Below are 144,179 nucleotides of genomic sequence, written 5' to 3' on the forward strand. Positions count from 1 at the left end.
ACCAGGCTGGCCCCGAATTTTTTTAATTTTAACTTTTGACTTGGCAATACATGCACGTGTAAATTCAAAAGGTGTATAGTGAAAAATAAGCAAGTAAATCTTTCTTCTCTCCCTCCACAGAGGAACTTGCTACTGCTAGTTTCTTTTGGATTCATCCAAAGAAATTCCATGCATTAACAAACACGTGTGCACATGTTCTTCCCCTCACAAGTGGTAGCAGAGTAAACACCCTGCTCTATAGCTTGTTTTTCCCCCTCAATCCTTAATGTTTTTAGAGAACTTTTTGGGTCAGTTTATGTAATGCTAAGCCTTGAACCAGGCTACCCAGCACCCAAATCTGTGCTGATGACCATCTTGCCACATGGCCTCTGGGCACCAGTGAGGAGGTAAGCAGAAGGCATGGGTGCCAGCCTCAGAGTCTGGGATTGTATGGGGAGATGCTCACTGAGCATTTGCTGTTTCTAGGGCATGGTGGTCCATCCAAAGAAGAGCAAAACCTAGTCTTCCCTCCATTCATTTGAAGTCAAGACGCATATACCTACTATCAATCACACAGGCAGGGAGTTACCCAGCACAGACAGAATATGTCAGTGGGGTTCAGGGGGCTGAATCTTGCAAGGTGAGAACCATTCAAATAGAAAAGGGGAGAAGCCCAGGCAGGAAAGGGAGTGGCATGAAGAAAGGGGAGACCAATGACTGGGAAGGGGGTTGGGAACACCCTGGGGGAAGGTAGAGCCAGGTCAAGTGGAACCAGCTTTTCAGCTGTGGTATGACCACACACTATTGGTTGTGGGATGTATTGCAAGTACTTTGCTATTAATAGTGGAAAGATTCTCAGCTTGTGTCCACTTTGAAAATACCAAGGTGGCTCCCCACTACAGTGATTTTCAGAGGGTTTATGCCCAATCCGCATCCCCAGGACAGGTGGGGAGGGTGGAAATCATTTGAGAAGCTTTTTGACTACTCTTCTCAGGGCTGAGAACCCCCACCTTGCCCCAGATATTCTGAAGGTACGCTGGGGGGAAGTGGCATACTTCAAAAATAATTCCACATCTAACTCTGAGAAGCCCATCCCAGCGTCACCCTGCTTCACCAGCAGAGTGTCGTGCTTCCTAGAGCGCAAGTAAGAAACCACATCATCTGGGTTCTGTGGGTGGTTTAGAGAGATCGTAGACTCTGAAATCATTTGAAAATGATGAAGGGCAGAACTGCAGCGTCCATCAGATTTTTGACAGAGATGCTGGACCTGCCTAGATTTTGCACTTAAAGACTATCTTTTTGATAAAAGAGAATGGAAAGTATCACAAGGCAAAGATATGATAGAAATATTTGTTCACTGTGCATATTTATATGTGTGTGTGTTTGCATGGACCCTGAGTCTCAGCATAAAGTGGGTTTCTTACACTGAGTCATAGTCCAAAATGTTTGAACTCTAGAATCTGCTCTAGAATATGCTACTTCCCAGAACACAGAAAACTATTCCTGAGAAATCCAAGCCACTGGACCACGCCCAGGTGTGCAGATCTCATATCCAAAGGAAGCTCAACCTCATTAGGGAAGCCACACATTATGAAGGCTGAGAACAAAAGGGAAAGACACCATTAGTGACTAAGACTCCGGAGGGAGCGCATGGGAACACCATGCTTCAGGACTGGGGGACAGGGAGTTGGCATCTAATAAGTCAGCACTGGTAATTCAGGCCATCCAACAAGCCAGAACGGAGTGGCATCTGCTGCCCCTTTCAGTGAAGCTGTGGTTCTGAACCAACAGTGAGTGGAACCTCGTCTGGGCCACGTGCAGCTGTAGTTGATTTGAATTTGCCGCAGGTGGGCCAGCCTCTATGGGCCTTCAACTGTAGTGTGCAGAGGAATCACCTGGATGCTTGTCAAACATCCAGATTTCTGAGCCCTCTCTCCGGAAATGCTGACTCAGATGGGGAAGGGAGAGGGGGAGATGGTAGAGTTCACAGCCCACTCACACCTGGAAACCACTGGAAAAGCAAAACATTCCATTTCCATGATGGCGGCTAGGGCAATTTCCATCATCAGCAAGCATGTATTAAGCAAGTATAAGGACTGAGAGGGTGCTAGGCGCCAATAGTTTTTAAAAAATATATCTTAGAGCCTTGTGTTAAGGAGCATATAAATGAACTGTGTGTATGTGTGTGTGTACGTGCATGTGTGTAATTTAATTAAGGAAGGAATAGGAAAATAGGGAGATGACAAACGGATAAAGGCATGCACATCTCTTCCTCTCCTACAACATTTGAGGAGCGAGATCAAATCTCCTCTGAAACAAAAAAGGGTAGAGATTTGAATGAGGTCAGGGAGTTCCTCAGAGGCTCTTTCTGAAATAGTAGCAGGTGGAGTATCTGACAGTCACAGAACAAGCTAATGGAGTGTCAGATCAGGACACGGAGATCACATATCCAGGTCCAACGTGAACAAGAGCGGAGAGAGAGCCAATACCTGCTTAATATGCAACTTAAACCATAGTGGGTTCTTTTGGCAGATCATAAACTAGAGAAACAGACTCTAGAGCTCATTTTACAGTAGAGGAACTACAGGTCCAATATGGTAAATTATTTGCTCAAGGCCATATGGATGGAGCCAAGACTTGAACTCAAAGCCTCTATGACGAATATATTTGACCTATACTGTTTATTCCGGATGTGAATGGCTGACTGGCCACATATATAAAAGTATACAAAGCTAAGATCGGCACCTACAGTACAGTATGTACCTGGAACATGGTAAGCAGTCATTAAATATTTGCCAAATGAATTAATGTCTTGTTTAAAAGATACGCAGTGTCGAGGCAGATGGCTGTGAAAGACCCAGGTCTGCCTGATGGCTTCTCTATGAAACATGCCCAATGATCAAACAAGCTGTATTGATCCCTTAATGTGCCCGGAACAATCATAACAGCTAACATTTATCAAACACGTTCTAGGGGCTAGGCACTTGCTTTACATATGTTAACTTACTTCATCTTTACAACCATCTTATGAAGCAGGAACTGTCATTATCACCATTGTACAGAAGAGGAAACTGAGGCACAGAGAGGTGAATTAACACAGGCCCTTACTTCACAGAACTTATAAGAAAAATCTGAGAACAAGTAAATTCTAACTAATGGTTGCTGGATGGCATTTACTAGCACAATAAGAATTTAGAATTGTTAGGGCAATAGGAATTAGCCCTATAGAAAAAATTGTTATAGACTGTAGAACGGGAGAAAAGCTCGGGATGGAGGTGGAATTTGAGCTGCATCTTAAAATACAGGCAAGACTGGGAGTGGGAGAGAGAGGCATAAGGGATAAGGGAAACAGCATAAATGAAGGCACAGGGGCCAGAATAAAGAGCTTATGCTCAGGGGGCCTTCCTGCCTGGAACGGAGACTGTGCTTCGGGGATTAGTAAGGAGGAAGTTTGGATAATAGCAGACAGACTCAGGTTAGAAAGGATTTATACGCAGGTGAGGGATTTTGGCTGACTATTTAAGAAGCTGTTTCTTGACTAGGAAATAGCCCCACAAAAACTACACATAAAGAACATTAGCTTAGCAACAGCCTGTAAGAAGAAGGGGAGAGGGCGGCAGCTTGGAGACCCAGAGACCAACGTGACAGTGGCTACATTAATCCAGGCCTGGAGGCAGTGGAAATGCAGGAAAGAAGATACACCTGTGAGACTGTATTATAAAAGAGTAAGTAAGCATGCTGAGTCCTCCTGTAGGCCGGGCCCTGTGCTAAGAGTCCACGGGCTCATCTTGTTGCTTCGTCACAGCAACCCTGGGCGGAGGTGACGTTGGCCCCATTCTAAAGAAGAGAAAACCAAGGCCCTGACTCCAGAGCCTGTGTTTGTAGTGATATGAACAGGCTCTGGCAACAAATAGGATGCCTCAACTTCTTATCAAGAATAGCTCCTCTGAATGGCTTCAAAGCCATTTGAGGCAGGGAGGCAGTTGGAGGTGGCGAGTTCTGTTTGGGGTTAGTAGAGTCTGAGCCAACAGTGCATTTGTGCAGGGAGTTGAAAATGCTGGATGAAGAACAGAGCTCATCTCTAAGCTTGGAGGCTCCTGCCCAGCTTAAAGATGGTGACTGTGGCTTGGAGGGCCCTGGGGGGCCTTTCTCAACCAGGCCTGACATTTGCATCCAAAAATCTTATTTAATGCATATAACAGTCCTAGAAATGGGCATTGCTTAGTCCCTGTGAAAGATAACACACTGAGAGCTAAGAAGCTAGTCAGTAGAGAAGGTGGGTTAGACCCCAGGCAAATACTTCTTATTCCAGAGGCTGCACTTACCAGCATGTCTCCTGGCTGGACTAGAAATGAGCAACCCCTTCTCATCGAACTGCTCCCTTCGGAGCTGTTCACTGCAGGCTTTGGATTAAAAGGAGTCAGAAAACAGAGCAGACAACAAATTTGCCTTTTCTGAAAGAATGCTGACTTTCCCATCCAGGTGGAATCAAGAGAAAATCTTACCAAAAGCAACGTAGCTCAGTAAACTGTATGTGTGTGCTTTCTTTCCTTTTACTGCAAATTCTTACTCCGTGATTACACAACAGCTCTCTAAAAAAGGAGACAGCATAAACTGTGACAGATTTGTCCCTGTCTTGCAAAGATTACCCCTTCAAAAGCCTTTGGAGCATCTGGAAAAGTCAGTCTGCCAATCGGCCAGCAGATGTCTCTGTTTTTCCTAAGTGAATGGCGCTCCCTCTATTCTCAGCCGCTACATTTCAGATCCAATTAAAGAGACCCTTTCTCAACTTATCCCCGGAGATTCCAACATACTTTTGTCTAAAAGCAAAGAATTTCCTTCCACAATTTTTAAATGGAGAAATATAATGAGATAGTTTCTATACCTCCTTAAAAACCAGCATTCAAGACTCACACACCCAATTCCAGTGAATCTCATAAAAGCAAGCTTATAATAAAGAATACACTGTTCTCAACTTTAGTGCTTACCATAAACCCTACGCTTTGGCAAATTTTGCTACAATTGGCAGAAGTAGCTTAAGGAAAATAGATTCACCCCAAGGATAAAAATTTAAATTCTGGGTGCTCAAAGTTTTGAAATGGACCACCTTTTGTTAATAATTAAATAAGCCCATCCTGATTATAGACGGAACACCCTCTTTTGGAAATCGCTGTGATAGAAGAGATGCTGAAAAAGAATTTCACCTTATGATGGAAGTAATTTTTCATTTAAAATATTCCCAAAGTGTGATCCAGAGGGTCTATTAGTTCCTTTCTGCTATACCTTTTTCCTTTGAGAAAAGTGAATTTAAAAATTAAATTAAAAATAATTAATATTTGCTGAGTTTTTTCTCCCTCAACAAATTGGGGTCCCAGTTTCAATACATCCATGTGGGCCTTGAGAAATGGCTTACCCGGTGTCAAAGCAGGCCAGTGCTGCTGGAACTCTTCAGGAAGCATGACCCTCATGAGACCAGGAAACCTTCTCATCCAGAACCTCTGAAGGTCAAGTGCCAGAAACTCAAAACCTGCCCCAGGCAAACTGTTCGTGTTAAGATTCAGGTTTCTATGGTGACACTGTTTTACATCCTGACCACTAAGCCAAACTCATCAATTCCTATTTCATCATTTCAAAACACACATACACATTAAAAGGAGTACTTTAGGAATCAACTGACCCTAATGGAAATAATGCCTCAAGAACTTCCACTAATTATTCAGAAGATCTCAAAATTCCACTTAAAATTCTAATTTGGTTCAATGAGTCAACTTATGTTGAAAAACGCATTTTAAAATGAAAAGCACACCAGGAGTCTCAGCCCAAACATAGCTCTGTCTTTTTCCAGCAGAATCTTGGCCGGAGCCTCTCATTACTCACCTCTCCTGTGAGTGGAAGAGTCCTCCTTGGCTGCAGCATCGATCCAAGTTTCCTATGCTAAGCATGTCTTGATTTCACTTTTTCGCTGTGTATCATTTTCCTTTGTATTCAAGGGAGACACTGCGTACCCTCTGTTCTGGCTCAAACTGTACTAATGAATGACCGGAATTTACTGCCATTTTGGGTGATGGGGCCAGCTGGTATTTCCCTCCACTGGAAATAGCAATGAGAAGGGGTCAATCAGTTGGTATTATGCCACCAATGGCATCTCACTATCACCTCCCCTTTTTTATTTTTAGCTGTTAAGTGACAGGTGAATATCATCCATCTATTTCGAATGCTGCTCCCCTTATTGAAGCTTTTACGGGAATTTAGAGCTGTCAAAAGGTGCTGGCGATAGAGAGGGCTGCAGCCCACATGGTACAGCTGGTCGCAACACTAGGATGGGCCTAGGAGACTTGGCACTGCCGATCCTCCTATACTCTTGGGGGGAGTGGGGTGAGAGGGCTTCTAGCTCTGTAGCTGTTGTATGAAAAGAACAAGTTTCTCCATAGAAAACTCCTCTTGTGGCCAAAGGGAGAAGGGATTAGAGACCCGGCAGGGAGGAGCCCAGGGGAAGAAATATGAAGTCATGGTCCTGGTGGCCAGGCAGGCCTTCAGAAGGCCTGGCTCTGTCACCTGTAGCAGTTTGGCCGTCAACAAGTCACTTGAATGCTTAGACCTCGGTTTCTTCACTTGTAAAATGGAAATCACAAAACCCGTCTTGCAGGTAGATGGATATATGGGGGTACTTCTCTTCAAGAGTAAACAGATCCTTTTTAGTAAACTTTAGTAAACTTTAGTAAAATGAAGTATAACATGTTTATAGAAAACTTTAACAAATTAGAAACACGGTGAGTTTTCACAAGGCAAACACACCCAAATCAAGAAACAACACGGCCAGCACCTCCCTCCCTCCCAACAACAGCCACTATTTTGACATCTACCACCATCGATTAGCTTTGCCTGATTTTGAACTTTACATAAATGGAATCATACAGGAGGTACTCCTTGTGTCTGGCTTTGTTCACTCGGTGCCATATTTCTCTGAGAAATATCTGTGTTGTTGTGACAAGCAGTAGATCGTTCCTCCTCACTGTTGTATAATACTCCATTGCGTGAGTAGAGCATGGGTTTTTAAATCCATTTAAATCACATTCTCTTGCGGTCTGCTTCCTCCAAGGCCAAGCCATGCGGCTTCTTTTTCTTTAAATAACAGCTTTATGAAGATATAATTTACGTATCATACAATTCATCCATTTAAAGTGTACAGTTCAATGGCTTTGAGTACATTTACAGAGTTCTGCCACAATTACCATGATTTTAGAACATTTTCATCAGCTCATAAAGAAAGCCATACCCTTCAGCAGTCTCTGCTCTGCCTCCAGCCACCCACCCCCAGCCCTCAGCAACCACCAGTCTACCTTCCATCTCTATAGATTTGCCTTTTCTGGACATTTCATCATGGATTTATACTGCGGAAAACATGGCAGGAACTACCTAGAACACACAGACCAGTAAGCAACTTTGAATTTAAAATCTGTATTATTTTTATGTTTGTGAAATAAGACAATGTTCATCAAAACCGGATATGGTTGAGAGACAAAAATTTCTAAACTCTTTTAGCTCACATTTCATATAGCAAGGATTAGAGGGAGCAAAATGTGACAGAGGAGGAAGACAGGCAGTCAGTTCTGTGTACCAACCGCCCCCATCTCTGGGCTCAAGTTCCAAAGGGGAGAGGGGACTTTGTGAAAGGGACATTGAAGGGCAAGCAAGGGTAACTTGGTAGCCTCCTGTCTCCGTTAATGGAAGCTCCCCTCAGACTGCCCTCCCAATGCATGTGTGCGCATATCACCACAAACTCACGGTGCAGCAGGGCGAGCCTCACGCTTGCTTCCCCAACTGCCCTGTTAACCTGTAGCATAGACGGTATCCAGAAGCTCTCAAATATCCCCAAGGGGAGGATGCAAGTTGGAACTGAGAGTTTGGCTAAGGAGCTTGGCTTATGTGGTCACCACGACAGAGTAAGGAGCTCTGCAGCTGAGGGTCAGAGGACAGACTCGAGAGTTGTCCCAAACAGAAGTCAGAGCCAAACAGTAGGGAGATCCATATTGCTCTCAAAAAGAGGCAAAGTCTGCCCAGCAGAGAGCAACCAGGCCCCAGATGAGGTGAGATTTAAGCAGTGGGTACCAGCAGAACGGGGAATGGGACTGATCAACCCAACCTCACTGGACACCAATCAGTGCACACCCAAGGGTCAACACCAGGGCAGGGCCCTTCTCCCCCTCCCATGGCATAAGGTTTCATAAGCCAGATATCGCCCCTGGAGACAGCATTTTGGAGAGTTGTTGGTGTGAAGTGGAACTCAGCAAGTCTGATCATTTTATCCAACAGATATTGAGATTTATCAAAAAAAAGATGGCTTCACTTACTGAATTGGACTGAGGACAGACTTAATATGGACGTTTTTGTATACTTGGTGGCATGGGGATAAGGAAGATCAGATTGGTTATAAAGAAGTAAAGATACTACATTTTCTTGCTTATATGAGTATATTCACGTGAATGGTTTTGCAACCTTGATATAAAAGATGTTTTAGGAATTAAAGTGTAGAAAACACCTGACACCTAGGTACTCCATCAAAAGTAGATATTACTATTAATATTATTATTTCGCCATCCTCATCATTGTTACCACTACAGCAACTCAACCCAAAACAATTCTGTTCTCTAGGGCATGTTAGACAAGCACCTCCCAACATATTTTTTGAGGGTCTGTGCTTGCTCCCCTTCAAGGTGCAATTGATGACAGCAGTGCTAACGCTACAGTCTCCCCCAGGCCCCCCTTCACCCATCGCCCCTTCTTCCTCCACCTCCTTCACCCCTTCATCTAACTCCTCAGCCCAAAGTATCCTGGCTACTTCCTTCTGGGAAATGTGGTCATCTACAGCTAGACCACTTCACTCAGATAAAGAAAGAAACCAGAGGGTCTCCGAGAAGGGGGAGCTAGGTGGACACATTCTTTTCAAAAGAGTGTGTGTATGTGTGTGTGTGTGTGTGTGTGTGTGTGTGTGTGTGTGTGATTACCAAGGCTTCCCAAACATCAGCAAATGAAGAAAAAGTTATGGATAAGTTATTTTGAGCATTTATGATAGTTGAAACCCAGAAAATCTTTAATCATCCGCAGCTAAATTGAGCTTAATATGCATATTTGCTTAAATAAATCATTGCATACATAACCTGGATTATCACAACCTCCTTCCCACTTCTGTCATTATGTATCATGAATTTATGATCAAATTCCTTCTCTTTTGCCTGAACTCTGAAGGCCACCACATTTCTATTCCCCACCCCACCTCACAACTAACTTGTTCTGGGATGCAATATTATCCACCTTGGCAAACTCAAAATCTTATCTACTGCTTATAACCCTCTTCAAGACACTTACACCTTCTGTGCTTAGGGTTGCCATATGCTCAGGATTTCTGGTACAACTCCACTGTTGAATGTCTCTCTCATGGTTCCTGTAAATTCACTCATATTTTTCACACTATTAACCCCAATTTCTAGTTCTGACAATATGGTCCATATTTCTTTCTGTTCCCATTCCAAAAGAGGCCAGAGCAATTTTCCCATATCTTGCATACAGAGAAGAGGAATGTACAGGGATGGATTTCCAGAACCTCGTCACTGTCCCCTGCTATTCCCTAGGGTGGATGTTAAAAAGCCCACTTGGCAAATCCAGCTGGTCAGAAAATCAAACCAAGAAACCAGAGTGTTTAATTACTGAGCTGTCACACTGGAGCAGAAGGAGTTACTCGGTGCTTTTCAGTGACCCACAGACAGAGCCAGACTCAGCAGGCGAGGGATCATCCTCATGGTGGCTCCTCTGTAAGCAATGGAATCTTGCTCCACCTCACTTTTCTTCTCCATCAAATGGGGCTAACAAGGGTGTTATGAGACATAATTGCTGTTTATAGAGAACCTCAGCATCTTAGATGAAAGGTGTCAGAGCTGGTAAAGCTTGCCCAAGACGAGCTAACACTTTGATTAGTGGATCCCAAGGAAGAAAAATACACCCCATGTCATCTGAGAATTATCCCGCCTGCCAGGAGAGGAATGGTTTCACTTTACCGAGAACTCGTGGGGATTTTTGCTCTCACCTGAATAGTGTTTACAATCCTTGAATTTTACTCCAGGTCTAAAGTTAGAGGAAGTCGTCAAACACAAAGGGAAATCCAGCTCATGAGAACCATAGGGCACTCAAATCATTCTTCTACATAGCCACGCACGGATTAAGTGCTCAGTAAACACTTACTCCCTGGCCCAATCAAGTACTTCATTTGCTCAAATCTGTCCTCATATCCATGAAACAGGTCCCAAGAACTAGGTTGGCATAACAATTTCAAATCACAGAAAGGAAGAATCCCATGAAATTGCATGACATGATCATTTTGAGTCATAGAAAGCGCTTGTGCTCCCTTAAGAACAATTTAGAGAGCCACACACAGATTCCCTCAGGCTGAAGGGTGAGCATGCAAGCAACAGCAAATGACACATGGTTCAAATTAATTGTATCATTTGAGTCTAGAGAGAGAGAGAGGGATCTAAAGTAATGGGAGGGATTTTTAAACAAATGCATCAAAACTTACACATCCTAGTGAGTGCAGACCTGAGGAGGCCACTCTCTTATTCCAACAATGATTCCATTGCTCAAAGCATTTCAAAATCCCTCTTAGGAAACTTTACACAGAGCCCGAGGCCTATTCTTTTCACTATCAGTTACAGGGACAAATCTTCATATTTGAGAGTAAATTTGATTCTTTTAGACAGTTGAAAGGCATAGGGACAGATGGGTGATTGGATATTCCAGGATATAAACCAACAGGGAAATGTGATTATGACATGATAAGAATTGACTTTCTGGGGGCTGGCCTGGTGGTGCAGTGAGGGGTTAAGTGCACACATTCCGCTTCAGTGACCTAGGGTTCGCCGGTTCGGATCCTGGGTGCAGACATGGCATCGCTTGGCAAGCCATGCTGTGGTAGGTGTCCCACATATAAGGTAGAGGAAGATGGGCACGGATGTTAGCTCAGGGCCAGTCTTCCTCAGCAAAAAGAGGACGATTGGCAGCAGATGTTAGCTCAGGGCTAATCTTCCTCAAAAAAAAAGAATTAATTTTCTCACGTGGCTGATAAACTGGCCCTAAAAGCAAATCCAAAGAAGCAGTTCCAGAAATGGTTTCTGAGGGTTGATTTGGTAAATCTACTCACTCCCAGAGAGGGGACAAAACCAGCAGGAAGAACACATCTTGAGCGCCATTATACTGAACACCTGTGTGTTAGGATTTACCATTTACAATGTGCTTCAGCATTATAGACCCCCCTTTGCCCTTCACAACAGCCCCTGCCCCAGGTCTGATTATAGACCCATGATGTGTATAGCCTTGAAAAGCATCTACAAAATGTAGTCTTGAGACCGTTTTTTTGTAGTGTTCTACAATTAATAAAATATATTTTTAAATACTCAATAATGAAAATATATCAATAGTCCTCAATTTTGGTAAGTCTCTCTAGCACTTAAGAGAGTCTCCCCAAATCCACAAGGGCCTCAAGGTAGAAGATGCGATTTAGAGGTACAGGTGCCAACTCAGGCCCAGGAACAGGGAAGCGATTTTTCAGTTAGGTGGACCTCCTCATCCCGTACAAAGGCTTAATCAACAGAACAAAGGGGGAAAACAGGAAGTTAAAAGACCACGAGAAATGTAAAGTCCTAATTCCAAATTAAGTATCTTTGTTATTATCCTTAGAGTCATCATTTCTTAACATTTCTTATCTCCAATCCTTTTCACCCAGACATCATCATTGCATCAGAATATCTACAACCTATAAGACATCTATAAGCAAGCAGAAGACCTTCTAGGCCACCAGTTCTCCTCTAGGCCCACTCTGGAAAATGTCAGAGGTGAGGATTTAAGTAGTGTTTTCTGGTAGCACAAGGTGGAGGGGTGCACCTGGGAAAGTCTGTGTCGTTGGGTTAGTATTGTCTTGCAGAGTCAAGTAGTTGTCACAACACATAACAAAGATCAAATAGTAGCTCTTTTTGTGCCTATAGCTATTTGTACATGGAGTTTAGATGGCACCCATCTGTTTTCTGTGAGTGGTAAGATATAAACATCTCCTGGGATGACTGTCCCAGTTTGCCTGGAACTGTCCTGGTTTCAGCACTGGAAGTCCTACATCCTCAGAACCCCTCAGTTCCAGACAAACTAGAACAAATCATTGAGCACAGGGAAAAGGTGCCCATCTGAGGCCATAAGATCCATTACAGCTGCCCACAGGGAATGGAAGTCAGCTCTCCAGACACTGTCCATTAGGTCATCTTGTCTATTTGGCTGGTGCTCACCTCCAAGAACTATTTCCTAAGCTCGTGACCTAGCAGGTTAGGACAAGAAAATGAAGGTGAGCTCGGGGCCCCAACTTCAGTGTGATGCCTGGGCCATGCCACATCACCTCCCTGGGCCTCAGAGCCACCGTGTGTAAGTGAGGGGCTTACACATCAGTGTTTTCAAACTGCAGACAATAGTTTGATTTTCATGGGCCAAAAAATAAATTTATTGAATTATGAACAGCATTTGTGATTAATGAGATAAAAAGACAAAAAATGTAGAAAATATTAGAGGACATTGCACACGGTAAGGAAGTATCGTTCATAAAGCATGTTCAATTACATATATACGTCCGTGTGTGCTGGCTCTCAGTGTCAAATTTATTGCTTAGTGTGGGTTGCAGTCAAACATTTAAAGTCGACAGATAACCTCCAAGTTTCCTGCTGGCTCTAGAATTTTGCAGTCCTACAGAAGTCATTTTTTGTAAATGGTTTTTCTTTTTTATTATTGTAAAAGATTCTAGAATAAAAGTTATTTTTGCCCTATTTACAGCACCTGGCACAGGGCCTTACAAACAGTACATTCTCAATAAATGTTTCTTATATTCCAAAGCACCACATGAACACACTTCAACGTGATCATGGGTGCCACCTTTCGGCTCCAGCAAAAGCATAAGTCTCAGGGCTGGGTGGCTGTCCCAGCCAGCGTAAAAACAGCCTCTTGAATATTGCTGCCTTTCAGCTTGAGAGAATAGAGAGCCCAGTAAATACCACAACCACACAGGCAGCAGCCTCTGCAGACACAAACTTTGATACTGAGGTGAGATGCTGGTTTCAGGAACAATCTGCTTCCATCACTGGAGAGATGAGTACTCTAGCAAAGGAAAAGCAGAGGAGAGGAAAAGGGAACAGATACATCCTAGAATTAGAAACAGATACACACTAAGTACTTGTCGGCAATGACTTCTAGGAGCATGAAACGTGATGGGTACTGCCTGCAAACTGCTGAGGAAAAGAATAAGAAGTATATAATTTTATGGATTGTCCCTTTACAATAGACGAATATAGAAAGCATGAAGGTCAGCACTTTTTCCATCAGGAATCACAATTAGGGAACACTTTTGTTTTCTACCTACCCTCCCCCCCAAATATAATCAGGTCTTCAAGTGAAAATTTCAGCATCCTGAAAGAAAAATGTCATTTCCTTCTAAATCACATTTCTTTCATCAGGTAATTCTGATGTTAGTTAAAAAGATGGAAATGGAGAAGGCCCAGTCTTTAAAGAATTTGTTGTTGTTAGTACCATCCAATCAATTCCAACTCCTAGTGACCCTGTGCACAACAGAGTGGAACCCTGCTCCGTGCTTTTGCGCCGTCCTCTCACCTTCTGGCACTATATCACTATATCACTATATCACTATATCAGACAACACTCTGCTACTATTCATAGGATTTTCATGCCCAATTTATTCGGAAGTGAGTGGCCAGTTCCTTCTTCCCAGTCTGTCTTAGTCTAGAAGCTCCACTGAAACCTGTCCACCATGGGTGACCCTCTAGTATTTGAAATCCTGGTGGTATAGCTTCCAGCATCACAGCAACACAAAGCCACCACAGTATGACAACTGACAGGTGGGTAGTGTGGTTCCCTAACCAGGAAATGAACCTGGACCTTGGTAGTGAGAGCACCAAATCTTAACCACTAGACCATCAGGACTGGTTCTTTAAAAAATTAGGAAGTGGGGCCAGCCCAGTGGCATAGTGGTTGAGTTCGTGCTCTGCTTCAGTGGCCCTGGGTTCACAGGTTCGGATCCCAGGCACAGCCCTAGCACCGCTCATCAACCATGCTGTGGTGGCATCCTACATAAAATAGAGGCGGATTGGCACAGATGTTAGCTCAGCAACAATCTTCCTCACATAAAAAAAAAAAATTAGGAAGTGATATTTCTCTTCCAAAATGTAAGAACAGATCAGAAATAAAAACTTAACATTTTACACTGAAGCCTAAACATTAGGCTACGTGAGGAGCAAGGCTGGTCATGGGACAGGCTCATCCCCAAATGAGGGTGCCTGAGACCATGGGGCCACATCCCACACAGGTGAGGGAAGTCCATCCGAGTAAAAGAAATAATGTAATAGAGAGTATGCTGACAGGGGTTAGGGGTTGTCCAGGCCAGTGGGGAGGGACGTGGAGTGTAGACACAGTGAGATGCACAGGTTCAGGACGGCTGGCAGCTGGGCTGCTGTAGGCAGGACTTGTTGCCCTGGCAAAACAAGGTTTACGGAAACCACACACATGCTCAGAATCCGGGACAAGCTGGGCAGCCAGGTCTCAGGAAGGGTGGAGCCGCTGGGCTGAGAAGTGGCCATTCTCTTTTCTGCTGTCTGGTCTTTTTATCATGTGTCTCAAGTCTAGGTATAAATTAAACAACTTCAAATTTAATCCAACTAATCTACAAAACTAGCGCCTAAGTTCTTCGTGGTCTTTCAGCACTCATTACCAGACTCCAAACTCCCGGTTCCCAAAAAAAGAAGCAACTCAACTCTTCCAGCAACACACGCCTCCAGCCCGATCAGGATGGTCATCTTTAGGTCCCTTATCCAGCAGCTGTGGCTGGGGAGGGGAACGGAGCCCCAGGGGACTGGCAAGTCTCCTTAGACAGTGGGGCTCAGGGCAGGCAGGTTCCCCAAACCCAGGGGACCCCTGCAGCTTCAGGAAGTCCCAGCCCGGAGGAACAAAGAGACAAATACCAGCAGGGATGCTGGCACAGGGGAACCACACAGGTCCCAGGGAGTAAAACTGGGGCACCAGCGGGAGGCTTACTTACAGGAAAAGGAGAGCAGTCACTGACTGTGGGGCGCCCAGTGAGGGGACGACTGGAGACACGTTGAACCATTACCTCTCTAGCAGAGACCCAGCCATAGAGGCCTGCATGTGGTAGCAAATCAATAAAGAATATCTGGCTGTTTAATAAAGTAACTCAACCCCTTAGTTAGCTAAACCAGGTCTGCTTGCCTTCAAGGAAAACTTGGATCCATGTGTAAGTCAGGGCAGAAGCCCTCTGGCGTCAGAATCACGCGGGGAGCTTGTTTAAAATGCAGATACCAGGCTCCAAAAGAACCAAAAGGAATGCTGAGCGCCCCGGGGTTGGGCTCCAGAATCTATACAGCACTGTGGGCTACACCCTGCAAATGCGAGCCGTCTTGTTCCACTCAGGGAACTGTTGCCTACTAGATTATTCATCCTGAACTTCAGGTTAAAATGAATTTTCCTCCAGTTGAACAAAATGGAGGCAATGGGAGAGGTATTGGTGTAAATATACCTGGTGTGATTTGTCGCACTGTTCAGTGAGCTGTGGTCCATGGGTGGAGGTTATCTTGCTCCCGGGCTGCACCCTGGACCGGTTTTCCCAGACTCTGTTTTGCACACGGGCCCAGCTGCAGGGCCCGGCAGTCCCAGTTTCTGCTGCAATCCGACGGCAGGCTCGCAGCCCCACCCTCTGCCCACTGTGGCTGATAAGTAGGTCATTCTTTCCAGACCTGACATCTTGGACCCAACCAGCCCAGCTCCTAATTGCTTCTTGAAAGTGCCAGAGCCAGAGTGCCAGAGGTGAGCTCTGTGGGTCTGCAAATCTCTGTGTCCCAGCATCTCACCTGCCCTCACTACCTCCCCACCGCAGACCACAGGAATGGCTATTGCTGCATTTCCCTTACTAGTTTCTTTTCCTCATTCAGACACAAATATTTATTGAGCACCAACTGTATACCTGGCACTGAGAAACCGAAGTGAGAGAGTCCAGGGGTCTTCAGTTCTCCAAGAGTATGGGTGGTGGTGGTTGTTTTCAATTTTCTGTTTTCATTTCGATGATAATCATTTTTAAAAAAATTTATATTCTGCCATATAACTTAGAGTTTATATTTATATTGGTAAATATATTCTCACCAAGTGAAGGCCAAATGATACCACGTTATGATGAACAATGAAGGGTCCAAAATAATTTGAATAATCTAAGTCGTTAGAATGCCAAATGTTTTGGTATCCAAACTCAAAGAAACTTTGTAGTAATCAGAACCCCATTCTCATTCTGTTCATAGACCCTATTTTGTACCTGCCAACTTGTAAAACCTCATTTAGCGTGAATGTAGCAGTAAATGAACAGTGAGGCACTTTTCTTTCTCCTTCTAGCAATAATGCAATTAGACACTCACTTAATGCAGATTTCCAGGATGTGGCGATGCTCACCTTACTTTTGAATAAATAAGACAGTTCCACAGAGTTATCAAGTGGCGTTTCATTAAAATCGGCATTTCAGGAATGCTCAAGGGCAGAGTTTTAATTAACTATGAGGTCTGATTAGTCTGAACTAGCAAATAAGGCCAGGCTAACAGGCATTCTCGGCGTTAGCATTGAACCCAAAGGCCAAAGTAAATATAGAACCGAACCTGAGACCACATCTTCCTACCGTCAGACCCAACGTGACCAATCAGTTTCAGAACAACAGCATCATCTGTCATATTAAATGATGTGGCTTACTTGAACAATATTGGTTTTGCTGATGTGTTTGTGCTTCATTCATCCATTGGCCTTGTTTCTATGATAATAGCTAGTGCTTATTGAAAGCTGACTAGATGCCAGCTCTTTACATGGATTAGCTCATTTAATCCTCACAACAGCCCTGCAAGATAGGTACTGTTACCTGCATTTTACCAGTAAGTAAACTGAGGCACAGAGGTTAGCTCGCCTGAGGTTACACACCAGCTAAGTGGTGGCTCTAGGATTTGAACCCAAGTAGATGTGGCTCCAGAATCTGTGTTCTTCACCACAACACTGTACCACTTTATAATTATATCATTATAGATATATAACAGGACTGGCATAGCATGGAATATATATATTCCATACATGTAAGTGGAAATATGGAATTATGTAAATACTATGTGTAAAAGTTTACAGAGCTTTGTATTGTTACATACTTAAGTAGCGACAATAAAAACCATTAATCCAATATTCAGCTTGTGAGAATTTTATTTTTTTATTATTGAGGTATAATTGACATGTAACATTATATTGGTTTCAGGTATACAACATAATGATTCAATATTTGTATACATTGCGAAATGATCACCGCAAAAAGTCTAGTTAACATAGAATTTCCTTCTGATTAAACAAACGAAAAAGGCCTGGAGTCTATTCCAGTGAAAGAAATGCTGGTTTAGTGGTTTCTGCTCAGGGTAACTGGTATCCAGCCTCAATCCCAGTGGTGACTTACAGGAAGAAGGGGCTCTGAGACCCAGCTTAGCTCTGCAAGTCCTCCTGCTCCTCACATGTCCCTCTCCTCACACTCTAGCACCCCCTCCTCACTAGGGAGGTCCTGCTGTGTGCGGACCCCTGAACTCTCTGCTCACTGAGCTCCTGAACATTCCCAGTGCCTAGATTCTGGTGATGGGTTCTGCTATTAGGTCAGATCTCCTGGTATGAATGGAAGCCTGAGTCACAGCTCATTTTTCAGTCTGTGAGCCCAACACATTGCTCAGCTCACCCCACCCACACCCACACACCCCCTTCTGCAGGGCAGGTGAGTTCCCCTACTCTCTCCCACAGCGGACACCTGACTGTGGGATCTCTATCAGGATTAGCTTCCTCATCCTCCTTCTCTCCTCCCGGTCAGACTCATGTTGCTGCAGTCCAGATGCCTCTCCTTTGGCTCCGTCGAAGTCTCAACAGCATATGTGATTGCACTGCCCAAGTCACCAGGCCACTATTACAAAAGTGAATTATGGTATTAAAACTACATTTCAAGGAAGTTAGGAAGATGCAAGTAATAAATGCTTCTGTGCTGCTGGAGGGCCCATGAATGACTATCCTCTCCCTCTTTGCCAATGCAGAAGATAAGAAGCATAATTACAAGTTAATTAAACTGATTTTTGCATGTGACTTGGGAATTATGAAATTATAGAGCTGACAGGGTCCTCAGATTTAGATCCTTCAGTTACAAGTTGCATCGCTTGCTTATGAATATTAGCACTTTTACTAGCAGCCAACGTTTCAACCTTAAAAATTGAACCTTGGTGATCTTGATGCTCTTGGATAGAGTACCGTCCACTGTCCAGTCCTCAGCTTCTTGAGTGACGAGAGGTGGTCACAGGAGCAGCCAAGTGCCTTCCTGCTCCCTGGGTCACAGCTGTGGCACTGTGTTCTTGAAGTCCCTGTGATGGTCCACTACTGGTCCACTTTCCTGATGGTGGCAGAAGAGACAGCGCCCCTGGCAGGCCAGTTTGGAAGTGTGTTCCAGAAGCCAGTCCTGCAGCCTGGAGCCTGCTTCTCCAGCCTTTCACTGATTTTTATGTTCCTAATCCATGCATCAAATTCCTTTTCTGCTTCAAATACTCAGAGTGGTTCCTGTGTCCTCACAAGTGTTCCTGCTGAGACCCATGCACTGATTTATGCGATGTGAACAACAACCCTATGAGAGAAGTACTATTATCCCCTTTCACAATCTGAGGAAACCGAGGCATGAGGTTAACTAGCTTGCTTCAGGTCTTATATAGAAAGTGTGTTTCTAACCCAAACAATCTGGCCCCACAGCCCATACTCCAAAGGCTACACCTTCTCAGTATGCTACTCCAAGAAGCAGGAATTAGCGGTGCCTCACTGGACGTGCATTTTTTCTCTGACCTGATGTTAATTCCACTCGTGATTCAGATCCCCAGAAGAATCTGATTGGCTAAGCTTGGGTCTCAGATCTCGCCCCCTCCCTGATTGACAGTTTCATCAAGACTGTGTGCCACGGAATAGGGTCGTTCCCCCGAAGGAGAGTCTGGCAGCTGTTGGCAAAGGGCAGGGAGAGGGAGGCTGGTCAGACCAAAACAATGTCCAATGTAAGAACCAAAACTGATCTGAATCTGGTCACTGCTCCAAAGTATCATGATTGAAATAGACAAATGAAAAACGCCCAGGGGTTAAGTGGAAACTTGCCTTTGTTCAGTGATTAAATAGTCCCATATGGACCTTGAAGACCACTCCTGAAGTGTGAAGACTTTTGTAAAACATCATATGTATCCCCTCGGAGCTGCCATGGAAGGAAGCCAGGCACTGTGGAAGGGAAGGTGGAAGAGACACGACACTGAGGATGCGATGCCTAGGTGCCGCAGCCGGCCAGCCTCACAACCCCCCACCCAAATCAGAGGGGAACTTCTGGGAGGCTCTGGTTGAAGTCCCTGCAGAGCTTGGTGGTGGCACTTCACAAGCTGTCACAGCAACTAGCTAGAGAATGTCCTGCACCAGAATTGTACAGGCCTTAGCAGTGGCCTGAAACAGACAAACGAGAAACCTGATGCCCACACCCCCCCAAATCAGAATTAATCTCTGGGCACCTGGTGGATCCTTCTGTTTCTGGACATTTTTAATTTGATTTCAGGAATATAGTTCATGGTGCACTCGAGTGGTTCCAACATCTATCTCTTATTTAATACTTTTGAGTTTTTGTTTAAAGATTTTTCCAGAACTTAAAAAATAAAAACCCTTCTTTCTCTCTCTCCCTGCTTCCCTCCTATCCTCCTCACTCATGATACAATTTGTCTCTAACAGTTTTATTTTATAATCCCTTTCTCCCAAGACAAAAAGGAAAACTCAGGTTTGTAAAACCCCGTACAGGCACTCTTTGCTGCTTTTATTGAGATTTTCCCTTGCCCATCATCCCCTGGGATTTTTCCATTGATTCCTTTCTATTGTTCTTCTCTGCTTTCTGCCGAAGGTTGATTATGCGACTAAGAGGTGGTTGCAAAAACATGTCCCTGAATATCACATTCTTGCAAAGCTCTGCTCTTTTCCCAGTTCAGATTTCAAGTTTTCACTTTTCCTACAATATAAGTAATCTCCCAGCTATAAATTCATCAAACCTCAGTGGTGGAGACTTCCCTCCCCATTCTGTTCATTCCCTGACGTGGCCAAAGTAGGATGGTCTCAAGCATCATTTTATGAAGTCCCCCTTTCCCCATGATCCAGACCAAGGGACATAGGGTAGAAAGGGGAGGAGAATTTACTATAGTTGAGGGCAGCCTCTCACAGCAGCAAAGCAATTTATCACTAACCAAAAGGACACTAGTGCTTTATCTACCTGTGTAGATAAAGTCGTACCCAGGAAAGAGGCAGAAATCTATGAACCCTGGGAATTCTTTCTTCTTTTAGAATAGGAAGAAAGACTTTCAGGAAGGTTGGGTCTTGCCTGATATGCCCAGTCATTCATGAGTAGAGATCAGTGCTGTTTACCATATTAGCTGAGAAAGAAAATGTGCAGGGGGATGAAAGGAGGCAAATATTGTCGCTGACAGTGGTGACCAATCAGATTTCCAAGGGTCAAAGCTCTCTGGACATTCAGCGAGAATTTTCTAAAGCTTCTCCTAAGTTGCTAAACAATCATCTCCTATAGCAAATAATTTTATCAACCAAGAGAACAGTAGGGCCTTGCATCAATGTAACCGCTGGATCTTAAGTTAACACGAGGCAAGCCATCTTAGGGAAAGGAAGCAATATTGTAACTATGACCCTGACTCACCAGTCTCTGTGAATATATTCTAGCCTGCATGTAACTGGGTGATTAAGCACCTCTCGCTTTTACAAAATGCTTGATCTGCTAGTTCTACGACTCTTGCTTACGGCTATCTCCCAGCTGTGATAAGACAACTTTGTTCTCTGAGCTCCCCAGGAACACGAGGACCTCCAGAGAGAAAAATTCTGCGTTGCTACCCATCACGAACGACAGAAGAAAGAGACAATGTGGGCCTTGAAGTTTGTCACACCGGATGGTCGACGCCCCTAACCCCCCTCCTTCCCTGCCTCTTTCCCCAATATAACCGCCTCAAGATTCTGTATGATTTTAAGATGGTTCTTCAGGACACTAGTCTGCCATCTTTTGATTATGCTAGCTAATCATATAAATTTTCCTTTCTCAACCACCGTCTTGTTTGCATTTGATTGGCACCAGATTGTGGCGAGCAGAACAAGCCCCTTTTTGCTCGGTTAGGTCAAGGCGCAGTGAGACAGATCACTTGAAACGATGAATGCGCAGCAGGACCAGTCACACGGATAGAAACTATAAGCATGGTGGCAGCCATTCATTGGGGCGCCAAAGTGGAATCCCTCGTAATGGAGTGTCACACTCAGAGTTGTGCCCAGCCTTGCCACGGCAGAAGCTCAATTCGTTCACTTCAAAGTGCCAATAAGAAGTCCTCCCTGAATGGTGGTGCTGTCTCGAATTTCTTACCTCTGTGACCTTGAGCCAGGGCACGTTCCTTCTCCACATAGGACATTAAAAGGAGACAAGAAAGTATATTTCCTCTTTTCATATCAGGATCTCAAAAACAATTTATTTCACCATCACTTTTTTTATTTTTTAATAAAATACACTGATGTAATGCCAAATGTTATGAAGATATTTGGGGAAAATCTACCACTTCACCAAATCACTCCACCAAAGCTTCCGTATCAATTTATCCTCCCTTTTATTTTTGCAAAGTTAAAATCATAGTGTAGGTGCCAGCCTAGTGGTGCAGCAGTTAAGTTCACATGTTCCACTTTGGTGGCCTGGGGTTCACCAGTTTAGATCCCAAGGGTGGACCTAGCACCGCTTGGCAAGCCATGCTGTGGCAGGTATCTCATATATAAAGTAGAGGAAGATGGGCATGGATGTTAGCTCAGGGCCAGTCTTCCTCAGCAAAAAAAGAGGAGGATTGGCAGCAGATGTTAGGGCTAATCTTCCTCAAAAAAAAAAAATTATAGTGTATATGTAATCCATTTGTCGGCTCTTTTCATTTATCATCATGGCAGGCATTTCCCCATTTCAAGTTTCGTAATCATAATTTTTAACAAAAAGATATGTCATGGGGCTGACCCCGTGGCCGAGTGGTTAAGTTCATGCACTCCGCTGCAGGCGGCCCAGTGTTTCGTTGGTTCGAATCCTGGGCGCAGACATGGCACTGCTCATCAAACCACGCTGAGGCAGCGTCCTGCGTGCCACAACTAGAAGGACCCACAACGAAGAATATACAACTATGTACTGGGGGGCTTTGGGGAGAAAAAGGAAAAAAATAAAATCTTTAAAAAAAAAAAAGATATGTCATATTGTTGGCCTAATTTAGTAAATCCTTTCCCTATTGTTCATCCAGGTTGAAAGAAATCCCTATTAGCACAAGGTCAGAGAGGCTTGCATTTGCTATTAATAATAGATTTGGGAACTCTATTTGGAGAATATTTACTATAAAAGCTCTACATGACTCCCCCTGATGCAAGAGTGAGGCCCACTCAGCTGGAATAAGCTCCCACTGCAGAGGGCTTTGGAGCTTGTGGAAAATTCCAGAAGCTGCAGCTCCCTCATAGAACCGGGACTAGGGTGAGAGGAGTGAGGTACACACCCCAGGTGCAAAAACCAACCAACCAACGAAAATGTCTACATGACAAATTTGACCCATTGTTAGTTACATTTAATATGGCTTATCTTTCACCTTTAGTTACTAGGACTTAAACCTTTAACATGAAAAAAAATTTCTTTTAAAATAACTTGAATCATAACTTTTTTTATTCTTTTTTCACTGAAAAAGGAAGACATGCATATGGTTTAAAAAAAAATCCAAACACAGAGCAGAATATCTCAGATCCCCAGACATCTATCCTTCATCAAGAAGCAAGCATTTCAAATAGTTTTTTCCATGTCCTTCCAGAATTTTTCTTTGTATATACGTATATATTTATATGTGCATGTCCCTTTTCATTGTTTAAACAAATGAGGACACACACTATATTGCACTTGCTATTTTCGCTTGACCTCAGCTCTCTGATTGATTCATCTTGGCAAATATAATCTACTTCATTATTTTTTAAAGAGCTGAATAGTTTTCCACTATATGAAAGTGTTATAATTTATTTAGCCATTTCCCTATTGAGAAACATTTTCACGGTTTCCAGGTTTTGGTTTTTGTTTTGTATTACAAATACTGTTGTAACCATAACATTTTTTGATAGATTCAGGACAACCAGAAGTCTTAGATTTCCTGAGCAGTCTTTTTTTTTTTTTTTGAGGAAGATTAGCCCTGAGCTAACATCTGCTGCCAATCCTCCTCTTTTTTTGCTGACGAAGACTGGCCCTGAGCTAACATCCATGCCCATCTTCCTCCACTTTATATGTAGGATGCCTACCACAGCATGGCCCGCCAAGCCGTGCCACGTCCACACACGGGATCCAAACCGGCGAACCCCGGGCTGCTGAAGTGGAACATGCACACTTAATGGCTGTGCCACTGGGACAGCCCCCTGAGCAGTCTTAATTTAATATAGATCCCAGAAAGGTATTTGATAAAACTTAACATTTCATTTCTGATTTTTTAAAATTCTCAGTAAAGAGAAAAAGTTTTTTTAATTTTCCTATTTAATAAGGAAATAATGGAAACTTTCCCATTAGAGTCAGGAAAAAGACAAAGATGCCCACTCTTACTGCTATTGCTTAGCATTGCTCTAGAATTATTAGCCAATGCAAAAGAAAGACAGGTATTAAAATTGGAAATAAGGAGGTAAGATATCCCTATCTGTGATGATGTATCATATAACTGGAAAAACACACAAACAGCAAATCAACAGAAAAACTATTAGAAACAAGAGCATTCAGTAAGATGACTCTCAAACTCTTCGTGACTGGTAAAGTGGCGCAACCCTTGCGGGGACATTTTGGACTGTCTGTCAAAACTAAGTGTTCATATATCCGTTGAGCCCATTAATTCCACTTCCAGAAATGTATCTTTCAAACACACTACCCCATGGGTTCAGAGGCTCATAGGACAGGTATGTATATATGTGCGTGGATATGTTCACCAGAGCATTTTTTATAATAGTAAAAAGGCTGGAAACAACTTGTTTAAGAGGCTGCCTATACATGTAAGAGGTGGTATATGATATAAGCATATAATATTTTTCAAAGCATAGCCAAGAAATTGATCTCAGTGAGTGTCTCTAACAAACAAAACCTAGAAAGGATGAGAAGGAGCTTTATTTTTCATCTTAGGCCTTTTGTACAGTTGGAATTTGCCATGTGCCCCTCAAACGCACGCCTTTCAATGTGATTTACTTTTTGTACCACATATAAGGCTTTTCTAATAGATATGTTTATTTGCATGAAATCGTTGATCAAACCCAGAGACTAAGTTTTAGTTCAAATAGATGGATGGCCTTTGTTCAGTAATGTCTATTCATTGACATGAGGGGGAGACAGCCTATTCATTGACATAAGCTAAAAACTTTAGTTTTTTTAGTGTTTTTGTTGTCATTACTGTGATTGTGCTTGTCGTGTTTTAATTGAGATATAATTGAGTGTTTTAGTCTTGAGAGCTTTGAAATGGTGTATAACTGTGTCTCTACTCATCAAGTAACTTTACAGATCAGTATTTTTCAAGCCCTGTGTCTAGGTACCAATTCACATCACTGAACATGGTGAATTCTGCTGGCACGTAACCCAACCTATCTTTCCTGAGGGCCTTCAGGGACCCAGTCAAATGGAGCGATGCTGACCCAAAGAGCTTAGTCTAGACCAGACCGGCAGGAGAGAGAGAGAGCTCATCAGGTGGCTGGTCTGCTTGCTCTAGCTAGCTCCTCCATCCACAGTGACAACACGGCTGCACTCAGAACCACCTTCACCTCGTATGGCTTGTCCTCCTCCTCTGAAATTCACTTCTCATGTAAGAAGGGGTGCTTGGGTAATTCTCATGGACAGAAGGATGCAAAGAAATAAGGACATGTGGTGTTAGCAACAGAAAATTCTCTACACTTAATGACAATAACATGTTAACCTTAAAATTACGCAGGACTAAACTATGTTGATCAGTTCCCGAAACCCGAGTCCACTAAGAGGGGCCTGGCTGCTGCACCTGCATCACTGAGGAGCATCTGTAAACGGAAGAATTCCCAGGCCGTACCTTCAGCGATTCTGCTTCACTGAGTCTGTGGTGACACCCTGGAATCTGTACTTTTTAGACACTCCCCACATAATTCTGATGGGCAGCCAGGCTTGGCAAACACAGGCATAAATTATTCACTTACACCCAAATTATTGTGAACCATATAACAGTCTTAATAAATTTGGATGTGACCCTTTGGGGAAAAAAAAGTCCCAGGAAAAAACGACTAACATAAAAGAATTAAATTAATCCTCAAGAGTGAGTAAATTAATCCCCGTAAACACATTATGGTCACCACATTAAGTAAAAATTTTGTCTGCCTAATCAATAATGAAATAAGCAGAGAGAGGACATTTTAAGGCCTGCAGGAGATATTCTAATTCAAACACTAGCCTAGATCTGATAAATATTTTATAGACAATCAATTTCATTTCATTCTACTTGAGAAATGAGTAAAGGCCTATGTTTCTATTTGACAACATCAGGTTTTTTTAATTGAATTGGAAGCACATAGGGTTGGTTAAACTAATGTGAATTTCTCCCTCAAGGTGAGTAGTAGCAACCTCATAGCTAAAAAACACCAGGTCATTTTCTCTCCTCGGGACAGGCGACTTCACGTGGTCTTTGGCTCTGGCTCTGAAGTGCAGTGCTGTGAGCCACGTTTTGCAGAGAAATGGTCCTGGGAAATGCCCCTGTTCTCCAGCAAAGGCCAGGTCTGGAGATCTCCGGTCCTCCTCAACTTCCTCCTCCTGACAACTTTGCAAAGCCTCAGGTTCTTTTCACTCATCCACCAGAGGACCACAACAAAAAGTTGTGCTGCCACTGGATGAGTTTATGAGGACATATCCACGGAGGGTGAAAGATTGTCATGGCTTTTTTTTTCCCCATTGAGTAAGATATTTTCTAAAGGATAAAATCAAGCCAGCCTAGAAATCAAGCCAGCTTCAGGGTTTGACAAACTTATGGAGAAATTCTCTCAATACAAACAAGGAATCCAGACTGTGAAAATTAGGTGGTTTGGGTCTCAGAAAGTTGCATGACAGGGCAGTCCAACTTCACCTGAAGGTGTACTAGAGAAACTGGTTGTTGGAGTTAAAGCCAAGAATTTTCTTCTGAGAGAAACAGTAACTTTCAAACAAGGTTCACCCCTTTCCCTGACCCACTTCACCACAGGCTGCCTACATTGGGTATTTTATTTGGGGTCAAGAAGTAATGAGGAACTGGCCTGGTGGCGCAGCAGTTAAGTGCACACGTTCCACTTCGGCAGCCCAGGGTTCGCCGCTTCAGATCCCAGGTGCGGACATGGCACTGCTTGGTAAGCCATGCTGTGGCAGGCGTCCCACATATAAAGTAGAGGAAGATGGGCACAGACATTAGCTCAGGGCCAATCCTCCTCAGCAAAAAAGAGGAGGATTGGTAGCAGATGTTAGCTCAGGGCTAATCTTCCTTAAAAAAAAAAAAAATGTAATGAGAAATTTCACTGGATTTAACTGGGATGCCATAACCAGCCTCTAGAGGTCGCAGTGCCTGAAATACTGTGCACTTCCCAGGTGGAAAAGGGAAGGGAGTTGGAGAACAAAAATCTAGCCCCCAAATCCCAAGGTTAAGCGCCCTGAAAGCCGCCCTTTGGAAAGAGTGTCCCCAGAAGAGAAAAAACTAACGTACAGGAAATTTGAAAGCTGTGTGTTTTATTTCAAGACAAAAGAGGAAGGTAAAGACAAGTGCACAGGGGTGTGTCCCACCACAACCCTGAGCCCAGCCCAGCTCCTGGGAAGCTGTGAGCACATTCAGTGCAGACTGTCCACTGCTGGCTGAGAACGCTGTTGCTCAGAGAGAGTGTTCCTCTGTTTGGGGTGGGAAGAGAAGAGTCTCTAAGCAAAATGTTTAAAGAACAGGGCGAGAAGCCTCCCTCTCAGAGTGGAGCCACAGGGGGGCAGTGACAAGGACAGCCTCAAGCAGCCTCCAGATCCATCCACCACCAACCAGGAAAGGGTTGCAAGTGAGGGTTACACCTCCCTGATCAGCACGTTTGCACATGAGAGGAGAGAGGAAACCAGCCAGGGGTGAGAACTGCTGAGATTAACGGCCCAGTACCAATATCGTATTATAATCTTGGCCCTCAATTCCCCTCCTTTGTGTGTGTGCGTGTGTGTGTGTGTGTGTGTGTGTGTGTGTGTGTGTGTGGTGTGTACTGAGGAGAAAGAGGTAGATCTAGGTTGCTAATGAATTTCTCATATTTCTGTATTTATAATGCACAGGAATACATGACTGAATAAATTGGATACAAAGAATGCATGATTCTTTGAGAATTATATGAGAATTCATATGTGAGAATTATATGAAAATTCAGAGCCTTGGCTCTTTATGAAGCAAAAAAAAATTACTTTAAGTTGGTCAATGCTAACTTATATCGCCCTTTCACATATATAGGTTTTTCCTGCAGTTATTGGAAGCAAAATATTTACCCAGACCTCCAAGAGTTTGTTTTAGATGAAATGACAAAACACACCCATAAGGCAGAACGCAATCGGAACCTAACTGGTACAGATGTGGATGAAAATCGCGATAGTAAACTAGAGAAAGAAACATTAGTGAGAGCTGAAGTTATTGCCACAGCGAAAGGTTTCCCATAAGTGGGACTTCAGTTGAGCTCTGAAAATAATTTGGTTAAATGTATACGGGTGTGGAGACAATGGAAGTTTATAGGAAGAGAAATAACTGCAAAAGTACAGAGAGCACAGTATGGCGGGTCCTCAAAAACTAAAAAATAGAACTACCATATGATCCAGCAATTCCACTTCTGGGTACTTATCCAAAGAAAACAAAAACAGTAATTTGAAAAGATATCTGCACCCCCATGTTCATTGCAGCATTATTCACAACAGCCAAGAAGTGGAAGCAATGTAAGTGCCCATCGATGGATGAATGGACAAAGAAGATGTGCTGTATATATACAGAGGAATATTATTCAACCATAAAAAAGAAGGAAATCTGACCACTTTCTACAACATGGATGGACCTGGAGGGCACTATGCTGAGTGAAATAAGTCAGACAGAGACAGACAAATACCATATGATCTCACTTATATGTGGAAGCTAAAAAAAACCTAGCTCATAGATTGGTAGTTGCCAGAGGTGGGGGTAGGGTTGGGTCGGGGGGCAAATGGGTGAAGGTGCTCAAAAGGTACAAACTTCCAGTTATAAAATAAATAGATCATGGGGATGTAATGTACAGCATGGCCACTATAGTTAATAATACTGTATTGCATATCTGAAAGTTGTTAAGAGAGTAGATCTTAAAAGTTCTCATAACAAGAAAAAACATTCTGTAACTATGTATGGTGACGGATGTTAACTAGATTTATTGTGGTGATCATTTTGCAATATATACAAATATTGAATCATTAGGTTATACACCTGAAACTAATATCATGTCATATGTTAATTATACCTCAATTAGACAAAAAAAGTACATAGGGCAGAATGAGAGGGGCTGTGTGCTGGACAATGAGATGGATGTCTGCCTGTTGCTCTCCACAGTCTGTGACAATGCACAGAAATATCCCTTCAATTTTACCTGTTCACTCTACTTAATCTCACTCACTTAAGTCCCCAAATGGCTAGCCCCTGTACCTGACATATTCATGTATTACCTTTTTACATCCTTGCAAAAGCCAGATGAGCCAAGCCCAGTCTTAGAAATGAGAAGAGAAGGGCTTGAAGGGGTTCAGGAACTCGTCAGATTACCTGTTAGGAAGTGGTGGAGCTAGGACTCCAGCTGAAGTCAGCTGAGGCCAGAACCTGCACCATTATCTTCTACACAATTGTTTGAATGGGTGGTTGGGTGGCCAACAGGCAGCACTGAGATGCAAAAAGCTCTCAGGGATGTGTTCTTGGCTTGCACAATGTTTAGAAAAGCCAAGTGACTAGACAGATAGGCTGCCCGCCCAACCAGCTTAATTCCTATTCTCCTACCCTCCCAGTTTCGCACATTCATGAGACCTGCCCAGGCAATTGTGCTTGGGACCCCCAGCTGACAGTGAGGTCAGGGAAGGGGGAATGCAAAAGAAAGCCTGTTCAGAAACTCTTCTAAAAGAATTTGCAAACAAAGATAAAAGAAAGGAAAGAGTTAAAGATACTAAGTCTGCAAGGTTTTTCAAAGGGTGTCCTCCAGCAGCTAGTTAAAAATACAGAGCCCTAGGCCCAGGGAACACCTACTGAGTCTTGGGGATGGCCAGGGAGTCTAAATTTTTAACAGGCTTCCAGGGGGAATTCTGATATACACTACAATTTGAGAGCTACTGAATTGTACTTGTTCCAGAAAAACCCCTCACAATCATCTATTTTTCCCTTCTTGCAAATATAACTCTTTGCCACATCTACTCTAAATGGAAAACAGTACTCACCATCAGCTTGTAAAAATGCCTCACAGATGTCTCGGAAAAAGCTTTAACTTTATTTTCTCTGAGCACTTCTTTTTATCTTTGAGCTTTGGAATGCCCAACTGAAGCCGGTGCTAGATACTTTTTTGACCAGCATTAACGTCAAAAAGACTTCATTGTTATCCAACTCCCCTGAGCCATTTTCACTATTCATTTTCAGTCTGTTATTGCCAAGGAGCTGGTCAGTGGCACTGAGAATAACTTTTCACAGTGACCAAAGATCGGAGTTCATTGAGCCACAATATATGTTTAGGGGCCAGAGGTAATCACTCAACCTCCTTCTCCTGCCTGTCCTCTGGGAAAGGTGGGCAGGAAGTGAGGGGTGCCCAGGCCCTTGCCCTTGACCTGATGTAAAACTTCCACATCTCCATGCCCTCTCTTTTGAAGTTCTGTGTGCCCAGAATGACCTTGCCTGCCTGCCACGCCCATAAACCACTCATCCTTCAAGTCCCAGCTCAGAAGTCGTGATAATACAAATAATAATCATAAGTCAGGTTTCCCTCTTCTGTTCTGTCCTAGTTGGCCATAATTTCCCGTTATAGTACTCGTCAAAGTCTCTAATGATATATTTGTGTGATGATTTTATGAGCATCTATCTATCCCACTTGACTGAAAGCTACGTGAGGGTAGAGACCATTTGTTTTGCTCATACTTGCATTTATAGCCTTTTGCCATGTCTGGCAGACAGTGGGTGCTCAGTTAATATTATTGAATGAATTAATTAATAGGTTTACATTTATTGAGTACTTCCAATGTGTCAGGCACTTAGCTAAGTGCTCCTGATACACGGTCTGTTTTTATCTTCCCAACAACCTTCTGAGGGAGGTATTATTATTACCCTTGTTGAATAGATAAGGAAGCTGAGCCTCAGTGAGGTCTCAAGAATTTGTCAGGGTCACACATTCAAATATGAGTTTGTCTACCTCTAGAACTCGGCTCTCAACCATGATATCATATACTTCCTATTTGAAATGGTCAACCTCCCTGACTGTTACCCTCCTGGATGCCTTCATACTGGAATTAGTTGTTTCCTTCATCATTTCTTATTATTAGCACTTCAGCCATTCCTCTATTACCACACTTCTCACCTTGCATCATCAGGATTGAAATACGTGTCTGAGAGCCCCATGACTGCACGGACCATACTTTAGTCAGCCAGCAGGCCAACTCTAACCCCACCTAGTCCATAACCAGGTGCAATTACAATACTGGACAATAAATGCCCAATTAACCCAGCATCAGTCTCAATACATCATTATCACCTCATGGTAAAGAAAACAGATGCCATTAACGTAGGTGGACAAATTAACCAAGTGAACGGATAGAGAGCTCATAGGCAGACCAAACATACATGGAAACTTTACAAATGAGATGAATGGCAATGGGAAAAAGATGGAACCCATATACTTGGTTATCCACGTAGAAAGGAATGAAATTAGACCCCTATCATACATCATACACAAAAATTAATTCTTAATGGATTAAAGATGTCTATGTGAAAAACAAAGCTTTCAAACATATAAAATTATGAGTAATTGCAATGGTAATCAGGGAAATAAAAATTAAGACTATGGTAAGATAATCACCGAAAAACCACTAAATTGGCAAAAATGAAGAAACCCAATAAAACTCAGTGTTGGTAAAGATGTAGATTACTAGGAACTCTTCATACACTACTGGTAGGTAAATATATCAACAAATCACTTTAGAAAAAAGTTTGGCAATATCTGATAAATTACATTATAGTTATACTACAGAATATTACAGGCAGTAAAAAAAAAAGAATGAATGAATGAATGAACAGATGCAGCCACTGTGAAAAACAGTACATAGAATGATTCCTCAAAACAGAGTTACCATATGATCAGCAATTCCACTTCTGGGTACATACTCAAAAGAAGTGAAAGCAGAGACTTAACCAAATATTTTTACGCTCACGTTCATAGCAGCATTATTCACAAGAGCCGAAGGCCAAAGCAATCCAAGCATTCATCAACAAATGGGTAAATAAAATGCGATATGTATATATAAACGACGGAATATTATTCAGCTTTAAAAAGGAAGAAAATCCTGATGCATGCAACAACATGGATGAACTTTGAAAACGTTAGACAAGTAAAATAAGCTAGTCACAAAAGGACAAATATTGTATGATTCCACTTATATGAGGTACACAGAACAGGCAAATTCACAGAGACAGAAAGTGGAACAGCGGTTGCCAGGGGCTGGGTAGAGAAGGGACTGGAGAGTTAGTGTTTAATGGGCACAGAGTTTCAGCTGAAGAAGATGAAAAAGTTTTGGAGATGGATGGTGGTAACAGTTGCGCAACAATGCGAATAAACTTAATACCACAAAACTGTACACTTAAAAATAGTTAAAATGGTAAATTTTTATGTTATGTATATTTTACCACAATAAAAAAATGCATGAGCAATTCATTTATTCATTCTCCTGTCAAGGGACATTTGGGATATTTCCAGTTGTTTTGTTCATTTGTTTGTTTTTGTTGTTATTGCAGACAATGCTACTATGAACATTCTTTTACATGTCTCCTGGTACACACATGCAAGAGATTCTGTAGAGAAGATACCTAAAAATGGAATTGCTGGGTGAACTTTACTATGCCAAGTTGTTTTCCAAAGTGGTGGTACTATTTTATGTAGTTTACATCTTGAAAATAATAATTTGTAAAAGATGTTCAGGAAATAAATTAAAGCCCAAAGAAGGTGGGTGAATCTCTCAACTTACTTAACGATCTAAAAGTATACTGCCCAGAAAAGCGAGCTCTGACCAGACTATACCGGCCGTATTGCATTCCTTTGCTAGGCATCCCTTTTAAGACCACTGGCTAACGGATGCCAGCTGGTGGTAGACCTCCAGGATGCCAAAAGGTCTTGAAACTGAAAGGGAGGAAAAGCAGGATGCGATGGGGTGCTGGTCTGGAAAAGTGCTCATGGGGTCTTTGGAGAGTCTAGTTCAGAAGCACATCTACTGCTCTTTGCTTGGCTAAAGCACTGTTCTCTTCTCTCTAGGAAGTTCATCCTCTTTGATTAAGTGAACAACTGCAGAAGGATCCAGATCCACAGAATCAGTCTGGGAAAGAAAAGGGTGAGTTAGGGACACATGAGACCTAACTTTAGCTATTAGAAAATCTGTCTTATAGAAGTGGATTTACTCTGGGAAGTTCCAGAGAACACGTACAGTGGTTAGAGGCTACAGGGGATCTGGGCAGGCACCCATGAGATAGGCTGCCTGTGAGGTCCTGGGCATGTTCAACCATCTAGATGGTCAAAGGTTCCCATCTGGAAGCTGGGGAAGGTAGAGAAGATGACAGCTAAGATCCTCTCCCACTCTGTGATGTTGGTTCAAATACATCCACATGGTAGACACACCACCTGCCAGAGGGATGCTCAGTCTTAGAACCTCAGTCAACATTTATTTTGAGTTGGGTTTTCTGTCTAATTATTCCATAACCCATTCAGATCTTATCATGAACCATATTCGCCCTTTTAACATAAGTTGTGGTCCCTGGAGAATCAAAACTGCTTCCAAGGCTTAGGTTTTACTATTTATAAAGTAAGTCATGCATTCCACTTATAAAAAGCTGCTTCAAGCAGATGCATACATTTTTTTTCTAAAGTCCAGACAGGTCACAGTTTGCCACCTCTCCTATAAATGGGTCTACCATCCTTTCAAGATTTTCTCCCACAAGCATTTTAAAGCACTTCCATATTCTGCAAACAAAAGTTCTTCAATTACCTTTTATAGAAGACCACAAGACACTGAGCTTCGAGATTCCTATAAACAGCCACAGGCAGATGTCTTTTGATACTGTCCAACACACAGTCATGAAGAAGGGACCACAAAATAAGTCAGCTAATTACATGTCACTTTAAAACCGCTGGAGGCAGACGAAAAGTTTTGATCAATACTGACTCTTGCTTGAACACCATGAGAAATGTGAGGCATGATGCTGATGTCTTTTCCTAGGCTCCTAAATCTGGTAATTTCCTTTCTAAGCAGTAATTAAATCAGTGAAATTGTATGTGAGTTGCTCAAACTTTCTTAGCAGCAATCATGAAACCAAAACCCCACTGACACACCTAAAACATCTTTAGCTGGCAAATTTTTAAATGTGGGTCCATGCCAATTTATTTAGCAAGCTACTCCAAGGAAGCCAGGCATCGGCCCAAGTCTTCCCTGCCAGTAGGAGAAAGGCTTCTGAAAGTCCTCCACAGCTGATGGCAGAGCCCAATGGGTTCTCTTCGTCCCTTCCCTGGCACCATTTGGGTGGTGTCACAGCAAATTTTCTGCTTCTGCTGCCGTCACTGGCATCATGTCAAATCTTGGTTCAACATTACAGTGCGTGCTGATTCAGAACAGGTGCAAGAATTAGGTAACTGCCTTGTATCCACATTTGAATATTTCAGCTCATGAGCAAGTTGGCTCGGGTGTGCTTCCTTCTGCCGTTGGTGTTCTTGGCCCAGGATCTGTTGGCTGCTCGGCATGACCTGAACCAGGTGCTTTCTCACTGTCATTTGATGAATTATTGACAGTACGTTTGAAGTTGTCCTCTCATTCTTGAGGAAACTTCTTTCTACTGTGGAATCTCTTCTCCCCTCAGAACATACGGTTTGGGGCAGTACCTAGACTCGGCCCTGAGACCATGTCGGGAGACTGTCATAAGAAGGAGGCAGTCACATGTTTGGCCTTAGTAGCATCTCACCACCTTTCTCTTCACAAAAACCAAAAGTATCTATCTGGCAGGCACCATCTTCTGCTTCCAATCTCAAAGGTGCAGGTCACTCAGTCAGCACTCTGCACAGCTAGCTGACTCATAAGAGCTTTTTAAAAGCAAACTTATCAAGTTTCATGTGTCACTTATGTAAGTGAAACATATTCAAGTGGACGCTTCTTCCTAAAGGCCATATGAAAGGAGCACTGTCAGGTCCCTGACCTCGGAAAGTCAACCAAGGAATCCGCCAGATACTCTCTCCATTTTGACCTCCATGTTTAGCCTCATCTAACCACGCTGACTGTGTAGGTGGTGAGACAGAGTCCTCAGCAGTATGATCCGGGAAACATAAGGTGGAATAGCCACCCTAGATGTGGTTTGGAGGATGTGTGGAGTAAAGCAATGAAGAGCAGAGAGAGGAACTATAAGTACCACTGGCGTCCTTGGGTACACATCCATATGGCACTTCTCTAAGGTTTATCACAGATGTCCATCAAACACTATAAGATGGAGGTGACAAGTAAAACTGACATATTCTTTGTTGGCTCAAGCATTCATCCCCAGGGACATAATCTCAATTCAGAGTTTCTAAGTGAAGCTTTGCCAGACATATTGCCAATTCTGCTGCCCAGGGCTTTTATAAGAATACAGTCAGTTTATGGCCACTAAGTGAATATAAGCTTCAGGAGACTGTCAGGTTGGTGCCAGACAGCTAAGAAACACATGCATATGGTACTGCAGAAAAACAGACACATAGATCAGTGGAACAGAACCAAGACCCCAGAAATAACCCACACCTTTATGGATAGCCAATTTTTGACAAAGGAGCCAAGAACATACAATGGAGAAAGGAAAGTCTCTTCAATAAACGGTGTTGGGAAAACTGGACAGCTACACACAAAAGAATGAAAGCAGATCACTATCTTACACCATACAGAAAAATTAACTCAAAAGGGATTAAATGTAAGATTGGAAACCAGAAAACTCCTAGAAGAAAACACAGCCAATGTACTCTGACATCAGTCTTAGCAGTACATTTTTTAATGTCTCCTCAGACAAGGGAAACAAAAGAAAAAATAAACAAATGGGACTTCATCAAATTAAAAAGCTTCTGCGTGGCAAAGGAAACTATCAACAAGACGAAAAGACAACCATCAACTGGGAGAAAATATTTGCCAATCATGTATCCAATAAGGGGTTAATATCCAAAATATATAAAGAACTCATACAACTCAACAACAAAAAAACAAACAACCTGCTTAAAAAATGGGAGGATCTGAACAGACATTTTTACAAAGATATACAGATGGCCAACAGGCACATGAAAAGATGTCCAACATCAATAATTATTATGGAAATGCAAATCAAACCACAATGAGATATCACCTCATGCCTATCAGAATCACTATTATTAAAAAGACAAGAAATAACAATTGTTGGAGGGAATATAGAGAAAAGGGAACCCTCATTAATGGCTGGTGGGATTATAAATTGGTGCAGCTACTATGGAAATCAGTACGAAGATTCCTCAAAAAAATTAAAAATAGAACTACCATATGATCTAGCTATTCCACTTCTGGATATTTAGCCAAAGAACATGAAAATACTAATTTGAAAAGATATATGCACCTCTAGGTTCATTGCAGCATTATTTACAACAGCCAAGACTTGGAGACAACCTAATAAAGTGTCCATTGATGGATGATGGATAAAGAATACTTGGTATCCATATATATGCAATGGACTACTACTCAGTCACAAGAAAAAGATGAAATCTTGACATTTGTGACAACATGGATGGACCTTGAGGGTATCATGCTAAGCAAAATAAGTCAGATGAAGAAAGTCAAATACCGTATGATTTCGTTCATATGTGGAAGACAAACAAACACACAGATACAGAGAATCGACTGCTGGTTACCACTCAGAAAGGGGGAGTGGGAAGAGGGAGAAAGAAGTAAAGGGGGACATTTGTACGGAGATGAATGGCAACTAGACTTTGGTAAGGAACACAATGCAGTCTGTACAGAAGGTGAAATAGAATGACATACACCTGAAATTTATACAATGTTATAAACCAATGTTACCTCAATAAAAAAAAATTTTAAAAAGAAACACATGCATATATTAATAAGTAATGTTCTTTTAAGTAACCTAGACCCTAAAACAGTATTCTCCAAAGTATATTTGAATGGATAGTAATAAGAATTATAAAGAAAAAAAAGTTTGTAGTCAAATAAACTTGGGGAATACAGAGTTAAACGAAGCTAAACAGTCTTCTTTTTTGCAGAACTTCCCAGGGGCCTTAATATGTGAGTGGGCACTGGAATCTGCAGCAAGAGGGATCCATCGTATGCAGCTTCCCCCACACTTTTTGGTCACCAATCCCTCCCTCTCTCTTTTTCTTCCCCTCAGAAAATCGCATAAATGTGGTTGCCCAGTGGTGCTTTAATGTGAATTGAAAATAAAATGGTTAGACCACCTTGACCTCCATGAAAACCATGCTGTTGAAACCCTACTGGAATTGGCAGTGATCAGCAATGGTGCTAAAATCCATAGATGAAAGGCCCACAGGGAACATCATCATGTATGGATGAGACTGACGCCAAGGGAACCCACTGATAACATCACTGAAAGGGAGGTCCTCCTAGGTGTACACCCAAAAGAATACAAAACAGGTGTTCAAGCAAAAACTTGTACCTGAATGTTCATAGCATCACTATTCACACTAGTCAGAAGACGGAAACAACCAAAATGTCCATCAACTGATGAATGGGTAAAATAAAATGTGGTATATGTCTGCAATGGAATACTATTCAGTCATAAAAAGGAACGAAGTACTGACACATGTTCCAACGTGGATGAACTTTGAAAACATTACACCAAGTGAAAGAAGCCAAACACAAAAGGCTACATAGTACATGATTCCGTTTATAGGAAATATCCAAAATAGCAAAATCTATAAAGACAAAAAGCAGATTAGTGGCTGCTAGGGACTAGGAGGAGGGGAGACAGGGAGTGACTACTTAAGGGGTATAGGTTTCTTTTTGGGGTGATGGAAAAGTTCTGGAATTAGAGAGTGGTGATGTTGCACAACATTGTGAATGTAGTAAACGTCACTGAATTGTACACTTTAATATGGATAAAATGGTAAATTGGAGGAGAGAGAGCAGCTAGGCAGGACATGCCTCCTGATGGGGTGCAACAGGAAGCTCACAGCACCTCGTTTGAGGCAGTCTTGCCAAAAAATCCAACTTGATTATGTCTCTAGAACTAACCACCAGTTTATAGGAAAAACGAACACATGCAACAACTCCACAGGGAGGCACTCAGCAAAACCCAAAACAAGGGACATCTAAGGAACGAATGACCAGGTTTCTCCAACAAAGAAAAGAAAAGGAAAAAAAAAAAAAGGGAAGGTGAACAGATTTTAAAAGATTTACAAGACCTATTAACCAAATGGAAAGTATGACCATGTTTGGATTCTGATTTAAACAAATTAACTATTTTTAAAAAGCATTAATGAGACAACCAGGGAAATCTAATTACTGACTTGATTTTTGATGATATTATCGTTAAATCTGTAAGCATGATAATGGTATTATGGTAAAGAAAGAGTGTAGAGATACATACTGAAGCATCCATGGATAAAAAGCTATGTCTGGGATTTACCGTAAAGTAATTCATTGTAAGGAAGGGGTGGAAAATAGATGGCAGTATAGAGGAAACACGATTAGCCATGAATAGATACTTGCCTGAGGCTGGGTGTCCCATCTACTTCCGTACTAAATTTGAAAATGTCCATAACAAGAAGTTTTTTAAAAAAACATACTGCTGAGCAGCAGAATGGAAAAGAAGGACCTAAAATCTTGAACATGGGGTAACTTTCTCATAATCAAACCTGTGGAGATGTAGAATGCTAAAATTGGACCTAAAGATTGTAAGACCAGGAATTTTTCATTTGCTTTCCAGCCTTTCTGCCACATTTAGAAAAGAAAATACTATTCTTCTAAAGCAGAATGGAGATTACCTTTAGAGTCAAGGAAAGTAAAATAAAAGTGAGCATTTTTTGAGTACTTACTGTATGCAGTGTGTTAAGTGTTTTGCATGTGTTAATTTCTTTTCAAAATCCTCTAGCAGTTCCCCATCCTACTCAGAGTAAAATACAAATTCTCACCATGGTCCGTGATATCCAGCATGACTTGGCACCTGATGCTGCTCTCCCTTCCTGCTGCACTGGCCTCCCCACTATTCCTTGAACACAGCTGGTACTCTCCTGCCTCAGGGCCTTTGAACTTACTATTCTCGCTACTTGGAATACTCTCTCCCTGAGTTAACTTTGTGGTTCTCTCCCTCATCTGCTTCAGGTCAGACTTTCCCTATCTACCTTCTTCTGTAACACAGATGTGTGCACCCACACACATACCACCTCTCTCTTCCTCTTTATCCCTTTTCCCCTGCTTTATTTTTTTTTTAAGCATTTATCACTCCCTGACAAATTATTTGTTTATTGTCTGTCTGCCCCAAGTGGACTGCAAACGCCATTAGCTGGACAACACACAGACGGATTAGAAGTTCTGAGTGGCAAACACCCCACTGAGCAATACTCTGTAGGAGGAGAAATGGAGCCTGAAACCTGCCAAATGAATTTTAAAGAATTTCACTGCTACCCAAGACGATCTCTTGAATTACTCTGTGGGTTGCCGTTCAAAGGAATCTGGGTATTCTCCAAAGGAGAAACCAGGCAGCTAAGACCACCCTTTGGAACTCAGGTCAGGCAACTGACCATACTTCAGAAGCTGGGCCTTGTGCGTTATGCCTCCGCCCTAAAACTGCAACCAAACTGAGTTTCCATAAGTGATAGAGGAAAGTGATGAGCTTAACTGCTTAAGAAACAGTGTGGTTGAAATAATGGAACCATAAGAGGGGAATTATGTCTCATCTTATCAGCTGCTCATTTCTTAAAAGTCTGTGCAACAAAATGACTTGTTAATGATCGGAATATTTAAATCAACCAGGCGATCCTGCTGATTAAAATGTTCCTGTGGGAAATACTTTGGTAAAGTAAACAATCCCTAGTTTATAGATTCTAAAACGAAACACATTTCTATACTTCCAGTTTTCACATAGCAAAGTATGTCTTTACATCAGCCAGTTTCTGATCTGTAAGCCACCTTGTTGATTTTCAGTATCAGTTATGCCAAATAATCATCTCTTGGCTGTGAAAAGATCTTCCAGCACGCTCTCAAAGACAAGGACAGATGGCATTCCATTGGGGGTACTCCCTGCTCTTTGTTTTGGCAAATATTGACACTTTTGTAGGAAACAGATCCAGATCCTGTTTCTTCCTAACTCATCTTGGCAATCCTGAAGGTTTGGAAAGACACAGTTCGATAGAATTGAGAAAATGCACTTGCCACTGAATTGAAAAAGACATACGTCAGGGAGAGTCACGTTTGTGGTTAGCTGAAGCTTGCAAAAGTCACAAAGTAGTAAATAATACACTGTGATCACCAAGTACTTTCAAACAAAGTGAAGAAGGCTCTGCAAAAAAATTCAAATTACTGTACGAAACTTTTTGTAAATATCCTTTCTAATCCAGATGTTAGGAACAGCAAGGTTACATTAGTAATCAAGGACTCCTTACTGAAATTCAGAACTAGGACATACTGTCAAAAAACACTGGAAGTCGGGGCTGGCCCCGTGGCGGAGTGGTTAAGTTCGCGTGCTCCGCTGCAGGCGGCCCAGTGTTTCGTTGGTTCGAATCCTGGGCGCGGACATGGCACTGCTCATCAGATCACGCTGAGGCAGCGTCCCACATGCCACAACTAGAAGAACCCACAACGAAGAATACACAACTATGTACCGGGGGGCTTTGGGGAGAAAAAGGAAAAAATAAAATCTTTAAAAAAAAAAAAAAAAAACACTGAAAGTCACCACATATAGTCCTTTCTGGAGAGCAATCAGCAGAATATATCCAACCCTCCCCTAAAATTTATATTCTTTGACTCAGAAATTTGGGGGAATTTATACTATGTAGATAATAAGATCTGTGCCCAAAAATACATATAAGAGGTCATCACAGAATTGTTTATAATAGTGAAAATTTGACAACCTAAACGTTTATCAGTAGGAAATTAACTAAATCAAGGTACATCCATATTATGGGATATTTTGCAGTTTATGAAGATGACAACATGAAGCTATGTTTGTTTATATGGAAGATGTCAACAATATAAGTGGGTTTTTTTTTTTTTTAAAGATTTTATTTTTTTCCTTTTTCTCCCCAAAGCCCCCCGGTACATAGTTGTATATTCTTCGTTGTGGGTCCTTCTAGTTGTGGCATGTGGGACACCGCCTCAGCGTGGTTTGATGAGCAGTGCCACATCCGCGCCCAGGATTCAAACCAACGAAACACTGGGCTGCCTGCAGCGGAGCCCGCGAACTTAACCACTTGGCCACGGGGCCAGCCCCTATAAGTGCTTTTTAAAAAGCAGTTACAAATTATGTAATAAAATTATATAATTTGTTAGTGTTATTGTATAAATCATGAATTATTTTTATAAAAATAATATATATACATGTATATTACACTTTAAAATGTAGTTATCTTCACGTGGTGAATTCCAGATGATTGTAAGTTCTTGTTTTCTTTCTGTATGATCTGTTGGTGTTGCTTTACAATGAGCATACATAACTTCTATCTAAAACTAAAAGGAAAACTAAAAGTTATTTCCAGTTTGTAAAAAAGAGGTCACGAGAACCTTTAATCAACTTCTCCTACAGAAGCTTGAGGCAGCATTTTGATGGGGCCTTGCTGTGCGTGAGAGGAGAGGGCCAACATGAGGGTTGGTGCAGATGGAGCCTTGAAGGTAAGACACAGGGACCAAGTAAAGGGTTCAGGTGGCCTCCAAGACAAGCCGCCTGCCCTTCTGCCCCCCTCATCTGAACCAACTTCGTAACTCCCTGTTTCAGCAACATTCCATCCTATATCCTGGCGCTGAGTTTGCCGCAAACTTGGCAGCACCCAGAGTACCCCAGGCTTTACTCAGGGAAGAAATAGTTCTCATATAATAACAAGAACAAAACAAAAATGGAAGGAAATTGAAAAAACATATTCGTATTAGTTTCCTAGGAATGTCAGAACAAATTACCACACCAAAAACTTGGTGGCTTAAAACAAGAGAAATGTGTCTCTCGCATGTGGTTCAGGAGGCCAGAAGTCGGAAATCAACGTGCTGGCGCAGCTGTGCTCCCTCTGAAGGTTCTAGGGGAGAATCCTTCCTCGCCTCTTCCAGCTTCTGGTGGCTCCTAGTGACCTTGGCTTGTGGCAGCATCACTCCAATCTCTGCCTCTGTCTTCACACGTCTCCTTCTCTGTATGTCTGTGTGTCCTTGTCTCTTATGAGGACCCTCTCATTGGATTTAGGGCCCACCCTAATCCAGTATAATCTCCTCTCAATCCTTACCTTAGTTACATCTGCAAAGACCCTATTTCCAATTAAGGTCACATTCTGGGGTTTGGGGTGGATGTGAATTTTGAGGGTACACTCTTCAACCCACTGCAATATCACAGACAACCTTTGTTCAGCATGCCAAAACACTGACTAGTATTTACCTTTTTAAAAGGCGGGTAGAAGGCTGGCAGGGCCGGCAGGGGGCTCAGCAGCAGATCTGGATGGCCCAGGAAGGCCTGCCTTCCGTCTTGTAGTTTGGCAACCAGAAAGCTGCCGCTAAGGTAAGATCAGAGATTCTGGAGTGCAGGAAGATAAAACTAGGAATTAGAGAAAACCAGCAAGGACAAAGAAACAGTTAAGCAGGAACTGGTTAATGATGTGAATTAGTAAAGAGAACATTATAGCTGCTATCAAAAATACAAATACGCTCGAGGGAGACGATTAAGCAAATGAGAGAATTCAGGTGCTAAACTAATCGTCGTTCAGATAATAAAAAAGCCACCAACTTTATTAAATAATGATCAGGGTCGTTGGCCTCAAAACTAGTTTCTTATAGCAAAGGAGCCATAAATTGGGCCTCTGCAAACTGCACTTGGATTAATTCCCAATTATGGGTGCTTGGGTTTTCTACTTTGTAGATGATGGGTGACTTTCCCCACGACCCCACTATGTGCTGCTTCCCCCTCAACAAATAGTGTGAAGTCTGAGAGTGAAGATCTCTGTGAGTGTGTGACCCTCAAAATGTCATCAAGCAAGTACATGCACTAATGAAAAAAGGAAGATGCATCTCAAGGTCAGAGAGAGATGTCTTTCAGACTCTTCTTCCAGTTGGAGATTTAATCAAGAGTAAAGGGTATTATCTTTTGCTTTCTTTTCCAAAGCTGTGAGGTGGTGCTTTTAGGACTGAAAGTCTCACAGTTCAGTGAAAACACTGGGGTTTGGTAGTAATCTAACATAATTCCTCAACTGTTGCCAAGACTTTCAGAGACACTCAAAGCAAGAAGAGAACTTAAACACCTGTCCAGTTCAAGTTCTCACTGTGCAGGTGAGAGGCCCGAGGTCCGGAAATGTAGGCACCCTTTCCAAAATGACTTGCTTGGCCCAAGCTAGGATCAGACCCAGGAATCCCAAGCTCTTTCACGAGATGCACCGCCTGCTTTGACCATTCTCACCTGGCACCATCTTAAACACCTAGACCTGTCAAGCTTGAACAAGCCGCTCTGGGTTTGCCTTAGTGTGTTAGTTCATGGTGAGGGGCTAAAATAATATTTTTAGTCAAAAGAGCTACATACCCAGTAGGTGCTGAATAAGTTGTTTCTGAATGAATGGAATGCAGACTAAGACCAAGGGACACTGGCTCACCAGATATGCCAAAGACAGATATCCATGCTCCCTTCTTGGTCTTGGGAACACTGCTAGGCCCCATCTTCCAGCCTCCCTTGCAGCTAGGTGTGGCCATGTGGCTGAGTTCTGGCCAACAGAATGTGAGAGGAAGTCATGGGGGTCACTTCCAGGCCTGGTCCATAAAATCCTCCCATGCTTGGTCTTCACTGTCTTTCTTCATCACCAGCTGAATGGAGAAGACACAGAGGACCTAGAGGAGAACAGAGCCAAAATAGGGAAAGGGCCTGTGTCCTCAAATGACCCCAAAGAGCAGACTCCCCTTATCCCAAACCCCTTTTTTGAACTATGAAATGAAGAAGTGAACTTTCGCTGGGTTAAGTCATTGAGAGTTGGGGGTTGTTTATCATAGTGGTTAGCCAACCTGACTAGCTTTGTGTGGGTGGTTAAACAGAACCAGGCCCAGAATAGTCTAGGGGTCCAGCATTTTGGATGTGATGGACAGGACAAAGGTTGGCCATGGTAGCTCCCCTTTGCTCCCAAATGTGCATGCTGCAAACTTGCTGTAGACTTCTCACTTCCTGCTGGTCAGTCTCACTCCAGTGTTACCTAGACCTCCCTACCCCTCTTCTTAATTCCCTCTCTGTCCCCTGCAATCCCCTTACACACACACAGAGCAACTGCAAGCTCTGGAACCTTCACCTGAATGTAAGAATTCCAATTCACACTACAGAGACTAGGTAGGAGGCAGCAAAGCCACTGAGCTTGTGAGCTCCCTGGCACAGGCCGGCCTTAAACAAAGATATTTCTCATGTGAGGGGTCTCAGGCTCCCAAGTCAGTGGCATGCGGTTCACGCTGTGCACATCCTGCTTCCCTAATAAGACTGCAAGCTCTTCTCTTGAACATCTTTGTATTCCAATGACTGTCACCAAATGGGTGCTTAATACGTGTCATTGATGTTAAATGAGGCTGGCATAGATCAACAGGAATCAAAACTGTGCAAGAATCACCAAAGAGCCAACGTGATAGGTGCCCTAAATACAGGGTGGTCATTTTTGTGTAAAAGATCAAGAAGGAGGAGCATGATCCGGAGGGACAAAACCAATACTTCACTTCCCCTGGAACTTTGCAGAGAAGATAAGATTTTAACAGATTTTACACTTTCAAAAGCCATGGGAAGAATGCATTTATTGAAGGGGCACATTCCCGCCTGCAGGAGGAGGAGGATGAGTAATGAATGAACGAGGAGGAGGCGTGGACTGCAGTAGAAAGTGGAGAGACTGGGGTTTGGATTCTGACTCTGTCATTTACCAAGGGCATGTCCTTGGGCACAGGTGTCATGTCCCTGAGCCTCAGCGGCCTTACCTAGACAATATAAAATGGAGGTCATACCTCCTTCATAAAGTTGCTGAGGAGTAAATGAGATTATGCGTGAAAAGGGCCCAGCACAGAGTAGGGTTCAGTACATTGTAGCCTCTATTGTGAATGCTATGCATGAGCATACAGATGGTGATAATCATCATCATAATGTCCAAAACAACTTTATACTCAAACTTACAGAAGATTATAGACTAACAAGAGAAAAAGGATAAACTCTTCCTCTTCATTAAGTATCAGCTGATTCACCAAGACTGGGACTAGATAGCAAATTAGGCCACTCGTTAATCAATGTGCAGAAGCCTTTGGTAAAACATCTCAGTAATTGGAGTCATTTAAATTCTACTGACTGTGGCTGTTTTGAAACCTGTTATGTGCCCTCGAGTCAGCTCCAACTCCTGGTGACCCTATGAATGAGTGATGTCCACAACCTCCTGTCCTCAACGGCCCTGCTCAGGTTCTATAGACTCATACCTATGGCTTCCTTTATGGAGTCAATGCCTCTCACCTTTGACCTTCCTCTTTTCCTGCTGCCTTCTATTTCTCCTAGCATTGTTGTCTTTTCCAAAGAATCCTGCTTCTCATGAAGTGTCCAAAGTGGGACAGCCTCAGTTTTATCATTTTTGCCTCTAGCAATAGTTTAGGCTTAATTTGCTCTAGGACCCACTTGTCTGCCTTTCTGGCAGTCCAGGGTATCCAGAGAGCGCTCCTCCAACATCGTATTTGAAACGAATCAACTTTTTCCTGTCAGCCTTCTTCACTGTCCAGCTTTCTCCTTGTACATAGTAATTGGGAACATGAGGGTATGGATAATCTTGGCCTTGGTCTCTAATGATGCTTCCTTACACTTGATGATCTTTCCTAATGCTTTTATTATTGTCCTTCCAAATCACAGTCCTGATTTCTTGGTTGCAGTCTCCATTAAATTGATGACTGAAGCAAAGTAAACAAAATCTTTAACAATTTCAGTGTCTTCATTGTTCTTCTGTAGTCATGATGGGTTTTTTTGTTTCTTTTAAAGATTGGCCCTGAGTTAACATCTGTTGCCAATCTTTTTTTTTCTTCTCCCCAAAGCCCCCAGTACATAGTTGTATATTCTAGTTGCAGGCCCTTTTATTACTTCTGCTGTTTGAGACGCCACCTCAGCATGGCTTGATGAGTGGTGCCATGTCCGCGTCCAGGATCCGAACTGGCAAAACCCTGGGCCACCAAAGCAGAGCACGTGAACCTAACCACTAGGCCATGGGGCCAGCCCCAGTCACAATGTTTTGAAACTAGGTATGATTAATTCTTCCTCTTAAATAATATGTCTTATATCCTAATTTATGTCTTGGACTTTTAATAGGCTATTTTACTTAACCCTGGAATTTCTACCACAAATTTAAATTTCCCATAGCTAATATTAGCAGAAACTTTCTAAAAAAGGGATGTCAAGGTTGTGATCTGTTTTCTTTCTTGCTGATTTTGGATAGATACTTACAAGAAACTGTCATGGAAGAAAGCACTTGTGCTCATCTCACATCAGCTGGCAGTGGCTATGTTTCAGTGGTAACTATCTTTCACACCAAGTTACAAGTTACAAGTTACATTTAAAGGGGTAAACCAGGGGCCAGCCCAGTGGCATAGTGGTTAAGTTTGTGCACTCAGCTTTGCTGTTGAGGTTCACAGCTCAGAGTCCAGCCACGGACCTACACACAGCTCATCAAGCCATGCTGTGGTGGTGTTCCACGCACAAATAGAGGAATAGTGCCATGGATGTTAGCACAATGACAATTTTCTTCAAGCAAAAAGAGGAAGACTGGCAACAGGTGTTAGCTCAGGGCCAATCTTCCTCACCAAAACAATAAAAATAAAGGGGTAAAACAGATTATTGCATCTTGGGACCAGAATGTACTGCTGCAATGTTACTTCATAGCTATAAATTATTCATTGAATATATCACTAACCAGACAGCACAATTGCAACTGCATTTTTACTTTTTCCTTCCACTTGTCTAATGTCCACTCTGGCACAATATGTGTTTAGTTATCTAGGCTGCATAAAAAACCCCCGCAAAACTTAGTAGCCCAAAACAACATTTATTATCTGAGAGTCATTTCTCGTTTGGGACTTCATGTGTGACTTGGACACATCCTCTGGCTTGGGGGTCTTTCCCCGGGTGTTATCAGGGAGTTGGCCAGGGCTACAGTCATCTCTAACCTCGATGGGGAAGGACCTGCTTCTAAGCTCATTCAAGTGGCTGTTGGCAAACCTCGGGTTCTTACCTGTCATCGGCCTGCCACCTGAGCTTCTACAGAGGGCTGCTTACAACATGGCAGCTTTCTGCAAGAGAGGGAGAGCGAGGGAGGGAGGGAGCAGGTAAGTGCTATGGTCTGAATGTTTGTGTCTCTCCCAAAATTCATGTGTTGAAACCTAACCCCCCGCCCCCCCCCCAGGTGATGGTATTAGGAGGTGGGGCCTATGGGAGGTGATTAGGTCAGGAGCACAGAGCCCTAGTGAATGGGATTTATGCCCTTATAAAAGCCCTAGAGAAAGCTCCCTTGCCCCTCCCACTATGTGAGGACACAACAAGGAGTCAGCAGTCTGCAAGTTGGAAGAGGGGCTTCACTGGAACCCAACCATACTGGTACCCCAATCTTGGACCTCTAGCCTCCAGAACTGTGAGCAAAAAATTTCTGCTGTTTACAAGCCACCAGCTCTATGGTATTTTGTTATAGTATCCCGGAGAGACTAAGACAGTAAGCAAGATAGAAGCCACTCAGAGTCCTTTTGTAACCTAATCTTGGAAATGACATCCCATTACTTTTGCCATATATTGTTTGTTAGAAGCAAGTCACTAGGCTCAGTCCACACTCGAGGAAAGGGCAGTGCTGGAAATCATCACAACCTGCCTACCTCACAGGAATGCCATTCAAGGAAGCGCTTCTCAAACTAACCCTGGTGAAGGGCCAGTTCGTTTGTTTTTTTAAAATTTCCAATCTGTTGTAGGTCAGTACTTTGGTGAAATAAATACAAAATTAATTTCTAGAAAAAGAAAAGAACAAAGGCATTGGAAAAAACCAAACCCAATGATCACATGTTGGATGTTGCAACAATGTCAAATTGCTATAAAAATTCCTAAACACTTTCAGTTTTATTGCTTACCTCATCAGGACCAGAGACAAATGTTTGTGGATTGGTATCCGTTTTGGACTGTCCTTTAAGTGGTACTGATTGAAGGACTTTACTAAAAGCAGATGACTTTGCAAGGCTTTTACATGACAATGGTTTGTACTATTCACTTGGCTATTCCTGGATGGAGGAATTCTAGAAATTAAAAAAAAAAAAAAAACACCTAAGTAGAAGTCATTCCGTCTAATCTCATTCCACTCTTTCTGAATTCCAAAAAATCAGCACTTTTGTTTCAACTAAGGTCAAGGGTGTGTGGGATTGATTATGAGCCTCCTGATTAATATTTTACCCCAAGGTCCCTTATGTGTCCTCCTTTTCACCAGTCTGTAAGCTAGAATTAAGCCACACTTTTGAATTGAACAGTCAACAGATACTATGATTATCAATTCACATTTTTGTTTTCAGTGAGGAAGATTGGCCCCGAGCTAACATCTGTTGCCAATCCTTCCCTTTTTCCTTGAGGAAGATTGTCGCTGAGCTAATGCCCATGCCAATCTTCCTCTATTTTGTATGTAGGACGCCTCCTCAACATGGTTGATGAACAGTATGTAGGTCTGCGCCCCGGATTCAAACTGGTGAACCCTGGGCCTCTGAAGCAGAGTGCGTGAACCCAACTACTACGCCACTGGGCTGGCTCCCTCAATTCACATTTTAAAAGGTGAAGAGTCAGCCCCCTCACCAACTAATGTTAGAAAGAAAGTCTGAATGCTCTTCCTGCTCCTAGTCCATTCAGATCCATCCAAATGCATCTTAAGTGTAAACTCCTCAATTCAACCGAAAAAATATTTTTGAGCACCAACTGTGTGCAAGATTCTGGAAGATACCCATCCTGAAGAAGGTACCATCTCTGTTCTCACCTGGTTTGCAGCCCTTCCTTTATAGTCATTTATATCTCCTCAACTTTTGGCATTTGAGAACATTCTTTGTCTTGTTTCTAGATGTTTCACACACCTATATTTAATCTCCCTAATGAAACCATAAACTTACCAAGAAAAAGTATTCCATTTCATATCCATCACAGCCCCCAGCATAGCATCGTGCAGTTTAGTAGGTCCTCAGTAAGAATCTAAACTCAGCCAATATTTACCAAGCCCAGAATCCAAATCCCCTGTCCAGGGACTAAGTGCTACCAACAGGGATTCTGTCCCAAACCTTGCTATCCTGGGGAGCATGTCTCTTTGTCCCTCTTCCAGCCTCTTCATTACCCCCTAACCTATCCAGCATGGCTTAAAGCAGAAGCAGACTCTGGTCCCCTGCCTTGCAATAGGCAAGCTGAAATATAGTGTGAAGTTACCACACTAGCCCCAAGAGAGAGGAGAAAACTAGGTGGAGGAACGGTCCTTTAAAAACAAATCTTGTTCAGCTGCTTACACAACTGCCAACCCTCAGTCAGGCATCCCCTCCTTCTCCCATACCTCCTAAGGAACGGAGCGAGAGTGAGTAAACCTACATTTGCAAGGCCCAGTCCTAGGTACCATGCAGCCACAGAAGTGTGCCAAACAGGTTTTTTGCCCTCAAGAATTCACAGTGGGCAAATCAGATCTATCTCAACTACAATACAAAGTGGAATGTGCCAAATGTTGCAATGTTGGCATATGGAGAAAGTAGTGTGGGAGAGCAGATGGGGGAAGAGATTAATTCCAGTGGGGAAAACTCAGAGGATGGGTCTTTGGCGGTAAGCCTTGGAGGAAGGGCAACACAGGTTATTTCCTACCTACCAAGTGCTGTGGTTGGTGATTTACATGCATCTCATTTAGGGCTCACAACATGTCTGCTGGGGAAGTGCTGTTACTAGTCCCATTTTACAGTGAGGAAACTGAGACACACAGAGAATGAGCAATTTGTCCAAGGTCCAGGCTAATAAGCGGTGGAGGGGGTTTTTGAACTCATACAAGGTAACTCTAGAGCTAATGCTCTTAAGCCTCACTTAAAGGAGCAGAGGAGACCACGAGGGAAGGTGTAGCGTTATTCAGGGCATGCCCAGGAAACAGTGAGGTGTCTGTGAGGCTGGAGCACGTGGCCTGGGGGGGGCGGCAGGGAAACGGCATAGGGACAGGGGTTTGGGGGGAGTGCTGTTTGATCTGAATGGCAGCTGTGGAATCTGTATGTCAAACTCTGGGCTTTACATATATTTCACCTGACCTCACCACATCCCTATTGGACAGATACTATTATCCCCATCTTATAGATAAGAGAACTGGGGCACAGGGAAGTTAAGTAACTTTTCAAGGTCACACGACTGACAAATAGCAGGGCTGGGATCTGAAGCCAGTGATCACACTCCTGAACCCCCTGCGCCTGCCCGATATTCTCGGGAGGGTGGAAGCCCTTCGCCTGCCGCCCATGCCTCAACACTTCCCCAGTCTACATGTCCAGGCCCTTCCCAGCCACCTTTACCCGAGTCCCCATTACCACCCCACGTATTCAGCTACCACCGCCCAGCCCACCACCACACGATTGGGGAGCACTTCGCGCCCAGAACAACGTCTTCTCCCAGAAAGCTTTGCGTTCCCCCCAAATAAAGAGCCTTTGAGCCGGGGAGCCCCGCCCCGCGCGGGCCCCTCCCACGGGCGCGGGCCCGGGGCGGCCGTGGGCGTGTCCCTGGCGGCGGTGCCCGCGGCCCGGGGCGGAGCCTGGCAGCGGCGCGGGGCTGCGGGGCGACAGGGCGGCCGGGCTCGGCGCGCAGGTGACTCCTCCTCTGCTCGTCCTGAGCCCCAGGCACCGTGCCGGCTGCCCAGGGAGCGCCTTTGTGCCCGGCTCCGGGAGCCCGCGACGGCCGCTGCGCGCCCGGGTCCATTGTTTCGCTTCTCTGTCGCTTCCGGGCAGGTGCCGGTGGCGCGCGGGGCTCGCACGTGCCCAAGCGGCGGCCAGAGCTCCGGGACCCGCGGGCGCCGGCAGGGGCGTCCCCAGGCGCGCGGCGGGAGATGAAGTACCTGAAGCCGTGGAGGTCGGACGGCGGCGGCCTCCTGCATCTCACCATCCTGCTGAGCTTGGCGGGGCTCCGCCTGGACCTGGACCTGGACCTCTGCCTGCTGCTCCCGCCGCCCACCCTGCTCCGGGATGAGCTGCTGCTCGGGTGCGACCCGACGAGCCCCGCCTATGCTCTCAGCCCCTACCCCGCGCCGGGAGGGTGGGGGCGCGCGGACCAACTGCACCCCAAGGGCCGGGAGGCCGACCCCGCAGCGCCGCCCGAGGGCCAGCTGCTCCGGGAGGTGCGCGCCCTGGGGGTCCCCTTCATCCCCCGCACCCGAGTGGATGCGTGGCTGGTGCACCGCGTGGCGGCCGGGGACACGGACGGGGCTCATGGGCTGCTCGGCGCCGCCGCCGCCTCGTCGGCCGGAGGTGTTGGCGCCGGTGTGGACGGCGGCAGCCAGGCTGCGCCAGGGGGCGGCGGGGACCCCCGAGCGTCTCCGAGTAGCCCCTTGGCCGCAAGGCAGGAGGAGAAGGCACCGGCGGAACAGACGGCTCGAGTGCCGGACGCCGACGGACGCGCGAGCGAGGTAACAGGAGATCGGGGACGCGAGCGAGGCGCGGGCGGAGCTGGCCCGGAGCCCGAGAAGGTTGTGGGGGACCCAGGGAGGGGCCACACCCGCGCTCATTCCACCCTCAACCCCTGGGTGGTTGTAGGTTCGCGGACGGCTCTGCGCCTCTCCTCTTTTGTGAATCCGAGCGGAGGCTATTAGTGTCGTCGCTGTGGCTTTTAGATTTTTGAGCAAGAAGTGGGTGGAATCATCCGTTCGGTTGTAGAAGCCGCGTTTCCCGTGTTCGACGGCTATCAGAGGTCGTTCGGAGGTGGCGAGGGGAGAAGGGGTGCTGGTAATTTTCTTGCCCACGATCTGTTCAGTACCTCGCGTACACTGAGATGTCTTTTTCTGGAACCCCTGCCCGACCTGGAGGATCCGAAAGAGGCGATGCACGTTTCCCTTAACAGCCCCCCTCCCGGCCTAACGCGACGGCTGGCCCCCGCCCGGACTTGAACCCAGTTGCTGTTCGCTTTTGCTGCTTCCCTGGATTAAAGAGCCGTGGTCCGTATCCAGTCAGAGGCCAGTTGGCAGACGGTCCACCCGTGACCTAACCATCCTCCTCCCTCCTGGAACTTGTGTAACCCCTTATTAGCATAAAGAAAACAGGTTACCCTGACAGTCACCTAGTGACTAACAAGTTCCCTTTCTTTGGTTTATGGGTGCAAACCCTTCGGCTTAACTTCCTTTTGAAAAAAGTTGACCATGATCTGTTGATTGAGCGTTCTGAGGCCCCCAATGGGCTGCTCGAATCTTAAGGACACTTAATCCAATTTCCACAAGACCACCTTATCCTTCAGAGGGACTTTTTTAATTCTCTCTTGGCCCAAACCTTAGTGTTAACAGTTGGTGTCGATCAACAAGTGTTCCACGGACGTTGCTCTTGTGGATTGCAATCTTATGCAAAATGGGCATTGGGGCTGGACAGGTTTGTTCGCTGCTCCTCCGAGTTGCCCTATTTGTGTAGGCAGTTGCCAGACGAGCTTCTCCACCCGCTCCTGGAGGGGTCATTGTGCCAAAGTGCTTGGTGATTCACTGTTATGCAGATGCGATCCCTTCCTCTTCCTGGGGCCGGAACTAATGGGGTGGGGGTTAGTGAGAGTCTGGTGGGCTCCTGTCTGTGCAGAACAAACCATGGGAGGTTCTTCCCCTCACTCATCCAGTCTGGACCCTGTGGGTTCCTCTACCCTGAATCCTCTGGCCCCTACAGAGTGCTGCGTGCTGCACTGCTGCTGTTCCTGATTCTGTAACATGCGGGGGCGAAACCCGATGATGGATGCTCTACCAGATGGCACCCTGCCCCGCTCACAGCTGAATGCCAACCAGCTTGCAAAGTATACAGGACGGGGTGGGGGGGGGTGAGGCTGTTGTTCACTCTTCAGGGACTTCCCTCTGCCTCCCAGCATCACCTGGTTGATACTTATTTACAGAGGCGAGCCTGCCTTCGCGGAAGCTCTGGGTCCCTAGGACCAACCCCACCTCCTTGGATGCCTTGAGCCCAGCTTTCCTAGACTCAAGGGGAGAGGGTGAAGTTCACCTGGGACCGTGTTTCTGGCACTGCCTTCCCGGCTGGCGTGTGTGAACCTGCTGGACCACGGTAGCTGCTGGGATGACCTGATTGTGTTCTTGCTGGCAACGATCAGCTGTTGAGCACATTACAGTTTTCACAGCCAATTCAGTTTTATTGATAATGCCTTTTACATCAACCCCATGAGGTAGGAAGACCAGGCATCCTTATATGCAATTTGTACTGAAGGAAATAGATGCCCAGTGAGGTTAGGGGACTTGGCTAAACCACACAATTAATTAGTGCCAGAAGTGGGACTAGAACCTGAGCTTCCTGACTCCCAGACTGGGACATTAATTACGCACCCACACTGTACTGAGGTTCGCTGGACAAGCAGACAGCTAGATTGGGGAGATGCCCGCTCCTCCTGACCCCAGAACCAGTGCTCTCCAAGTGCTGAACTGACTTTTAAAAGCAGATTCTACCATCCATAATGCTGAAGTTACACTTTGCACCCATGGCTGTGGCAGAAAATGGGCTGAGAAAACAGTTTGTGCAGTCAGCAAACCTGGGTTTGGGGACATCACTTACTAATGTTCCCTCTTACAGGGTTATGTTGATCACTCCAAGCCTCAGTGTCTCATCTCTCAAGTGGGAGATTAATTCTTACCTCAGAGGTGTTGTGCCAATTAAACGGGAAAAGCATGTGTAGAGTGCCAGCCCAGTGCCTCGAATGTGATCGCCCTTTTATTTCGCCTTCTGCCTCCACCCACCCTCCTTAACCTGTCCCTGCTCCCTTTATTCCCTTTCGTCTTGTTTGTCTCTATGTCTGGCTTGGTTGTTTGTTTGTTAAGGAGGTGGGTGGTGTTGGAGCCAGGCAGCCTGGTTTTGAATCCCAGCTCTACCACTTAGAGCTCTGTGACCCTGGGCCATTTCTTAACCTGTCTGTGCTTCATTCTCCTCACCTCACAATGGGAATAATAAAGGTGCCTACCACATAGGGTTGTTGTGAGAATTAAACAATTCACTTCACGGAACAGGCTGAGAACTGTACCTGTCACGTCTTCAGTGCTCCATAAACATCAGCTACTGTTAACTTCAAAAAGAGGGAGCGCTTTGCCCCATAGGAACATCGTAGGTTCGTTTGGTTTTTAAAAAGATAATTCCGGTGGCTTCCATTGGAGTTGTAGATTGTGGTTTTATGGTATAATTTTCCATAATTTTTGTACATGTGCACAAATATTTTGGAGTAGGGGATTTTCCAAGTATGAAAAGAAGTACTGCTCTGGTTTCACTTCTTAGTGGGGCTAATCGGTATCTGCAAACAGAATCTGGAATTCCCCAGGGCAGACATGCTTCCCTTCGTAACCACAGCCGTTCCCTTACAGCCGTGAAGCCCTTGTTCTTCAGAGTACTGCACGGGTTAAACAAAGAAATGAACAGTTTTTGCAGAATTGAATGTGTGAGCGCATTTGAATCTGGTGTGACTGCTTACAGCCAGCTTCGGTGTTTCAGAGAGCTGCCACGTTGAAGCTGAGAGGGCTTGTGGTCATCTTGATGTGGTTGCATGCCCTAGGACGAGGACCCTGTGCCGAGTGAGGGGTCCAGCAGGACCTCTTGATTTACTGCCCATGGGGCCGGGTTTCTTCAGGTCACAGGAAGAATCTGACATAGTCAATACTTGCTTCTAAGAGTAAAGGGAAGAGAAAGAAGGTCCTTGATTGCTAAAGTCAAAATTGTTTTTTGTTTCAAAATAAAAGATAGTCCTCGATGCTTGGGCAATTGGGGATAGATGAAATTTCAAACACTTGCGTGTTTTTAACTTACAGCTATGATACAGAAGTGGTCTTATAATTACATAATTGCAGTACCGCCAAGTTTCACAGTAGGCTCTTCATTTTGTTTACTAAAGGATGCAGTCAAGATGCACCTATGGTCGTCTTATGGGAAGGATGGCATAGGTCACTGTATTAGGTTCCTAGGCCTGCCGTAACAAAGGACCACAAACTAGGCACTTAAACAACGGAAATTTATTATCTCACAGTTCTGGAAGTGACAAGTTGGAGATCAAGGTGGAGGCAGGGTTGGTCCCTTCTGAGGGCTGTGAGGGAGAATCTGTTCCAGGACTCTCTCCTAGCTTCTGGCAATCGTTGGCGACCCTTGATTTCTACTGCATCACCCCAGTCTCTGCCTTCACCCTCACATGGCGTTCTCCCTGGATGCGTGTCTGCATCCAAATTTCCCTTTTCATAAGGACACCAATCATAATTGGATTAGGGGCTCACCCTACTCATCTTAATTCATTACTTTGCAATGACCCAATTTTCAAATAAAGTCACATTCTGAGGTACTGAGGGTTATGACTTCAACTTACGAATTTTGAGGGACACAATTCAGTCCATTACAGTCACCATCTCCATTTTCTTGGCAAACGGGTGTTCAGCTTCCTTAGCAAGTAGACTCCAACCTTTGAAAGCTAAGGCAACTCTTTCTGGAAGCAGCTGGTCTCTGTGTAGGATTGTTTCCAGCAGGACTTGGTGTGTGCTTATGAGGAAATCTGGGTTTTTTGCTGGCTTGATGTGCTACAACTCTGAGGGAGTGTATTTCACCCTTTTTCCAGTCAGTCCTTCCACGTAATTGGTGGGTTACAGAGATATTTCTGCAGTATCCTTCGTATCTTTCTCCTCCTCTCTATCCCCCCTATTTCTCAGCTCAACTCAGAAATCAGAGTGCAAGGCTGGTTTAGTGAGCGAGAGTGCTGGCACTGGAGTCGGACCCGCTGGATAGTCATAGATTTCGGCTTCACTGCTGACTGGTTGTGTGAGCTGGGGCACAGCGCTTAACCTCTCTGCGCCTTAGTTCCCTTATCTGTAAAATGGGATGGTAAGAGTACCTTAGGGAGTTGTCAGCTGGGCCTCTCCAATGTCTCTTCTCCAATTTATCCCTGTCCGTTCTGTTGCCAGCTGTGGGTTTCCCAAACATGCTTGGCTTCTCCCCATTTTCATTTGGGAAGCCTCCACCAGCTCCTCATTACCTACCAATGCCATGTTGTCATTCAGGCTCCCCATTTGGCCCGTGTGACTCATCTCCCACTCATCCTCTACTTTCCTACTAAAACTGTCTCCTTCCTTTTCCCAAAACAGCCCCATGCCTTCCTGCCTGTTACTCTGTTACCTTTGCCCAGAGTGCCTCCTTTCATTCCTCCCAAGTCTTTTAATGTTAAATTCTCAGTCTTGTCTCAGCCATCACCTCATCTCTGAGGATTTCCTGCTCTTCCTTTTGAGCCCTGTTGTACTGTAACATTTCTTTTATGGGACTTGGGATCCTCTACTTTGAACCTTCAGTGTCTTGAGCGTGGGAACTGGGTCTTCGCTTTAAGACCTGCAAGGAGCACCCAGGGACAGGGTTAGGAGCAGAGGCCAGTTCAGCCAGCGTCTGTTGAGCACTCCTCATCCATCCCTCCACGTTGGCTTTGCAGAACTTCCACAATACCGTGAGCTTGAATGTGTCTTGGGCCCTTCAAGGCCAGAGTCCCAACTAGAAAATAGGTCAGATCTGAAATCCTGATGGGCACCTGACCAGTTAATGCCAATTTGAGTGGATGAGGGCAGGGGAAAGCAGACTTTCAGGTCGGCATTATAATTAATCAGCTGGTGAAACTTAGGATTGCCTAAAGTTATGTGGCAAGTTAGTGACCTTGCCAGAATAGAACAAGTCACTGTTCTTAAGCACTGAGTAAACCATCCCTCCCACCCACTATAAAACTTCAAATATGAAATCAAACTTCTCCCATTTGTGGCAGCCTTCCAATGTGAATAGTTTACTCTCAAAATCTACTTAAGGATCTACGTAAATAGTCAAATACATATCTGGGCAGCTGAAGCTGGCCGAGGCTCGGGTGCCCACCTGGGTTGTTTTTGGTTGAGTTGCAGGTGGTGGTTGGCGGAGTATGGGCAGTGGCATAGAGGCAAGGCATGACCTTTTGAAGATGGATAGAACTGGATTTCCACTGGTATCAGTTGGGGTTCTCCAGAGAACAGAACCAGTATAAAATAAATAAATACATATATATTTTAAAGGTTTATTTTAGAGAATTGGCTGACGCAAATATGGAGGCTGGCAAGCCCAAACTGTATAGTGTGGCTGGAAACTCTCAGCAGGAGCTGATGCTGCAAGCTTGAGGCAGAATTTCTTCTTCCTCAGGGAAACCTCAGTTTTGCTCTTAAGGCCCTTCAGCTGAGGCCCACTCAGATTATCAAAAATAATCTCTTTTACTTAAAGTCACCTGGTTGATGGTAGCTGTTAACCACATCTACAGAATGTCTTCACAGCAACACCTGGGTTAGAGTTCGCTGACTAACTGGGTACTTGGCTTAGCTATGTTGACCCATAAAACTAATCCTCACACCATCCCAGCTCCACCTGTTCCTGGGCAACCTCTGTGAGCCTTGATTTCTAAATTGTCAGAGGAGGGCATTCTCTCTTTTTTGGAGAGTTCTTGTGAGGGTTAAATAACACCGCGTGTCAAAGGGCTCCTACTCTTCCTGGCATGTTAAGAGATGTTCAGCACATGATCCGCTCTTATTGCCCCTGAGCTGGGGGTCGAATCTCCTGGACACCCCTGTCCTCTAGAGGAAATCACTGAAGACTGCCAGGTCATGCTGGGACCTGCTTTGGTGTGGAAGGAACCCTTTCCCACCCCCGACCCCCAAGTCGGGGAGTCATGCTGGAAATGGTCTAACAGACTGGGGACGTTCCATGCTGAGATCAGACTGAGGAAGGAACATGGTGGCCAACTCAAATATTTGCAGAGTTATGTGAAGGAGGCCTCGGACTTGTCGAGGAGGCACAACCCCTGAAGGCTCATCCAAAGGAAAAACTTCCGGCCTTTCTTTAGAGCCAAGTTTCTCCAAGGGTAATCCAGTGACTGCATCAGTTACTGGGTTGCTGTTAAAATGCAGATTTCGGAGCCCACCCCAGACTGGCTGAATCAGAGCCTCTCAGGTGGGGCCTGGGAATCTGCAGTTGACCAGGCCTCCTGGGATTCCTTTGCGGGCCCAAGCCTGACCTCAGCCGTCGTGCTCCTCCTCCAGGGCCTCCCGACATCCAGCAGCCTCTGAAAGCAGGGGCTGCCTGGCCGAGAGCCTGTCCTCCTGTGAATTTAGGCCCAGAATAGCAGAGGACTGGGCCACATTACCTGCTGTGGCAGCAGTGCCAGGGCTAGTGTTTTAAAACAACCCAGATCTCTCCAGTTCCTTGCTGGGGGATGGGGAACTAGCTTGCTAGAAAAAACCTAGTAATGAATGCAGAACTAGCTTGCAAATAAATGCAGTTTAAAACTCTGTGCTTAAGTTCTAGAACAAGCAAGCTGAAGTAAAAATATCAGAACAGGAGAGAACTTTCTGAGGAGATAGAAATGTTCTGTAACGTGGTAGGGGTGTGAGTTAAATGGGTGTCTCCATTTGTCAATATTGTACAGCTAAAGTGTATGCATTTCTGTATGCGTAAATCCTGCCTAAAACCTGAAAGAATAATTGAGTGGGGAGGGGCGGAGGTATCCATGATACAAGAATGGCAGAATGTTGGTAATTGTTGAAACTGGGTGATGGGTACATGGAGGGTTTACTATATTATTCTGTTTTCTGCTTATTTTATAGGGATGAAATTTTTCATAATAAGGAAAATACAAAAACATCATGCATTTTGAGGGCCAATTGGCCTATCCTTCCTGCTGGGGTAATCTAGCATTAAATAAATCAATCCTAAGTGAATCTCTAAACCCCCGGCCCAGTCCCTCAGCCTGCCTGGAGGGGTTATGGTGTGAGAAGCACCTCTTAAAAATCAAAGCCTGCGGGTTGGAGTTCATGCCCTTGTGTCCTACATGTTGAGGCTCCTATTTGGAGACACTGGTTGTTTTTATACCCGACTTCTCACGGTGGGCAGTCACGTCGAATAACTTAGTTTCAGCCCCGTGGAGGATGCCTGCCAATTTTTTTAGCTGCCTCTCTTCCTCCTCCATGGGCCTTCAGAAGTGAGTTTGGCTTGGATCATGTTATTACGGAAAATTTCAAGCATATATTACAAGTGGAGAGAATGGAGACTGGGATAGTGGAACCCCCTGTCACCATCATCCGGCCTTAACAGTTACCAGTTCATGGCCGGTCTTGTTTCGTCTACAACTCCCCTTTCCCCTCCCCCTGTTATTTTGAAACAAATCCCAGCCATCATTTCTTGTGATTCCTGTGCCAGCTCTTTGCAGGGACTTAGCAAAGAGAAGAGAAAATCCCAGTTTTGTCCCTTTATTACTCTTCCCACTACCTTCATTGACTCAGAAAACCTATAATGTTTCAGCATATATCCCTAAAATATAAGAACTCTTCTAATCATAACCAGTGTCATTAGCCCACCTAAAAAAGTCAACACTAATTCTTTAATATCACCAAATATCCACTCAGTATTCAAATTCCCCCAATTAGCTGATGAACAGTTTTTCCACGGTTAGTTTATTGGACTCAATCGGAACAAGACCCATGCCTTGTGTCGCAGCCAGCTGTTTTGCATGATAAAGTGATATGCAGACAGACTAGGACTTCGTTTATTCACAGAGTCAAGCTCTTCACACCACTGCTGTTCTAATCTGGGTGACACAGTGCGAAGCAAGTGGGAGCCAGTGTGGGTAGTGGTGCAGTTGGGGTTCCCACAGGAAGCAGAATTCACCCTAGATGGCTGAGATGAAGAGGCATAAGTGCATAACTTTGTAGAGGAGCAGACGAGCGTGCTCGGACACACAAAGACTACCAGCGGGAAGGGGTGGAAAGAGTGTCAGCAGAGCCAAGTGTAAGGCGTGGCCCTGGGGTTGGGGCTGTCACCGCAGCCCCAGGGGGAGAAATGCCCTGGCCTGCCCTCTGCCCACCCGCCAGTCTCCTGCTCCAGCCTCCTGCTGGCAAATGCTGCTGGAAGCCAGGCAGCACGGGAGCCCCAGAGTTTGCAGAGCTCAGCTTCTAGGGGAATACATGTGGATCTGCAGGGGCAAACAGGAGCCAGTACAGTGTCTAAGAGCTGGCTATGAAGTCAGAATGCCTGCAGTTAAATCCTGGTTCTGTCACTCACTAGCTTTGTGACTTAGGGCAAGTTATTCAACTTCTCTGTGCCTCAGTTTCCTCCCCTGTAAGAAGAGAGAGCAACAGTACGTACCTACCTTACAGGGATGCTGAGCGACTTCAGTGAGATCACGTATGTGGTGTCTGGCCCACAGCGAGTGCTCAATAAATGTGTTATACTTATTACAAACTGCTTTTAAAAACCACCCCAGCCAGACAGGACACAGCCTCTCTTTATCTGGCTCCTCGTTTCTCTCCGACCTGATGACTCCGGCTGCCTCCAGCCTAAAGGCAGCCCTCAGAATCCTTTGGCCTTCACCCTTCTCCCTCTGATGTCATCCTTCTCATAGGCACCACGCTGCTCTTTGTCTTTGAAGGTTCGTCCAACCCTAAAGGTCAAAGCAGGTCTCAGTCCTTCCTCCCCCAGATGAATAAATGAAAGGCCCAGCTAAGCCAGCTGGGATTGTTCACAAAGAGTTTTTTCAGGGTCAGACTCTCCATCACACTATTCAGGCCCCAGCACAGCAGAATAAGTACAGACTCAGAAATCATCTTGCCAGTTATCAGGAACTTCAGAGACTTAGCAAGGAGGAGAGAAAAGTCCAGATTTGCTCCTATCTTCCCCTTCCCACCACTTTATTGACTTAGAAAACCTTCATGCAGGCCTCAGCTCTGCTCCTTACGTGGTGACAAAGGTGAATTACAGCTGGAGGACAGATGTCACAAGTTTACAGCCCAGTAGGAATGAGACGACTCAAATAATTGTAATTTTAGATAGAACAGAATAACGGTCATCAAAGAGAACCTAGAAGCCATGGGATTTTAGAGACAGAAGAACCCAGTTTTAGCTAAGGGGCCCAAACCGAGAAGGTTCTGGATCCATGCAGAGGATGAGATGGGTCCGTTACCAGCAGAGAGGGCTATGGTGGGGAGGACGTTTCCAGCAAGTACCAGTTCAGTATAAGTCGCTGGATATTTAGTTATGATTAAGGGCCCCAACTCACAAGTTTACAATGGCAAGCAAGGAAACTTTCTTTTTTTTAATTGAGTGCCAGCCCCATGGGAGTAAAAATCACGCACACACCAATGAAAAGTAACTTAATGATGGGTTTACCTTACCCATGCTTTAAATTAAGAGCGTGGACTATAATCTCCAGTATATACAACAGTTCTTGTAAAACTCATACTCCCTATCTCAGCTCCATGTCATTGAGTTGAGAAAAACAGGAAAAGAAGGGAAACAAAGAGATAGTAGTAATTACTGGCTACCTGGGACTGGTATCAATTTCTAATTGAGTTATCAGCAGTTAGTCATTAATTGCAACTCTTCAGGCTCAAAAAGCAGTAGAAAGGAGTAGTAACTGATGTCTATCTGTATAGCATCTTAAAATGTATAAAAGTGCTTTTTCTCAATTGATTTCTTAAAATGTGAATTAGCAATATTATCCTTTCATTTCACAGAGGAGGAAACTGAGGGTCAAAGTGGCCCAAGGTCACACAGCAGGTAGGAGGAGGATGGGCCTTTTTATTCAGCTGTTTTTTTTGGACCTGAGCCCTCCTGGCTACGAGGCTTTTGTGGGGCCTTCTGGACTGTGCAAATTATATTACAAGTGCGATAGGCCTTTTTCACTTTCTAAATAGAAATATTATAATATTGAATCCTCCACCTGTCCCTGCCTTGAGATCCTGGTCTCTCCACGCCCCTCCCCACCCCAAGATAGAATTGCCAACTGCTGTTGCAAGTTGGGTTCTCTGGGAAGGGGACTCTGAGACTGAGTTTAGTGTGCAGGATGTTTATAAGGGAGTACCTCTGGGATCAACAGCTATGCAAGGAAGAACAAGAGAGCAGGAGTGGACAGGAGCAGAAGTCCAGCTGGGATGCAGGCTAACAAGACCAGGAGCTCTGGGGCCAAAGTGGTGCATCACAGTTATCCCACATTGGGCCCAGGCAGCCAGGCCTTTACATGCTCCCTGGTCTTCTCGGGATGTGGGTGCCCTTGGAAGGCGGTGACCTGAGGTGAGGCGGCTCTCGGCCGTTGAGGCATTCCCTAGAGGCACAGCTGGAGGCTGTCTGCCCACAGGTCCCCAGCAGGTGCCACAAGTCCTTTCTTGAGGGGGATCTGGGTTGCACAGCTCCATGGACATGGGCATTACACTAACCTGGGAAAAATTGTCATTCGTCACTTCTTATGACGTGTGTTTCTGTTAGCTTTATAATAGGCTCTCAGTAAATGATAGTTAAATGATAGTAGCTGAGAAGGTATTTATTGAATACCTGAGGCTGTGCAGGTTAAAGTGCCTCTCTTCCCCAGGTCTCTGGAATTCAGCCAGCACTTTTCAGTTTGAATCAAGATTCTTGATGGTTGTGCAATCTCCTCTTTCCCCTGTGGCCTCATAGACAGGGTGACCAGATGGGACAGTCTTGGTTTATGCCTGTTGTCCACTTTAATTGTTCATAGCACCCTCTTACCCTCTCAAAAATGGACTCGTTTGGATGATAAATTATATAGCCACTTACTCATAGACCCTTGGATTGTCAGAGCTGGAAAGATCCCTCTCGGGAAATCACGTATTCAACCCTGAAGTGACTTGCCCCAGGTCTCACTTTCTGCCTCTCTCTATGTGGCTGAAGAGGAAAAAGAAATACCCACAGGCAGCAGAGAAAGCTCAGATTGCTCCTCTGACCATGACTTTCCTCCCTTGGCTCCTGTCGCTCCTCATGTCTCCGTCTGAAGAGTACTCAGATTTTCTTATGTTTAGAATCTGTCCCCGACCCCAGTCTAGGGCCCTGCCCCTACTGTCTTCACAATCACCACTTGTTTCATAGGTACATTGATGTCTCCAAGATTATAGCCACTAATGAGCTGCATTTTTAGCCTTTTAGTTAATAAAATATTAAGAAATAAACCCAGAGTAGGTGGGATGTGAGGAAATGAATATGCTCAAATACCACTGATGACAATGTAAGTTAGAACAGCCTTTCTGGAGGGCGGTTTCGCACACCCCACAAAAGAAGTTGAAAACATTGTCAGAACAGTTTCTTTAAAAATCAAAACAAAAAATTCTTGGTGGTGCAGGCAGAATTCAAGGGCAGTTCTTTCAAACTTTCCAGTAAGGAGTTCTGATGTTACATAAAGCTTCCCAATTCTTTTTTCAAAACCAGCATGACGATGGCACCAAGACCTAAAAAAATACATCAAAGAAATCCAGGAATCACTTCCTTTTTTTCTTTCTTTCTTTTTTTTTGCGAATGAGGCAATTTATTAACCTAGCATCATTTGTTCTAATGCTGCTTGTTGGCAGCTGCCACCTGTCCAGCAATTGTGTCCAGATCTCTCGGGCCCTGAGGTCTCAGTTTGCAGCCTCCATCTTGGTCCTTTTCCACCATTTTCAGCCCCTCCAGGGCTTAGAGGATCCAGCAGGCCACGCTTGGAGCCTCTGCTGAAGTGGCTGGTCATGACACTGTTTCTCTGATGTCCCCCATAGATCTTGGTCACGGAGCCAACCCCAGTGCCAGCCTGGAGGTACAGGTGCCGCTCTGTGGAAGCAACTCATGTGTACAAGCAGTTCTCATCGTAGGGAGCAGGCTCTTTATGCTTGCCCAGCTTGACAGTGTCCGTGCACTCAGGGATTTCAGCTTCCCAGACTTTTTAAGGAAGGCTGCCAGAGCTCTGATGAACTGCTGGTTCGCGTCTTTTACGGTAACTCCGGGCATCACGCAGCCTCCACACTGCCAGCCGGGAGAAGCCAAGAGTCACTCTTAGGTGGATTCCTACAAAGTATTAAATAAGATATTAGTAAGGTATACAAAAAATATAGATACCAAAAACATTTTTTTAATGTTTGTATTAGTTATTCATTACTACATAACAAACTGTCCCAAAACTTAATGGCTTAATACAACAAACATTTGTTATCCCACAGTATCTGTGCATCACAAATTCTGGAGTGGCTTAGCTGGGTGGTTCTCATTCAGGGTCTCATGAGGTTGCAATCAAGATGTTGGTTGGGTTGCATTCATCTGAAGGCTTGACTGGGGCTGGAGGATCCACTTCCAAGATAGATCACTCACATGGCTGTTGGCAGGAGGCCTCAGTTCTTTGCCAAGTAGGCCTCACCATACAGAGCTTGAATGTCCTGAAAACATGAGCACTGGCTTTCACCAGAGCAAGTGATCAAAGAGAGAGCAAGGAGGAAGCCACAGTGCTGTACCATTACTTCCATCTTATTCTGTTAGGAGCAGTTCACTAAGTCCAGCTCCTCCGCAAGGGGAGGAGAATTAAGCTTTACCTCTTGAAGAAAAGTGTCACATAAGCTATGGACATACTAAATAACCTTAATGTTCAATATCCATTTCTACTTTTTGAAAATACCCTTCAAGAAAAACAGATTGATCTTCCTACTACCAAATCCTCAAGTATATTCTTGTTCCACTTTCTACTCCTTATCTTGAAATGAATACTTTATTTTTCCTTCTTTCAGACTTAATCCTGCCACTTGTACTTTGGAGTCTGTTACCTTCTGAAGGACGTTGCTTTGCATTTATCCCATCTCCTAAATCATTGCCTTACAAACATACTCTAGTATCTCATCTTCAAAACAGAACACTACTCTGACGCATTTCTCCACTCACTTGATAGCCAGATTCTTGAAAGGATCGTCTATACGTTCTTTCCAATTTGTTGTCCCCCATTTACTCTTCAACATGGTATTGTTTGGCTTCTACCCTAATTGATTTTTCGAAGGTCACCAACAGCTTTTTTCATTGCCAAATCCAATGGATACTTTTCTGTCCTTACCTCGTACAGCCTCTAAGCAGCATTCTACACAATCAACCACTCCATTCTTCTTGAAATACTTTTCGATTCTGAGACATCGCGCTCTCCTGGCTTCCCCCATACCTCACTTCCTGTCCTCCTCAGTCTCTTTGCTGGCCTGTCTGCTTGACCTGCCTGCTGCACTCCCTCAAGACAAGGTGCTGAGTCCCTTCTTGCTTTGTACTCTCTTGCCGGAATCTTATTAGTTCCTGTGGATTTCTTCTTATGTTGATGTGTTCCCAATTTATACCTTCAGTTCAAAGGCTCTAAATTTCAGATTCTCGTCACCAGTGTAATGGATATTTCTACTTGAGTTTTCATATCTCAAATTTAACATATCCAAAATGGAAGAACTCTGTTTCCCCTTTAGACTGTTCTCTCCAGAACTATGCACAGGTTATTCAAACCAGAAATCTAGGAGTCGTTCTTACTTCTTCCCTTTCCTCTACCTCCCATTTGCAGTCCATCAAGAAGCCCTGTCTGTTCTTCTTCCACAGTTGTCATGGATTCTTCCACTTCTCTATCTGCTACCGCCACCTTTTCCAGACTGTCATCTACTCTCACTTAAATTATGCCAATGGTTTCCTAACTGGTCTCGCCACTTCCACTGTTGCATTTCTGCAGACTGGTGGGGAGGAGGTGAGTAAAAATGATCTTATGCTGCTACCGATCAATAAGAAGAAGACTAACCAATAGAAAAATGGACAAAGGAGACACAGAATTCACAGAAAAGGAAATACAAATGCTTTTAAACTTGTGAAAAATGTTCAATCTCACTCATAATAAGAGAAATGTAACTTAAAATTACATTGAGATAACCAGTTTTCATCTATCAAATTGGCACTTTTATCCATTGTTAGGAATTTAAATTACCACATTCTGTTGGGTAGAATCCATCAAATAAAAAATGTACATATCTATTGACCCAGCATAAAGTCTAGGAATTTATTCTACTTGCACATGTGTGCAAAGAAGTATGTGTGAGGACGTTTTAATATTGCAGGTTATAAGAAAAGATTAGAAACAACTAAATATCCATCAAGAAGCTAATTAAATATGTTATGGTAACAGGCAAATGAGTACACTGTTTGGATATTCTCTGTGCCTTGCACACAACCCTTTCTATTTCTTTAGATCTCAGCTAAAATATCACCTCCCCTGAGAGGCCTTCCCTAACCACTCTTTCTAAATTAGCTCCCCTCTTTCTTCTCTCTTTCACTTGCCGTAACTTGCAGTTTTGTTAGTTCACTTGTATATTTGGCTCCTGCTCCCTTTGGGACAGAAGCTCTGAAGGGGCAGTCGGAATGTATTTTTCACTATTGTATCCACAGCATCTAGTGTAGTTTTTGGCACTCAGTATGTATTGATTGAATGAATGACTAAAAAAATGATTGACTTGAATCTCAAGTAAAAGTCCACGTCATCCTCATTGGTGAAACATTAAAAGCATTCCTATTAAATTCATGAGCAAGATAAGAATGTCAGGTGTGATGATGTGATTTAAATATATGTTTGGTCTACCTCTCCCATTCTGACCTAGGGCTGCCAAAACTCTTGGAATTTCCTAAGCATTAAGAGGAATGGGAGCATCTTTTGTTAGAATATTTTGTCCTTTGTCTTCAGTTCCGGAAATAGCTCCAGAGCCAGAAAGGTAAAAGGAGTGTCTTGTTATTCATAACGATCCCCTTTCAACCACACCTGATCTGTGTTAATGAGATGACTTTTCAAAAGCCCTTAAGGATGGAGGTTGGTTGCCAAGGAAACCAACCTTGTAATTAGAAGGTTACAACTGTCAGCCCCAGCTCCCAGACCTCTGAGGAAGCCAAGCCACTGGAGATTGAGTTCAGCCATTAATGGCTGGTGAGTTAATCAGTCATGCCAATGTATGAAGCTTCCATAAAAACCCAGGACTGGGTTCGGAGAGCTTCCAGGTTGGTGAACACATGGAGGTACTAGAAGAGGTGCTGGAAGAGTGCCATGCCTACAGAGGGCATGGAAGCCCCATTCCCCTTCCCACATACCTTGCTCTGTGCATCCGGTTGTTCCTGAATTGTAGCTTTTTATAATAAAATGGTAATCTAGTAAGTAAAATGTTTTCCTGAGATCTGTGAGCCGCTCTAGCAAATTATTCAAGGAGGGGGTTGTGGGAACCTTCGATTTATAGCCAGTTGGCGGAAGCATGGGTGACATACTGGACTTGCCATTGGCATCTGAAGGGGGGCGGTCTTTTGAGGCTGAACGCTTAACCTGTGGGACATGATGCTATCTCCAAGTAGATAGTGTCAGAATTGAGTTAAATTACAGGACACCCAACTGGTGTCGCAGAATTGCTTGGTGTATGGGAGACCCACACATCTGGTGTCAGAAGTGAAGTAGTGCTGTAGTAGCATATTGAGAGTAGAGGAGACACATAGACAGTGTTTTCCTTTATACCAGGTATCACCATTATTATTGAACATTTTTCTGGAAATACAACCAAAGCAATTAGACAAGAAAATGAAATATGAAATTTAAATGTTGGGAGGGCAGTTGTTAGTGCCTTCAAGTGGATTCCAACTCCTAGTGATCCTGTGTACAGCAGGGTAGAACCTGTAACCATGGGCCCATTTAGCCAGTGCAAACAGGCCCCATCTCTTATCAACAGAGTGATTTACAAATTGTCTTTCAGAAAATTTGCAAGGTCACGTAGCCAGAGCATGCACAGAAGAAGAAATCTTGACCTGAAATGACCACAGAACCAAAGATAATCCTCCCTATAGAACCAAAGGATCGGGATGACCAGAGCTTAAAAGTCAGACTCTTATCAAAAGCAAGGGGTCTGTCATTCAGGAAGATCTGGTATTAAAATTCCTTCCCCACCTTACCATAAATGCTTGAAGCCCACCAATCAAAACCTGTCCTGCCAGCATTTCCACGTGCCAGCCTGTTCTCCCTAACCTCTTAAGTTTGCCCCAAATCCCGAATTGGGGGGACAGGTCTGAGGGCACACACCTGCTGTCTCCCTGCAGACTGATCTCACAGAATAAAGCTGATTTCTCTTCCTGAAAGCTGATGCCGTAATTAACTGGCTTGTTTATGCACATCTGGTAGGAGAACCCCATTTTTGTCTTTTTGCACCATCTTCTCACCTTGGTGATATATCAGACAATGCTCTGCTGCCATTCACAGGGTTTTTATGGCCAGTTTTTTCAGAAGTTGGTGGGTGACCAGGTCCTTCTTCCTAGTCTGTCTTGGTCTGGAAGCTCCGCTAAAACCTGTCCACCATGTGTGACCCTCCTGGTATTTGAAATACCGGTAGCATAGCTTTCAGCATCACAGCAACTCAGCCACCATAGTTTGGCAGCCACCATAGTATGACAACCGACAGACAGTGGTGTGGTTCCCTGACTGGGAAATGAACCTGGGCCACAGTGGTGAGAGTTCCAAGTCTTAACCACTAGACCACCGGGGCCGGCTGGAAAGGAAGAGGTGAAAATAATTATTAAAGCAATTGATACAACTATACATAGTTGTATACACTTTGGGGGAAAAGTACAGATTGACAGAAAATTTAATGGAAGAATAGTTCTGAGTCAACCCATTGCTGCTGCTTTGGCCAAAGTGATTTTGCTATGTAGAGATTTTTAGGGTAACTTTTTAGATATAATTCCAAATTAAAAAAAGAAAGTTGCAAGAATAGTATATTTTCTTTACTCAGATTTACCTATTTACATTTTATCCCATTTGACTTATCTATATTTATAATCATATTTATCTCTAAATATGTATAATTCTTTTTGTTCTGAAACATTTGAGTGAATTGAAGCCATTGTGTCCTTTGATACCCAAATACCTGAGTGTATATTTCCTAACAACGATTTTTTTCTATAACCAATTATCAAAATCAGGATATTTAACATGAATCTGAGACTATTATCTACGCTACTATCCATATTCAAATTTTATCTGTTGCCCCAGTAATGTTCTATATAACTCCTTTTTCCTCTGGGTCAGCATCTAACCTGAGATCACACATTGTATTTAGTTATCAAACGTCTTAGTCACCTTTAATCTGGAAAAGTTCCTCTGTCTTGGTATTTCTTGACCGTTAGATTTTGGAAGAGTATCAATCAGTTATTTTGTAAAATGATCCCCAATTTTTATTTGTCTGATCTTTCCTCATGATGACATTGAGATTATGAATTTTTGGCAAGAATACCACAGAAGTGGTAATGTGTCCTTCTCCATTTCATATCAGGAGGCACCTGACATTGGTTTATCTCCACATTGTGATGACAGATCAGACCACATGGTTTAGATGGTGTTTGCCAGGTTTCTCCTGTAGTGTTGTTATTTTTCTTTTTGTAATTAAAAAGTAATCTGTGGGATGATACTTTGAGACTATTTAAATATCTTGTTTCTCATCAAGCTTTTACTCCCTAGTTCTAGCATACATGGATGATTTTCTAACTCCACCATTCTCCTTCTATATTTATTAGTTGCATTCTACTGTAAGGAAGAGATTTCCTTTTTCCTTCGTTTACTTGTTTGTATTCAAAATGGACTGACTGATTCTTTCATTTTAACTCATTTTACTTAATTAGTTATGATCCATTATTATATGATAGGATTTTTAACCTAATTTCTGCTGCTTGCAATGTGAGTTGTGGTCATATACAATCTCTGCCTTCAGTTCTTTCTTCTTGAGTTTTTAGGCAGGCCATCTTACATACTTTTGTTACAAATTCTTATACATTCTAAAAGTTTTCCCCACAAAAAGCCTTCCCAGACTAAAGTTTACTTGATTGGTTTCCTTATGGGCTTGATCTAGTCTTGTATTAGCCAGCTGTTCGCTCTGTTATTGTTTATTTATGTAAACATTATAGATAACATACTCTTGTGTTTGCAAGTTCATGTGTGTGTCCATGTGTGTGAGTTGTGTTAACTCACATATTACAGATTGAGGGGACCTTGCTTCATGGTTCTAAAGTAGATCGTGTGATTTAGAAATTAGAAGCAACTATGCTCACCAACAGCAAATTTGTAAACAAAATTAGCTGTCTCAGGAATCCAGAATTTTAAAATCTGACTTCAGGTTTAACAAAAGAAATATTGCCTTGGCAAAGAATAGAGCTAAAAGAGTAATGACCAGTCACCTTTTTCTTCTTTCCCCAAATTTAGATAGGAATGAATCAGCATTGTAGCCAGAATCCTACCTATAGGAAAGAGCAAGACTATGGCATCTCACCCCTTAGAAGTCAGATCCCTATCAAAGTCTTAGGATGTTGTGTCCAGGAGTTCATCTATTCAACAAATATCTATTAAGGATCTACTTACTATGTGTCAAGCTCTGGGGTGAGCAGTGGGCATATAGCAGGAACCAAGCAGACAGAGTCCCTGCCCTCAAGAAACTAGCATTCCAGTGGGATAGATAGACAACAAATATATCAGCTGGTGCTAAGTGCTGTGGAAAAGAATAAAGGAAGATAAGGGAGTTAGATATTGATCTGAGAGGTGCTTTTTTTCCTTTTTTTTTTTTAATAGGTAGTGAGCTTAAGAAAGAAAAGTGAGACGGTAGTATTTAAATAGGGACCTGAAGGAAGCCACAGGGTAGGGGTGGGAGGGAGGTGAGCAGAGGGAGAACCTTACAAGCAGAAAAAATAGTAAATACTGGTCAGAAGGTGGGAGAGTGTTTCTTGTGTCTGAGGCTGAGCCTTGGGGCATTGCCATGTTTAGAGATGATAAAGATGAAGAATCAGCAAACGAGAAGTAGTCAGTGAGGTAGGAGAATAGAGAAAAGGTCCGTGGATGCCAGGTGAAGAACCTGTTTCCAGGAGGAGGGAGTAACTAAATGAACTGTTGCCGATAGGTCGAGTCAGATGAGGATGGAGAATTGTCCAACTTGGGGGATCCTGATGAGCTGTGTCAGTGGAGTGGTAGGGACAAAGTCTTCATTGGAATAGGTTCAAGAGAGAATACATTGAGTCTAGATGACTCTTGGAGGATTATGTTCTAAAAGAGAGCAGAAAAATGGGCTGGGACCTAAAGACTAATATGGGACCAAGGGAGGGATTTTCAAAGACAGGTGGTGATATTGTATGTCAGTAGGCTGAAGGAATTATCCAATATACAGGGAACAACTGTTGATGCAGAAAAGAGAGGAGAGTAGCAGGAGCAGTATCCTTGAGCACACAGCAGTAGTGTGCAGGGACTGATTGAGGTAGGACCAAGACTGACCTCCACAGCGTCGGGAGGGAGCCTGCATATATCCTACAGTCAGGTACAGTGAACAGAGAAGCAGGTAAAACCAAGCAGGCCACTAGCACATCAGCTTCCTTTTTCTGCTCTTGCTTTGATTTCTCTCCTTGCTTCTGGCATCTGTAGATTTCTATTTCTTTGACCTTTATTTATTTTTTTTAAGGTTAACATTTCTGTGGTTTAGAGTGGTGGGAAGTGGTGCTGTCCTTGAGTTAGTCCAATGTGCTTTGTTGCTGGAAGAGAGAAATTAAAAATAGATCCTTTGAAAGAGTTTCAGAAGCCTTGATGTTACCTTAGAGGGGAAAAAAATCATACAGAGAGCTTTTAATATCATAATTGAAAGTATCAGTATTACAGTGTATGCTAAATTGTAACTATTTGAATGTTTAGATGAATTCTCTAGCCCTTTAATTATTTAAGTCTCCTCAGTTAAAGGAAATTAAAAAGTGGAAGGACTCATCTAGGTAAATAAGCAGAGTTGAAAATATCTGGAGATGTTAGTTTAAGCTTTGTTGTTAACTTTATTTTTTCAAAATAAAAATATATTCACCTTTTTCCTGATTGTAAAAGAAATAAGTTTGTTGTAAAATATTCAAACACTACAGAAATGTATGAAGGGAAGTCAGCTCTTTTTACCCACCCTCCCCCAACCCATCCCACCTTTCAGAGACAACCACAATTAATACTTTGTAATAATACTCTCCAGATTTTTCTATGTATATTTGATTAGTATTTGCTTCCAACTTAGCTGTTTGATCAAATTTGCAAATATTTTAAACTTAGGGGCTTTATAAAGGCATCTAATTTGAATTATGCCGATTAGAACAGCTTGCCTCAGAGTGAGGTCTTAAGAAGGACGGGACACAAAACTGACCTTTGTTTCAGAATTAAATGTTTCTTTGATATTGAAATAATGAAACACCAGTCTTAACTTTTGACTTACAGGTTGTCATGATCACTGAGCAGTAAGTACAATGCAGTTTTAAAAATTGTTTGACTTATTCGATGAAACATGGATTTCAACTTAGCATATTTTGGGGTATTTTTATAGGAAAATGAGGTACTAAGAGAGAGGCATGAAGCTGTGGATCACAGTTCTCAGCATGAGGAAAATGAGCAAAGAGTGTCAGCCCAGGAGGAGAAATCACTACAGCAAAAGAATGAAGATGAAAATAAAACAGCAGATAAACCTGACTGGGAGGCAGAAAAGACCACTGAATCTAGAAATGAGGTGAGCATGTCAGAATATCCCAGCCTTACTAACATTTTGGCTTTAAGGTAGATTTTATGACCTTGACAGTTTGTGTTGCGAATGAATTTTGCATATAAGTGTACTCTACTATAAGCAAATCTGACATATGAAAATACATATTTTTTTACATTGCAGGAGTGGTTATTTGATTTACAAAGGAGTCAGCCCGTAGAATTAGTGTTTTTCTGGTTAAACTCACCTCCAGGAAGTTGCTAGCAGGTTTTGTTAGTTGTGTTTGCCATGGCAAGGGATAAAGAGATGGCTGGCACCCTGAACTCAGGAATCCTCAACCAGCCACCTGCAGAGGCAGCCAGGCTGGCTAAGTCTGGGAGAGCGAGCCAGAGGACTCTACAGGCAAATCACCCTCTATACCAGCTGGGGCTTGGGCTCAAATCCTTGCTTAGTCTCCTGGTGGGCCGTGCTGAATGGGCATCCAGGAGCCCATTTTGTACCTCTGGCCGGGCTCAGTGGGACAGCCTCCTTGGCTCTTCTATGTCTAACCACACTCTTATCAGTGAGAGAGGTATCGAAAGATGAACTCCAAGAGCCAGGCTGAAGGGATGGATTCTTCTTGCAGCCTGTGCTTCCCCGTTTCTTTTATTTAGGCCATTCTCTGGTTTCTACTCAGCCCTGCTGAGGTCCCAGCCCACAAGCCTGGCAAACGGATGCTCCGAAGACAAGCTGGAGGCTCCACAGACCTTTAACCAGGAGGAGTTTGGGGCTGTGCCTTGAATACCCTTGGAGGATGGAGAGTACCATGGCTTGGCCCTTCTCAGACAACCCATCATCACTGTACCCTTGACATGTAATATTACATCAAACAATATGTGATCGATGGAGTGAAATCAGAAAACTGCTCTACTCTCTTTGCCCACCCACCATTTCTCACCCCTTCTAGCCTGTTCTGACCTGTTGTAGGGGAACTAGTTCTTCCCTACATCTTGGGTGAGATCTCGGGCAGGCCTTGTAACTTCTAGGTAATCATATTAAAATCTCCCTGGTCATCTCAGTACAGCAATTGGTCAATATAATCCAGTGTAATTCTCAAAAACTCTGAACTGAAATTCACCTTCTCCCCTCCTCCTGTCTCACCTGCTGCAGCAGCCTCGAAGCTTAGCTTAAGTGGAAAAGGGTGTGTGTGTGTCTTATTTCTCTATTTCCCCAAGTCTTCATCCCTTGCTTAGTAGGCTGTCTTCTCTGGGGCTGAGGGTGTGGTGGGTGGTAAGGGTTCAGGAAAGGTGTTACTTGACTGGCACCAATCACACTGGTTTCCCTTGACTGTAGGATGTATTTAAAACTACTTTTGTCAGATGGGCACTTTGATTTCATAGGTTCTGTGGACACCCCTGTCCCCACAGCTGGGAGTCCTTCATCGGCCCTTCTCTTGACAGGGATAAATAAATGGCACCTCTACCTCCAGCTGGCCTTTAGGAGTCCTTCTTGCATTTTCCGTGGCATATACCTCCCCTCTCTAGGTGGCCCTCCCCACATGCTGGCTCCCCAGCAGCTGGTCCTGGAAACCTGCCCTTCTCCCCCTTTGTCAGTCTAGTCACTTCCCTCACTGCAGCCCTTGTCTGGCCTCTCGGCCTGTTATATTCCTCAGGCAAGCTCTGCCTCATCTACTGTGTTCCCCAGACTGCAGAGAACACACACCATGTTTCTAAGTGGTCTCTTTGAGTCCTTTTGCTAGTCTTCAGGTAAGAGGGGTGGGGAGCTCACTCCAAGAAAACCTCCTATTTCCACTCCCTAGCCTCTGAGGCTTCAACCCTTTTATAACCTTCAGTTGAATGAGGGTCCCATTGCAGCCTCTCATTCCCCTTTGATATGCAGAAGTGTCTGCACCTGCCATGCTTTCGCCCACTGGTATTCTCCCTAGGCCTTGGCTTTCCTCATAATTCATGGATCCTTGGTGTGGCTTTACCCCTGCTCTCCTCTCCCACCTCCCACACACACATTATTGCTTCAGTGCCAGTGGACTTTTATATTAACAAAATACTGGAAGAACCATATTTATTTTGAAGGAGACGTTTCAGCCCACTTTCCTGAGTACCTCACAGTCATCTTTTTTGAGGGAGAGTTTTTATCACAGTCTGCCACTTCATTGTATACAGATTTATGCTATTGGTTCATTTTTCTCCTGGGTGTGTCTTTGCCTTTACTCCCTCACTGGGCTTCCCAAAAAAGCAGGAACTGTGTTTTCTACTTCTTTGAATTACTTGGTAATTCAAATTAGTTGGTAACTGACTGACTGTTAGACACATAGTAGGCACTCATTAAATACTAATGAAGAGATAAAGTAGGGAGCTTCCTTGGAGAATTTAAAATATAATTTGAATTAGGACAAACATCAGTTTGGACAAAACTTTCCGGAAACACATTAATCACTCAAAGCAAGGCATTTGTGCCTTAATTCTTAATGATAAGGCTCGGCTCCTCATTTGTACCTCCACATTCCTGGCCTGTGTCAGTCTTGTTTAGTTAGCATTTACACCACATCTTTGTGTACTGCAAATTACACATTTCTTATAGGAGCTTCTGACACTATCTGTCTACTCTTTCATGGAGCTGTAGTGCTCTTACAGTTTGCTGAAATAAAGCAGAAATGGGTTGTTTGTGATCAGTTAATCACTGGCATTTATTTCCATTCTTTGGGTGATTACCATGGAAGAATACCTAGGACGAATGGCATAATTTGCTCCTTAACAGTGACTTCTCTCTAGCCCCATCGGAGTCCTAGACACAGACTGCCAGCTATTAATGAAGAACAAATACACAGTATATGTAGGTTAACTGGTCTGAAGACATATTGTTCTCACTAAAGACAAGTTGAGTTTATATTAATGTTTGATCTTATTAAAAGTATGTCTTATAAAGTTAAATGTGTGCCCACCATCCTAGTGATCTCTGCTCAAAATGCAATGAATTCTCGACCCAAAATAGAAAACTATGTTCATATTTTATGTGAAGACTTAGGAAGGGGAGAATTATGAGAGTCTGACTTAAGAAAAAAGAAGAGGACTGACTATTTCCTGGCAATTTACATTGAACTTGAAGTATGGAATATGTTTCATGGATTAACTGTAAGAATGGCTTAATTGTCCATTTTTGTGCAGGATCTGTTCCTAGCTGAGCAGAAAAAATTAAGCAATTAGATTTAGAAATGGATTAACCAAGTTCTTTGAAACCAAATGTCTCAAAATTGTTCTGAATAATTAAGTGTGGTAGACAGAAGAACTCTGTTGGCACACTGACTTCAAACAGAATGCTGTCCACAGTTAAGGCCCTCAAATAGAAGGCACATGCTGATGATTTTCTGAAGATACATGAATGAGGGGATTCTTTTTTTCAGCAGAGGTGAGGGCAGGTTTAAGGGAAACACCAAGGAATAGGAAGCTCTCAGCAACTAGCAACAACATGAAACCATTACCACCATCAGGGCATAAGGCGACTTGGGGAGAAATGGAGCTCAGAGAAAGATGGCATTGATGAGACACTCAGCAGAAGCTGTTGTCTCTAAGGCACTCTGTCGTTCCTCCTACCCTCCTATCAACCCAACCAGAGGACTGGATTGGTAGGGGTGAGCGCCTCCACCTGCCATCTCCTGGGGCACTGAAGAGGAAAGAGGCAGAAGGTTTAATGAAACACATCTCTGACTAGCCCGAAGAATCAGTCCATAATTCATTTTAAGCAGAATGATCCTCATACCCTTAACTTCTGTGTTTTAAATACTGAGGCTTTCTTTTCTGCAAATAATGTTATTTACTCACCATTATGGATTGTTTTTGCAGGGATACAGATTTGTGCAGATAGTATCCATTCTCATACACTTGTGACCATCAACAAATTTTGGTGAATGGTTGGCCAGGACTGAGTCAAATGTGAGGTTATTAATAGAATAGAACATTTCTGAAATTTCTTAACAAATTAGCAATCATTTTAAATAAGTCAATTGAAGAAGTCTGCTATCCACTAAGAATGCATAATTTGCCAGTTAAATGCAAGAAATCTTATCCATCAATTTAGCTTAAATAGCCCTGTAGCATCCATAGACACAGAAAGCCTTGTAGCTTTCTATTATGGGCCTTGAAAACATGGCTTTATAGAACCCAAGGTATTTGGCAGAAAAGGAAACCAAATATGTGTATACACCTACTCCTCAATCCAATTGGTCTGAATCTTCAAAAAAGAAAACCCTAAAGTAAAAAGTTCGGGGTGGGAGTGATGTACAGCACAAGTGAGGAATGTGAACCTGCTGGCATGTAAAGATACCCCCTATGACACGCCAAAAGTAGAAATCTTAGCTAAAACATAATGGATAGTATTTTAAGTGTATGGCAGAACTCAAAAGCAAGAAAGGGACCCTATGGATAAAAGAAACAAAGAGGGAACTCAAATACAGAACTTAAGATAATCAGGCGCCAGAGCTGAAGAGCCCCAAGGAGGAACTGGATCCGGATATCATGACCGAGAGTGGGGTTGAATAGATGGGAAGAGAGGTCTCCAGTACATACCTAGGGGTACTTGAGTTCCCTGCTTACAGCCCAGAATGTTGAAAGGCTCTTCTGTTCAGGAAATAGGGACTAGGACAGTTCTAGCCATCAGCGAGGAGACATAGCAAGGAAGCTATCTATCCAGCCCTTAGAAGCCAGAACCCAAAGTGGGCCCCAAAGCCAGATACAGAGTCTGAATCCACACCACCATCACCATCAGGAATCCTGAGACAAGAAAGCAAAGTGTAGAAAATGATATCAAAACTGGTACTTGCAGAGAAAAACAGAGAACTGCCTTATAGTTAGTTGGTAACTCTTGGTATGTGGGATTCCTACAGAAATAACTCCCCAAAAAAGATGAGCTTACCTTTAAATATAAAAAGAAAATTGAGATAGTGACAGAATGAGACAATCTAAATTATTTCTAATAGGAGTCCCAGGAGAGACTAGGAAGTATGAAGAAGTATTCAAAGAGCTTATGGCAAAATATTTCCAAAATTAAAATGATCTTCTTATGACTCAGATTAAAGAAATGCAGAGTCCCAAGCAGAGTAAATAAAATCAAGTCCCAGACATATCAAAGTGAAATGGTGGGACAAAAAAGACTAAGAAAAAAATTGTTTTAACACCGGAGGAAAAAAAGATTGGCTATAAAATGACTGATAGCAAACGTATGAATAGTAATAAATGCCATGAGACAAAGTACTGAGGGAAAACATTAAACCAGATCATCTCACCAGATAAACTATCACTTAAGCATGAAGGCAAAATAAGTACGTTACAAAAAACTAAGAGTTGGCTACTCCTGGAGCTTCTCTAAAAAGAATTATCAAAGGAGTTACTTCAACAAGAAGGAAACTAAACCCTGAAGGCAGATGAAGCACTGATAAGTTGGTAAAACATTTTGGTAAATCTCAGTATGTATTTGACTATAAAAATTACATAATTTTGTAACCAATTTTGAGGGTTGGCTGTGGAGGGGCAAAGTAAGGTGGAACTAAGAATATTAACCAAAAGTTATATGGAAGATAGGGCAGGAATTGGGGAGTTGTTAAAGGTTTTTGTTTAAAATATTGAGTACTAAAAAGAACTGAATGTAAAAATTCCAAAATAAAGATTAGAGTCCAGCATGAAGATATGACCTGGTTATCTTTTCAAGATTAAGCCTAAAGCCCCTGGCAGCCAATTCAGTCTTTCACTTTAAATGAATGATGCTCCTTTTGCGTTTTTCTAGAGACATCTAAATGGGACAGATACATCTTTTTCTATGGAAGACTTATTTCAGTTGCTTTCATCATCACAGCCTGAAAATTCAGTGGAGGTAACTGGACCTTTGGCTTTTATCCTTGCAGGAAAATATCTGCATTGACCTCTCTGTGAATAAATATAACCTTTTTGCCTGGGTGACATAATTTGAATACTTATATAATAGCATCTAGTGTGTTATTTAAACGGAGACTTAGGGTTGCTTTTTATAGAAAACACTTCAACTTTGGAGAATTTATCAAATATGTATACTGTTCGTCCTTCCAGATTATAACAAAGATATAATCAAATAATTCATGTTGAATCAAAATGGCAGTAAGCATTTGACAAACCAAACCATGGCTTTATTTTTCTGGCAGCCCTTGTGTCTTGATTGTACTTTATGATGCTGGTCTAATTGCTTAAAAAAAACCCCACCCCTCCCAGACTACTTTACTACAGCTGTTATTAACCATGACCCTCCACAATGTTGCCAATAGCTAGGATGAGAATTGCATTTTATAAAGCAGTAAATTACAAGACTATATTATACTTAATAACAAGACCTTTTAACTTAATCAAGTTTTAAAAATTTCCATGATATTCAAAGAATAACTCTTTCGAGTATAGCATATTCTAATTTGGGCTTACATCACCTATTATGTTGCCTGTATTATTGAACTAGGTAAAATTATTCATAGCCAACAGCATATCTCTGTTTGTGTAAAGGAACTGACAAACGTGAGGAAAGAAATGTTGTGTTAGATACTGGAACTGCTGTTGCCGTAGGGTTATGTGTATTTAAAGTGTTCTCCCTTCCTTTTGCAGGGCATCTCACTGGGAGATATTCCTGCCCTTCCAGGAAGTAGCAACGATGGCATGAATTCCTCAGCACATTACAATGTAAACTTTAGCCAGGCTATAAGTCATGACGTGAATCTCCATGAAGCCATGTTGCTGTGTCCTGACAATACATTTAGAAGAGATCCAGTAGTAAGAACTTCACAGCCACAAGAACCATTTCTGCAGTTAAATTCTCATACCACCAACGCTGAACAGAGCCTTCCTGTAGCTAATTTGACAGCATTCCTCCCATTTGTTGACAATCAGATGAGGAACCTAACAAGTGAAGACTTTCTACATGACCTCAATATAAACATATTTGATGAGATAAATTTAATGTCTTTGGCCACAGGAGATCTGGATGCAATGGAAGTTTCTCAGCTTTTTCAAGAACCAGATTCTGATTCTGGGCTTTCGTTAAATTCAAGCCACAACAGCACCTCTATCACCAAGTCTAATACCTCTCACTCTATCTGTGAAGAAGGCGCCACAGGATATAGTAGTGACCCTGAATCTCTTCCCCACCATAATTTAGAAGGGGCTGTGGGAGGTAACTACCCAGCGCCCATGGGTCATAGGAGTGACTCTGGTTTTTGTGGGGACCTTGCATTTCAACATGTATTTCATAACCACACTTACCACTTAGAGCCACGTGCCCTAGAATCCAATTCTGAATCTTTTTCATGGCCTGAAAAGCCAGAGAAAATGAGTAGGTACCTCAGTGACACAGAAAGAAACTTAAGCCGTGATGAACGGCGTGCCAAAGCTCTACGTATCCCCTTTTCTGTAGATGAAATTGTCCGCATGCCTGTTGATTCTTTCAACAGCATGCTAAGCAGGCACTATCTGACAGACTTACAAGTGTCGCTCATCCGTGATATTAGACGAAGAGGGAAGAATAAGGTTGCTGCTCAGAATTGTCGTAGGCGCAAAATGGACATAATTTTGAATCTAGAAGAGGATGTATGTAACTTGCAAGCAAAGAAGGAAACCCTTAAGAGAGAGCGAGCCCAGTGTAACAAAGCTATTAACATAATGAAACAGAAACTGCACCACCTTTATCATGATGTTTTTAGTAGGTTAAGAGATGATGAAGGTAGGCCAGTCAATCCAAACCAATATGCTCTTCAGTACAGCCATGATGGAAGTGTTTTGATTGTACCCAAGGAACTGGTGACTTCAGGCCACAAAAAGGAAAACCGAAAGAGAAAAAGAGAAGGAATTGAAGATGGATTCCATTAATATGCATAAAGCAGTAATGTTCAGAAACTGAAGTTCAGCTCAGGTGTTATATCTTAAGTACTCCTACTTGAATCACTGAGTTAAGGCTACATTTTGAAGTTTATTATGGACAAAAATTTAGGACTTCAAGATCAGACTTGTGGGACATTTGGGGGAAACCACTTTTCCGTGAAATCCTCCTACGGCATTATATGCATGATTCATAAGTAGTATGCACAAAGAATAAGGTGACACAAAACCTTGATATGACTATCCACTTTGGTAGCCATTTTTTAAATAAGATGGTCACTTGAAAGAGAGCAAACACTGGATTTAATTATTCAGTTTTTATATGACTTGAAATGCTAAGTAGCCTTAACATTTTCATTTAGCTTGTTAGCACTGAAGTACAGTGAGTGAGCTTTTCCAAAAGTATTTTAGTTTGGTTTTTATGAATACTTAAATTATAACTTTTTCTTTTTGTGGAAATAAGTTTTATATTTCAATTTATAAAAAAAGTTAACTTTTACCTTTTATACAGAAATCCTAAGCAAATTTACTTGGGGTATTTTTCCTCCGAAATACCCACATTCAGGAAATACAGGTGAATATGTAGCAAATAGGGCAGCAAAATACTGATTTTTAAGATTTGAACACATCCATCAGACTCAAGCCATGCTGAAGTCAACATACATTAAACTGGTAAGGGAAATCCCCCCTTGGATTTAACACAGAATATTATGTAAAATAAAAGCAAGGTGCCAAAAAACAAAACTGGGGCTTAAATACTAAGGGTGCATTCGGTTTTAATGCCTGCTGGGAAATACCTCTACAGTCAGAGAAGGGTTTAGGCCTCCCTCCAACTCATGTAGCTTAACGTGAAAACATTACAAGCCATACAAGAACACAAACCAACAGTACGGGAGGTGTGAATAGATGAGCATAGACTATAACCCGAGAGAACTGGAAATACTGAAACCATATGGACAATTTTTAAACACAAACAGGGCAAAAAAGATTAACTATTTGAACAAGAGGGTTTGACGATGAGTTACAAAGTCATTAATCCTAGAAATAAGGGCATTTGAAATGAAAACTCACTGAGACAATTTCTTGAAGATTGTTACCCCAGATTGTCCAGGTTTGAGAACATCAAGATCAACATGAATAGTACTCGTTTAAGGTTTAATTTCAAAATTGAGAATCAAAGTTGTCAGATATTATTTCTGCCATAAGAATCATTGCCTACATAGAATAGCACAAGTCAAGGGATTATGTTGTTACAGAAATTGTTGATACAGTCTGGATTTTTAATTCTTTTCCGTGTTATATTGGGCCTAGGCATTTCAAGCCCTAGATTTCACCAGTAAAATGCTTCTAGATACAATCACACTTCTAATCAGTTTTGTACAATGACGACTTTCAAAATCTGTCAGGTTGTCTTTTTGAAGAGAACACACATCAAATTTTTTTTTTGAGTAACATAAGCCCGAAGCTAACATCCATGCCCATCTTGCTCTACTTCGTATGTGGGATGCCTGCCACACAGCATGGCATGACAAGCAGTGTGTAGGTCCGCAACCAAGATCCGAACTGGCCAATGAACCCCGGGCTGCCAGAGCATAATGTACAAACTTAACGGCTGTGCCACCAGGCGAGCCCTCCTAGCTTTTGATATTTAGATTCATTACACGTTCAGGGCATATCACCACGGACATTATTTCAAGGCTACAATATGAAAATCTACAGTACCAATTTACTTGCAGTTTTCAAAACAAAGTAACGTTAGTCGATTATCAAGGACCTACTTGGCATTCTCTCCAAATCCCTGAAACCATCAATACCACAATGAAATAGAGTAGATCATCACATGGGCAAGAATAAAAGGCTTGGAGTGAGCTGGGACTCAAAAATATTCTAACTGAAGCTGAGTCTATAAACAGTTTGAATTAGGAAGGTATTTGGTGCATTGTAACCAAGACAAATTTTCAACAGCTAGTTTCATGTCTAGTTTGCCACGGGCTGGTTTACTGACAATGATCACCTCACATGAGAAAATCACAAGATTCAAGGAATGTAAACTTAAGCTGTTTATTATTAATCCATCCGTACTCTGGATCTTCTAACAGTAAAAACCTCACACCGAGATTTTATTCTGAACTCCCTATTTGCTGATTAAGAAACTGATACCCAGTTAGACTAAACTGTTCTGCTAATCCAGTAGTCTTAACGTGCAGTTTATCGTAGTGTGTTACAAAATCTCATCGAGGCCAGCCCCATGGCTGAGTGGTTAAGTTCGCATGCTCCGCTGCAGCGGCCCAGGGTTCCGCTGGCTTGAACCCTTGGTGTGGAAAGGTCACCACTTACCCAGGCCATGCTGAGGTGGCATCCCACATGCCACAACTGGAAGGACCCACAACTAAGACTGTACAGCTACATACAAAGGGCTTTGGGGAAAAAAAGGAAAAAAATAAAATCTTTAAAAAAGAGAATCTCCTCTATTTAGCTTCAGATTTTAGGAACTGGTAACTCTGAAAAGGTCAAACTCTCATTTAAGTTGTATGCATTGTACTGAGTAAAACCACTGAAACAATCTGTCCACTTCGGTCTCTTACACATTTAAATAGTGGAATCAGTCTTCAGTTAATCTGACCAAAACCTGGATACAGTCCAAGACTTACTTGAGAAACAATTCCATCAAAACCAAGTTTAAGGGGTAAGTGGTGATATACACCAAATGTGTTCCAAAGCATGTTGTGGCATTTAAAAACTCAAAAACCTCAAAAGAACCAATTAAGAAGTAGATAATTGAGATCAGTAATGTTTACTCATTCATTTAGTAGTTTGTGTTATTAGCTCTTGACCTCTTTGCAGTACATTTTCCTGTAGGCACTCTTGAATTTAGGGGATTGGCCCAAACCTACTTTCCATTTTGAATTGATCCCAACATACAGGTAATCTTACCTTCCTTACCTATAGCAAGTAAAATTCCTGGAATCATTCCTCCAGTATAGAATTTCTTGAGTTAAAAGCAAAATGAGGTCAGCCAACCAGATGTTCAGTCGTTTGTCCTTTCCCCTATTAAAACCTTTATGTTTCCTTTCGAAGCCAGCAACAGGTCACGTTGAACACCGTCACAGGTAAGATTAGAGTATCCGTCAATGTATATTAACCCCAAGGAGTGTGTGCTTAACAAGATCTGCCTATTTGGGTTCCCTCGAGGCTGTTTAGCACCGACCTTTAGAATATAGCAGTCAGACATCAACTAAATGGCTACAGATCTAAGCCCCAGAACAAAAAATGTCAGCCTACAGTGCCTCTATTAGGACTGAATCACAAATACTTCTAAAGAGTACTTTTATTTAAATAGAGGGATCAGTCTCTTCTCCCCCTGACCTGCCATCATCTTCAAAGAAATGAATTTGCTCCTTTCTTGGGTAATCCACTCACCTCACTGGTTTGCCTCATTATCAGAAAAAACACCCAGTTAACACAGCTAACAAAAGCATTAGTTGGCATTAAAATTTTATGGGCTGTATCAACCATCTGGACACATTAGTTCCAAATCTTGACCGACCGATTTAAATAAAATTAACAAGACTGTACATGTACTTGAGGTATACTGAGATTAGTGATGTTTTCCACCTTCTGCAAAGGTACACACCCACTTTTGAACTAGCAATTATCATTACTAAGTAACCGAGACATGATTCTTTCAAAGTTCCCCTAAATTAGCTCTCAATACTTTATTGAGCCCAAGTTAGCAGAATCACTTTTGGACCAATTTACCTTATATTTACACACCAAATTGGGCTACTGAAATCCTTACAAGGGAGACAGAGTGATGAAGTTTCAAAAACTTTCACAAGAGAAGCACTCCAGTGTGGGAGCCAGCACCCAAGATGGCTCCCAATAACACTTGCCTCTTGGTAGACATGGAAGTAAAACATACCCACATTATGCAACTATCAGGATACAAAATAGTGTGACTTCTAAACACTGGTCATATTTTGAGGCTTCCTGTTCTTTTTGGGTAGCTAAGGGGGAAACAGCAGCAACTTCCAACCCTGTCAGTGGGCCATTGTGAATGCAAATTTTCTAGTCCCAGTCATGTTTTCCTTGCCTGCAACCTTGGGCTTCAGCCAGAATCCCACAACTAAGTTGCTCCCAAATTGTTGACCCAAAAATACTGTGTGAGGTAACAGGTTTATCATTGCTCTAAAACTGCTCTAAGTACTGAGGTAATGTGTTATACAGCAGTAAGGGTCAAGCCTGAGAAGAAAACATAAGACACCATCCTATACTAACAGAAGTTATTTCGTCCTTTTAGAAGACCCTAGGGTTATAGATAAGCTACCTTAAATCTCAACTTCTAAAAAAAAAAAATTAAACAGCTCAATACACAAAACACACACGAGAAAAACGTCTTTGTTGAATATTCAACAGTATGGTGTTTCAGTAAGCCAGTTCATTTCAGATTATATATTACTGAATTTTATCCCTATTATTTGTGCTGGTTAAGGGTTGGGTATTTTAAGGTTGTGTTACAGCAACTTATTTTCTCCAAAGTTCAACTTCTCCGGAGCTAGACATTTTTTAAACGTTCAAAATTATTTTTCTAATAAATTTGAAGCGAAGTATTCGAACAAGTTTCTGATGCAGCTATTTTACACAAAACAGATCACCTTCTGCCATTAGTTTGACTTACCTGTGAGACATCTCATATTATCAAAACTAAAAGAAACTGTAGTTAAAATAAGTCAACCTTTTTTCCTATTTTTCTTCTTTCATTATTTATATAAATGTCCAATAAGGAAAATCACTGCTTGTTATTAAACTTCATCCACCATGTTTAACCCCTTTAAAAAGGTAACCACTGACACTAAGTGTAAAATATAAAAGAACACTTGAGAAACTAGTGTGACAGATTTTGTCTCAGTGCTTTGCAGAGCCACTTAATTTGAATCATTCTAACTGGTTAAATCTGTGATGATTTTAAAACCACCACCAGCAATGTTAAACATACAAGATAAAGCCAGAAAACTACAGCAGCATTCAAACGCTGAGTATACAGTGTATAAAGAATGGCGTTTTATTAGGACAGCCAGTATGTCCACAATGCATTTCTCATTTGTCTATCAATATTCTAAGAAAAATGGCAATGTGTTGCTTTGTGAAACTGCTTTAAGTCTAGGGGATGGCAATCCTTTAGACAACTGAATGTTTATAGAACAAGATTCACACATTTTATGTGTAAACATTACACCAAGTATTTGGATACAAAAGTATTTATTTTATAAACTTTATATTTAAAATAAAATTTTAATCTGTCTACTCACAAAACCTAATTTAAAACATGATACATTTCTCTCTCTAGCCAATTTGATGTTACTCTTTTACAAACAATACTCAATTTGTAAATGTTTTATATTAAGAACCTGTACTAAATGAAGTTTGTATTTTATCAGAAAACATTTCCCTTTAATCTTAAAGAGTGCTTTTTAAAATGAAGGCACCAACAAGAACTACTTTCAGATGGTACAGAATTTCTTATTTCTTCAAGACTCTGTGGTTGACCACTTCTTCATTAGTTACCTGCAGCAAGACACCTTCCTGCCAAAGGAAAAAAAAAGTATCTGAAGAAGTTTATCATGTTTGTCCAAAGAACCTAAATAACTTCAGTGGTGGTCTTAGGATCAAAGAAGACTCACTGGTGCATACAGTAGAATATGCCCTGATTTAATATGCCACATTCCTGAAAAGGCAATAAAGCCAGGCAACCAAACTCTGATGACATTTAAGAAATGAATTTCAGCAGCCAACCTACATCTCTCCTATAACGCAGGGGATTGGGAAAGAATTACCACATTTAAACCTGAGTATTTAGTACTGGATACATAGAGGATTTATAATGTAGAGACACACTTTATTCATTAAAGTATAAACTATTATCTGAAAATATAGATTGAACTTTCTCCTTAGCCTGATCCTGATAAGCATGTAAAGCTAGAACAACCGTATCAACAGAACATGTAACAGAAAAACACAATGTCTTTATTTTTAATAAAAACTCCTAGTTCACTCAAAATGCTTGATCCAAGAAATGTGAATACACAAGGGTGTAACGATGGGAAATTTCATGATTCATTGAATTTGCAGCCTAACTTTTACCTACCATTTTACTACCAACACCACTGAAGGAACCAAGAAAAGCTTTATTAATGATCACTTGGCTTGCCTCAGCTGTTGAAATGAAGCACTTTACAGTCTTTGTGGCAGCAGAATATACTTGTCCATGGTTCATATCATTGCTAAAATTCCAGCAGGGAAAAAAATGATATGTTAAGCACCTGAATCTTCATAGAGGGGGAGGGGGGGTGGGGGAAAGAAGGAAAAAAAGGGAAAAAACCAAAATAATTTAAGTAAATGACAGATTGGAAAACAGGGTTTATAAAATTATTCTCTTGAGTTTATAAATTGTTAAACTCAATTTATAGCTATGTTAAACTACATAAGAACCACTATACTGAAAGACCATTGAAGAGTATTAGTTTATCTTTTGGGGAGGAAAATTAAGAAAGGAAAAGTAAATAAGATCTTACCTAAAGAAGTTTAACTGAAGCTTAGAACTATTTTGCTCTACACCCTCAGCTTTCGTTGGCATCCTTATAAACTACTGTAGTTAAAGCTTTGTAGAAACAGCACAGTTTTTTAAGACTGGCTGAACTTAGTAGCCGTCAAGAGTTCTCTTGTACTAGACCTGTATCCCTGAAGAGTACCTCGCTGGGGTTATTTCCTTTCCTTGCATTGAAGAAGCAGCATCTAAAAGATCTAAAAAGGTGTTTCTCCTTGCAGAGATATCCCTTAAGTTATCTAGATAATTTAATCCTGATGAATTGCAGACAACACACTTTTATCTGACCAGCATTTATCTTACACAAATATAACAACAGCTTTGCAATGGACCTTAATTATACTACCCACTCCTTAACTTATTTAAAATAAAAAGTCTATAATTACACAATTTCCTTTAGAATTATTTTATTAAATCATAAATGTACAACAGCTTCTTAACTCTACACACGCACTTAAATTTTTTTAAAGGAAAAACGTTATGTCTTATTACACCATGATCCTGGCTAATAGCTTTTCAAAACTTTGAGAAAAATCTTAAAAAAGGTTTCACATGTCACCTGAAACTTACAAATTTAACATTATCAAAGAAGGAATGCTTCTACACTCTTACAAAGACCACTAGAAAGAAACAACAATTAAAAAGCTAAGAAACTGTCTCAAAGGCATTTTTTTTTTTTTACAATCCTTCCTCCACAGTAAGGTAATGTTATTAAATAATCCAATCCATTCACAAAATGGCTCTCTGCATCTGCTCTGGTGTCTTCTGCCATATCACTGCATATTTATGCATGACTGAGATAAGTTTCCTTAACATTGTTATTTCGATAACCTGAAGCTGTTCTGTTACCTCTGGGCTCTCATCCTCTCCTATTTATACAGTGAAGCCTGTTTCAACAGAAGTAAAGAGTAAAAAAAAAATAGGTTATGAAATTATCCATCTACCCAGATTTTAAGGAAAGATAACATGATCCTAAAAAGCTTTTACTCCTGGCAGCTAGGTCTCCCAAAACAATAATACATAAAACTCAAAAGCTACTTACCCATGGCAAATAGGAAGAAGCTCAATATCGGCTTCTCCCTCCATAACCCCCACTTCCTCCACTGCCTCCTGGACCATAGTTTCCTAGAATTGTTAGAACAGCAAGAGAAAGCAAACTTACTACAATTTCCATAATTATCTTAACACTATCGTTGACTATTTTATAGCCACACACTCTTCAAAACAGAGAGCTCATAACCCATCATTTCCAATTAACCTAATTACTTAGAAGACAAATTATCCAGATTCATAGATATTCTAAGTTCGTGCTTTAGAATTAAAAACATTTTACTGATGCTATTCTTTTAAAGGGTTCTCTACCACAATCATTTGGAGTTAGTAACGGATTTTTTAAAAAAATATGCCAACCACAAGAGGCAAAAGAAATTTGGTCCTACTAAAAATTTTCTCAAGAGTAACTGAAACAATGGTTTGAATAAAAGCTTGGGATTATTTACTATATTCAGTTTCTAAGAAACAACTCATACACATTTATACCACTTGTAATGTGCTCAGCAATTTTGTCCTTCTCTTAAATGAGCCAAGGAAAAGGAAAAAAAGAACACCCACCCGAAATACCTAACCTCCTTTCCCAACTCCTGAATGTTTCACACTACTGAACATCTCATGTCAACCACTCCGATCCCCCAAGCTGACGTTACAATTTTTTGCTTCCACAAAGTTCCTATTTCAGTAACAATATATATGAAGGAAGTTACCCAAAGATAAATAAACTAACAATTAGCAAGTCATGAAAGACTAATCCTTTAACCACACAAAATAATTTAAATAATCTAATCAATTACCTCCACCATATGGTCCCCCCATGTTCCTGCTACCACCAAAGTTTCCACTCTTCATTGGACCATAATTAGAAGGTTGCTGGTTATAATTTCCAAAATCATTATAATTTCCACTTCCATAATTTCCTGTAAAAGAAACAAAAGGGGACTACTAGGTTTTGCATAATGAACATCAGAACAATATAATCAAACATTAAACCAATGATACAGCTAAGTATTTAGGACAAATCTCCCACAAAAAATAAATGATCAGAATAAATGTGAACACCTATCTACAATTTTTAAAGGCAACTAATGACAATATCAAAATGAAAAATCTCACGTGTTAAAAGTCATTAATTTCAATCCAAAATCCCACATAAAGGTTGCAGGTGAATTTTTTACCTCCTCCATAGTTGTCATAACCACCTCCGTAGCCCCCACCCTGGTTGCCATATCCAGGTCCTCCACCACCATATCCTCCTCTTCCTCCTCCATAACCAGGGCTACCTCCAAAATTGCCACCTATTATAAAATAAGCCTTTAAGTAATTACTTAATATTTTCAATGCCATTTGAACTGTCTTATCACACCCATTTCTAGCTTTCCAAAACACTTATTTTTTATAAGTAAAATATTAATTCTACAAAAATCTTTTCTAGAATAGCCTCAAGGGCAGAACAGAGCATCTTTGGTAAACATTTGAAGGCAGAGAGTGCCTAGCCACAACCAACAGAATAAAACCTTTATAGAGAAATACCCGTAATGTCAAAGCTCTCCTCTAAATCTAAAGATATTAAGGATTCTGAAGGCATCTCCAACACTTACTGGTATTTTGTGTAAGGGTTGTGGGGGCAGACAAGAGGCAAAGCCTAGTGGGAGGAAGAAGAGCCACATCCTCCTACTGGTCCAATAGATCCCAACTCATACTTCCCTAGAAATCACCATGTCTCTTCAACCATATGCCCACTATCCTATTTGTGAGTAGAAATGGGGGGGAGGACCAGAAATTAGCAAACTTGCATGTAATTCAAAACCTTTAACTGGTACAGTTAGTCTCAAATTACTTGTAGTTTAAATACTAGAATTCATCATTCTCATTAACACCAAATTATTATTTGGATTTCAAAGCAAAGTTGGAAATGATGAGACGTAGGAGTAACTCAGTCATGCCCAATGAGTGGCAAAACCAGAAATAAGCTTTCCATTACGAGCTCACAGTTTTAAATGTCCCTTTCTTACTGGGACATTTGTCAGCAAGTATCAACCTTTTCTGTACTCCAACAAAACACATATTTTAATATATCACTTTATATAACAACACCTACAACCTCAACTGTACCCAGGAGCACGCTTGGGTGTTTTAGAGTACTTCCTTTGGGATCTTTTGGATGTTATCATGGGGGATTCATTATCTTAAGAGCCAAGGAAGACACAATTGCTCTCACACTCCCCTTACATTTTGATCTTGCTTATATCCAATAGTCTATGTTTTTCCAGGAAAACAGAGTACATAGAGTATCACATCTATGTCCAATTCTTTTGCTTGAGAAACAACGGGATATCATGATGCCATCTTTAAATTCTCATTTAAAAGCCACCCAAATGATTCTGCAACCTATACTAACAACTACAAATATACTCTAAGCTAAACAACTAAGATGTAAAGTAATTATAAAGGAAAAGTCATACAATTGAACCACTATCACAAAAGCCCTTTATAAAAGAAGTAAAACTAAGGAAAATTTCATGTATACACTAAACCAGACAAACATACAGTGTGATTAAACCTTTAAGTCACATAAACTGAAACACAGAAGAAACTGACCTCCAGGCCCTCCTCCATACCCATTATAGCCATCCCCAAATCCACGACCGCTTCCATATCCATCTGTTGGGGGCAGAAAAAAGATAATCATTATTATACCTTGATCACAACTCACTTCCTTACCCTGCTTTCCTCCACATTCTCATTAGTGATCTCTGGATGAGAATTACTACTACGACCCATCTCCCTTATGGTGGAAAACTGGTGTTACGTGTTTCTTCTTAAAAATAAACACACAAAAGGGTGTAATTAAATCTCATTATCAGGATAACTGTCTCATTTTGGGGCTCGAAACTCGGCAAGCCTCAATTTAAGAGATTCCACTTATACACAAGAGTGACACTGGATACGGACTTTCTGTTGACATCTCTTTACCTTAGATAGATACAAACCTTTTTAAGCCCACAAGCAAGACTCTACAGATATTTACACTCACTATTCAGGAATACCTTGTGATTTCTAAAGTAGTTACAACCTCATTTTACCTTTTTTAAAAATTGGAGACCATAAAATGATCTCTACGACTGACTGAATAGTTGTAAGATTATGTTTTTTAACTTCTACCTACTGCTTGGCCAAATCAGAACTTCCCACCAGGATACAACCTATGTTAAAGACTTAAGCATAACTTCTTAAAATCAGACAGGATTTCCTGATTCTAATGAAAACTAAATCACTTTCAATCAAGCACACTGACCCTTCTAACACTTAGAACTTGAACTTACCAGATCCTCCTCTGAAGTTACTTCCAGGTCCTGGTCCAAAATTTCCACCACCACCACGAGAATCTCCAAAACCAAAGTTGCCTACAACAAATGTCTTGGTTACTAAAATTCACTCTTACAAATAAATTAAAAAAAAAAAAAAAAAAGAACTTAAGTTACCTCCTCTTCCACTTCTAGAACTTTGGACTTCTTGCATTTCTTGTCTAGACAAAGCCTTTCTTACTTCTGCATTATGACCGTTGATGGTATGGTATTTTTGCACTGGAATAAAAAGTTCAGACTCCTTTAAATCAGCATGCTATGATAGTAACTAACTTATGAAGTTCACCTCTTATTAAAAGCTGTAGGCGTTAACATATGCAAAATTTAACGAATGAAGCAGTCACACATCTAATGCTTACAGACACTTACACACAATCTTATCCACAGGATCATGGTCATCGAAAGTAACAAATCCAAAGCCTCTTTTCTTTCCAGACTGTCTATCAGTAATTATCTCAATAGTATCAATTTTCCCATATTCCTCAAAGTAATCTCTAAGATGATGTTCCTCAGTATCTTCTTTAATTCCACCAACAAACAACTTCTTTACAGTTACATGAGCCCCTGGTTTTCCAGATTCCTGAAATGGAGGAAAAAAGTCATCCTAATAAAATAAACCACAAATATGATTGAAAGCACACTATCCACATACCAAAGATGGCTTCTACCCTATGATAAATTACCAGGTAAAGCAACAGCTTATGAATAAGACCCTAGTCTTTTGAAATCAAAGTACAGAAATCCAACACAGCTTTAATAGGGCAAAAAACTTTGACCTGGATACAAACAACTTAGTTCTTTCAAACACGACATTCTAATCTTCCGTGGGACAGAATTTTCTTGACATTTATTGCACAAAGAAGTTATATTTTGCTCACCTCTCTTGCAACAGCACGTTTTGGCTCAACCACTCTGCCATCAATTGAATGAGGTCTTGCAGCCATGGCAGCATCAACCTCAGCCATGGATGAAAAAGTTACGAAACCAAATCCTCTTGATCTTTTGCTTGCAGGATCTCTCATTACCTATAAAACCAAAGGGGAAACTTTATCATTTGATCTCATTACTTGTGCTATGAACAGTATAACTCGATAACATTTACGAAGAAGATAGATTTAAGTGCTTTTTTCCATGATTTACTACACATTTTAAACACAGAAGTGCAACAGAGGAAGAACTACTATCAGGTACTTTTGTCTTTAACGTACCACACAGTCTGTAAGTTTTCCCCATTGCTCGTAGTAGTTCCTCAAACTTTCTTCTGTGGTTTCAAAGCTCAAGCCACCAATAAAGAGTTTACGGAACTGTTCCTTTTCTCTCTGCAAAGGAAAACACCATTTCAATTTTTATTTACATTTTCTCTTTGTATGCAGGAAATTAAATTCTTAAATATGAGGTGACCTGCTGGCAGAGTACCTTTTTCCTCTCCAAAGGAACAGTTTCTAAAGTTTTCTGGGGGGGAAAAAAAAAACTTACATCAAATTTAAACCATATGTTAAACTGCATATTAGTTGTGTTACACCAAAAAATTGCCTCAGCTGAACTACACAAGTTTCAAAGTCATTACTCCTTGATCTAAATTTACTTCACATTAAATTATTTCAAACCAATTTAATATCATTAAAAACACTTTCTGAAGAGAAAAGAGCAAATCTATTCCCTGGTCATCGAAGGGTTAAGGATTCTTATCAAATCTTACCAAAATTTGCATTCAATTCTATATTCCACAACAGAAAAGTTAAAGTTAACTTTTAAACACTCAGTTTAAATACTTTTTCTTTTCAACATAAAACCTACTGGTTCCTTACTTATAACTCAATAGTTTACCATTTATTTCACAACTCAGTATCCGAACACTGACATTTATTTTCCTTTCACTGCTCCCCCTGGTGGCGATACTAAGGCATCTCATTAAAAAAACTGGTTAAAAAAATCATTCTTTCCCTCACACTAAACACTATCGGGAGAAAAAAACGTTCAGTGTTATGTTCCAAAACATCCTTAAAATTTACCTCTCTTCTGAGCAAGGCAGGTATTTTCTTTACGACCATTGGTCTCTAAAGCTGTAAAGTTCTAACATAATTGACTTTTATGGGCACTCCCTTATTTGGTATTTAAATAAGTACAGAAACAAACTGATTATTGAGCTCATAAACAGTAACAAATAAGTTCACTGTAATCATCTTTTCAAAAACCATCAAAATATTTAAATGACCACTGCAACTACCCAGTAGTTACACCTTATAACGCTAACATTTATGCCTCACCATTTTTTTTTAAAACCTAAAAGCTCAAATGTATTTAACTTAGTGGCCATCTGGCAAACTACACAGCACAAGTTATCTCTAATTCTACAAGTGGGGGGAAAAAAAAAGCAGCCTAGGCTGAAAGCTTTTAATCCCTATAAACCACAAAGCAATTACACTGCATGAATAGCCCTGTATCTTGGGCTGTCAGTTAAAGAATGGATCATTACATTTGGTTTTCAGTTGACTAGCTTGAAAAAACAAAAAATATTCAGAAACCAGAATAGATCATAATGTCCAGGACAAACTGCTACAAGTGCGTAATGCAACTAAAAAGTAAAACGTCAACTTTCAATACAACAGTACATTTCTTATTTCCAGCAAATAGCATTACAGTTCTCAACCCACAGTTCTATGGAGATTTCTCCCTCTAAGCAGGATATTCTTCCAACAGTTCAGAAAATACAGCGCTAAGATAGCAACTCAGATTTTTTTCCTGGATAGTTAACTGTTTTCAGGATTCTGAAAATTCTTTAAAGACTAAATTATTAAACTAGCTTCTGAGATATTTAACAATCTGTCAAAATGGTTAGTTATACAGCATATTGATATTTGGACTCAGCTTTATTTACACCAAATAGTAAACAATTCTTTTAAAATCCAAATAAACTACGGAGATTAAAAAAAAGCACATCTACAACAATGTTTACAAATCACTTACAAAAGGCAAAAACTCATTACTTACCTCTGTTTTTTCCAAACTTACCCGATGTCCACTATCGATTACAAACAAAGTTATTTTATAAGCGTGCTTAGGGTCAAAAATACTCAGGGAGACCCCCTTCGCTTGAGACCTTATGCTTATCAATGTAATGATCAACCACGATTGCAAACATAAATGAGAAAAGTGACAAAGTTCAAACAGAGCGGCCTAGCCTCGAACAGTTCTGTATCCGGCAACACACGCATGGAAGGACCGAGCCATGTTTTAACCAAAGCACAACTGATAAAGTCATTTTTCAGTCGACTTTCCTCAAAATTTCTGGCTTATCACTTACAAGGATCCGTGGTCTTATCTACTAAGGAGTAAATTTCCCAATAAAAATATTACTCAAAACACGAACAAGCCCTTTAATCCAAAGGGAAGCCGACAGGAGAAAAATCCCCCCCCATAACCTCCTTCCCCGCTGCCACCCACGTAGCCGATACTAATCTGATGGCTCCAAATTTTGAGTATTTCTAGATTTTCCTGCAATTCAACCACCTTTTTTTAATCACTGCAGACAAAGGCAGGACCGTTACACAGAGAAAGCGGACGGGAAAAGCCGCCGTGGTCCCCGCGGGTCGGCTCGCCTGGCCCGGCCCAGCCCCGGCGGCGCTCCCGCCGCCGCCCGGCCCCCGCCCGCTCCGCGCGGCCGCAATGGCGCCATTTCATCGAGAGGAAGGGAGGGCGCCTCGACCGAGGTGCGCAGGACGCTAACGATTTGAGCGCCCAAAACACCCGCAATCCACCTCAAAACGCCGTGAAAACAGCCCGAGAAGAAAAAAAAATCGTTAACCACGTCTCCTCTTCGGTCAGGGAGGCAAACTAACAGGATTCGGAGGTTTAAAAAGAAAAACGCTGCGAGGAAGGAGAGAAATGAAAATGGCGGCCGCCAAATCCGGTTCCCGGGAGAGAGGGGGAGGGGAAGCGCCGCAGCCTCACACACGAGGCCCCGAAACCCGCCGAAACGCTCATGCGGTGTCGCCGGGGCCCCCAATCGGCGAGCTGTAAGAAGGGAACGCGAATTCCCGCCCGGGCGCCCGCCTTTCCCCGGAGCGGGCCGCGTCCGCCATGTGCCAGTTCCCCATCCCCCACCCCCAGCAAAGGGAAATGGCGCCGGCAGGCCGAGGGTGGGGAAGGTGGGGTCCGAGCAGGCCTCCGCTAACGACTCCTCTTCAAAAACATTCTGAGCCCAGCGGCTTCTGAAGGGGCCAGACTTCACCGCCGCTCTCCCTCGGAGGCGGGCGGCCGACTTCCACCGAGGCGCCAACGGCCTCGCCATGCCCTTTCCAAGAACTCATTGATTTCAAACCCGTTACCTCCATCGCGGACTCAGTCGCTTCAGCCCGATTTCCCGCAGCCGAGCGAGATGAGAGAGATCTCCGCGGACGAACACGGACCGGACTCGTCCTGGCGCTGTAGTGAGAACTGCCGCTGCTTGAGAAACAACACCGCTAAGAGCACCTCCGCACGGGACCCGGCGCCGCTGCTACTGCCGCTAGAGCCGCTGCCGCCGCTTTTCTAGAACCTTCCCCCCGACTAACGCGTCTTCCCCTACGTCAGGCCGTTGCGGAAACGCCCTAACCGCCGCCACTGGCGGGAACGCTCTACGTCCTCCTTACGCCAAGTACGTACTCCTCCCCCCTTGCGGCGAGCAGTGGTGCTTGACGTCACTTGCGCAAATTGGCTCAGTGAATTGCGGAAGGCTCGAGTCCTGCGTATGTCTCTCTCCGAATTGGGTCCAGCCCCCGCCTTAGCGCAGGGCAGGTAAGAAACGGTCGCGCAGTTTGAAATTAACGCTGTCGGGAGGAGCTTACTCCGCAGCTCTGAGGTCCAGCCCCCTCAGCCCGGGAGGTGGTCCCAGCAGCAACGCCTTTGATGGTCCCCCCACGCCCCCGCCCCCGTTCTCCCGCCAGAAGAATCTGCAGCCTCCTCCTGCGTTTTCCCTCCCCCACGCCCTCCCCTGCGCAGAGGACAGACTCGGCCCCTTCCGGAAACACCCGAAGCGACTCTAGTCAACAAATTACACTTCACGCTCCACCAATCTACCCCGGCCGACGTCTTTGGAATTGACCCCTCGGGTTCAGGAGAGGTCTTTGGAGAGGGTGGTCCGAAAGGGGCCCTCGTTCTTCGTCCCCGATTCCTCCCACCCAAGTTTGTCTTCACCCCCTCACCCCCAGCGTTTGGAGGCACCCACCCCCAGGGGCGAGGAAGTGGGCGGGGCCCGGCTTTGGCGCCACCGGCTGCTGCTGCGAAGCAAAAACGCCTCCGCCGAGAAGACTCTCGTCCCAGTCCTCGCTCCTTCTTCCCTCCCCCTACCCTCCCCTGCCCTCCGGGGACCAGCCGGCGCCACGCTGCGCACGGTAAGTGCTGCGGTCCCCGCCGCTCTCCTCCCTCCCCCTGGGCCCGGGCTCCCGGCGGGCGCGGCGCCGCGCGGCCCCTCCCCCCCGCCGGGCGCGCGCCCCCCCGCCCCGCCCCTGGCGGCGGCCCGGCGTGGGCGGTGCCATCCCCTCCCCCCCGCGGCGGCCCCGCGCGCAGCTCCCCGGCCCCCTCCCCCTCGGATGTGGCTGGAGCTGGAGGCGTGCAGGGCCGGAGACGCCGCAGACCCGGGACCCGGAGCAGCTCGGAGGCGGTGAAGTCGGTGTTTTTCTTTCTCTCTAGCTCTTCCTCGGTGGTGCTGCATTAGGTCGCACATGCGGCCCAGGCCCCCCAGACCCCGCTTCTCGCCCCACCCCGAGTCGGGAGGTGGCGGGAAGGAGCAGAGACCCGGCGGCGGGCCTGGCGCTGCGCCGGCGCCTGTAGCTAGTTGGGGGCACGAGACTATCCCCGAGAGCGTAGAGAGCTGTGGCGTCCGCCACCTTATTTCTAGACAAAGCGTATTTCCCTGTCCCCTCCCCCATCCCGAATCGAGATGAGGGGCCCTCCTCCCCCTCCCGGGCTTGGTCGGCGACCGGGGCCTCCGGGGAGGGCGGCGCATTCTCCCGCATCCGCGCGGCCCGCTTCCCGGAGTCGGCGGCGGGCGCTCCGTTATGTGGCCGCGGCCGGGGGAGGCGCGAGCCGCGTGGCGCAGTGCCCTTGAGCCCCCGCGCGCGGCCTTTGTTTCTCCCCGCGGCTGCGCTGACCACGCGGCCCGCGCTCCCGGGTGGGGGGCGGGCGCCCGGCGTGTAGGCCGCAGAAGCCGGGTGGGGCCTGAGGCTTAGCGGGAGCAGATGGACGGACAGAGGAGGTGATGCGTTTTCAAAAGTGGCACGAAATGGGACTGGAGCATCTCGCTCTGTTTTTCCTTTAGTTTTTTAACTAGTGATTGGGAAGAGGGAGGGGTTCTAAGAAGAAACCAAGTTGGGATTACGCAGGCGACTCTTCGGCCTGTTAAGAGATCTAGAGGAAAAATTCACGGTAGTTTACCGTTGTGATTGGGTAGTTGTCCGATTTTGAACCAAAATATTTGGCCATTTTTTAAAAAAATAGTACGGTGTAAGTGGGGTTTGAATTGAAAAAACGTTTATCTGCTGTTTTCAACCAGTGAAGCTGTCTCAAGTACCAATGTCCCCAGTAAGGTTTCCTAGACCCGTATGTTAGAACACTGATGTACTCTCAGGCATATTATGTCTAATTAACACAGGAGCTCAAAACTGCTTCTCAGTGGATTTGTATACATGTTTGATAATATTCGCTGCATACCTGGGGTTGCAATCCAAACAAAACTTGTGTTTACCTACTTTTTTTGTGTCATGCAAACTTCCTTTTAACTGTCATGCGTTTTTCTAGTAATAGCTCTTCAAGTCTGCAATAAAAAATGGCCTCCAATAAAACTACATTGGTAAGTTAACGAAAACCTAAAATATGTAAGGATCTAACTCAATTTTTTTTCCCCAAAAATTATAACTTTGCATCTCTGTGGTTGAGAAACTTACATCTATATATATTCCCCAGTCCCTACTCTCCCCAGTGTTGTTATGGAGAGAATTAGGGGCCAAAACGAAATCGTTATGTTGAGATACTTAGTGACTTGGCTTAATAGTATCTTAATTCATTTAAAGAAAGCTAATCTTGGGAGGATAGCACAATACAAATTTTACTGTTTTTATTTTGTAATAAAAATGCACAAATTTATGTAAATGGAAGAATATGTTACAAAGCATAGACTAAGCAGTGAAGCCTTTTTGATTGGCATAATATCCCCTGAATCACTCTGTACTGAATTCTAGAGAAAGCAAGTATTTTCAGTATTGCCCTGTTTAAAGAACAGGCGCCTTGTACGCTTAAATTGGGGCAAAAAGTCAGTGAATCTTCCAAATTACTTTCGTCATGTCATATTTCAGACTTGCTTATTCTAAAATACAGATGGGCTTTAAATTTAAATCATTGCAGTGTTATTAGTACACAAGACGAACAAAATCGCGTGTGTCCAGGAACGAGAAAGGATTTGATCTTTTGAGCAATTTTTTCTCTCTAGCAGTTTCTTAAATCCAAAGTTTGCATTGTCAGACTTCATTAAAAGTTCTGCAAATGTGTAAAGCCATGTCTAGTTATCAGCTTTTTAAAAACACTGGAATAGTCATATAAAAATCACGAAATTCAACGTTATGGTTCCCATAGTATTTAATTCTAACATATTGTGTTAATAGTAATTGCAAGCATATAAAGGTGAGTGTTAATATCTAAATAAAGCAAAACACTTGGTTTTGGTTTGTATATTCTCTTCTTGGGTTTCACACTAAAAGGGGCAAGTTGGTGATTTTAATTTGTGCCATCATTAGTTTGCACATTTAAGTCAAATGTCCTAGGAAACAAAAAATGAACTATGAAGCTTATCTGGTGAGTCTGTGTGGCACAGATGATTCCCATCAAAGCCATCAATGGAAAAAGCACACATAGCATCTTCTATCACCCCTCAGGATTGAACTGTTCCTAAAATTCCATAAGCAGTAAACCAAAGTAGAGATAATGAATTGGCTTTATGGTCACTTGTGTTCTTCAAGTATTGGATGGGAAAGGAACTAGCTGTCCATGAGGCTTTGAGGATGAATATAGATACAGAAAGTAAGCAAATAGATAATTCTATTAAAATTAAATTGCTTTTGCACACAGTTTGATAGTCTTCAGTGTCTGTAACTTACTGATATTTAAATATTTTATCCTTTTTTAAAGGATCACAAATTGACAACTTTAAAAGTTTTTATTGACTTTTCATTTTAAAATAGTGTTGTGAGATGTGTACTATGATTTAAATGGTAAAGTGAGTGAATTTTCTTTTAAAAGAAACAGATGAGCACTTGAAACTAGCTTATGAGTGCCATAGTAGTACTTGATTTTTTATGCCAAATTTTTTTCTTAGGGTTTTTATGTTTTTCATTTTCTGTGTTTATTTTTGTCATCCTCTTTATTCTGTTAACCTCTTACCTTCATGGACATAGCTATTTTGTTTTTATTTAGGATCAGTATATAATAAGCTTTTGCCTACAACCAAGTTTTCTCCACTCCTCCCACTATCATTCTTAAGCTTCCTTTTGCTATACAGAAGCAGAAAGTTATCTGGCTGGGTACAATACCCAAGTATCTTGACTAATGGAAATTGTAAAGCCTGACTTGGAGATGGTATCCAACAAAATCAGATGTTTGCTGCACTTTTTTTAAATTCTGGAGGATTTTTATTTCTTTGTGTGTAGACTTCTGAATGACTAGATGGTTTTAATGTCTTTTTGCAATCTTGAGGCATTGCTGTTAACTTGTATGCTATATTGAGAGATGACTTTAGTGATGAGGCAATTAAGATTTGTTAATAGCACCTGTTTTAAGATGAAATAATTTTAAAATGAACATAACGTTTGGGATTTTGCCCTCTCACTCTCTTCTGTTAACCATTTCTGTTTTTTAAAAATATCCATTTTCAATCCTCGTAACAAATCTGAGTTATTGGAAAATGGCAGGTTGAGCCTGGTCTGCTGCTCACAAATAGTGTTACACAAGGAAAAAACCTAGAAACTCATTTAAAGTGAGTTTCGTTGGCTATCAGTTTAGACTCCTTGTCTTGAGAAACCAAGAAAGGAGAATTTTTTCACAGAGAATAAAAATAGTACAGCATGTTAGTCTCTTGAAGTGACAGCATTATACCTTTGTTCCAAGTAGTCAGTAATATTATCTACAGAGATTGTGGAAAAATAATCCGTCCTTTTAAATCTATTCATGGTCTCCTTGGTTGCCCCTGCAATTAATAGCAGGATTCTGAAACGTGCTTTCGTTGTGCACATATCTCTTTTCTATATTGTTGACATTTTTAACATTGGTGTTTGAATTGGGAAAGGGGATCTTAGTGTTTGGGGGCCGTAGTTTTAATGGGTCTGTGGTTCACTTAATAAAACCTGTCACTGCTACTTAATTTTCCTCTGTATCGTTCTCTAATACTTTCTAGTTGTTTTTTCCTGTGTTGCAGTTAAAATGAGTGAAAACTCTAGTAAACTTGGTCTTCGAGACTAGACAAAAATAAGACCCGGAAAAGATACCAGTATTTTCCAGAAAATATTTTTGATTGAATTATTTCAGTGAAGGGTGGTGGGTGATAGGCTTGAGCTAAACCATCAGGATTAAGCATGCCTTTATTTTATTGATTATCCGTTGACTTTTATCTTTTCAGAAGATGTCTGCCTTGGGGTATAGAAGTAAGAATTTAGGTGTCAGATGCAATGATTAAGCAATTTAGCCTTGAAAGTGTACTCAAAAATCAAAAGAGATGTTTCTTAAATTTCTCTTTTGTTTTGTTTTAGCAGAAAATGGGAAAGAAACAAAATGGAAAGAGTAAAAAAGTTGAAGAGGCAGAGCCTGAAGAATTTGTGGTGGAAAAAGTACTAGATCGACGTGTAGTGAATGGGAAAGTGGAGTATTTCCTCAAGTGGAAGGGATTTACAGAGTAAGAAACATCCTTTTTATTATATATTTGCACCTAAGTGGTGTTTAAGATTTTTTTTGCCTGAGATCTTTTGCCAGTTTTCCCACAGGTTTCTTCAAATTTAAAGGACACCTTTAGTCTGGGTTATCTTGTTTGAGATCTGTTTAAAAAGAGTCAGTTCTTTAGCTCAAAGTTGTAACCAAGCAGATTTGAAGTTAATTACCTTGGAGAGTCAAATTTATAGAATTATAGAGTGCAGTTTACTATGTAGGTGATGTGTTTTAATGTAGATTTTGTACTAATTAGAATACCTAATTTACATTGTTTTCCCCACGTGCAGAGGGCGTTTAAAAACATTGAAGCTATATGATGTAGATTAGTGAGTCTTAAACAGAAGTGCTCATCGTAATCCAGGTCCTATGCTGGGTTTATTGTATCCTAATCTCTAAGAAGTAGAGTCTGGGCATTTTTTAAGCTCCCTAGTTCCTCATGTTGCTTGTTACTAATTCCTCTCATAATCACTCTTTATAATGTTAGATGTCTTGTAAGTAACTTACATGCAGAAATTATACTCTTAACTTAGGTTTATCATGTACTAATCTATTTTGATTCTTCTGCTGTACACCACAAAAACAGCAAGGCTCCATGGGCAGGGACTGTTGAAAATGTCTCTGTGGAGATGAATAGCAATTTTCTGAGCATGGTGGAGATGCGGGATATGATGGTCAAATTACGAGGCTTCAGATGTCTGTTCTCTACTTCCCCCAACGTTTACATGTAAAGTCGCCTCCATAGCAATTTGGGTATTATGAGTTGAATGTAAGATTTAGGTTTCCCTATTTTATCCTTCTGGTACCCTTAGTACCCTTAGTTGAGCTTAAGTATTTATCATAAGTTCATAATTTACCACTAGAAGAATTTCCTGCAGCTGGCAGAACCAAGCAAAAGTAAGTCTCAACTATTTTAAAAGTAGGTTTAACCAGTGCCAAAGAATTGATTACCTTGGTAGGCGGTTTTGGTTTTTTTTTTTAAGAATCCCATGAGACACTAGAGTCTGTCTACATCCTACCCACCAAAGTGTTAGCAAATTAACTCCCTCTTTCTCTCCAAACTTAAGGCTGCTACTCTGATTGAGAACCTGCTATGGACAATGTAATGCATTAATTAATAATAGAAGGCTGTAATGAAAATAACACTACAGAACGGAGGCTCCACTTCAGCTCTTTTGTCCTCCTCTACCCTCTAATTTAGATTTGCCAATTGTAGAGTCTTAGGATGTCAACAGACCAAGTTGTAACCAGGACTTAATGGCACCTTTCCCAGCATCTCTAAAATGAGTAGTTTCATCCTATTCGTTCTGTAAAGGCTTTTTGGATGAGAGCACACAGAATTAGTAAGCCTGTCACTAGTGTAGGATGATCTTACTTTCACGTTTGGCAATTGATACTCATTTTTGTTCCAGCTCTTCTGAAAAACATGCAGAAATGGTCGTCTCAGCCTTGTATCAGGGGTCGCAAACTTTCTCCCTAAAAAAATTACATGATAAATACTTCAGGTTTTGTATGCCATAGGTATCTTGTCAAAACATTCAACTCTGCGAATATAGTTCAAAAGCAATGATAGACACTACATTAAATAAGTGAGCATGGCTGTCTGCTAATAACACTTTGTTAATGGGCCCTGAAATTCAAATTTCGTGTAATTTTCATTTTGAAATTTTTTCCCAACCTATTAAAAATGTGAAAAACATTCTTAGTTTATCCACCATCCAAAGGCTAGATTTGACTTTTGGGTTACCAACCCTTGCTGTATGTCATTTCTGAGCACCCCAGCAGAAATTGAAAATACTGTCTTACATTTGAAAATGCCTCAGAATTGTTATGTTTTCACACAAAGTATTGGAGGCCCTAACCCTAGGCAGATATGATTAATCTGATAAAGTAATTTGGGGGAGGAATCAGGAATCTGCATTTCTAAAAATTTCCAGAGAAATTCTGAAGTGGGTTGTCTACGTAACTTGGAAAGCTAGTAGCTCCAGTTATTCTGTTAAAATCAGATTCCGTTAACTTGCAGGTATTGTAGCAGATTGCCCACTTGGTAGAGGCTGTGAAAGTAAGCACAAAAGCAAGTGTAAGCAAGATTCCCTCAAAAGAATGGAGGATAGGGAGGAAGTGGTTAGCATCTGCAGTACCGAGGACAGCTTTTCAGATACATATTTAGTGGATCTGGATGATGGTGATGAACCATGTTTAATTGAATGAATTTTTTTTTTGACTGAACACAGTGCTGACAATACTTGGGAACCTGAAGAAAATTTAGATTGTCCAGAGTTAATTGAAGCATTTCTTAATTCTCAAAAAGCTGGTAAAGAAAAAGATGGTACAAAAAGGAAATCTTTATCTGACAGTGAGTCTGATGATAGCAAATCAAAGAAGAAAAGAGATACTGTAAGTATAAAATATTGCCCACCAGACTGGCTTTTTGTAAAAGGTTGATGGCTTGATTTTAAATACTTTTAAGATACTTCTAAAAACTCAGATACTTTTAAAATATCATTAAAAAGCTTTTCCTAAATTCTTAATATTTAGGACAAAAGGGATAGGCATGGTTTAGCCTACATTGTATAAATGTGCAGTAAGTTCTTATACCACTTAAATTGTTGTGCTAGTGTTATTTTGCGTATATTCAAGGATTTGATCCCTGATCAGACAATTTCCAGTGATCCAAGACAGGCAGTTGTAAATGTAAAGACCACTAAGATTAGGTCATTGAAGTACCTTACAATATACATAGCACATCCTGATTGTAAGCCATTAGCGGCATTGACCACCAGAAAGTACTTCACTTCGGCATGTATTGCCAATCTTTGTATTGCCAAAGTATTCCCAAATAGTGCTTTGATTTTGAAGTATATACTCTTTGATAATAAAAAACTTTGTATGCTTTATTGGCTTGAATAATTGGTTCATTCACCACATGTGTATTTTGACCCAGTCTTTGCTTTACTAATGTCTCTGTGGCTTTGGGCAAATCACGTAACTCCTTGCTTCTACCCTCAACTTAAAAACATTATACTTGTCCTCCCTACTGGCCTAGCATGCCAATTTGGAAAAAGGTCTTGGTTCTGAATTAGTATTTAGGCTTAAGGACTAAATGTACGATACAGACTTATTGATAAGGTCTTTAGATTTAAAATTTGATCATTTGAACTGGATGCCAAGTACTTTCTAGATAGTGTTTTAAATCTTCATGACAACTCTATTAAGACTATAGGTGTTATACCCATTTTACAGATGAGAAACAGGGTTGGCTATAAATTTGGTTCTGAATGCTTTAGCAGGCCGAGCAAAAAGGTACCTCTTAATTGATATAGGTAAATTGAAAGTCAGCCACATACTCAACAGAAGCACTGTTTAATAACAATAGTTATCCTGTGTTGAGCCCTTAACAATATGCCAGTGTTCTAAGTAACTTAATTTGTGTTTCATATACTATGAAATATCTGTGAGACAGCATAATTATTCCTGCGTTATAGATAATGAACCTGAACCACAGAGGTTAGCTTGCCCAAAGCCACACAACTAGTGAATGTTACAGCCCTCATTCTAATGAACCCAAGCAATCCTACTCCAAAGATGGGATATTAATATAAAAGTCTGGTAGGGAGAAAAGTTTTGTTGGTCTCTGCACTTGTCACCCTTTTTTGCTTTCAGGCCACCTTTACACTCCAGAAAATTACTGAGGATCCCAAAGGACTTTTTATATGAGTTTTAACTATCATTGCTTAAACTGTATTAGAAATTAAAATATAAGTTTCTGAAATAGTTTTGTCTTCTATTAAGAATTGCAAAACTTACTGCATGTTATAACTTCATGAAAAATAACTTTAAATGAGAAGAGTGGCATTTTACATTTTTGCAAATTTTCACTGTCTGGCTTAATAGAGGACAGTTCTACTTCTGCATTTGATTTGCTGTTAGGTTGTTTGGTGGAGGTATAAAGTCACAGATGGAAGAGGGGACCTTGATGATAAATAGACATTCCCAAAAGGTCTCAAGGATTCTCAGACCACACTTTGAGAACCACTGGTTACACTGAGTGTTTTATAAGGTTTCCTGTAATTCAGATTGATTACAATACTGACTAGTCTTGAGTTTTAAAGTTTTTACTGTTTTGTGTGTGCTTTAAAAATATGTGAGTACTTTAGACTAATTCCTGAAAGTCATTTGAAACACTTTGAAGAATTTATGATTACTAATTGATAAGAGTTACCAGAAATAAAGGGATTAGTTTTTTTCTGTGTGCTCACACACTTCTGCCTTTGATGTCTTTGGATGAAGAAAGTTGTCTGTTTTCTTGACTGCAATCCAGAATACTTTAGACATCCAGATTTGTTTTTTTCTGCTTGTAAGGTTAATGGGAATTACTGTGTGTTTTAGTACTAAATATGGGCTCTTGCCCTAGCCACTTCTGTTTCACTATTGGAAAGTTATTTAGAAGCTACGTATTAGGGCTGGCCCAGTGATGTAATGGTTGAGTTTGCACGCTCTGCTCCAGTGGCCCAGGGTGTGTGGGTTCAGATCTCACCTGCGGACCTATACACCACGCTGCTCATCAAGACATGCTATGGTGGCTTCCCGCATACAAAATAGAGGAAGATGGCACAGATGTTAGCTCAGGGACAATCTTCCTCACCCAAAAAAAGCTACATATCATGAAAACTGTGGAAGTTAATATTATTAGTTTGCTATGTGGAAAAAGGTCTGGCAGCATTTATATAAATAAATCTTTAACCTCTTTTAAGCAGGCTGATAAACCAAGAGGCTTTGCCAGAGGTCTTGATCCTGAACGAATAATTGGTGCCACAGACAGCAGTGGAGAATTAATGTTTCTCATGAAATGGTAAGTGTGCAGGTGATTGCTTTTATATTTTAAAGTAAAGCATGTTTTTTAAAAACTTGTGAAGCCTTATCTAGGAAAGGAAAGGTTTATAAATAGTTTTCATCATTAAGTAGAGAGTAATTATCTGTGGAAAGGATGATTCCAGTTACTTTTGCTAATGCTGTTTTAAAGCAAAGATTGGCAAACTGGCCTGTTTTGGAAAATGAAGTTTTATTGGAACATAGCCGCAATTACCACATAACCTTCCTGAAGAACTTACCTTTTGTGATTGAATTATGATTTCTTAAATGAATGGTTCTCAGTTGACCAAAATAATTTAGACTTTTAACTGCATGTTTTTTTTCCTCACAACAGGAAAGATTCAGATGAGGCAGACTTGGTGCTGGCAAAAGAGGCAAATATGAAATGTCCTCAAATTGTAATTGCTTTTTATGAAGAGAGACTAACTTGGCATTCTTGTCCAGAAGATGAAGCTCAATAATTGTTTGCATTGCTTTTTATATATATTTATATATATATAAAATCTCAGTCTTGGTTTTTTGGTTTATTAGTGTGAAAAAATAACTACATTCTAATGAAAATCAAGTTTGATATGTTCGTTTTGAAGTAATATTGAGGGAGTTGTTGGGGGTTTTTTTTGCATCTATAGCACTGGTTACTTTGAACAAATAAAAGCTTTCTGTAGTTGCTTCCTTTATCAGAGAAGAACATTTGATACCATGGTATATTACTCCTCTGCATTAGAGAACAGCTTTTCTAAATGTTGGGGAAAATCTCCATAGGCATAACTCAATCAGAATTTGTTTAACTCGTATGCCTAAGGACCATACTGGGGATTTTGTTTGTTTAGGGGTTTTTTGATGTGTGTATACATAAAATACATGTGTCAATGGTTTTCTTTTTTTTTTTGTTAATCATTCACCAAAACAAAACAGCATTTCAAAACCATAGATTAGCCTATGTTTTTGGGATGCCATCATTTTGAGCAACCTAAGAAAGAAATCACTTGAAGTTTAATTGAAATTTTTCCTGAAGCCTTAACCTTTCAAATTAAAGAGGTAATTTTGTAATTAGTTCGAAAATTTAGACATATCAGAATTCATACCTACAGTCATATAAATGGCAAGTTTATTTGCAAAACCCTGAAAGGAAAATTTTATCATTACCAACAACCTCCCCACCCAAATGAGAAAACTAGACAAATCCTGGTGTGTTTTAATTAGGTAAGCAACACTTAATTAAGTGGACATTTAAAGGTTCCTTCTAGTGAATCGTTCTTTTACAAGAAGTTGAAATCCCTGGAGTATAGTGACTAAGAGGACATGATTCGTGGAATGTGTAAGATTTTGTTCATGGAAACCGAATCAGATGGTTGAAGATTGGCGATTTAGGACCTGCTGGAATAAATGGGTGAACGAACTTGTAATCTAAACTCTTTGACCTGCATGTTTTTTCTTTATCCCAACTTATTCTTTACATGTAGGCTCAGACTTCTCAGTCTTTGGGTTACTGGTTCACCAGAAGCCAGGAAAAACAGTAACTTTGTAGTAATCAGAATGTTATCCAACTGTATATTGTTTACTTTATTGTAAATACTGGTAAACAGTGGTCAATAAATAGTTTTATATTCCTTTATGTGATTAGACTCTTTTTTTTGTTTATCTGATTGCCTTTATAGTGGGAGTAGAAACACCCACACGCGTTTGTTGAATTATCTTTATCTTTATAAATCGTATACCACTAAGGCATTTGAGTACATGTCTTAGATGTTCTGAGCTTAGGAATTTCAAACTTACCTAGAATATGCATTTCCACAAAATGTTTTCTTGTAGGGAGATAAAAATTAGTTTCATGTGATGTCTAAGTAAGGGGAATTTGTTTCGTTACAGTGAAATTTTCATACTTAGAACCTAGTGTTCTGAAACTGCCATCTAAACCATCGGATATTCTGATAGGGCTGATCTCTTGTAATAGATTTCTAATTTCCAAAATTGATAAAGAAAAAAGGAAATCACCTTGCAATATATGGAAATATTGAATCATTACATTGTACACCTGAAACTAATATGTTGAATGTCAACTATACCTCAATTTAAAAAATAAAATTTAAAAAAAAGGAAATCATATCTATACTAAGTTATTACTTATTTCCTTATAGACCTAGCACTGCTGTCGCCAGTGGGCTCATAAATACAGAACCTTCTGTTGATAGCAAATTGGCCCTACATGAAACGTCAGTAAGGGCATTTCTGGAAACAGTATGTTGTCCTTGGATTGCTTTTATTATCCCTTATGATACATTAGTTTCTTATTGATGCTGTAAAAAATTGCCACAAACTTAATGACTTTAAAAAACAAATTTATTAACAGTTCCGGAGGTCAGAAGTCCGAAATTAGTCTCACTGGGGTAAAGTTGAAGTATCAGCAGGGCTGGTTCCTTCCAGAGGCTCTGATGGCAAAAATCTGTTCCCTTGTCTTTTTCTGTTTCAAGAGGCTGTCTTCATTCCTTGGATTCTGGCTCTTACCATCTTCAAAACTAGCAGTGTAGCATAGTTTCTCAACAAGTTACTTAAGCTTTCTGTGCCTCGGTTTCCTCATCTATGAAACAGATAAGTCATGGGTTTCTATAAAGATGAAATGCATACATTTGAGGCACTTGGAACAATGCCTTGTATTTAGTAATCAAAGTGTGTTTTGTCGCTTATCTTTAATAGGGACGTGGTAGGCTGTTGTATGGAGCTTCCTCAAATTAACCAATTGATGTGGGTATATTTAGTTTGTAGTCTTTTGCTATTAGAATAATGTAATGAACATTCTTAGACATAATGTATAGTGACACTTAAGTAGTTAGAGGTGGATTCCCAGAAGTTAGTGAGTCCAGCTTGCATTGATTTACGCTTTGATCAGTACCCATTACCCTATTTCCTCACTTCTAGTCTGCAAATCTGTGATATTTTTGTTGAGCGTTCTTTTCATGTTTAATGACTATTTGCATTTCTTCTTCGAAAAGTTAATTGCCAATTTTATGATTTTTTGAATTCGTAGGAGTTCCTTTTGTAGTAAGAATATTAACACGAGTTTTTTATGTTGCAAATAGTTTCTCAGTATTTGTGTTTTGACGTGATTTATGTCTTTATACCAAATCTTTTAATTTTCATCTGGTCAGCTCTTGTCTGTCTTTATATCTTCTGGCTTTCCTGTCTTGTTTAAACATATCTCTCCCATCCTAAAGTTGAAGTTATATGGATATTCACTTAAATTGTCTTCTATTTTCATTGTCATATTTATTAGGTGTTTAATCTGAGATTTTGTTGGATATTGTGCTGAAGGTTTCTGATTTTTGTTTTCTGAGATGGACACCAATACCTCTGAAGATGTCAGATATGTAGGTAGCAAAGTTTCCCTAATCCGATGGATCAAAGTAAAGGAACCATATGCCTCTACCAAAAAAATTGGTCAACAGATAAGACTGAAGTTTCTCATAAGGGGCCTGGAATCTGTTTTCCTGGAGAAGTATTGGTTTGGCAGGATCTCGGAGTTTAACACCATCAAGAACAGAAGGGGACACTCTGATCTGGAGTTGATTACCAATAAGCTATTTTTAAAATCTCTGAAGCTTTAATATTGTGATCACTCACTACTTTCCTCCCCTCCCTGTGCTTTCTTTTGTAATTGAAAACAAGTGAATATCCATTGTTTGCAAACCAAGGAGCTGGTTCTTTGTAATTCTGACAGGACCTGATACTGCCAAGGGTGTCTTTAGTATGTACCATGGACGATAGCGGAAAGGCAGGGAAATCAGTCCTTCAAGGTAACTCTTCAGACAGTTACAAGTGTTGTCTCCCTCTCCTTCCAAGTTCTTGAACCTTAACTAGGCAATGAAGATACTTGACAAAGAAAATGTGAGGGGCTGGCTCTGTGGCCGAGTGGTTAAGTTCGCGCGCTCTGCTGCAGCGGCCCAGGGTTCGGATCCTGGGCACAGACATGGCACCACTCGTCAGGCCACATTGAGGCGGCGTCCCACATCCCACACCTAGAAGGACCTGCAGCTAAGATATGCTACTACGTACCGGGGAGGTTTGGGAAATAAAGCGGAAAAAAAAAAAAAGATTGTCAACAGTTGTTAGCCCAGGTGCCAATCCTTAAAAAAAAAAGGAAGATTGGCAACAGTTGTCAGCCTAGGTGCCAATCTTTAAAAAAAAAAATTGTGAGGAAATCATGAGCTTGAGCGTGATGATCATTATGTCTTCCTTTTCTATTTCTGTCACAAAAAGAACACCTTTCTAGGGCACTTACCATGAATGGAGCTTGCAGGACTAGAAGTTGGTCTGGGTGCGTTAGTGAGTGGTAAGTGGATGTGAAGGCCTTGGGCATTACTGGACACTGCCATAGACTTTATAGACACTGTACACTTAGGCTGCACTAAATTTATTTAAAAAACTTTTTTTAATAATTAACCTTAGCTTACTGTAACTTTGTTTATAAACTTTTTAAAAATTTTTTTGACCCTTTAGTAATAACACTTAGCTTAAAACAACACGTACAGCTGTAGAAAAATATTTTTTTATATCCTTATTCTGTAAGCTTTTTTCTATTTTTAAATTTTATTTGTCTTTACTTTTTTGTTAAAAACTAAGGCACAAACACATAGGCCTTAGTTTTTACCTAGGCCTACACAGGGTCAAAATGATCAATATTGCTGTCTACCATCTCCACATCTTGTCCCCCTGGAAGATCTTCAAGGGCAATAACACATGGAGCTGTCGTCTCCTATGATAATGCCTTCCGGAATACCTCCTGAAGGACCTGCCTGAGGTTCCTGAGGGGGTATCTCTTTTTGGAAATATGTCCATGGTGCTTTGCTTGGTTTATTTTATTCATCATAGATTTGCTTGTAAGCAGATAATGTACCATGACCATTCCTCTCTATTAATGAAAACCTTTTGGTGTTGGGGTCCGTCTTCTCAAACTTTTGAAGGAGCTCGTTGAGGTCTGCAAAAGCTCTGTTAAACCCTTCACTGTGAATTTTCTTGATGGTTCTTTTTCCTTCTGCAGTTTCTTCTTCTCTTGCCTCTTTCAGCTATGTATTCCTGTTCTGGTTCCAACAACTGCTCATTAGTCAATTCCTCAGGAACCACCTGTAAAAGCTCCTCAACAACGTCCTCATCCACACTCAGGTTAAAGTTGTTTGCCATCTCAACCAAAGCCTTGTTGATTTTTTCAACCTCCGCATCCTTAGCAAATCCTTTGAAGTCGTGGACAAATCTCTTGAGTGTCTTCTTCCAGATGCCATCCATACACTCCTTGGTGACATCACCCCAAGCCCAAGCAAGGTTCTCGATACAGTCGTAGATGTTGTAATGCTTCCAGAATTTTATCAGTGTCTTCCTCAGTTACAGCAATAGCGTGGGTAAAGGTCCTCCTCAGGTAGTAGGCCTCAAGAGCTGCTATAACTCCTTGACCCACTGGTTAGATCAGAGGTAATGTCTGGAGGGAGAAACACCACTTTGATAGTGAGATGAAGATCACCAAAAAAAGGAGGATGTTTGGAAGCATTATCAACAATAAGCAAAACACTGAAAGATATGTTATTCTCCAAATAGTGCGTCTCCATTTCACTGGCATGGCAATTTAGGAGGACATCTTGGAAGAGGAGCTGGGTTGTCCATGACTTCTTATTGCTGCTGTAATATACTGGCAGTGTGTGTTTATTGATATGCTTGAAGGCCCTGGGGTTCTCACTGTGTCAGATCACAAAGAGTTTCAATTTGTAGCCTGCAATATTGCCCCAAAGCAAGACTTAGCCTGTCTTTCAAAGCCTTGAAACCTAGCATTGGCTTGGCCTCTTTGGATCAAAGTCCTTTCAGATATCCATGTCTAGAATAGGGAGCTTTCATCCATATTGAATATTTACACAGGCAAGTAATTTTCCTCCACAATCAGCTTATCTAGAATTTCCAAAAAGTTTTCAGCTGCCTTCACATCAGCAGTCACAGACTCACCACTCACTTCCTCATTATGTAATGAATAACAATTCTTGAATCCTTTAAACCACCTAGAGCTAGCAGTAAATTCAACATGGTAGTTAGGTCCAGCCTTTTTCAACACTGCAAACAAATTTTTTGCTTTGGCTGTGATTGTCACAGTGCTGAGAGGGATACGCTTCTGGTCTTCAATCCAGGTCCTTGTAAGTTTCTCCATGTCTGATAGAGGCCCTCCTCGAATTTTTGTTAGTCTCACTGCCTTCACTGAAGCAGACCCTTTAACAGATTCTGTCACTTTGTTCTTGTTCTTCCAGATCATAGCTATGGTGGGATGGGACATGCCTGGCAATAGCCATCGCTGATTTTCCACCTTTGTTGTCCTTGGTCACTTTTAATTTTGGGTCCAGGTGAATCACTCAACATGGCCTCCTACTGGCAACATTAGCAGTGGATTCTGTATGCCTAGGGGCCATCATAAACAAAACAGCATGAGATTAGGAGCTGGCCCCGTGGCCGAATGGTTAAGTTCGTGTGCTCTGCGTCAGCAGCCCGGAGATTCACTGGTTCAGATCCTGGGCACAGACCTAGCACTGCTCATCAAGCTATGCTGAGGCAGCGTCCCACATAGCAGAACTAGAAGGACCTACAAGTAGGATATACAACTATGTACTGGGGGGCTTTGGGGAGAAGAAGAAGGAGGAAAAAAAAAGATTGGATACAGATGTTAGCTCAGGGCCAATCTTAGAAAAAAAAGATTATTAAAAAAAAGCATGAGATTAAATCAAGCACAAGGGAAATGGATGCAATAAAGAGACACAGTAAACACAAGATATATGAGGCTGCTGCCAGTGTAACATGGCATAGTTTTACAGTAAACTTTTTAATAAATAGAGGAAACTCTAAAAAAAGGTTAATAGTATAGTAAATACATAAACCAGTAACACAGTGACATAGTCGTTGATTATCATTATCAAGTATTATGTACTGTACATAATTGTATGTGCTGTACTTTTATACAACTGGCAGCACAGTAGGTTTACACCAGCATCACTGCAGCCACATGAGTAATGTGTTGTGCTGTGTTACAAGGACTGCAACACCAGGCGATACGAATTTTTCAGCTCCATTATAATCTTAGGGGACCATTGTCAGATATGCAATTCATTCTTGACCAAAACGCCGTTATGCAGTGCATGACTGGTTGACTTGGTGTAATCAAGGAAGTTGTAGTAGGTGCCAATCTATCTTGTTAATACTTCATAGCTTGATCCCGCTTTGAATGTAGTATCTCCTATGAATATGCTGACCTTTTCAGATACATGACAATCATTTGACATATCTGCTAATGGAGAATAGTTAGGGAGGGGGGAAAGAGTTGTTGGGTTTTTGGGTGGGGATTTTTTGTGTATTCTAAGAATTCATATTATGTTGAAAGATTTCTGCAGGCATCATATACTCAATACATCAATACTCAGAGAAGCACAAAAATATGAAAGCGTATTCATTTGGAGTCTATTTTCCCATTACAGATCATGTTTTTGCTGTAAAAGCAAACGTAATGAAAATCTCCATGAGCACATGAAAGAATTTAGTTCTTAGAAGAAATACCTAACAGTTGTTGAATATTGTCATAAGTATTTTTTATACTTTATCTCATCTAATCCTCAAAATAGCCCCCTGGAGTAGGTATGATTGACCCCATCTTACACATGAGGAAACTAGGGCACAAAAAGGTTAAAGCAAGTCAACGCCATTTGTATGAACTAGGGCATTTGCTGTGGGAATAAGAAGAGGCTTGGTTTTGAAACCAGGCACTCACCAGACTGATGTGGGAAACAAAGTAACCGAAGTTTCTGAGCTTGTTTTGCAGAACAACAGGAAGACCGCTGATAAGAGAGCAGCTCCCTGACAGCCCCCTTGCTTGACTAAATATTGCACAGGCGCACTGAGAAGCTAAAGTGACTGACTGTAAACTTTAGACATCATAGGCTAAAAATCCACCACATGCAACACATAGAACCTCCACCCCCGAATTCACATATGTGACCCGTGAAGAAATATGAAAGACAGTCACATCTGCACAGAGGACTCAAAACTTCAGCCCCCAACCCCCTCCTACTGTCTCCTCTCCGCGAAACCCAAGATCAAAACCCCTAACTTTTTTCCTTTGGGGAGGTGGATTTGAGTTTTACTTCCAGCTCCACGCCTGGCTGCCTTTTGGTAATAAACCTCTTTCTCTGCTACAATCCTGACGTTTTGATGACTGGCTTTGCTGTATGACAGGTAAATGAACGTGAGTTTATGTTCAATTTCAGTTTGAAGATAGGGTTTCGTCCAACACATAACTGCCCAATATGTATTTGTAGAATAAAGTGATTTGGTATATAAAATGAAGTGATGTGGAGGTTAGGAAGAAAGAGATCCAGAATGACTCCAAGATTTCATGTCATCTAGGAGGGATGAAAATGTCATTTAGTGAGAAAGGGAAGAGAAACAAGTTTGAGGTGGAAGACATTAAAGTATCTTTGGGACATAGTTAGATTGAAGTATTCCTTTGATTCCTTTCACTAGTGTCTTACTTAGTAAACCTACAATACGTATTACGTAATTTGGCTAAGAGTGGGAGATACTCAACTCAAACTTCCTTTGATAAGGAAAATTACTCACTGACCTAGAGACAGAATAATAAACTGGTTCAGAGCACTGACTCTGGAGTTTGACCCCATGGGTTTGAATCTTAGCTCAGCTATTTATTGCAGTTACTTAACCTCCCTATGCCTCAATATTCTTATCTATAAAACTGGGAGGATGATAATGATGGTATTTATCTCATGGGACTTTCAGAGTCAATGAGAAACATGGAAACACCTGGAGCTGAGTGTCTGGTACTTAATAAGGACCAGATAAATATTATTACCAGTCTCCACTGTAAGCCTCAGGATGACTGGAACCTTGGACTGGCACAACCCCAAGACTCACCATCTCTGGTTATTGGCTGTCTTCTTTGGAACTGGTTTCCACAAATCGAAACCAAAAGTGCTGGCAGCTCCCAAATCCCCAAGTGTGCCTCTAAAGAGACATTGAGTTTTTTTCTCTCTCTGCTGTCCAATTCAAAAATCCTGTAAGAGATCTCTCATTGTTCTGGCTTGGGTCAAATGCCTTCCCTGGAACTATCTACTGTATACAGATGTGTGGAGCAATATGGTTGGATCAATCACCAGAAGAGAGCTTTTCCAGAAAGAGATGGATGTTTTATATAAATAAAATATATAATGAAGGCAAAGAATTTCAGCCAATTTCAAGATACCTTCTTTTTTTTTTTCCGAGGAAGATTAGCCCTGAGCTAACATCTGCCAATCCTCCTCTTTTTGCTGAGGAAGACTGGCCCTGAGCTAACATCCATGCCCATCTTCCTCTACTTTATATGTGGGATGCCTGCCACAGCATGGCTTGCCAAGTGGTGCCATGTCCGCACCCGGGATCCGGACTGACAAACCCCGGGCCACCCAAGTGGAACCTGCACACTTAACCGCTGCACCACCAGGCCAGCCCCTGAAGACACTTTCTTAAAATACCCTTTGTCCTTGCTTTTTAGAAAAAACTTCTAATGTGAATATTTTCAACGTCCTGGAACATTGTAGAACTTCCTACCAATTCCTTCTTTTCAAATGAAGATTGAAATCTGCCCTTTTCCTTAAATTTAAGTATTGGGGAAAAAATGACTTGGGAGAGCAGGACAAGAACACTGATATTTAAAGCTACTCTTGGAGCTCTGTGTATACATATGGAGAATTTTCGCTTTTTAAAAATAAAATCACAGACTCAACCTTTTATCGTTATTCAGAAGTTCTGCATTTTAGCCTCTTAAAGGAGAAAATAATGACACTGAAACTAATATTAAGCGACCTCTCATAGCAACATTCTTCCTTATCGTGATATTTCAGTGTCTACAATAAGGATCAAGCTCAATGGCATCCACCAACTCTTAGTTATTCCCCCGATGCATTTATTGCATACTAGTAACACCCAATTTAATCTCCTGAATTGGTTGTCCTGCTACAGTAAGTTAATATTTTTAGACCCCCAAAGCCACTTTCAGTGTCTCAAAGGTCTAAGCCATTTTGACGAGGAACATTAGGAGAGAATCAAGCGGGAAGAGAAATGAGAGGCAGATATTCGGGGGAAAAGCCTAGATGAGAGTTGGCATTGGGAAGTTCGAGAATGAGATTAGTAAACCAAAGCAAATACATATGACACTCAAGATCCATGCCACCACTTCACAAGGCCTTTTGGTATTTCAGTATCTGAATACCTTTGGATAGATCTCAAGATGGACTCACTCTAAAGTGAATTAATCTTTCTAGCAAATATTGTCACAATGAGATTCCTGTTATACCTTCCCACTTCTCTCTTCTTTTCGTTCGGCTTTCATGGATATCTGATTCCTCTGCAGCAGGAAAAATTCCTGAGTAGTAGAAACTTCTCTCTGATGTGCTGAAAGGGATATGTTTGGACATGTTGCAGAGGAAATGCTATAGCTTTCTTACAGCTTGTTATACAGAGTGGCAACACAATGAAAACCTCAGCTTTACTCTGGTATCCCAGTTGTTCTCCACAGAAAGCCAGGCTCAGCAAACTTCCCCGCACCAGAGCATTACATCTGATAGGAGAGGATTCTTAAGTTACACTTTGCTCTTATATTATCATATGTAAATAGGATACTGATCTCTCTACAGGTGGTAGTCATGCAAACGAGGGCAGAGAATGACTCTGAACCTTTTGCTTTCTCCTTCTAGAACATAAGCTTCATGGGAGCAAGTATTTGTTTTTTTCACTGCTGTATCCCTGGCACCTAGAAGATGCCTGGGATCAATTTGAGAAAAGGAGTGATGGAGGGAGGGAGGGAGGGCCGTGCATTTAACTTTGGGCTTGAAATATAGTGTTTCTACCACTCAAAAACGATCTGCCAAAAGGAGAGTGAACCCCTAAAATAAAGCAAGCTCAGTGTATGGATCACATATTAAGACTAGAAAGGGCAAAACTACGTATTTAAAATTTTTTTTTAAAGATTGGCACCTGGGCTAACAACTGTTGCCAATCTTTCTTTTTTTTTTTTTTCTGCTTTATTTCCCAAACCTCCCCGCCCCGTACATAGTTGTATATCTTAGTTGCAGGTCCCTCCAGTTGTGAGAGGTGGGACACCGCCTCAACGTGGCCTGACAAGCGGTGCCATGTCTGCGCCCAGGATCCGAACCCTGGGCCTCCGCAGCGGAGCGCGCGAACTTAACCACTCGGCCACGGAGCCAGCCCCCGTATTTTTGAATTTAAAGTGCTGTAGTTTGGGTGAGTCAAGTGCCTGAATTAATAAAATAGATCTAGGAATGCACACTCTTTTTTTTTTTTTTTTCAAAATCATCATGCCTACTTTAATTTACCCCACATAATTTGCAATGGCCTCCCTGTCTTTATTATTGTTTTTGAAACTTTGATAATTCCTCCTTCTATTACTTCTCATATCTAACTAAAAGCATAACTATTTGTCTTCAGTAGCAAATATGTATTCCTCATCCAGCATAAATATTCCAAGAAAAGTGGATTAGAATGGTCCTGTTTTGCTATTTTGACCTGAAAGAAGTGGGAGGAAGGAGGGGAGGTGAGAAAAACTCAGAGATTGTGAGCGCATGTTCATTTTCAGGGACGAGTTCAATCCATGATGGAAATTACTATCATTCCTTCTAACAAACAGGCTCGTGTTAAAAATGGTACAATTGTTGTGAAATAAGTATTGACCATTTGCTCGGTCCTTGCTTGGTACAGCCCTAGGTATTGGACCAAGGTCTATTTTAGATAGACATATTTCTCTTCCTGGTGGCATTAATATTTTAAGATGGACACTAGTGAGAACACTCAATCAAGTTGGCCTGAAACTAAAAGTCTGAATAAAACAGACATGCAATTATGACACATTGTTCAGTCAGCCAAAGAAAGAATATGCCACATTTAAGAGCCATACCTCTGGTTGCACAACCTGTGACTATAGTCAAAGCCATTGAACTGTACAGTTTAAATGGCTGAATTGCATTGTATGTAAATTATATCCCAATAAAGCTGGTTTTTTTTTTAATAAAAGAAAAACCAGGGGCATGAGAAGGCTCTTACCTGAAAAAATGCTTTTAAAAAGAAGTCATGCCTCTTATTTTTCTCCTTCATAAACTCTTTGCTTTGATCATGCCATCATTTTCTGTTACCTCCTTGAAACTTTCTCTCCTCCTCCTGCCTCCATGTCTTCCCTTCCTCGCGCTTGTATGGTGTCACATCTGTAAAACAGTCACAATATTATACATCTCACAGAATTAACAGGATGATTAAGAAAGTGTTCGGCACACAGTGACCTACGTTGGGTAAACGCCTAGATCTTGGAAAACCCTGCACTCCACAAAGCTAAGCTGGGGCGGAGAGACATTCTCATCGGCGGATTTCCCAGTCAGCCATTGGGGAAATGCAATTCATGTTCTCTGGCGGCTCATCCCACAGAGAACCCAGATGCAATGTGTGAGTGCTGGCAAGAGGACTCTGAATTTTGTTGCACATTCTCAGCCACATCCTTGGCTACTGACTCTGGAATTCATTTCTACAAACTCAAGGTTAAGTCTTTGGGGGTCCCCTTTAGACTATTCTGACTCTTCTGGGGTTGTAGTAATTTCCTACAGACTGGAAACCTGAGTGTCCGTCAAGATAAATAAATCAGGATGAAGTGCACCTTCCAAACAATTTCTGAACTTTGGCAGACTTTCCAAGTTTCCAACAGAAAGTTAAAAAATAAACCACTTTTTACTATTTCTTTACTGGTTGATTTTTATCATTTTCTCCTTGCTCCCTAGAAAACAAATCCCAAAATCAAAATGCAAAGCAATCTCTAAGGTAATTCCCCCCTCCAAAAAGATCCTAAAACAAATTACTAAAACAAGCTGGTGAATTTTTAGAATAATTTCTCCTAACATGTCAAGTGAACTATTATTACCAACTCATTCCTATACAGCAACAAGCCAGCAGTTTAATTCCCAAACAGAAGAAAAAAAATTCTGTTTTTTTCCTTCTTCTTCTCCCCAAAGTCCCCCAGTACATAGTTGTATACTCTAGTTGTACGGCCTTCTGATTGTGTGAAAAAAATATCTTTAGGATAAAGACTAGGTAGAAGAGTGCAAATCATAAAAGGGTCCTTAGATTTTGATAGAAATTTTCCTGAGAGCCCTCACATTTTGTGCTCATTGAAAGAACTCTTGTGCTAAATTGGTCAACTAAATTTTAGAAGAAAAAAACACTGTGATCGTCACAGTGCTCTGATTTGTAGCAGAGAAGGTGCTATGGAGCTAAAATAAATACCACCACATTGAAGTCTGGCAGAATGGCCATACATACCGACCAGTGAACTGACAATTCCAGTAAGGGGGTGGCAGGTGGACTGGGTCAACTCTAGAATTATATCTCAATTTTCATACCACTTGTTCTTCTATTTTAAATAAGGAATTATCCTAGATTAACAGTTCATATGTAAATTTATTGCATATTTTAAATTGTCTTAGCTTTAGTGATATGTTCTCTGAGGATTAACACAAATGTGAGTACATGAGATCTTTTTAAAAATCTATCTCTTGTCCAACTGGTGTATAATAAATTAAATGATCTGTTTTTACAAGAATAACTATTTCATTGATATTGGTCCCAAATAACTCACATTATCACTTAGGTCTTTTGATGCCTACTAGCTTTATTCTAAAACAGAGGTTGGCAAATTGCCTGTAAAGGACCACACAGTACATATTTCAGGCTTTTGTGGGCCATGTGATTTCTGTTGTAACTATCAACTCTGCTTCTGTAGCATGAAAGCAGCCATAGGTGAATGAATGTAGCTGGGTCCCAATAAAACCATTTATTGTAAAATTTGAATTTCATACACTTTTCACAAGTCATAAAATATTCTTTTGTTGATATTTTTTCAACCATTTAAGAATGTAAAAACCATTCTTTGCATTTGGGTCAGAGAAAAACCGGCAGCTGGTCATATAAAAGCAGGCAGGGGGCCAGCCCTGTGGCGCAGCAGTTAAGTTCGCACTTTCTGCTTTGACAGCCTGGGGTTCACCAGTTCAGATGCCAGGTGAGGACCTATGCACTGCTTGTCAAGCCATGCTGTGGCAGGCGTCCCACATATAAAGTAGAGGAAGATGGGGACGGATGTTAGCTCAGGGTCAATCTTCCTCAGCAAAAAGAGGAGGATTGGCGGCAGATGTTAGCTCAGGCAGTTAATAAAAAAAACTCAGGCAGATTTGGCCCCAAAGCTGTAGTCTGCCAATCCCTGTTCTATAAGGTTAAGTGTGTAGATAAACCTTCTCTCTAAAAGAACGGTTAAGAATCTTTACCTTACATTATCAACGTGACATAGCTTCTTTTCATCATACACCATTACCTTCCAAGGGAAACGTTTGGAAAATAGCAAGATTTCTGTTGGAGTCCCTCCTCCTCACTTCCAGAGATTTCCCTTCCCCTTCACTTGTTCCTCTACAGCTGCCCATGAAACGTCGCTGGGGACTACCCATGCATGCACTGTAAACCAGGAGCTGTTAACCTGAAGCCAGAGGCCATGAATTTAAGGCACAGCTCTGTGGGGTGTGTGTGTGTTTCTGGGGAAATGGTCCATAATGGCAACATATTCTCAAATAGTTCATTCTAATACCAAAAGATGGTTTAAAACTACTGTTTTAGTTCTTTTCTGTAGCGTTCTTCAAGCCCGCATGTCCTCTTTCCTACCTTCCAGAACCACACCTGAGTAGTATTTGCAGGCATGTTAAAGCGGACATAGCCCTCTCCATAGAGTGAAAAAAAATGGCTTGTGTGGGTGAGTGTGGAATGGCTGTGGACTCCGCTGGAGCGTGGGCGCTGCAGCTACATCAGCAAGTGCCCACAGGGTGCTTCCAGGAAATCTGTAGAAGGAAGAAAGGCAGTCTCCTTGCAAAAGAATGTATTTTTATTCATTCGTATTTATTAAATGGAAAAAAAAGAAAGAATCTCATAGTGTCCTTATTCTCTGGTGGAATTTAATTACTATGTTAAAAACAAAGTTATGCATTCCTGACCCACCCAGCAAAATACTATTTTTCCAAGGTAAAATAGATAAACTAAGGAACTACTCTGCCCTCCCTCCCCATTCTTTTAATATATGTGCACTTACCAGTGTCCTAAAAACAGTACTCAAACACAAAGTTTCACTGTTGGAATTACAAGTTTCCTGGAAGGCTGGAGGTCTTAGAATGCATGTGTACAGTCTTAGATATGCCCTGACATCTGGTATCTCTCCCTTCTTTTACTCACCTTCCACACTTCTTACCTACTTCTTTCTGCCTTCAATTACCTTTTACCTACTAATTTACATTTTTCTCCCAAAAAGAAATTTATGAGTTAGACTTCCTGCCATGAGCTTTCTGTCTCCACCCCATCATACCTCCAACCTCTCATGGTATTATGATTGCTAGTTCGTTTGCCTGTCTTCTATGAGAAGCTCCTTGGAGGCAGGAACTGTGTCTTTTTCACTGCTTGAGCATTTCTGCCTAGCACACACACAACTGGTTCTGATTAACCATTCAACAAAGATACGGATAAAAATCTCAACCACTTACCTGTTCAAGCATCATACACATCCACATGCTCCCAGAGCCTAAAGACCATATCTACCTCAGTTTATAGATACATTCTTTGCAATGTCCTAACCTGCCACTGGCCAAAAATTCAAGTCGCTTCACAAACCAGACACTTACAGCTCTAGACAGTTGCGGTTCATATATGTATAGGACATCTTGTAAAATTCCAAATGATTTCTCTAATATAACAATACGTCTGTATCACATGTTACTGTATCATAGCAACAAAGAAAGCACTAGTCTGATTATTTATTGACTCCGTATCAATAATTCATAGCCCATTTGCTCCAACAAACAGAATCCATTGTTCAGGAAGAGTCATCATCTATAAACAGGAGATGGACACCCCAAAAGCTATAAAGAAATCCACTCTTCAAAAAACAAATTGAGAGGAAGGACAAATTGCTTAAATTTATATTTTTACTGGAGGGCTAAAAGCTCTGTGACTTACTGTCATCTCCTGATGGCAGTTCTGAAGCATCTTAACAGTATTTTAAAAGCTCTAATAAACGGTAAGGTTTGGGGATTATATTATCCCGTCTCTCACTTATCCCCAGACCTCCTCTTTCTTTAATTTTTCCTGTTTCTAAATTCTACACGTGCTGAGGTTGATCACTGCACTGAACCTGAAGGGAGATATGAATTAGAACCATTAGAAACCAGGCTACAGCCTGTGAATGGCACGGCTGACTGGAATGCTGGGGGAGGAGGTGCTCACGAAGATGGCAGCTCTGAAAGTGACTGCAGTCTCTAATAGGTGGGTCATTTCTACTCTTTGTCCACCTACCTGACTGTTGCCCGCTTCCCCTTACCAGAAAGTAAGCTCCAGCAGCTTAATTGTTCTGTTCTCTACTAGATCTTTACCACACAGATAGATTTAGTAGAGCAGATGTTTAGTAAATATTTGATGACTGAAGGATTACTGCGGGGTAGTGTTCCCAGTACATACTTAACCCAATTTCACTTTTTCCTTCTTGTCCCCCATGGGTTGGATCAACCTGGCTTCAGGATGCAGAAAATCGTATTTCTTCAGGCTGAGGGTTTCTTAATGAATTACACCCACTACTTAGCAACTATATAGAGCAAGTTTCTCAAACATTTTGATGGCAAATCTTAATAAATAAATTTTACATGAGGATATAGTATACATACTCATCTGCACACATATCCACAAAACAATACACCTACATGTTTTCTAATCTTTTTTGTCTTTTATTATTATGATGATTATCTGCTGGTCCTAAACCACCACTAATTTCACGTACAAACTTTAATAGATGGGAAACTGTAGTTTGAACAACACCGGCAGAGAGCCCGCTCCATCCCGGCGCAGCTGTTCCTGATAGGCCGTCAGCAGAGACCTGCTCCAGGCAGGAGGTGGTAGAAAAGAGGATCATAGCCTTTCTCAGCTGAGGGACTGGAGTGAATACTCTTGTCCCACCACCGAGTGGAATGAGGACAAATAACTTTTCTCAGGAAATGTTTCCTTTTCCAGGAAACTGAGGCGAAGAAAAGCCTCCTTATCTGGAAAAGGAGGATAATAATACCTTGGTGGGGCTTTTATGAGGACTAAATGAGACAGTTTATCAGGGCTTCCCAGCCTTGGCACTACTGACATCTGGGGCCAGATAATTCTTTGTGGTGGAGGCTGTTCCATGCAGTGTAGTGTGTTAAACAGCATCCCTTGCCTCTACCTTCTGGATGCCAGTGGCACCCCCTCCAGTTTTGACAACCAAAAATGTCTCCAGATATTGCCATTTCTCCCCTGAAACCACCCTGGTTGAGGATCACTAGTGTACGTCTATAAAGTGTCTGGCAAAGTCCCTGGCCACTATTAGTCTCCTAAAGCTTCTTGCTTTGAAGATACTATGGTTTAGTCTATAGGAGAGGTCATAGAGCAAACGAAACCCCAAGCTATGTGTCCTTCATCGTAAGTGAGGACATGAGCACTGTGGTCGCAGGAGGACAGGCATGAACTCTGTCCGCGGTGCCACCATGAGGGCCCAGACTGAATCTGGAGTTGGAGGAACATTCCATGGTGAGAACACTGTATTGCAGGTAGCTGCATTACAGTGCAGGCTGTGGGAAGAGGGAATGAAGATCTGAGCTGGACTCAGACGAGTGGGTCAGGATCCATGGAGCCTGCTGATGGCTGGATGTGGAGGACGAAGGAGACTAAAGCAGAAGACCCGCAGGTGTCCCCAACCTGGAGGATTGGGTGGAGCAGAGGGGTGACGAAGTTATCAATGTTAAGGGGGAAAGTAGGAATGGGAGAGTGGAAGAAAAGCCAGAGTAGATGACGAGTATGGATGTTTCAGATTTCAGAGGAGTGGATTGTCTTACTAGACATTCCAGTGCAGAAACTGGCACACTCTTGGCTATGCGACAGACCTCCAGAATGAGGCAGCTCATTGTTTGAAAAGAAATCAGAAGTCATTTCTTCATTTGCATAAAGGCCCTGGAAGGAAACCCTTGAGTCCTGCACTAGGGGGTGTATTTCCTTGGATAGTGTGCAGTAACACTTGAATTGTACAAAAACCCTAGTAAGCAGAAGAAGAGAAAACTAAGCCTTTATGCAAACAAAATGTTGGTTTCAATTTATATTTCCTCTTTAACTGCAAAGAGCAATTATTCAAGATTGCGTTGTTACCATCACAGTTAATCCTTTATTGGGCGTTTGTATCCTTTATGAGAAACAGAATGCCTACGACCATATGATATAAGGTGAAAACAAAAGCGTATTTTTTCCACGATCTTTCCTCACTTTTTGTAGAATATTAGTTGTAAATGCTTTTCATCTACAGATTTTTTTTAAGTTAAATTGTAGGTTAACTAATAGCTATTATTTAGGCATAGGCAAATTCAAGAGTAAATTATATAGCTGCATTCTGATAGTCATTCAAATGCCCACAATCATATGTGTGTTTCTTTTCTAATACATACTGGAGTATGTGAACTTGAGCCCACAGTAAAAAAAAGACTCTATGAAAAGATGTCATATTTATTAAAATAAAGTGGGAAACATTCGGGGGGGGGGGAAGCATTTCATGTAAAAAAACACCAGTAATCTTATAAATAGAGAGCTGGCAGAATTTTATCTAAAGCTCAGTTGTTTCAATAGGGAACTAGAGACCTATAATGAAGTAGCTAATGCCTACAGTGCATTGTATACAACATCCAGATGTCGCATAAGCACCACAGAAAATGTGGCAAAATGCCAATTAATGCCACCAAGAGAGCAAGGAAACTTCCATTCCCTGAAACATAGGCCTCTACAAACCACATAGGACCTGGCAGACCATGGGTAAGTTTACAGTTCCCAGAGTGACTGAGTGGGAAGCTCATTGTTTAAAAATGAAATTGTGTTCCCATGTTTCTACTGATCTTCAAGAAGCGTGAGCCAGTTGCGGAGGCTGGAAACATTGGTTAGATGCTGGTAGCCAGCCTGCAAGATGGCCCCCAATGACTCAGCCTCATGGCATTCATGCCTTCAGGTAGTTTTCTCCCACACTGTACCAGCCTTGGTCTGTGTGACCAAAAGCTTACAGCAGAAGAGATGAGATGGTATGTCACTTCCCAGATTAGGTTATACAAGATTGCAGCTTCTATCTGGGTGTTCTCCACCACCCCACCCCAACCTCAGATCATTTGCTCTGGGGGAAGCAAGCTGCCATGTGGTGAGCAGTCCTATGGAGAGGCCGACCTGGTGAGGAATTGAAGCTTCCAGCCAAGAGCCAGTGAGGAACTGAGGGCTGCCAACAGCCTCGCGAGTGAGCTTGGAAGCGAGTTCCTGCCAACAGCTTGACTGCAACCTGGTGAGAGACTCACAGAACCACTGTTAAGCCAGTCCTGGATCCTTGACTCTCAGAAACTGTGAGATAATAAATGTTTGTTGTTTTAAGCTGCTAAATTTGGAGTAATTTATTATGCAGCAATAGATAACTAATACAGATGTCTTCCTTTGTCTTTTACAGAAAGAACTCTTAGAAAACTGGATGAAACTAGTTTTGCTAATCTGCCAGACCACCAGCATGGGAAAAAAATAAGTAAACCCAGGAGAGAAAATCAAGCAAGTGAATAATCCTTTAAGGAGCAATGGTACCTCATTAGATGGCTCCTATAGTGTTTATCCCTTCAGTCATGAAGTATTAACATCCATATCATCTTCAAAAGATTTTCATTATACCCATGAAGCTATGCCAGGCTGAGGATGTCTGCTGAGACAGGAGGGAGAAAACACTTAAGCAATAACCCTCATCTGTCTTCAGGGGGCTGATGACTCACTCAATAATTGCCTATTGAACTCCTACTTCTATAAAACTATTAAACCATGTATAAAAATGAAATTCAAATGGATGTGCTAAGCAAAATGTCAAACACAAGAGGAATGGTAAATTATGGCACACATATATTATGGATTCTTAATGCAGCCATTTGAAAAGAATTTTGCTGAAGAAACTGGGAAATGTTATGGATACATTGCTAATATAGAACTATACCTACATAGTATTACACTATTTATATATATGTAATACTAAGTAACATGCAATAAAGGAGAAAAAGGGCATGCATAAAATGTTAGTTGTGATTGTCACTTGGAGGTGAGATTATAGGAGAATTTTTTGGTGGGGCAGGTAGAGTAAGAGGTGTTTCCTCATAGGAGAGCTTAATTAGTAGGTTTGGGAGTTAAAAATCCTTGCTGTGTCACTTGATAACTATATAATTTTTGGCAAGTTAGTTAACCTTTACCTCTCTATGCTATAGTTTCTTCATCTATGAAATGAGGATAACGTTAATAATGTTAGTGCCGACTTCACAAGATTGCTGGGAAGATTAAATGAAAAAATGTGGGTAATATATTTAGCACCAGGGCCTGTCATATAGTAAACAAGCAACAAGCTAATAACTATATTCGCTTCGCTGTGCTTTCTGCATTGCACATATCACTTTCATAATAAAAAGAAACAAAATACAAATTGACGTTCCCCTGCCCACTAAACCACCACGATGGCAAATCATAGACAACCGAGAGAATAATGTCAGTGACAAATCAAACGTATAAATATCAAAGTATTAGCAGATACATAACACTACAGCACCTCTACTCATGACTGCATTTTTAAAAGCTTCCAGTGATTTTTATTTCATTGCAAGATAGGGACCACATAGACAACTGAGTACTTGAGTTCATGACTGTCTATTTGAGTTTGAGACTGGATTTGTGGTAAGAATGGGGGTATGATAATACAGTATGGTGCTCCCTAGAGTGGAGGGGAACATAATCTGTACAACTAAGCATGTCAGTGAAAAAATGGCAGGGTAAAGGGGCTGGTCCAGTGGCACAGCGGTTAGGTGTACACGTTCCGCTTTGTTGGCCTGGGGTTTGCTGGTCCAGATCCTGGGTGCCGACATGGCACTGCTGGGCAAGCCATGCTGTGGCAGGCATCCCATGTATAAAGTAGAGGAAGATGGGCGCAGATGTTAGCTCAGGGCCAGTCTTCTTCAGCAAAAAAAAGAGGAGGATTGGCAACAGATGTTAGCTCAGGGCTAATCTTTCTCAAAAAAAAAAAAAGGTGGGGTAGGGATGGGGCTGGTGTTATCAATAGGCATTTCTACATGATGGGGGAATCTTTAGAGAAGGTCTTGGAGGGAGTGGGAGTTAAGGCCAGTTCTTGACACAGAGGTAAGTCAAGAGAGGCAAGGACTAGGTGAGCCAACGTTGATAGCCTCTTCTAATTATGCTGATACTGGGGCCAGCTCCAGCTCCAGGTACAGAGTCCTGCTTTGCAAGGTCAATTGGTGTGCCCCAATGGCATCATGAAGCCGTGGGTGGTCACTGGACTAACCCAAGAACATGTCTTTGAGGCCAACCCTGGACTTCTAAAAGTAGACAAAATGTTATTAGGCCTGCATCCACAGCAATGAAAACAGAAGCTGCCTGCTATTGATTCAATTCAGAGCTCCTTCGTGCTCCGAGACCGAGGCTTTTAACAGTTCTATTAATTTAAACAAACACTAACAAAGCCTTACTCCTGAGAGCGGTCAAAGAAATGCAACTGAAACAAGACAGAATTTCACAACTATGAAATTGACTAAGATTTTGAAATGCTGTTGTGGTTACAAAGAATCCGGTACATGTACTCATTACTGTTCATTTTGGAAAGCGGGATCATTTCTTTGGATTAATTTGGTAAAATGTATTATGATCTAAAAATGACGTTGTTATTGAAATCAGTAATATCTCTTTGGAGAAATTCCTCATAGGGAAATGATTCCCAAAAAGAAAAAGCTAAATGCACCTGATGTTTATGGAGTATAAAATTGAAGGGTTGAAAACAATCTGAATGCGCAACAATAAGAAACTGCTAAATAAAGACAGTGTGTCAAGTTGATAAACGAGTATACTGTCATTAAAAATGAAAATTATAAAAAAAATAGGTGCTGACAAGTAGTAACAATAAAAAAGGAGACCAAATGGTAAGTATGCTATAAGCACACCTGTCACAGTGCCTGCCCGCGGGAGGTGCTTCACCCCTGTTTGTTGCTTGTGTACTGGTCCTGTAGTGAGTAGGGTTCCAGGGGCTGGAAAGTCTGGGTTTGGATCTCTGTGTCTCACGACCCAGCTGAGAGACCTTGGTCAACTTTTTATCTATCTTTTCCTCAATTTCATCATCTGTAAATTAAATACCTTATTGTTTTCAGAATATGTAATACTCGGAGAAAGACTTAAAAACCTCATGCAAAAAGATTCTGAAAGCTGGATTTAGGGCACTATTCTGAGCACAGGGAGGCTTGACCAGGCCATTGCGCCAAAACCTCTAGGAAATGAGCTGGGGGGCCTTGGGCACAGTGAATTAGTGATGGAACTGAGATCAGAATTTAGGCTAGGGCTTGGAGTCACCTCCAGGCTTGACCTTCACACTACCAGACATCTCTCCTCATAGCCATATATTAATTAAACAATGAAGGCATAAAACATTCTATGGAAACCGTTGCCAGATTTTCTTTCACTGACTTAATTTTTTTAAAAAAAGAACTCTTTGTCTCAGAGAATACATAACGACTTTATATTGTCATCATGTACTTTTAAGCTCATTTAATGTCATCTACATCCATGACAAGAGGTTCCAGTGTCTACTTCTGCCGTCACCATGGGAACATGGAAAAACACAAACATAATTGAGAGAAAAATCTCCAGAAAACTGGATTTAATATGAAATAAAAAAAGATAAGCTTGACAAAGTCAATAGCTGTTAGCAGAAACAGCTTTACAGTGAGAGCAAAGTGGGAACTCAGCATTTACAGCATGTTATTCAAAGCAAAGCTGGAGGGATTGGTTCCGTGGACTAGTGGTTAAATCCCCACGCTCCACTTCGGTGGCCCAGGGTTTTGGCAGTTCGGATCCTGGGCGCAGGACCTAGCACCGCTCATCAAGCCGTGCTGAGGCCGTGTCCCACACAGCAGAGCCAGAAGGACCTACCACTAGAATATATAGCTATGGACTGGGGGGCTTTGGGGAGAAGAACAAGGAGGAGGAGGAGGAGGCGGGGGGAAGAGGAGGAGAAGGAGAAAAGATTGGCAACAGATGTTAGCTCAGGTGCCAATCAAAAAAAAAAGTTTCAGAAAAAAGCAAAGCTGGAAAAGTCGTGCTTGGAAGCATTTCTAACAGAACTATTTCTTTCATTTCCAAAGGTAATTTTTATTCATTAAAAAAAGAAAAAAATTGCAGAAATTAAAAAAAATTCACTATGCGAATATTTTTATATTCAATCTTTTTCATGCATACTTTTTAAAATCTTAGAATCAATCATATTAGAAACAAACTCAGCTGTGCAAGAACTAGAACTTTTAAAATTCTTCTATATAATTGAACTTAATGTTTTTTTCAAACCCCCTTCCATCTAGGAGTAGAAATTAACTCTCAGTCAATTGAATGTCACTCTCCTTTCTCTGCCCAGGGTTGAGGAGGGAAGGGAAGGCTGGTGCCTAGTCTGAGTTCATTTGCATCTATCCCCACTGGGTTCTTCAACTTTTGAATCCTAAAATATTTTTCTCTTCCCCTGAGAAAATGACTATCACATACTAAACAGGGAGAGGGCAAATTGTTCTAGGAAATGTGGGGGACCCTTCCTTAATATCTCAAAAATCTAATTACACTTTTTTTGGCTGCAAATTATTCCAGCATATGGACATTACAATTTATTTAACTACCTCTATCATTGCGCATTTTAATGGGAATTTTTATTTGCTTCTTCAGGACAAATTCCTTCCAGAGAGATTGCAGCATCATGTGGTACGCGCATTTTTAAGGATTCTGAAACATAATGTCAAATTATCTTTGTAAAGATTGCAGGAATTTACACGTCCATCAACCACATGAATTCTTATTTATTTGTAAATTCCACACAATATGGTTTTGTTCTTTCAAAATTGAGATAAATCATAAAATTGATACACGTTAATTAAAAAAATTAAACAGTACCAAAGTCCAATAGTAGAAAGTGAAAACCCTGCTTCTACCAACTCCACTCTCCACTGTTTTGTCAATATCTTTCCAGGAATTTTTCAGATAGTAAAGTACAGATAGATAGATGATAGATGGACAGAGAAAAGAGAGAAAGATATTAATGTATACATGTAATGTAACACAAGATACACATATTTTTTAAAGACAAAAAATAAGAACATATAAACTTTTATAACCTTTTTTACCTAAAATATTATAAATAGTGATTCATTCAATAAATATTTATTGACTATCTACCATGTGCCAAATATCGTTTTATATACTAGATATTTTTCCATGTCAAAAATATAAACCCATAGAATCATTTTAATGGGTCACAGTATTCCATTGTATAATACACCATAAGTAATTAGCCAGTCCTCTATTATTATCATTTAAAGCCACATTTAATCCTTCTACAACCATCTTTATGTACTTGGATTATTTTCTTAAGCAAAATTTCCAGAAAGGGAAATGCTGAAGGAAAGGACACGCACATTAAAAATTTTAATACATAGTCCCAGATTGATCCCCCAAAAAGATGGCTAATTTCCCCAATAGGGTATGAGAATTCTTGTTTCTCAACATCTTTACTAAAATTAGTATTCTTTGTCTTTTTAATTTTTGCAATCAGATAGTCAAACAAACAAACAAAAACCCCAACTCGTTATTTTGTTTTGGTTTTGATTAGTATGTACTTCTACATGCAATTGAGCGAGCCCATGAAACTTGTGAGCAGAGAAAGACTTTGCTCATCAACGTGAGGGCTGGAGTTGAGGGAGGAGACCCAGAGACAGGGAGACCAGGTGAGAAGTACTCAGGTCAGAAGCCGGCTGTGAAGGTGGCATGGGAGCTTCCAGGCAGTCAGAATCCAGTTAAGATCATTTGGACAAAATCTCAGGGCAATGTGGTCTGATGTGGTTATAACCAAGAGAGGTCAAACTTAATCATTCGTATTGTTCTTTAAGAAAGAATTCGCAAAAAGGGATGCTGTGCATGGTGAGTTTGGGTGCATTTAATCAGCTCTATGGAGGGGAGAGGGAGCCGGGCCCTGATGCTCATGAATGAATGAATGCTCTGCCCCTGCGTACCTTGGGGTGGAGGTGGATATTTCATCCAACTCTATCATGACCTAGATTTTTTTTTAATTCAGCAGAATAATTTTTTTTCCCCTGAAGAAAATCATGCTCATGGTTAAAAAAAAAAGAAAATCAAACATTGCTGGTATTTATACAGTGAAAAGCACATATCCTGTCTCCGGATTGCCAGAGTTCGAGACCGATTTCCTTCCTTTCTCAGTCTGATAACACTGATAATACTTCACATATTTTTTAGTGATTACTGTGCTCCGGAAACTAAATTCCCTATATATGTTAACTCGTTTAAACCCCTCCCAACTCTCTGAATATGTTCTGTTTATGATCCTTCTTTTTCAGACAAGAACGTTGTATCTCAGGGAAGTTCAACAGCTTGCCTAAGATTGCACAATTTCTGAGCAGTGGAGATAGAATTCAAACCCAGACTGTCCGGCTTCCCAGCGAGTTTGCTTAACCTAATCACATTGCTTTAAGTCCTTTTTCCGGTAGCATGTTGGAAATTTCTGGACACAAAGAGACAAGGGCCGGTCAAAGGGCTTTGCGTTATTCCCTATCACAGGTGATGCTAAGCAGATTTCATCCACCTGGCCAGTGAGCTTGTGTGGCCCCCTGAGTGGTAGGGGTGGACCCAAGCAGTTTCTCCTCAGCTGCCCACTATTACCATTTCTTATATGTCCCTCCTGAGATATATAAGAATAGGGATGGTTTCTGTATATAACTTTTAACCAAGTGGTTAAAAATTCACCTTGGAAGTCGTTCTTTTCCAGTTCATAATTAACTCATTCTTTTTTATCAGCTGATATTCCATTTCTTTCTTTACCAATCTCCTGGTAATGGACATTTAGATTGTTTCTAAACAATGCTGCAATGAATATCTTTCCATATAAGTCCTTCGCATAAGTGAAAGCCACACTATATTCCTAGTAATGAAATTGTCATATCAAAGGGTATAAGCAGGGGCCGGCCCTGTGGCCGAGTGGTTAAATTCGAGGGCTCTACTTGAGCGGCCCAGGGTTTCACCAGTTTGGATCCTGGGTGCAGACATGTCACTGCTCATCAAGCCATGCTGAGGCAGTGTCCCACATGCCACAACTAGAAGGACCCAGAACTAAAATATACAATCATGTACCAGGAGGATTTGGGGAGAAAAAGCAGGAAGAAAAAAAAAGGAAGAAGATTGGCAACAGTTGTTAGCTCAGGTGCCAATATTAAAAAAAAAAAGTTTCCTTTATAAAAAAAAAGGGTATACGCATTTTAAAGTTTAATAGATTGTCCTTGATTGCCCTTCAAGGTACAACATCTGCATTCCCACCAAAAATGTACGGGAGCATCCTCTTCGTAGGTTAAACAAATATACCTTCAGTCCGACACTCCCTAACCTGCCACAACCCAGGCACCAATTCCGTTCTTCCAGGCACCCTTTGGTCAGTTATTCTGCCCCCCAGGCAGAAAAGGAATACAGTGGATAGAGGACATGACTATCCCGCTCAACATTATGTAGTCTCTGAGATGTTACATTCAGAAGAATATAGCATCGCTTGTGTGTCTTTTTGCCAACGATGCATAGGTTGAATCTAATCATGAAGAATCATCAGGCAAACCCAAATTTTGGCACAATATACAAAGCAATCAGAATGTTCTTTTAAAAAATGTCAAGGTTGTGAAAGTCATGAAAGACAGACAAATTGTTCCAAAAATTGAAAAGACTAAAGAGACACAACGACTAAGTGCGGTTTCGACATTGGATTGAATCCTGGACTTATAAAGGACATTATCGGGACCATCAACGAAATTTGTAAGATTTTTTTAAGATTTTTTTATTTTTCTTTTTGCTCCCAAAGTCCCCCGGGATATAGTTGTGTATTTTTAGTTGCGGGTCCTTCCAGTTGTGGCATGTGGGACGCCACCTCAGTGTGGCTTGATGAGCGGTGCCATGTCCATGCCCAGGATTCGAACCCGCGAAACCCTGGGCTGCTGCAGCAGAGCACAAACTTAACCACTCGGCCACGGGGTCGGCCCCCATCATCAATGAAATTTGAATTGGGTCTATGGATAGGTGGAAATACAGCATCTACGTTAATTTATTTTGTTGGTTGTATGTGGTTACGTAGGAGACTGTGTCTTTCTGAAGTATTAATATTAAGCTGAAATATTAAGAGGTAATTGAACTTCCTGTCTGCAACTTGTTCTCAAGTTATTCAGAAAAATCTGTATGTAACACAAAGAGAATAATCAGGCAAATATGATCAAATGTTAACAGTTGGGGAATCTGGGTAAAAGATATATGGGCGTTCTTGGTAGTGTACTTGCAACTTTTCTATAAGCTGAAGTAACTTAAAAACAAAAAGTTAAGATAATGTTTAAAAAAAACTCACACCATGCCTACAAGAAAATTTTACTAAGCTTTCAAGGAACAGATAATTACAATTTAATACAAGTTTCCAAAGAATACAAAAGGAAAAAACACTCCTCATTCATTCTATGATGCTAGTGCAGCCTTGATACCTAACCTAGATATGACAGTGCAAGAAGGGAAAACTACGGACAATCTCATGCACAAATGTAAGTGTGAAACCCTAAACAAAATATTAGTAAACTGAATCCAGCAATGTGTAGAAAAGATAATACACCATAACTAAGTCAAGTTTAGCCCTGGAATATGTTTCACCTAACATTGAAGGTTTTATAAGTGTAATTCGTTATATTAAAAGCTTAAAGAAGAAAAATCATATATTTTCAATAGTTGTAGAAAAAGCATTCAGGAAAAAAAACTGTTGGCAAGTCAGGAGTAGAGAGGAATTTCTTTAACCAAATAAAAAATATCTACAAAATCCTACAGTCAGAATCATTCTTAGTAATAAAACATTAGAAATTTTCTCCCTAAAAATCAGGAACAAGAAAAAGATGCTCACTATTATCACTTCTACATTGTCCTAGGGGTTTTAGCCAGCGCAGTAAGACAGGGAAGGAAGGAGGGGAGGGAGGGAGCGGGGGAAGGAGAGAGGGAAGACAGACTAGCGTTAGGAGTGAAAAGAAACAAATGGGTTTTATTCACAGATGATATAAATGTTTACACAGAAAATCCAAGATTCTTCAGACAAATTATAATTAGTGAGGTCAGTAAGATGGCTAGATATAAAGTCAATATAAAAAAATCAATTATATTTAGATATATCAGCCATAAATAAACAATTTCCAAAATGATACCATTAACAATAGCAAAATGGAGACCATAGCAAAAAATTTAATAAAAGACATATAAGGGATTAAAGAAGACCCAAATAAACACAGAGATAGCCATGTTCCTGGATAGGAAGATATTGTCTTAAAGATGTGGTTTAAGAACATAAACTCTGGATCCAGATTGCCCTTGGCTCTGGCACTTAGTAGCAAGCAAGTTACTTAACCTCTCCATATCTCCGTTCCCTTGTCTCTAAAGTGGAGGTGATAACGGCACTTACCTCACAGGGCTGTTAAGAGGACTACTATACATTAAATAGTGCGTAGGAGAAGTTTAGAACAGTACCTACAGTGAAGGAAAGCTGTTTTGGACCACATGGTAATTTCGGGATTGGAAGCCATGCGTATTGGAACAACGAAATAACATCTGGGTCCCCTAAGCAATGCGCAGCCACCATTTTTCAGTTTTTATGTGAGAGACTGAAATACACTTCTCTCTTGTTTAAGACACTCTGATTTGGGGTTTTCTGTCCCTTGTCACTGAACTTAATCCCAATTAATACACAGTTAACCCAACAGCTATTGCCAAGCCCTTGTCTCTCAACCATTTACGACTAGGCACGGACTTTCCCAGCCTCTCCGAGGGCCCAAAGAGGGAGCCCACGGGACCCAGTTTGGGCCAGTAGGCTGTAAGAGGAGTCTGCAGAGGGCTTCTGGGAAAATCCCCCCTCTCCAGTCACATGGAGAGCAGCAGGAAGAGAGAGTCTGTGTCGCGGCAGTCACTCACTCCCTTCCTAGTTTGGGTTTCCACAGGATTAGACTCTGAAACAAGGATTTGAGCATCAGCGGTTTATTTGGGAGATGTTCCCGGGAAACATTGGTAGGATAGTGGGGGAAGCTAGAACGGGAAGGGCAAGAAGCCAATGAAAGATGAGTTATCAAGCAAGTTCCCAGCGTGGATAACTGAGCCATAATGCCACTGGGGAGCAAGGTAGAACGTAACGTGAAAGTGACCTTCCCCTCCCTAGAGACAAGGGAACAGGATTTACTCACCAACTCCCATCAGCTATTGCTTGATGCTGCTCCAGGAGGTTCCAGAGGCCAGAGAGAGCCCTCAGGCAGGCAGTGTGTGTTGTGGGGAAGGTGGGGGTTCTCACAGTTTGAGGTTGAGCCTGCGTTCATGAAAATGGTACCTGCCGTGGGGATATGAACGGAGTACTGACAGCATCTGCTACAGCCGTCTTGCTCCCCATGTTGAAATGGATGTGACAGGATGTGATGCTGGGAGCTGCTACAGCCAACTCACAGCCGTGATGGGAAGGTAGAAAGAATTCAGAGATGCAGACCCTGAACTCTGGTATCAAAGAGACTCCGAACCCAAAGAGCAAGGCTGTACCTCAGGACTTCCGGTCGTGTGAGAAAAAGAAACTCCTTTGTATTAAAAGCACTGTTGGTTGGGCTGAATGCATTCTTAATAGTCATACTTCTTTCTCTGGGTGTTTCACTCAGGGACACTTAGCTTAATCTCACTGGGGTTAGGATTTTTGAAACCAAAGCCAGGAGACTCAATGTTATTTCTGATTTTTTCTTTTTCTTTCTTTCTTTCTTCTTTTTTCTTTTGGAAGATTGACCCTAAGCTAACATCTGTTGCCAATCTTCCTCTTTTTTTTCTCCCCAAAGCCCCAGTATGTAGTTGTATATCCTAGTTGTATGTCTTTCTAGCTCTTCTATGTGGGATTCCCCCACAGCATGGCTTGATGAGTGGTGCCACGTCAGCACCCAGGATCCAAACCAGTGAACCCTGGGCCACTGAAGCAGAGCACACGAACTTAACCACTATGCTATCAGACAAGCCACTGATTTTTTCTTGAATGAGGAAAAAGGAAAACACCATGAATGGGGAAGGGGTGGGGACAAGGAAAGGAAGATTATAAGATAGTATTTTAAAAATTTTATCCTGGCACAGTGGCTCATTATGGCTAGAGTGGAGGGTGTGCAGGCCAGCTCCTGCATCTTGGTTAATTCCCCAGGCCCAGCTCTCACCTTAGCATGTCTCCTCTTGTCCCTGGCAATTCTCTTCCCAACTACCGGGTAGAGACCTGAGAATTGACCAGAACATCCAGGATTCAAAATAAGTCTGAAAAAGTTCAAAAACAACCTAAGGATATAAGTTGCTTCCCTGAGTATAAATGTTGGGTTTAAACTGCTGTGGAGAAAAATCTCACTAGATGTTGGAGTGTGGAAAGAGACCACTGTGGTCAGAAGGAAAGAGTGCTACGTACTGGGGAGAAATTGCACAGCCCTGCTCTTCCTCCTCCCTGACCCTGCCTTGGCGTCTTGTGTTTCCTTGTCAGGATTAACGCTGTGTGTGCCCAGGCTCAGTCCTTCCTGAACTTCCTCTTTTAACAACTGCTTCTTTGCTGACTGGTAGAAATTAACCTCAGCCTTAATAGGATCCTGTTCACTCAGTTCTTCTCGTTCTGTCCCACAATACTGTGTCCATGTGGCCACTGTGTTCAGCTGAGCTATAACTTCCTTCTGCTGTTCTAGGTACTATCTTCAGTAGATTGTTCTGTCTTGAACATTTTTTTTCCCGTCTTTGGAACTTATCACCACTCCGGAATCTTAGGGGAAGGAGAATGACAATGTCAGACTTTTGGCTGGGTTTACTCCTGTTACCTTCCCAGCCACCCTGAGAAGGTGTCGTTCTACCCATTGTGGGATCGCTAATGGGGATAGTATTTGAGGTCTCCAAGAGGGATTGAAAGATGAGGGTGCCTTTGAGAAGTCATGTGACGGAAAGAAAAGATTCCCCAGATGGAAGGTATGTGAGTCCTCCAAGAAGGGCCAGCAAAGGGGCTGGCCTGGTGGCTTAGTGGTTAAGTTCACACGCTCTGCTTTGGTGGCCCCCAGTTCATGGGTTCAGTCCCAGATGCAGACCTACAAACCACTTGTCAAGCCATATTGTGGTAGTGTCCTACATACAAAATAGAGGAAGGTTGGCACAGATGTTAGCTCAGGGCCAATCTTCCTCACAAGAAGAAGAAGAAGAAGAAGGGCCAGCAAAGGTTTGTTCTGCCTGGTAGAAAAAAATTGGGGGGCCCCCAAGCAAGGATGCACAAGGTCAAAATCTTTACATGAGTTTGTATTTGGGTCCCAGACCCCCTTCTGGACTGCAGGCTGGGTAGTTTGTCTTGGCTACATACCACCCCTCTTTCTCAGCCCTGTGTGAAAGGATTAGGTAGCTGCATGTCATTTTCTAGCAGGCCCAGGGCCCTGGGAGCCCTGTGGGGTTGGTGGTACCCTTAGAAGGCTGACCTTTGGCAAATGACCTCTGGACTTCACCAAAGATTTCTCTTCTCCCCATAAGGCGTGAAAGTGGCAGAACCCTGACTCTGAAACAGTGGGTGGCTTGGTAGTAACTAGGACAGACTGTTATCTGATGACCCAAGGCCTCCCTGGTGCCTTGGCACTACATAACACCCCAGGACCTTTGCCCAACCGCAGCGGAGGTAGCCCCAGGAATAACTAGGATTGAATTTCCCACAAGCCAGGTGAAATGGGGAACCAGAGCCGGATGGTTGGTGTAAAGAAAGTCAAGATATTTCTTGCACACCTGAGTTTGTAGAGTGACATTAACATGGGTTACTTATAAAGAAAGAAATTAAAGCTCAGAGAGGTTAAATAACAAGTCCAAGACTACAGCTAATCGGCAGCAGAGCTAAACATTGAATCACATCCCAGGCTTTTCCCACCTTCAGTTGCTACCTCTCAGGCATTATGAGAACAATATTCTTCTTTTCTGAAATTACTGCCAAGCAAACCACTTACAGTTAACCATGACTGTCCATTTTGCTTTCTAAGTACTTCTCAAAACTTTCCATGTTCTCCACATCCACTGCCAACACCCTAGGCCAGTTACCATCATCTCCTGCCTAAACGTCTGTAATAGCTTCCTAACTGGTCTCCCTACATTCATTCTTCTTCCCACTCCCGTCCCCGTTCCAAATACTATCTATAATGATCTTCTCAATACAGAAGCTGATGATATTCCTGTCCTACCTAAAACCCCTCACTGGCTTCATGATGTTTTAGGATGTAGCCCGAAATCCCTAACCTGGTTGCACATCTCTGCATTGCATATTCTATAACCACTTTTGCAGCTTCATCTCCTGCCGTTATCCTCAGCCCTGTCCTTCAGCCATAGGGCCTTTGCACATGCTGTTCCAAATGACTGAAACATTCTCCTGCATTCTTTCCCTACTCTTCCAGATTTCGTGTCAAATCTCATTTTCTCAGTGAAATATTCCTTGATTCCCCCAGATCAGGTCTCTTGGTTTTTACTTTCATCACATTCAGTACTTTTTCTTCATAGCACTTAACACAGATTATACTTAAAATTAATTTTTGTGGTTGTTAAATTAACATCTCTCTTATTAGATTGTTAGCTCCATGAGGAAAGGGACAATATGTAGGGGACAAACTAACTGTGGACTGACACATAGTAGGTGCTTATTAAATACCTATTGAATGAATGAACACACTTTTTTTTTTTTGAGGAAGATTAGCCCTGAGCTAGAATCTGCCTCCAATCCTCCTCTTGTTGCTGAGGAAGACTGGCCCTGAGCTAACATCCGTGCCCATCTTCCTCTACTTTATACGTGGGACGCTTGCCACAGCATGGCTTCCCAAGCGGTGCGTAGGTCTGCACCCAGGATCTGAACCGGCAAACCCCGGGGTGCTGAAGCAGAACGTGTGAACTTAACCGCTGTGCCACTGGGCCGGCCTGAATGAACACACTTTAAGAAGATAAATACAAACCAAAGCAAGGGCAAAGGAGAGTGTTATGATCATCTATGGTTCTGGGTTTACTCTGATGGCCTTTCTTACCCAGAGGGAATTGCGGAGAACAAAGAAAGACATTTCAATATTGTTTTAAAAGTAAGTATGTGTGGAGGTGATGTTTTGTAACTGGGGTATTGATATACAGTTCAAGTACATTCATTTCTGCATAGGAAAAATACTCCAGGACTCTATGACTGGCTTCATCTGGTCTACACTAATTTCCAGGAAAAGTGAATCACGAACAGTGAGACTGAAGAAAGAGAAATCTTCCAAATGAGCCACTGGGACAGGGCAGACAGCGATTAACTTCTTCTCCTTGCTGCCTCACACAATTAAATGCTACTTGTATTGATTACCAAAGGAACCGAACGTTTCTATTGCTACTTTTATTTTCTCTCAACTGGAAACTGAAACAGGCTCTCTGGATAGTAAAACTTTAAAAAGTTCCAGAACCAAGCTATAATCTCTTTAGGGCTTGACCAAGGTGTACCTGAGAAAGAAAAGAAGAGACGTGCTCTTTGAATGACTCGTATCTTAGGCTTGATGCAAAAATATGGGCTGTTTGTTTTCTTCTCATAAGATTTGTGGGGTTTTTTTTTTCAAGATGCCCTTTGCTTTGTGGCATAGATATTAGAGGAAAAACTCACATATCCTATCTCTCTTCTCCACATGATTCTGTTATTTCGTTGGAGATGTATTTCTATGGGAAAAAAAGGTTACCCTTATGTGTTAAAAATGTACCCAGGATTTGTTTTAATCAGGTGTGGAAAGACAACAGACATGGATGTGATTGTCACGAAGAAAGAAGTTTATACTCACAGATCCCTAGCTACAGGAGGCACACCACGTCACGCCACACGGGGAAGGACCAGGGATGGTCAGGAGGCAGAAGAGTGGGAGAGGGCAGAGCAGGGCCCAGCACTTTATTGGGATTCTCTTGGGAAGGAATGGGAGCGGCAGGGTAGGTACACCGAGTAAACTTAGGATGCGACATTTTGAACAATTTCAGCAGGCTCTGGGCTCTGTGGGTGGTCCCTAGTTGTCTGGCGCCTGGCCCTGGGGTGATTTAGGGCAGGGGGAACACTGGCTTGGATTGTGAGAGTTTAATAAAGGAGATGGTTGGGGGTGCAGGCTCTGGATTGGTTGGTTTGTATATTAAAGGTGTGCTTGAAAGGAAGTGGTTTGCTATTTCTAGGAATTAGCTGGCCCTGGGAGGGACAGTCTCTCCAGGGTCAAGGCCCTGAATGCCAGAGTGTCAGGAACACAGAAAGTAAGAAAATATAGTCAATAAACCTTACAGTCAATTGGGGCTTGCATGGCAGAGTTTCTTCAGTGTTCCTGGGTTTGTGTCCTCCTTTTTTTCCTTTCCTCCCTTCATCCTCTCCCCCTTCCATTCTAATGACTATTGAGGACCTATTGCCTGTGAGCCAGGCAATGTGTCTGGCACTACAGAAGTCTACAGGCATAGTCCTGCCCTCAGGAAGCTCACAGCCTGATGGGGAAGGTGGACATCAGCCTTGTGGGGGTGTTGGAACTTCAGGGATCTTTTCACACTTGCTTTCAACGTTTTTCTCTCTGCTTTCTGGTGTTGTGATGTCTACCACTAACATTTCCTGTCCTCTTTGCTTTCTGGGCTACCAGATAGTCAAGAATTGCAGTAAATAAAAGAAGAAGAGGTATGACTGAGTTTTAAAGATGTCCCTACCTTTGACGTGGTGGGCTTTAGTAATGGGGCTTGTACGTTCTTTATGATAATCATGGAGCTTTATTGCAGACAACTGTGCTGGCCAGAATCCTCTAGGTGAGCAGGAGTGTTGTTCCTTTCTATTTTATCTTGTCTGAAAATGTGTGACACTTTATTCTCCAAAGATGTCAAACAAATGAGCTATTACAGAGGCAAAGTAACAGATAACAGGGAATACCTATATTTCCCCCTATTTCACATTTATGTACTTCGACCACTCCCATGGCAGGTGATAGATAGTTCAAGGATAAAGTAAGATGGTATACAAGAACTCCTGGCACATGGGACACCAATTCATGGCAACTGTTTTTAGAGCCAGTGCATTTTCTCAGCAACATCTGATCTTACTGTGGGCCAGACCTGTGGCTGCCTCAAGAGCCCTGATCTTTTTTTTTTTTTTTTGTGGGTAGTAAACTCTCTTAGTCTCCATGTATCTCAAATTTTGACCTCATTGTGGAAAGATAACTTAGCTGGGTAAAAAATTCTAGGTTGTCAGTTGTTTTTCCTAAGCATTTCTGGTATCTGTTGCTGCTGCTGAGAAGTCTGTGGCCTGTGTAAGTCATTCCTACAATCTGCTTTTTCTCTCTGGTAGCTTCATAGATTTTTTTTTTATCCCTGATGTTCTGGAATATCACTGTTATGAGTCTAAGCATAGGTTTATTTTTATTTTTCCTTCTTGGATTTTAGAATGAGTTTTCTTTTTGAGTAAAACCTCTGGTTCCTTTTTAGCCTGTCATGGAGGCAGGTATTAGGTTGTAGGGAGGGTATTTAGAGGCCTTTAGTAACAACTGAGATTGATTTTCCCACTAACCCAGTGCAGTGGGGTTTAGAGTCTGATTTATTTGCATAAACAAAATAAAGAAATGAGTCATTTCTTTAACAAATGAGATTGTGGTTGCCACTTTATACCTACTATATGTGCCTTATTTAAGAAAACAAAAATGAAACGGTAATTTACATACCTTTTATAAACTGCCTTTTTCACTACTTCTTTCTATCCTTACATATTTTCTCTTGCTCTTGTTAGCTTCATTTTGTTCATTGTTCAGATTAGCTGCTCCTTCATTTCTCCCATTTTCTCTTTATCTGATTGTCTTTGTTTCCTCAGTGAACTTACTTGTGAGCACTCTAATTTTGTCCTGTGGAGGGAAGCTGGAGAGTGTGCTCCTTCAGGCCTGTCTGTTGCCATGGAAACAGAGACCAGGTGCTACCGGGAGAAGGTTTGTCAGGTAGGGCTAGTGCCTGCCAAGGCACTGAGAGGAAATCATGGCTCATGGGGTGTAAGCTCACAGGAAACAATTCTGAAGCTGTCAAGTTGTCTGAGTTCCTGAAATGCTCCTCAAAGCCTGCCTGTATTGAGGAAGGGGCCAGGCTGTCTTCTGTGCAGTGACATAGCAGTGGGAAGGTCTGTCTCACGCACTGGAGAGCAACACCTGGGCTGGGTCACATGACAGGAAAGAAATATCTGACTCAATTAGGAAATGTAACAGAAGGATTATGAGTATTCCAGGGGGAGAAGCAAGGGAGAAAGGAGGAGAGAGCTTGTTCAAAGAAATTATAGCTGAGAACTTCCTAAACCTGGAGAAGGAGCTGGAAGTACATGTAAATGAAGCAAATAGAACTGCTAACTACATCAAGATAAAAAGACTTTCTCCAAGACCTGTATTAGTAAAACTGGTGAAAGTCAATGACAAAGAAAAAATACTAAGGGCAGCAAGGCAGAAGAAAATAACCTACAAAGGAACTCCTATCAGGCTTTCAGAGGATTTCTCAGCAGAAATATTACAGGCTAGGAGAGGAATGATATATTAAAAATTCTGAAAGCCAGAAACTTTCAGCCAAGAATACTCTATCCAGTGAAAATATCCTTCTGGTATGATGGAGAAATAAAAACTTTCCCAGATAAACAAAAGCTGAGGGAGTTCATCAACTCAAGACCACGCCCCCCTTCCCAAGAAATGATCAAGAAGGCCCTCATACCTGAAGAAAAGGAAAAAGGTTTACAAAACCTTGAGCAAGGAGATAAAAAGACAGACAAAATCAGAAAATTGCAGCTCTTTATCAGAACAGGTTAGCAAACAGTTATAACATTAAAGATAAAGGGAAGGAAAGCATCAAAAATAACTATAATTACTTTATTTTAGTCACAAACTCACCACACAAGACGGAGTAAGTTGTGACAACAATAACTTGCATGGGGAAGAGGAAAGGGATGGGAACTGCTTGGACTAAGGAAGTAAGAGGCTATCAGAAAGTGGGCTATCTAATCTACAAGATCTTTTATACAAACCTCATGGTAACCACTAAACAAAAAATCAGAACAGAGACACAATTGATAAATAAAGAAAAATGAGAAAACCATCATAGAAGAACACCAAACCGAACTGGCAATTGGAAATACGTGGGACGAGAAACAAGAGAAATACAGAACCATTGGAAAATGAATGATAAAATGGCAGTATAAAGCCCTCATATATCCATAATTACCCTAAATGTAAATGGATTGAATTCTCCAATCAAAAGACAGTAAGTGGCTGGATGGATTAAAAGATGAGACCCAACAATATGCTGCCTCTAGGAAACACATCTCAGCTCTAAAGACAAACACAGGCTCAGAGTGAAGGATTGGAAGATGATACTCCAAGCTAACGGCAAATAAAGGAAAGCAGGTATTGCCATCTGTATTTTCCAACGATGCTTGTCAGTACATTGGAGAGGCAGTGAAAAGGAAATCACCAAAGACTGAAGCAATAAAAACATGCTGTCATGAAAGGGCATCCAGAACCACTGTTAGGTCCACCAGAACCACAGATTTAACTTGAGTTGTTAATCCAGGGTGCATTAGGGTGTAAGGGGAAGACATCTCACACAGTGGAGTGCAGTTTGGCATGTGACCCTCCCTGGGGACCTAGTCCCTGAGAATTACCAAAGTGCTTCAGCCAGGAGCCAACAGTTTCCCATTCCCAAGAGGGAATCCTGGGAAGAACCTGTATAAGGAGCATGAAGAGTTTACAGGAGGGAGATTATACTATATACAGTGGTCTCTTGGCTGGGCAGGGGCTGAGCTACAAGACCCTATGTGTGAGGGGAATCAGATCAGACTCTTTGTTTGCCTCTCTGCATCCATTCTCCATATGTGCCTGTGTGAACACTAGCCAGATCAAGAAATAGAATATCTCATGCCCCTTCCAGTCACAACCTCCCACTGCCGTGACTAATAATGCTACAGATGACTTTTGCCTATTTCGTATTTTATGTACTCTTTTGTGTTTGGCTTCTTTTGCTGAACATTATGCTATAAGAGTC

The 144,179-nt window shown here is 41.9% G+C and overlaps 3 protein-coding genes, 1 long non-coding RNA gene and 1 pseudogene across 48 annotated transcripts; 2 read left to right on the forward strand and 3 right to left on the reverse strand.

Moving 5' to 3' along the window:
• Positions 1 to 17,289: 17,289 nt before the first annotated feature.
• LOC139082839 (uncharacterized) lies at positions 17,290 to 51,765 on the reverse strand. The gene is made up of 6 exons (XR_011539156.1): positions 51,591 to 51,765; positions 47,717 to 47,878; positions 46,837 to 46,894; positions 43,216 to 43,447; positions 42,015 to 42,149; positions 17,290 to 19,374 (listed from the first exon to the last, which is right to left on the reverse strand). It is a non-coding gene; the product is annotated as an uncharacterized lncRNA (long non-coding RNA).
• On the forward strand, positions 50,335 to 82,571 carry NFE2L3 (NFE2 like bZIP transcription factor 3). Its single transcript, XM_008521949.2, has 4 exons — positions 50,335 to 51,243; positions 71,977 to 72,156; positions 77,902 to 77,988; positions 78,741 to 82,571. The coding sequence occupies exons 1-4, from the start codon at positions 50,668 to 50,670 to the stop codon at positions 79,995 to 79,997; spliced, it is 2,100 nt and encodes a 699-aa protein (XP_008520171.2). The 5' UTR covers positions 50,335 to 50,667; the 3' UTR covers positions 79,998 to 82,571.
• Positions 63,089 to 67,956, reverse strand: LOC103552129 (small ribosomal subunit protein eS19 pseudogene; annotated as a pseudogene).
• A 2,474-nt stretch (positions 82,572 to 85,045) lies between the features above and the next one.
• Positions 85,046 to 95,491, reverse strand: HNRNPA2B1 (heterogeneous nuclear ribonucleoprotein A2/B1). 34 transcript variants are annotated; one of them, XR_011539138.1, is made up of 14 exons: positions 95,357 to 95,490; positions 92,445 to 92,480; positions 92,237 to 92,347; positions 91,907 to 92,053; positions 91,398 to 91,608; positions 91,146 to 91,247; positions 90,987 to 91,067; positions 90,262 to 90,324; positions 88,839 to 88,958; positions 88,458 to 88,580; positions 87,653 to 87,735; positions 86,579 to 86,807; positions 86,215 to 86,287; positions 85,046 to 85,589 (listed from the first exon to the last, which is right to left on the reverse strand). XR_011539138.1 is itself a non-coding variant. In XM_070616038.1 (12 exons), the coding sequence occupies exons 1-11, from the start codon at positions 95,360 to 95,362 to the stop codon at positions 87,674 to 87,676; spliced, it is 1,062 nt and encodes a 353-aa protein (XP_070472139.1). In that variant the 5' UTR covers positions 95,363 to 95,490; the 3' UTR covers positions 85,046 to 85,589; positions 87,653 to 87,673. The 34 variants fall into 34 exon arrangements, 11 of the variants coding, with proteins under 11 accessions (XP_070472139.1, XP_070472143.1, XP_070472146.1 ...); XR_011539135.1 differs by having other exon boundaries at positions 86,152 to 86,287; XR_011539144.1 differs by lacking the exon at positions 92,445 to 92,480 and having other exon boundaries at positions 95,357 to 95,491.
• Positions 95,492 to 96,259: 768 nt separating this feature from the next.
• Positions 96,260 to 107,460, forward strand: CBX3 (chromobox 3). Of its 12 annotated transcripts, none has more exons than XM_070616050.1 (6): positions 96,260 to 96,400; positions 97,806 to 97,857; positions 100,802 to 100,944; positions 103,208 to 103,370; positions 105,728 to 105,825; positions 106,180 to 107,460. In XM_070616050.1, the coding sequence occupies exons 2-6, from the start codon at positions 97,834 to 97,836 to the stop codon at positions 106,304 to 106,306; spliced, it is 555 nt and encodes a 184-aa protein (XP_070472151.1). In that variant the 5' UTR covers positions 96,260 to 96,400; positions 97,806 to 97,833; the 3' UTR covers positions 106,307 to 107,460. The 12 variants fall into 12 exon arrangements, with proteins under 12 accessions (XP_070472151.1, XP_070472153.1, XP_070472155.1 ...); XM_070616052.1 differs by having other exon boundaries at positions 105,731 to 105,825; XM_070616054.1 differs by having other exon boundaries at positions 100,805 to 100,944.
• Positions 107,461 to 144,179: the final 36,719 nt, after the last annotated feature.

Source organism: Equus przewalskii, chromosome 4 (genome assembly GCF_037783145.1).
Source record: "Equus przewalskii isolate Varuska chromosome 4, EquPr2, whole genome shotgun sequence".
NCBI classification, from domain to species: Eukaryota; Metazoa; Chordata; class Mammalia; order Perissodactyla; family Equidae; genus Equus; species Equus przewalskii.

What these genes read in the sequence shown, in the direction of transcription:
- HNRNPA2B1 (XM_070616038.1), bottom strand. An exon ending in TCCTGTGGATAAGATTGTGT is followed by an intron (nt 91,248 to 91,397) that starts GTAAGTGTCTGT and finishes TTTTTATTCCAG; the next exon opens with TGCAAAAATACCATACCATC. An exon ending in TTATGACAACTATGGAGGAG is followed by an intron (nt 88,581 to 88,838) that starts GTAAAAAATTCA and finishes TTTCTTTTACAG; the next exon opens with GAAATTATGGAAGTGGAAAT.
- CBX3 (XM_070616050.1), top strand. Translation starts at nt 97,834, where the DNA reads ATGGCCTCCAATAAAACTACATTG. An exon ending in CCTCCAATAAAACTACATTG is followed by an intron (nt 97,858 to 100,801) that starts GTAAGTTAACGA and finishes GTTTTGTTTTAG; the next exon opens with CAGAAAATGGGAAAGAAACA. An exon ending in CAAAGAAGAAAAGAGATACT is followed by an intron (nt 103,371 to 105,727) that starts GTAAGTATAAAA and finishes ACCTCTTTTAAG; the next exon opens with CAGGCTGATAAACCAAGAGG.
- NFE2L3 (XM_008521949.2), top strand. Translation starts at nt 50,668, where the DNA reads ATGAAGTACCTGAAGCCGTGGAGGTCGGACGGCGGCGGCCTCCTGCAT. An exon ending in CCGACGGACGCGCGAGCGAG is followed by an intron (nt 51,244 to 71,976) that starts GTAACAGGAGAT and finishes GTATTTTTATAG; the next exon opens with GAAAATGAGGTACTAAGAGA. An exon ending in CCACTGAATCTAGAAATGAG is followed by an intron (nt 72,157 to 77,901) that starts GTGAGCATGTCA and finishes GCGTTTTTCTAG; the next exon opens with AGACATCTAAATGGGACAGA.